The 144,179-nt window shown below is 48.5% G+C and overlaps 2 protein-coding genes across 5 annotated transcripts; one reads left to right on the top strand and one right to left on the bottom strand.

Annotated features, from left to right (window-relative positions):
• Nucleotides 1-56,142: 56,142 nt before the first annotated feature.
• On the top strand, nucleotides 56,143-59,415 carry RGS4 (regulator of G protein signaling 4; the record flags this gene model as incomplete). The annotated part of the gene is made up of 4 exons (XM_084637982.1): nucleotides 56,143-56,273; nucleotides 57,189-57,250; nucleotides 58,414-58,580; nucleotides 59,170-59,415. The coding sequence occupies 4 exons, from the start codon at nucleotides 56,143-56,145 to the stop codon at nucleotides 59,413-59,415; spliced, it is 606 nt and encodes a 201-aa protein (XP_084494108.1).
• Nucleotides 59,416-68,380: 8,965 nt separating this feature from the next.
• RGS5 (regulator of G protein signaling 5) lies at nucleotides 68,381-143,569 on the bottom strand. Of its 4 annotated transcripts, XM_084636552.1 has the most exons (7): nucleotides 143,390-143,569; nucleotides 117,240-117,350; nucleotides 86,032-86,093; nucleotides 82,162-82,328; nucleotides 77,548-77,678; nucleotides 70,296-70,347; nucleotides 68,381-69,149 (listed from the first exon to the last, which is right to left on the bottom strand). In XM_084636552.1, exons 1-6 carry the CDS (start codon nucleotides 143,431-143,433, stop codon nucleotides 70,302-70,304), a joined length of 561 nt encoding a protein of 186 aa, XP_084492678.1. In that variant the 5' UTR covers nucleotides 143,434-143,569; the 3' UTR covers nucleotides 68,381-69,149; nucleotides 70,296-70,301. The 4 variants fall into 4 exon arrangements, with proteins under 4 accessions (XP_084492678.1, XP_084492677.1, XP_084492680.1 ...); XM_084636551.1 differs by having other exon boundaries at nucleotides 68,381-70,347; XM_084636554.1 differs by lacking the exon at nucleotides 70,296-70,347 and having other exon boundaries at nucleotides 143,390-143,567.
• Between the last annotated feature and the right edge of the window lie 610 nt (nucleotides 143,570-144,179).

Genomic DNA, 144,179 nt, shown 5'->3' with positions numbered 1-144,179 from the left:
TGGCCTAATCTTCTAATTTGTCTAGGGCCCTCTGTATCCTATCCCTACCCTCCAGCATATCTACCTCTCCTCCCAGTTTAGTTTCATGCGCAAACTTACTGAGGGTGCAATCCACACCATCCTCCAGATCATTTTATGAAGATATTGAACAAAACCAGCCCCAGGACCGACCCTTGGGGCACTCCACTTGATACTGGCTGCCAACGAGACATGGAGCCATTGATCACTACCCGTTGAGCCCGACAATCTAGCCAACTTTCTATCCACCTTATAGTCCATTCATCCAGCCCTTACTTCTTTAACTTGCTGGCAAGAATACTGTGGGAGACCGTGTCAAAAGCTTTGCTAAAGTCAAGGAACAACACGTCCACTGCTTTCCCTTCATCCACAGAACCAGTTATCTCATCATAGAAGGCAATTAGATTAGTCAGGCATGACTTGCCCTTGATGAATCCATGCTGACTGTTCCTGATCACTTTCCTCTCCTCTAAGTGCTTCAGAATTGATTCCTTGAGGACCTGCTCCATAATTTTTCCAGGGACTGAGGTCAGGCTGACTGGCCTATAGTTCCCAGGATCCTCCTCCTTCCCTTTTTTAAAGATGGGCACTACATTAGCCTTTTTCCAGTCATCTGGGACATCCCCCGATCACCATGAATTTTCAAAGATAATGGCCAATGGCTCTGCAATCACATCCGCCAATTCCTTTAGCACTCTCGGATGCAGCGCATCCGGCCCCATGGACTTGTGCTCGTCCAGCTTTTCTAAATAGCCCCGAACCACAGAGGGCTGGTCACCTCCTCCCCATGCTGTGCTGCCCAGTGCAGTAGTCTGGGAGCTGACCTTGTTCGTGAAGACAGAGGCAAAAAAAGCATTGAGTACATTAGCTTTTTCCACATCCTCTGTCACTAGGTTGCCTCCCTCATTCAGTAAGGGCCCCAAACTTTCCTTGACTTTCTTCTTGTTGTTAACATACCTGAAGAAACCTTTCTTGTTATTCTTAACATCTCTTGCTAGCTGCAACTCCAGGTGTGATTTGGCCTTCCTGATTTCACTCCTGCATGCCCGAGCAATATTTTTATACTCTTCCCTGGTCATTTCTCCAATCTTCCACTTCTGGTAAGCTTCTTTTTTGTGTTTAAGATCAGCAAGGATTTCACTGTTAAGCCAAGCTGGTCGCCTGCCATATTTACTATTTCTTTCTACACATCGGGATGGTTTGTCCCTGTAACCTCAATAAGGATTCTTTAAAATACACCCAGCTCTCCTGGACTCCTTTCCCCCTCATGTTATTCTCCCAGGGGATCCTGCCCATCAGTTCCCGGAGGGAGTCGAAGTCTGCTTTTCTGAAGTCCAGGGTCCGTATTCTGCTGCTCTCCTTTCTTCCCTGTGTCAGGATCCTGAACTCGACCATCTCATGGTCACTGCCTTCCAGGTTCCTGTCCACTTTTGCTTCCCCTACTAATTCTTCCTGGTTTGTGAGCAGCAGGTCAAGAAGAGCTCCGCCCCTAGTTGGTTCCTCCAGTACTTGCACCAGGAAATTGTCCCCTACAGTTTCCAAAAACTTCCTGGATTGTCTGTGCACCGCTGTATTGCTCTCCCAGCAGATATCAGGGTGATTGAAGTCTCCCATGAGAACCAGGGCCTGCAATCTAGTAACGTCCATGAGTTGCCGGAAGAAAGCCTCATCCACCTCATCCCCCTGGTCCGGTGGTCTATAGAAGACTCCCACCAGGACATCACCCTCATTGCTCACACTTCTAAACTTAATCCAGAGACTCTCAGGTTCTTCTGCAGTTTCATACTTAAGCTCTGAGCAGTCATACTGCTCCCTTACATACAATGCAACTCCCCCACCTTTTCTGCCCTGCCTTTCCTTCCTGAACAGTTTATATCCATCCATGACAGTACTCCAGTCATGTGAGTTATCCCACCAAGTCTGTTATTCCAATCACATCATAATTCCTTGACTGTGCCAGGGCTTCCAGTTCTCTCTGCTTGTTTCCCAGGCTTCTTGCATTTGTGTATAGGCACTTGAGATAAGTCGTTGATCATCCCTCTTTCTCAGTATGAGGCAGGAGCCCTCCTCTCTCGCACGCTCCTGCTCGTGCTTCCTCCCGGTATACCACTTCCCCACTTACCTCAGGGCTTTGGTTTCCTTCCCCCAGTGAACCTAGTTTAAAGCCCTCCTCACTAGGTTAGCCAGCCTGCTTGTGAAGATGCTCTTCCCCCTCTGAGTTAGGTGGAACACGTCTCTGCCTAGCACTCCTCCTTCTTGGAACACCATCCCATGGTCAAAGAATCCAAAGCCTTCTCTCTGACACCACCTGCATAGCCATTCGTTGACTTCCGCGATTCGACAGTCTCTACCCAGGCCTTTTCCTTCTACGGGGAGGATGGACGAGAAGACCACTTGCACCACAAACTCCTTTATCCTGATCTGAGTCCTCGCTCCCACTTCCTTTACCCAAAGGCCTGCCTGACCTCAAGGGCTCCCCTTCCACTCTCCTGTGTGGCAGAGTCCTTGTAACCCCAACAAAGCTGGGCCCAGGATTCCTGGGGGGCTCAACCGCCAACCTTGTGGTCACTTAGGGCAGGGGCTCGGGTGTCCCCACTCCAGGGTGCTCCCTCTGCACTGGATGCTCCCCTTGACCCAATGATCATTACACACCGTTCAAAGCACACACAATTTATGAAACAGCAATCAAATTAAAGAAATAGGGAAAAAATGGGAAAGGTTAAATGAAAACATAATCCTGCTTTTCGCATGGGGACATCACAACCAGCGTCTCTGGAATGTAAGGGAAGTTCATAATCTGTTCCTCACAAGTCCCGGGCCTCCTTCTCAGGCCCTGGCTGTGCTGCAGGAATGCTTGGACACTTGCTCTGGCGGGGGCCACACACTCTCAGGCTCTAGGTGGCAGGACCCTTCTTCCCAGCGTCACCCCCATCCCATCGGGGTTACAATCCCCCTCCAAGTCTGATCCTCAGGGCCTCTTGGCTGGGGGCATCTCCCTGCACTGGGCCCACTGCCCAGGGTGCCCCTCACTCTCCCCAGCTGCTCACCGCACCCGGCTCCGGACTGCTCCAGCCCCAGATCTACTTTGCCTCAGCTCCAGCTCCACTCTGCCCCATCACTGCTGCTTCTGCTCTGCCTCCAGCTCCCTGGGCTGCTTCTCTGCCCCTCTGGCTCTGGTTGCCGCAGTTCTCCTCCCAGCACAGATCTGCTCTCTGGGCTGCTTCTGTGACTCTGCTCCCAGCACTGACCTGCTTCCTGGGCTGTTTTTCTGACCCCTTTGGCTGGCACAGCTCTGCTCCCCAGCTCAGCTAGGGCCTCTGCTTTCTCCTTAGCTCAGCCCCACTCTGTCTGACCCAGGCAATTCCAGCTCACAGGGAGGATGGGGCCCCCTGGCCTCCTTACTCCCTGATTAGCCTGCCCACCCTGTCAATCAGGCTGACCTGGAACATTGGCCTCTCCCCATTGTTCCTGGGGATTGTCAGTCTCAGTGACCTGATTTCCCAGGGACCCTTCCCCTTGGTACTGGGAGCTAGCCAACCAAAACACCCGCACTGTGTTTTAGTAAGGGGACAACAGTGCCCTTACACATACCTTGCAAATCCCACTGGCAGCGTGAGGAGACTGACTGCTTTGCCTTAGCCTGCCCTTTTGTAGGAGCTGCCCATCTCTCCTCTTCTTTTAAAGTCTTTTTTTAAGGGTAGGTCTGTTTCCTGGGTTGGGACTGACAGAGATTTCACTTGGGCTGGGGCTGAATTTCCTTCCTTCCTTCCCTGGAACAGCATTTCAAGTACCATTATTTCCCCAGTATTCTCCTTCTAGATTGGCTCACTGTGGCTGCTTGAGTTGGCTTCTCTGTTTGCTACATGAGAGAGGCAGTCTGAAGATTTAGCCCCAGTAATGGAGACTAGCTCTGGTCTGCAAATTCTTCCTGCTCTTCACTGGTTCAGCTGGTTTGTGTAGATTTGATAAAAGCAGAAGAATTTTTCATATAACTTTACTACGATCACTGCCAGATCTCCTCAGAGAGAGGCAGACTTCTATTAAATGTACGAGGTATCTCCGAGCCCTGGGCATGCCAGGGCCCTAGCGCGTGAGGTGTCTCTCTCTGAGGAGTTGCACAGAGACCATTATGCCCTGCTGGCACATGCTGTGATGCTGCTGCTCCCTGAACACACACAGCAGGGCTGGTTTCAGAAAGGTTCCATGGGGCACTATGAGTCCAATGCCCAAGTAAACTGGCCCATTGCCCACCTGTCCTTTGGGAGCAGCTCCTGCACAACAGCTGCAAATGGCAGCTTCCAGGGGCTGGGTGGGGTGCCACAGCGTTGTGGTGGATGTGGGCTGCTCTGTATGGCAGGGGGTGGGGGGCTTGGTAAGGTTCTCGGTGAGCTCGGGTGACAACAGCAGAAAAAAACACAGAAGCGCAAATTCACCCTGGTGGGACTAAATTGTCCAAAACCTGCAGTGTCCTTAGACCAGGGCAGCATCGCCCCCTAGCGGCTGACAGAGGCCTGTCACTGGGACTCGTAGAGTCAGTCCACATTGCAATCAGAATGTGACTGCAATATTTGTAGATGTACCCACCTGAGCAAGCTTTGAGCTAACTAAAGCCACGACAGCACAGGCTGTGCACACCCCCCTCCCCCCGACACTGTTTGTGTGCTTGAGCCACTAGCCCACACTGCCCCAGTTTCACTGCTATTGTCATTCAACCTAGCTAGACCTTGGTCTTGTTTGAAGTTCTCTTAGGGATTCTGTTTCCTGTTTTTCATATGTCAGCAATTAGTACAGCCCATTGATAGACCAGCTGATAGAAAAAAGCTATACTGTTGTTCCTCTGCTCTCACTTTTTTGCCAACTCTCTTAGTCTCTATCCTGTCTATGCCCCACCAGTGCCCGCTTTCCATGGCCCATAAAAGCACACTTCCAATTAGCAGCTTTTGTCATATGTCCTTCAGTGTGCAAAATAATACACATGTGAAATGAAATATGCAAAATGACACACTTAAGCTTTTGAAACCTGCTCAAATTGAAACACGTGTAAACTGATATGTATGTGCAAAGTGACACCCATTTGCAAAAGGACATACAGATGCCTGTGCAAACTGTGTGCAAAATTACATGTATGTGTGTTTACAATGACATGCAAACTGCCCTGAACGTGCAAACAGTGTGTTCCCACTTGGATCTGGCCAGACTGGGTGGATACTGGTGTCCTGGGCAGGACAGAATCCATACCACTGACAGCCCCTGGTTCCTTCTCCAGCAAGGACAGAACAAAATTTCAGGTGGGCTGTTAGCATTAAGATATGTTTTCCCCTGCTAATGCTTACCATTACAGGCTCAAATCCCCATGCAGAGGGAGTGAAAACCGCTGTACCTTTACATTTTGCAGGAAACAGCTCCAGGCAAATAAACAAATTCAATTTCATGATGCTCTGAGCCCAGGTCAGGTCCCAAAGTGGTGTGGAAGAGTGGGTTTGGCTTGGGCTTGGGAAGGCATGTGTTCTGTTCATTGTCACTACTGGTGTAATTGCATTGCTTTTCCAGTTGGATTATAATTTGCATTGTATTATATTTTAGATTGCAATTTACATTGCATTGCAATTAGAATTGCAAATAGTAATGCTAATTTTCACTGATGCTTATGTTGCAAGAGGAATTGTATTGCAACTTATGTGTATCTTCTATTACATTACATCACGTCTTGTCATTTACTCTGCAATTTGAATTGCATGGAAACTTGAATTCCAACATTCATCGCATTGTAATTTTCACTGAAAATTATATTGCCATTTATATTGCATGGAAATTTACATTGGATCTTTGTTAATTACAATGCAAGTTGTATTATATTGCAAATTACATTTTACTGCAGCCCACATTATATTTTACATTGTAACTTCCATTCCAATTGGCATCGCACGGCAAGCTGTATTGTAATTGCTGTTGTTTTCCAACTTCCACTACAACTTGCATTGCTTTCCAACTTGCCGTGCAGCCTCTCTTTTTGTTCTCTTGCATGGAACGTGCTATCGCATTGGAGCTTGAATTGCATTTCATCCTGTATTGCACCTTGAATAACAACTTACATTGCATTGCAACTTGTATTGAAACTGCAGGAATAACCTGTGACAACGTAGGGTACAGGTTCCTGCCTGGCATCTGTGCAAAGATGGGGTATAGGAACCTGCCTGGCACCCGTGACAATGGGGTACAGGCCCCTGCCTGGCCCCTGTGAAAACGTGGGATAGGGGCCCCTGCCTTGCATCTGCAACAACGTGGGGTAGAGGGCCCTGCCTGGCACTTGTGAGAACATGGGGTTTGGACCCCTGCCCAGAACCCATGAGAACATGGTTATGGGCCTCTGCCCAGCACCCATGACAATGTGAGGTTTGGGTCGCTTCCTGGTACACACCAGTCCCATGAAGCTGGGGCAGCTGAGAAGGCAAGGAACTGCCTCGTTTTCCAGAGGGATAATTGCATTCTGCCTGCCTAAAATTCTCCCCTTCTTTCAAGGCATGCATGTTCCGCTCCTCTCCTGTCCTGGCTAATTGCTAGTGCTATTATAACAGCTGCCAGGTTGCACTCAGCAAAGTGCAAGCTGAGTGAAAAGCAGTGCAGCATGCAGAGTGAGAGGGCCTTCAGACCGGCTGGGGCACTCGCCAATAGAGACCACTTTGTCTTACCCAAATGAGAGCGTTTGTCTTGGGGAGACAGGGGTGTGGGGAAATATCTTGTATCAGACCGACTTCCATTGGTGGGAGCGTAGGTGCTAGAACTAGGGGTGCTGGGGTCCTGGAGCACCCCCTGTATTGAAGTGGTTTCCATTATATACAGGGTTTACAGTTTGGTTCAATGGCTTTCAGCACCCCCACTGTACAAATTGTCCAGCACCCCGGGTGAGAGAGATGAGCTTTCGAGCCACATGCTTCCTTTCCCAGCCCTGAAGAGCTCTATGTGTCTTGAAAATGTGTCTCTCTCGCCAACAGAAGTCGGTGCAATACAAGATATTCATCCCCCTTGTCTCTAATATCTTGGAACCAACATGGCTACTGTCATAAATATAAAGGGAAGGGTAAACCCCTTTAAAATCCCTCCTGGACAGAGGAAAAATCCTCTCACCTGTAAACGGTTAAGAAGCTAAAGGTAACCTCGCTGGCACCTGACCAAAATGACCAATGAGGAGACAAGATACTTTCAAAACCTGGGAGGAGGGAGAAAAACAAAGTCTGTGTCTGTCTGTATGCTATTTTTGCCGGGAACAGAACAGGAATGGAGTCTTAGAACTTATAGTAAGTAATCTAGCTAGGTATGTGTTAGATTATGATTTATTTAAATGGCTGAGAAAATAGCTGCGCTGAATAGAATGACTATTCCTGTCTGTGTATCTTTTTTGTAACTTAAGGTTTTTGCCTAGAGGGATTCTCTATGTTTTGAATCTAATTACCCTGTAAGGTATCTACTATCCTGATTTTACAGAGATGATTCCTTTACTTCTATTAAAAGTCTTCTTGTAAGAAAACTGAATGCTTTTTCATTGTTCTAAGATCCAAGGGTTTGGGTCTGTGGTTACCTATGCAAATTGGTGAAGATTTTTACCAAACCTTCCCCAGGAAGTGGGGTGCAAGGGTTGGGAGGATTTTTGGGGGAAAGACGTGTCCAAACTACGTTTCCCAGTAAACCCAGAAAAAGTTTGGTGGTGGCAGTGGAAATCCAAGTAAAATTAATTTGTACTTTGGGGAAGTTTTAACCTAAGCTGGTAAAAGTAAGCTTAGGTCCCCACATCTGTACCCTAGAGTTCAGAGTGCGGAAGGAACCTTGACAGCTACAATGACATTGCATACAGCTTTTGCCTTGTCAGCCTCAGGGTGCACGTGCGCATGTAAGCATCTATGGCAGTGATTCTCAGACTTTTGTGCTGGTGACCCTTTCACATAGCATGCCTCTGAGTGTGATCCCCCCCCCTTACAAATTAAAAACACTTTAAAATATATTTAATACCATTATAAAGGCTGGAGGCAAAGCGGAATTTGGGGTGGAGACTGACAGCTTGTGACCCCCCATGTAATTACCTTGTGAACTCCTGAGGGGTCCCGACCCCCAGTTTGAGAATCACTGATCTATGGTAAGCAGACACTCAGCAGGCCACAGTGTCTACAGCTCCCTGTTCGGCTAGGAATCAGCTTGGATCCAGATGTTCACAAGAATTGAGGCTGAAGCCCCATCCACAAAGAGACGGAGACGTTGCAATGCAGAGCATCACAGTGGGGAACTGCTAGGCCAGCCAATGGAAGCCCTGCCCCTCTCAAAGAGGTAGGTGCCAAAATTTGCACTGCAGGGAGATGGGTGGGTGTCATCTTGCTATCAGGGCCACAGTGAATAGGCTCGTTAAGGAGCTGATTGAAACCGACCCAGATACATAGAGGCTTCCAAGGGACAATGTATGCCCCCAACAACAGACCAGTGGGACACTCCAGCCGGTGGAACTGTGAGCTCAGCATGGCCCTGCCTGGACACAAAGGACTGTGGTGAGCAGCAACGGATAAAGAGCTGGCTTCTGGAGGAAGTTGGCTACTCTCCCCTGGGGCTGACAAACAGTTCAGAGATAGAGCCTGAAAAGGAGATCACTACAGCTTGGGTTATGGAGTGTGCTGGCTTGGCTAGGTGGATGATGCTTTAACCTTTATGTCTCTAGGCCAGAGTTCCCTGAAGTGTGGGGCACACCGCCCTAGGGGGGTGCGGTGAGATCTTCAGCAGGGCACAGCCCGGGCCAGCCTCCACGGGGCAGCAGTTAGAGAGCATCATCCATCCCAAGCTCTGCTCCAGCCCCTTACCCAGCCTCGGTGTGGCTCTGCACCTGGCTGGGGACCCGACTGTGGCTCTGCTCCACCCCTGGGGCCAAGGCTGGGAGGCAGGGCGAGGCCAGGAGTGGAGCTGCCCCACTCACAGGCCTGGCTGCTGGCTCCCACCACAGCCTCGTTGCGACTCTGCTCCTGTCCCCAGCGTCGGCCCCTGGCCATGGCTCTGTCCCCAGCCCTGCTTCCAGACCCATCCCTGCAACACCAGCCTTGGCCCCCTTACACCTTTCTGCATCCTCCCAGCAGCTGTGCCCAGCTCTGGGGTGGGAGGGCACAGACAGGGGTAACTGGGGGCACAGCCCTCAAAAGTTTGAGGACCCCTGCTCTAGACTAACCTGAAGCCTTCCAGTGTTGTGTCATGGTGACTAATAAACCTGAGTCTGGTTTGAAAATGCTGCCCGGTGTGACTGCAAATGCTAGTCCCTAAGGCGTGGACAAGTCTCGCCCAGAAGTCTGCTGCAGTTGGTCTGGCAGAGCTCACAGGGTGAAGCAGGAGTGTTGGAGCCCGGAGAATCAGGCACAGAGATGGCAAGGCCATGTGGCCAGCCCTGGTGGAAGAATGGGACCTTCATTAGGGGACTGGCACATTGAAGGGGAGTAGCCCAGCTCCTGTGACTCCATCACAGTGTCTGTCTCAGCTAGCGATCCATGAGCGAGGAGAAGAGAGGCGGCTAACTCCTATGTCATGTGCAAGGCCCGATTCAGTGGATGTTCTCAGAGGCCCCTTAATTCCACAAAAAATATTGGGGGGGGGGGCAGGGAAAGAGCAGGTAGTCCTCCTTTATCCCAGTGCCCCTTAGCGGTGGGAGACCCTGTGTCAAGTCTCTGCTCTGCCCAAGGGGGAGAAAGGAGTTGATCAGGGTGCCTACATCTTGGGGGAACAACCTACTCATCAGGCTATGGGATGTTCTGAGGGACCTCGCTCCTGTTGATGTTCCACTTTAATTAAATATTTATTGGGCCAGAGAGAAAGCAAGAATCACTCCCTAGCTCAGGATAAGACTGCTCTCCTGGGAGGGGGCAGATCCCTCTCTTTGAATCCTTCTCCTCATCAGACAGAGTGGGGAATTGAACTGGGGTGTCCCCCATCCCCGCTGAGTGCCCTAACCCCAGGCTAAAGGTTATGAGGGAGGTGGGTCACCTCCCCTCGCTGTTTTGTTTGGAGGTAGGCATCCTTTGATCCTAGCTACTGGATCAGGCCCCATGGATGAATTACGTGGCTGAACACTTGTCTTCCCACAGGTCATGCATTGCTCTGTGGCTTAGGCGGGAGACAGGTGGCCGCACACTTAGAGGGAGGCATAAGTGCATGTGTTCACAGGCAGGCAATGTAGGTGCTGAGTGAGTTCAGGCACCTTCAGGGTTCAGAGGTGCCTGCAGCTGGACGCCCCGGGGCATGGGCACCCAGGTCTCTTTGAGATTCGGTACTGAGTGTTCCCAGCATGTGGTGTAGTAGCACACAGCTGCCTCAGGGTGGCACTAAAGACATGACAAATGGGCTGCACAGCAGAGACAAGCCTGGGACAAGAGGAGCTCGAAGCACATGCCAGCAACCCTGTGAGAAGTAAGCGTTGCTCAGCAGAGGAGCTGAAACCAGTGCTTCCAAACGAGGCCTTGGGGGATGTCTACATAGAATCATAGAAGATTAGGGTTGGAAGAGACCTCAGGAGGTCAATACACAATATACAATACACAGCAATTAGTCACTCGTGGCCGGCCTGAGCCAGCTGACGCAGGCTTGAAGGGCTCGGGCTGTGGGGCTGTTTCATTGCTGTGTAGATGTCTGGGCTCAGGCTGGAGCCTGGACTCTGGACTCTGATGAGGTGGGAGGGTCCCAGAACTCAGGATGGAGCCTGGGCCCAAATGTCTACACTGCAATTAAAAGCCCTTTAGCTCAAGCTCCTTGGCGCGGGCTGGCCGTGGGTGTCTAATTGCAGTGTAGACAGACTCTGAGTTTGTCCTGAGAACCAGGACATGAACTTGCCAGGGGCTGAGCACCCTACATGCGAACTGGAAGCTGTGGGTGCTCAGTGCCTCTGACAATCCTCCCTAGGGATCTCTACTGGGGCACCCACCATTAGCAGGCCCTGAGCAAGTTTAGGCCTGGGCCTGCTGCCTCTTTGCCCACCTCCAGCCTCCTGCCCACACTGCTCCCTTCTCAGAACAAAGTGCTCTGCAGACACACACAGGAAAGGTCTTGTCTGGTGCATCAAGGCACATGCTGGGCTACTCTCTGCAGCACACTCCATCGTCCCCTACCTTGGTCCATTCTCAGCTCCCAGCTGTCTCAGGAAGGAGGGCTTCCCTCTCGTGACACACAGTCCAACGGATCTGAGCAGTGGCTCTTTGATGGGAATATTCAGTTACCTCCTTGATTTAGCCCTCTTGGCTCCTGCCCTAGCTGGAAGAACGTTTCTGGCCTGAGTTAGACTGGAAGTCAGACTGTACGATTATAATAGCTTCAGAATTGATGAATCCAGCTATTTACTCTCCCTGTTTGGTTCACACCCCGCAGACTGCTGTGGATAGCCACATGGTATTCTGTGGTTCATACCCCTTAGGCGGCTGTGGATAGCCATGGGGTCTTCTGTGGTTTGCACCCCTCAGGTGTCTGTGGATAGCCATAGGGTATTCTTTAGTTTGTACCCCTCAGGCAGCTGTGGATAGCCACGGGGTGTTTTGTGGTTTGTATCCCTCAGGTAGCTGTGGATAGCCATGGGATGTTCCGTGGTTTGTACCTCTCTGGCGGCTGTGGATAGCCACGGGGTGTTCTGTGGTTCACACCCTTAAGGTGGCTGTGGATATCCATAGGTGTTCTGCAGTTTGCACCCCTCTGGCGGCTCTGGGTAGCCATGGGGAGTTCTGTGGTTCTTAACCATCAGGCAGCTGTGGATAGTCACGGGGTATTCTTTGGTTCACACCCCTGAGGTAACTGTGGATAGCCATGGGGTGTTCTATGGTTTGTACCCATAAGATGACTGTGGATAGCAATGGAGTATTCTGTTTCCTCCCCCTGAGCCACCAGCTTTTAAAAAAATGTTCCCAAGTCCCATCCTTGTTGTTTTTTGCTGCATTTCTGTGAGCGCCCGTCAGTTTGTCAGCATCATCTTGGTACTGTCATGGGAGCGACCTCCTCTTGCAAACCCTGTTGTGGCTTCCTGGCAGCCCTGCAATTGGCCCCTACCTCAGTTCCCCCATTCAAAGGACTTCTTCACTAACTCACAGACTCCTTTGTCCATTTACAGGGTTTGGGTTTATTGAATTAGCTACATTCAAAATAAAATCCCTAGCAGATCACTCCCAGGCCTTCCCTGCCTGCGTCTTGCTCCCCAAGGCCAGGTTCCTCTGCTGGAGCCTCCTCACTCCCTGCATACCCTGCTTTCTAGTCTGATCTCCCTGAGCATACCCCTTTGTCACCATGCCTCAGTGGGTTACAGCTGAGAATGCCAAATTCAGGACAAACTGCTCAGACATAGGGTAGACTATTTTTTCTATTATTAGCATCTATTTATGATTAGACTCTATGATTGGAGTCTACCATACTCTATTTTTTCTATTCTTAGAAATACCAAACCACTAACAAAAGTAAACTTCTGTCTCACCACACTGGTTAACAAGAAGTCAGAAATGCAGTGTCCTTAGGCATCCCAGCCCTTATTTCACCACCCAGACACTTGACTTTATGATGAGTGGTTACTGAAAACCAGTTTCATCAGTGTCCTGTCTCCTCAGTGTGAGGGCTCTATGCGTGCCACACAAATCACATGCTTGTCTCCAGGGCTGTCCTTACCCATACACAAAGCATGCAGCTGCGTAGGGCACCAGGAAATTCGGAGCACCAAATTTCCTGGTGCCTTGCACAGCTGCGTGTTGCTCCAGCCTCTGCTCTGCCTCTTCCCCAGCCCCGCCCCGTCCCGCCCCTTCTCCAAAGCCTCCGCCCCACCCTGCCTCTTCTTGCCCCAACCCCTTCCCTGCCCCAGCCCCACCCCTTCCCACCTCTGCTCCACCCCAGCCCCGCCCCCACTCCCCTGAGGACTGCAGCGGGGCCACACCTGCACTCACCGGCAGCGGGAAGTGCAGCAGCCTGGCCCAAGCCGCGCCACCGGTGAGTGCTGGGGAGTGGTTCCCTCCTGTCCCCCAAGCCAGCCCCGCCCTCCCTCCCCCCCCGCAGAGGCCTGGGGCCAGCCTTCCCTTCCACCCCACCCCACGGAGGCCTGCCCTACCCTGCAGGGAGGGGCTGTGTAGGGCCCCAGAATAGCTAGGGATGGCCCTGTTTGTCTCTAATTGTCTGCCTACCAACCTCCTGAGTCTTTCAGTTTCCAGATACCTCCCTCCCCTTTAAAAACAGTGGTGGCTGACATTTTCCTGCTTGCATAAAGGTGTAGCTGTTATTTATTATCCAGCCAGCTGCTTTACTCTCAGGTACAGAAGGTTGTAGTAAAGAGTGCTGAGCAGTAGATTTTCACATATGTTGCTGTCTAAATGACCTCCCACACACATCTGTGGATGTACTGGCCCTCTACCTAGTCATTTTCACTTAGAGCAGAGATTACCTTCTGTACCTGAGCAGTGAGCTAATGGCTGAGTCCATGATGTGCATCAGTGTCCCTCATGGGAAGGCAGTGATGTGGTGTTATCAGGTGCCCAGGCAGGCAGCTCACATTACATTTTGGGGGGAAAATCTGGAACTGGAGTGTGTTGGGGTCACTGTGTGGTAATCTTTAAGGCCGGTAAGAGCCAAGGGGTGGCTGTCTGGCTGCAGCATTCCCAGACATGACTCTGAGTGACATATATGCTGGAGACCGCTTGTGGGCACATCCCCTAGTCTGCTTCTCTAGTGGGTGTTGGTGAGGCAGGTCTGCCCCTGCCTACACTGTTTGGTGGTGGTGTCCTGCCCCACCCTCTTCTGCAGCAGCAAGACCAGCCCCAGCCCCTCCAACCTCCCCTTGGGGCTAGGATGGCCCAAGGCACTGTGCTAACAGCCTGGGTTGGTGTCAGGGATGGACTGAGACCCTCCTGGCCCCTCCTGCTTTGATCCCCAGAGCTCCCTGACCCCATCTGCAAATGCCCCATGTCCCTCCATTGGGGCTCAGTGCCAGTGCTGGGGAGGGGGAGATCAAGGCACCAGGCAGAGCCCCGCAGAGAGGCCACATTAGCCCAGCTCCAGCTCCCTTAGCACCTCTTCCCACTCCACCCCCTGCCTCAGGGAGATGTGGTATGTGCAGGAGCCTTGCACCACAGGAGTGGGATGGGGGGAGCTGCTGTTCACTATGGCCCTGCTGCAGGCACCCCCTCCCCTTGGCCTGGCCAGGCCCCTGCCCTGTGGGGAGCTGCTTTGGCCCCAGAATCAATACAGTCCAGTTCCCCTGTCCTGGAGCCAGCACTGCCAGGCAGCCCCATCAGGGAAGAAATAGGTTCTGGTGGTAATAAAATTTCACCACTATCCAAAGGCAGTGGCTCTGTCCTCCATCAAGGCAGACACCACAACAGATGTGTTGCTGATCAGTTTCAGCAGAGTGGGATTCCTCTGCGAGGCCCTTTCAAACCAGGGGTCTAATTTCATGTCAGCCCTTCTCTGGTGCTTGTGGGAGAAATTGTTTCTAACCCTTGAAAGCCTACCCTGAGAGTGGCTGCTGCCGCCCTGTGTGTGTCCGTCTGCTTTCCTGAGGCGGCAGCGCAGACTGCTGTAAGGGCGGGGGGAATGGTCCCATTCATCTCAATGGAGTGTTGACTCTGAAATGTAAAGATGACAAATAATTGTAGATATTGCTAATTCAGCTGATCATTTTATCAAAAGCATCCAGCTAATGTGCTTTCCCTGGAAACCATAACTGCCTTCCACACCAAGAGCCCCATCCACCTTCCTCCTCTCCAGTCACTTTCCTGATTGGCAGGTCAAACAGCTATCACAGAATCATAGCATCATAGAATATCAGGGTTGGAAGGGACCTCAGGAGGTCATCTAGTCCAACCCCCTGCTCAAAACAGGACCAATCCCCAACTAAATCATCCCAGCCAGGGCTTTGTCAAGCCTACCTTAAAAACTTCTAAGGAAGGAGATTCTACCACCTCCCTAGGTAATGCATTCCAGTGTTTCACCACCCTCCTAGTGAAAAAGGTTTTCCTAATATCCAACCCAAACCTCCCCCACTGCAACTTGAGACCATTACTCCTTGTTCTGTCATCTGCTACCACTGAAAACAGTCTAGAGCCATCCTCTTTGGAACCCCCTTTCAGGTAGTTGAAAGCAGCTATCAAATCCCCCCTCATTCTTCTCTTCCGCAGACTAAACAATCCCAGTTCCCTCAGCCTCTCCTCATAACTCATGTGTTCCAGTCCTCTGATAATTTTTGTTGCCCTCCACTGGACTTTTCCAATTTTTCCACATCCTTCTTGTAGTGTGCGGCCCAAAACTGGAGACAGTACTCCAGATGAAGCCTCACCAATGTCGAATAGAGGGGAATGATCACGTCCCTCGATCTGCTCGCTATGCCCCTTCTTATACATCCCAAAATGCCATTGGCCTTCTTGGCAACAAGGGCACACTGTTGACTCAGATCCAGCTTCTCGTCCACTGTAACCCCAGGTCCTTTTCTGCAGAACTGCTGCCTAGCCACTCGATCCCTAGTCTGTAGCGGTGCATGGGATTCTTCTGTCCTAAGTGCAGGACTCTGCACTTGTCCTTGTTGAACCTCATCAGATTTCTTTTGGCCCAATCCTCCAATTTCTCTAGGTTCCTCTGTATCCTATCCCGACCCTCCAGCATATCTACCTCTCCTCCCAGTTTAGTGTCATCTGCAAACTTGCTGAGGGTGCAATCCACACCATCCTCCAGGTCATTTATGAAGATATTGAACAAAACCGGCCCCAGGACCGACCCTTGGGGCACTCCACTAGATACCGGCTGCCAACTAGACATGGAGCCATTGATCACTACCTGTTGAGCCTGACAATCTAGCCAACTTTCTATCCACTTTATCGTCCATTCATCCAGCCCATACTTCTTCAACTTACTGGCAACAAAATTGTGGGAGACAGTGTCAAAAGCTGTGCTAAAGTCAAGGAACAACATGTCCACTGCTTTCCCCTCATCCACAGAGCCAGTTATCTCGTCACAGAAGGCAATTAGATTAGTCAGGCATGACTTGCCCTTGGTGAATCCATGCTGACTGTTCCTGATCACTTTCCTCTCCTCTAAGTGCTTTAGAATTGATTCCTTGAGGACCTGCTCCATGATTTTTCCCGGGACTGAGGTGAGGCTGACTGGCCTGTAGTTCCCAGGATCCTCCTTCTTCCCTTTTTTAAAGATGGGCACTACTTTAGCCTTTTTCCAGTCATCCAGGACCTCCCACGATCACCATGAGTTTTCAAAGATAATGGCCAATGGCTCTGCAATCACAGCCACCAACTCCTTTAGCACTCTCGGATGCAACACATCCAGCCCCATGGACTTGTACTCGTCCAGCTTTTCTAAATAGACCTGAACCACTTCTTTCTCCACAGAGGGCTGGTCACCTCCTCCCCATGCTGTGCTGCCCAGTGCAGTAGTCTGGGAGCTGACCTTGTTCATCAAGACAGAGGCAAAAAAAGCATTGAGTCCATTAGCTTTTTACACATCCTCTGTCACTAGGTTGCCTCCCTCATTCAGTAAGGGGCCCACACTTTCCTTGGCTTTCTTCTTATTGCTAACATACCTGAAGAAACCCTTCTTGTTACTCTTAACATCTCTTGCTAGCTGCAACTCCAGGTGTGATTTAGCCTCCCTGATTCCATTCCTACATGCCCGAGCAATATTTATATACTCATTCCTGGTCATTTGTCCAATCTTCCACTTCCTTGCACTTCCTCATGTTAGTTTAGCGTCTCCCCTCCCCAGTGCAGCCGGTTCCACCATATGGTGCCGGAGATTATTTTCCTTTGTTGTTGGTTTTTTTTTTTCTGTGTTCCCCTTTGTTGGTGCCCTCCTCTCATGCATCCAGCCTGGGGGTGGAGGGGTGGCCTCTTTTCCCTCGCCAGTTTCCCTTCCTTGTTCTTTTCCATAGTGCCGGTTCCCATTCCTCCCTCTGAATGGTGGGTATAGCTGTGGGTGGAGCCCCCTTGGTCATTGCTCCTGCCCCCCTCCAGCCTTCTCCCCCACCTACCTCAGCGGTGGCACAGATAGAGATTCTGCTGTTGCTGTGACCTCTGACCCTTCCACCTCTGGGGGAGCCCCCTTGGCCAGTGGGAAGGGCCAGGAGAAAAATAAAGGGCAAGGGCCCTGCCCAGAAGGGGAAACCTCCCATGGTGGGGGCTCTCCACTCTGCCACAGCTGCTTTGTCAGCCTCGGCTCCCTCTCTTCTCCCCCTCCTTCCCTCCACCAACTCTAGGGGTGCCCATTCCTTGGTCCCCAGAGCATACACCCAGGTGGCTATGCCTCCCCCCCTTACCATCTGGCCCAGCCACCTCCCATGGTACCATCTCTGGAGACTGGGCCCCTTTCCAACCCTCACCAGAAAACATGGCATTCGCTGCCTCCTGATGTCAGCCTCGCCCCACATGGAGACCTACGTGTGAGCGATGGCATGGGTGGTCGGGCCCACAGACATGGTAGCAGCCTCTAAGATGTACGGGAAGGTGGTTTTCTTCCTGGCATTGCAGGCCCAGGAGGTGGTGGAGAGGGGCCTGGCAGTAGGGGGCCTCCACATCCCACTAGAGCCATTGGAAGACCTGGGCACACAGGTGGTGTTTACCTCCGTTCCACCCTTCCTCCCCAACACCACCCTTCTGCCTTTCATTGGGCTGTAAGGACCCCGCCCTCTGCCATGTACTGTTGTTCCACTGGCAGGTGCAGATCCAGCTGCCGCCGGCAGCATGTGGTGTGGAGGCCATGGCGTGGTCCTTCCTAGTGCCCCATTACTCCTCGGGGGAGGCCCAGTACTATCTGCCAGGTGATGCGGCATGTTCGGAGGGACTGCCCTTTGGCCCGGCACGGAGTGGCACATGGGCCCCCCAAGAAGGCACCAGCCTCGTCATTGCCAGCGACCCTAGCCACCCGGCTCCTGGGGTCACCCCTCCTCTTTCAGTGTCTGCGGTCGTCTCTGCTCTGGGGGTGGCCCCCCCCATCATGGTCAGATGAGCGGGCGGGTCCCACCATCTATGTGAGCAGTCAAGCAGCACCGGCAGAGGAGAGGGTAGCAGGGCCATTGGTGGGGACCAATTGGGGCTTGCCTTGGTGGGAGTTTTCCCTTTCCCCTGTTGTCCGACCTCCACCTTCCCCTGCCCCTATGCTATCACACTTGTCCCCTGGCTCTGTTTCTCCTGGCCACCCTTCCACCTCGGAGGACTGGGTGCTCACACAGGGGGAAGTGTGGAAGGTATGGGCCCAGCAACTCCCCCTCGCTGTGGAGAGGGAGGAGACCCTCCCCCCCGCCCCCGTAAAACCATCTCTGGAGGCCCCTGTTGCCGAGCGTCCTGCCGTCTCCCCCATCGGTTGGATTGGGCTGAGGTCGTCATAGCAGCGGAGGAGGGTACTACCACCCCCCTCCTAGAGTTCCCCCCCAAGGAGGCCTCGGATAATGTCCCCCTCGCCTCCTTTCCATCTGTGCCCCCTGTTGCTCCCGAGGTGGTTATTACCTCAGCTGCTGGAGGGGAGGACTTTGTTGAGGTGGGTGGGGATTTCACCTCTATTTCTGAGGAGATCAAGGCCCTGGGACTCATTCCAATTGCCCAGTGGGTAGAGGACCCCCTGTTGAAGGGCCTCATTCAGGGCGGTTGTCACCAGCTGTCCCCGCCTCCTCTTTTTCCATCTCCCCAGGCCACCATCCCCACTCCCATCATTGAGGCGCCCTCGGGTCCGTCCACTGCCCAGATGCGCTCAGCACCTTACTTGTGGCCTCTGCGCCCATTGTGGCGATGGCCAGTGCTGTGCAGTTGGGCCTCAGGCCCCCAGGTGTCCCTCCTCTTGGGGTGGGGTGGTTGGCCCTTTTGTCCTCTGTTCCCTCCAGTGCTGTGACCGTGGGTGCTAAGTTTGTTGAGGTGCCTGGATCCGGCACTGTTTAGTGGCCCCTCTTCCTCTCTGCCCTTTTAGCCTCCGTGGTCTGTCGGGAGGCACCGCATCCCATTGGCCTTACCACTGGGGCCCCTGATTCTATCCCTGTCCCTGACCCAGATTCCTGCCCTGTCCCTATCCCTGCTCCTGTCCCTCTTTCCTCTACCTCCCCTGTTGTTGCCACCCCCCAGGGTTGCCTCATTCTCTTTCTACGATGGCCCCCCAGAGGTGTTTTTTGTGTTTCCTTCTCCTGGCCCACCTGGGACTGGTGTTCCCCCTCCGCTGCAGTCCCCAGCACTGGGGTTTGGCCACGGGGCCAGTATGGGGACCCAACCGAGGGACGGTCAGGGCTCTCTGACCTCAGCCACCCAAGTACCGTGAGACGAGCTGCGATCTTTCTTACTGGATACCCGTGGTTCCAGGAACAGGGTTCAGCTCACTCTCCAGTGCTGGGGAGACTCATCTTGTCCTCTGGGCTTTGAGGGCCATTTTGGGGGAAGGCAAAGGGACTGGGAGGCAGGACCCACTTCTTCCGTGACTCCCTGATGGCTTTCAGGGTTTGGTCACAGTTTGCTGCAGGGACCAATGGGGACCACTAGCATGTCTGTCCCGGAGGATCCTCCCCAGTCCTCCTTACGCTGCCGACAATCTTTGCCACTCTGAACACCCGGGGCTGTAGGGTGGGTCTCCACAGGTGTCAGGTGCTCTCCTTCCTTTGGGAAGGGGGGTACTTGGTAATCTTCCTGCAGGAGACCCACATGGACCCGGTTTCTGAAGCTAGCTGCCAGATGGAGTGGGGGGACAGGGTGTACTTTAGCTACCTTTGATTAGGACAGTTGGTTGCAAATGGTTTATTTACCTGCAAGCCTTCCTGTGTTCGTGTGAGCCAGCCCAGGAAGCATGGAGGCTGGGGTCTCACAGGACATGTGAACATGTCACCTGATACTGGAATCCATCTTAAAGCTGGTCCTTTTCCTTTTAGAAGGAGGGGTGAGGACCCAGAGAGACAAAAGTTTCCTGCCTTGTGCCAAAGCTATAAAAGGGGCTGGAACAGAACAAAAGAGGCTGCCAGTCATGAGAACACCCCTGCTTTCCACCTAAGATGTCTGCTGGAACTAACAAGGGGAAAGGATTGGGCCCAGACTAGAAAGGAGTCTAGTCTCTAAAAGAAGCTTATTGGAACATCTGAGGGTGAGATTTTACCTGTAATCAGTTTCTTAATGTATTAAGCTTAGACTTGCATGGTTTTGCTTTATTTTGATTGGTAACTTACTTTGTTCTGTCTGTTATTACTTTAAACCACTTAAATCCTACTTTTTATACTTAATAAAATCACTTTTGTTTATTAATGAACCCAGAGTAAGTGATTAATACCAGGGGAGCAAACAGCTGTGCATATCTCTCTATCGGTGATATACAGGGTGAACAATTTGAGTTTACCCTGTATAAGCTTTATACAGAGTAAAATGGATGTATTTGGGGGTTTGGATCCCATGGGAACTGGGTGTCTGGGTGCTGGAGACAGGTGACCTGCTGAGTAGTTTTTGGTTAAAGTCTGCAGCTTTGGGGGCATGGACCAGACCTGGGGTCTGTGTTGCAGCAGGCTAGCGTGTCTGGCTCAACAAGGCAGGGTTCTGGAGTACCAATCTGGCAGGGAAAATGGGCTCAAAGGTAATCTCGGCACATCAGGTGACAGTCCCAAGGGGATCTCTGTGACCAAACCTATCACAGGGGGCAATAACTGAGACTGTGCCTTTATTTGATTTTCTTCTGGTATGTAACAGAGGCATGAAAATTTGGGGGCCTAGCTGTATGTTTGTGTTCATTTTGGGGAGGGAAGATACATTTATGTTGCCTCTTTTTATATTAAAAATCCTGTCTAGCCTGGGGAACTCATGCATTGGCTTTGTCTAGACTAAAGTTGGTGGTCCTGTTTGATCATAAATGCTAATTGTGTTGATAACTGAGACTCTCCACAAATGTTTGTTCTGGGGCACAAAGTTTTGTGGTTTGCCTGAGGCTGAGCCACTATGTCCTGATACTTCACAAATGTTTGCATCTAAATTAGCATTTACAGTTGCGAGTGTGGTCGTGTGCAAGCGCTGGGAGAGAGCTTGGCACAGCAGCAAGAGCATAACAGACCTACATGAGGGGATTAGCTCCAAGCGGCTGGAGCCTGTTTACACTAGCACTTTAAAGCTGTCAAGTTTCCTTCCCCACTCTGAACTCTGGTGTACAGCTGTGGGGACCCGCATGAAAGACCCCCTAAGCTTATTTCTAGCTGCTTAGGTTAAAAACTTCCCCAAGGCACAAAATCTTTGCCCTTGGACTAGGGTATGCTGCCACCACCAAACACTTTAACAAAGAACCAGGGAAAAGGACCACTTGGAGTTCCTCTTTCACCAGCATCCCCCCAAGCCCTTACAGTCCCTTTCCTGGGGAGGCTTGAGAATAAACAAGTTGAGCACAGACCAGCTTGGGTTTCTTAGGACCCTAAAAACCTAATCAGATTCTTAAAAAAACAGAACTTTATTAGAAGAACAAAACAAAGATAGAAGAAACACTCTTTAAAATTAGAATGGAAGATAATCTCACAGGCAGTCAGCTTCAAAACATAGAGAATCCCTCTAGGCAAAACCTTAAGTTACAAAAAGACACAAAAACAGGAATGCACATTCTCTCCATCACAGCAAATTTACAAGCCAAAAAACAAAGAAAACCTAACACATTTTCTAGCTAGATTACTTACTAACTTTACAGGAGTTGGAGAGCTTGCATCCTTGATCTGTTCCCAGCAAAGGTATCACACAGAAAAACACACAAAAATCTTCCCCCCCTCCAGATTTGAAAGTATCTTGTCCCCTCATTGGTCATTTTGGGTCAGGTGCCAGCAAGGTTACCTTAGCTTCTTAACCCTTTACAGGTGAAAGGGTTTTGCCTCTGGCCAGGAGGAACTTTATAGCACTGTATACACAAAGGTGGTTACCCTTCCCTTTATATTTATTACACAAGTGCTCTGATTTGCTGAGCTCAAGGAGGTGATTTTTCACCCCCCTGAGCCAGCAAGTTAGAGCATTATAAAATGTAAGTGTAGCCAAGCTCCAAGATAACAGGAGAACTGGTGAAATGATAACATTACAAAAGTCAAGAGACAGAAAATTGAGCAATGGAGACGGGGAAGGGATTTTAAAATCACACTGAAAAACTCTGTTTTGTCTGATTTTGTTAACACCTATTTTTAGGTCTTACCAGGCTGGTCAGAAACACAGTCCCACAAGTGATTGCAGTACCAATTGAGCATTTAAAATAACAGAGTTTCCTAATAAAACCTATTTAGCTCTTTCTTTGAACAGTGGGGAGGAACAGATTAAACTAGAGTAGGGGGTTAGGGAGGGGGACCGCAACTCCTGGCTAGAACATCTGTCCTCATCCCTCTTACTTTCACAGTGCTCTGGCATTCGAGCCCCTGGCTTAACAAAGTCCTTTCAGCTGAGGGTGACCCACTCATTTGGGACAAGTTAAGCAAAATCCTGCTTCCCTGTATTCATACAATAACGCCAACAACATTGGTAACTGCATTTCAGTACCCCTAAAGTGATTTGTAACCCAACACCAGCCAAAGTTGATTATTTTGAGCAACACTGCTCTATCTGCTGGGTATCTAAGTGGAGTAGGCATGTTCATGTAAATACAGTTTGCTCCTGAATGAATCCTCTCCCCCTCCCAGCTAGCTGTCAGGGGAGAATTCATTCAGTTCATTTAGACCCCTCTTATATCCTCCCCCCAGATGAGAATTTGTTGTCCCAGCAAATCACACTCCAGATTATACCACCTGCATGAGTTCTCCTCAAAGGGTCTGAGGAAACTCACTATGGCTGCCATAGAGTTCAGAGGTACATCTGTGTGAATTCCTCTCCCACCATGAGTAGGGGGGTACAAGCCGCCATACTCACTCCGCTGTCCAGGCTCCTGCCAGCTGCTCCTGCTGGTCACCTACTTGCTGCTCCTGCCTCTCTGCTGTGCCCTCTGCAGGTCAGCCTCTTAGTGATTTTCAGCTCTTAGCAGGCTGGGCAGAAACATAATCCTACCACAACTGATTTTAGCTCTGATCCTAATGAAGGCTATTTAGCTCTTTCTTTAAACAGGGGGGAGGAACAGGTTAAACTGGGGGCGGAGGGAATCCTTGGGGAGGGTCCACACCTCCTGGCTGGGACAACTGTGCCCACCTCTCTTACTTTCACAGGGCTGTGGCAATGCTACGTAGTGAATGTTAGTGAGACCATTCCTGGCTACTGTGTCCACTCTGGTGTACAAAGGGCAGTTACAAACTGTCAGGGTCCCAAAGAACTGCAAGAAGGTATGGAGAACTGGGAAACTGGCCTAACAGTGAGAGATTAATGAAGTTCAATCTATTTAGTTTATTGAAGAGAGGATTAAGAAGTGACTTGGTCTCAGTTGTACCTACCTGGGAAAGGTTTCAGAGTAACAGCCATGTTAGTCTGTATTCACAAAAAAAAAAGGAGTACTTGTGGCACCTTAGAGACTAACCAATTTATTTGAGCATAAGCTTTCGTGAGCTACAGCATCCGATGAAGTGAGCTGTAGCTCACGAAAGCTCATGCTCAAATAAATTGGTTAGTCTCTAAGGTGCCACAAGTACTCCTTTTCTGTCTACCTGGGAAAGAGATTTCCAAGAGCAGAGGGCTCTCCAATCCAGCAGACAAAGGCAGAACAAGATCCAATGGCTGGGAGCTGAAGCCAGACAAATTCAGTTTGAAGTAAGGTACAGATTTAAAACAGGGAGGGTAATTAGCTGTGGGAACAGCTCGTCTAGGGCCATGAAGGGAGGAGGTGTCTCCTGAAAGGCATGCTCTAGCTCAGCAAGACATTTTCGGCTGGGTGCAGGAGCCACTGGGCGTATTCTCTGGGCCAAGCTCTGCAGGAGGACAGACCAACTATCCCAGTGCTCCTTTCTGGCCTCAGAACCTAGGAAATGAAGCAGTAATGGATGTTAGAGGTGCAGCAAGAGGACAGACTGGTGGTGAGTGCCCACAAGCTGCTGGAGAAAGTCCTCACCCCAGAGGTAATTCCTGCATCCAACTGTCTCTATTAGCTGGGCCATACACGCTCACACTCCATGGCCATTAGATGACAGCAGCTGCAGTGACAAGGAGCAGGAGTGCAGTGATCTGGCCTGTACTCTGGGCAGAGATAGGGAATTGTGCTTTATGTGGGGGGAGGGGACATTTAACACAATAAGGAACCAGCACTGACCAGAGCCTGACGCTAATACAGCTCATCAAAGGAGATGGACAAGTTTTAGCAGCCTTGACCTTTCCAGGGGAGGTGGAGGATGCATGGCTTCTGGCTTGTGTTACGGCGGTGGGAGGGGGGATGTAGTGATGAGAGAAAAAGGCACTGACAAGTTCACTCCAGACAGGCTGCTAAGGTTGGGGAGGAGGAGCTCATTGATGCACAGATACATCCCAAGCACCGAGCCAGAGCCCTGTGCTTTGCAATGGGCAGAGCACAGGTGAAGGTGAGGGATAAGAGCACAGTGGAGACTTTCAGTCCATTTCCTGACATAGCACACCTGTAACATGGCTGCAAGGGGTGCAGAGAGTAGCAGTGAGTCAGTTCCCTGGAACACTAGTCCCTAGACTGGCACTAGTACAGGTAGAGCTGCCAACTTTCAATTGCACAAAACAGAACACTCCTGCCCCACCCCTGCCTTGAGGCACCTTTGCTGAGGCCCTGCCCCCACTCGCTCCATCCCCACTTGCTCCGTTGCTCACCCTCCCCCACCCTCACTCACCGGGCTGGGGCGGGGGCTTGGGGTGCAGGAGGGGTGTGAGGGCTCCAGCTGGGGGTGCAGGCTTGGGGCGGGGCTGGGGATGACGGGCTTCAGATGCAGGAGGGGGCTCCAGGCTGGGGCCAAGGGGTTCAAAGTGTGGCAGGGGGTGTGGGCTCTGGGATGGGGCTGGGGATGAGAGGATTGGGGTGAAGGAGGGGGCTCTGGGTTGGGGCAGGAGGTTGGAGTGGGATGGGACTGGGGATGAGGGCTCCGGCTGGGGGTGTGGGCTCTGGGGTGAGGCTGGGGATAAGGCATTTTGGGGTGCAGGAGGGGGCTCAGGGCTGGGGCAGGGTGTTGTGGGGGATGCAGGCTCTGGGAGAGAGTTTGGGTGTGGGAGGGGACTCTGGGCTGGGGCAGGGAGTTGGGGTGCAGGAGGGGGCTCGGGGTGCCGGGTCCCAGTGGTGCTTACTGTGGCTCCCAGGAAGCTGATGCCAGCTCCCTGCAGTGCAGCCCCATGGCACATGGGCGGCCAGAAAGGCCCAGCATGCTGTGCTTGTACTCGCAGACACCCCCCCGCAGCTCCCATTGGTTGCAGTTCTCAGCCAACGGGAGCTGCAGAGCCAACACTAGATACAGGGACAGCGCACAGAACTTCCCTGGCAGCCCATGTGCCTTGGGGCCACAAGGACCTGTTGGCTGCTTCCAGGAGCCTTGCAGAGCTAGGGCAGGCAAGGAGCATGCCTTAGTCCCGAACCCCCGCTGCGCTGCTGACTGGACTTTTAAGGGCTGCTGACAGGAGCCGCCAGGGTACCTTTTGACCAGGTGTTCCACTTGAAAACAGGACACCTGGAAACCCTAAATGCAGGTAATGAGAGCCCCCAAGGGTCCATGCACCATGCCTAACAACGCCATGTGGAGACCACTGGATCCGGCCATGCACTTGGCGGGGATAGGGCGTAGCACAGGGGTGGGCAAACTTTTTGGCTGGAGGGCCACATCGGGGTTCTGAAACTGTATGGAGGGCCGGGTAGAGAGGGCTGTGCCTCCCCAAACAGCCTGGCCCCTGCCCCCTATCTGCCCCCTCCCACTTCCTGCCCCCTGACTGCCCCCCTCAAAACCCCCAACCCATCCAACCCCGACTCTCCTTGTCCCCTGACCACCCTCTCCCAGGACTCCCTGCCCCTAACCATCCCCCCTGGACTCTACCCCCATCCAATCCCCCCTGTCCCCTGACTGCCCTGACCCCTATCCACACCCCTGCCTGCTGACAGTCCCCACCCCCCAGGACTCCCATGCCTATCCAACTGCTCCCTGTCCCCTTTGCCCCTTATCCAACACCCACACTCCCTTCCCCCTTATCATGTTGCTCAGAGAACCAGGACTGCCAGCTACGCCGCCCAGCCGGAGCCAGCCGTGCCGCCATGCAGTCTAGAGCACCGGGGCAGGCCGGCAGCTCTTGCACCCACGCTGCCTGGCAGAAGCTTGCAGCCCTGCTGCCCAGAGTGCTGGCGGCACAACGAGCTGAGGCTGTGGGGAAGGGGGGACAGTGGGGGAAGGGCCGGGGTCTAGCCTCCTTGGCTGGGAGCTCAAGGGCCGGGCAGGAGGGTCCCGCACGTTGGATGTGGCCCACAGGCTGCAGTTTGCCCACCTCTGGCTTAGCGTGTGTTGCTATACAGAGATGGGGAATACACCACAGCTCCGTGAAGGCCTCTGCCTAGAGCCCTGACACTCAGACACCTCCATCAGCCAGACAAGGATCTGACCACAACCTTGCGAACAGGGCCCCAAACAATCCTGGATTCCTGGGCAGAATCATAGAGTCATAGAATCATAGACTTTAAGGTCAGAAGGGACCATTATGATCGTCTAGTCTGAACTCCTGCACAACGCAGGCCACAGAATCTCACCCATGCACTCCTGTAACAAACCCCTAACCTATGTCTGAGCTACTGAAGTCCTCAAATCGTGGTTTAAAGACTTCAAGGAGCAGAGAATCCTCGAGCAAGTGACCCACGCCCCACACTGCAGAGGAAGGCGAAAAAACCCCAGGGCTTCTGCCAATCTGCACTGGAGGAAAATTCCTTCCTGACCCCAAATAATCAGCTAAACCCTGAGCATATGGGCAAGACTCACCAGCCAGATACCCAGATCCCATCCATCTAACATCCCATCACAGGCCATTGGGCCTATTTACCATGAATATTTAAAGATCAATTAATTACCAAAATCATGTTATCCCATCATACCATCTCCTCCATAAACTTATCAAGCTTAGTCTTGAAGCCAGATATGTCTTTTGCCCCCGCTACTCCCCTTGGAAGGCTGTTCCAGAACTTCCCTCCTCTGATGGTTAGAAACCTTTGTCTAATTTCAAGTATAAACTTACTGGTGGCCAGTTTATATCCATTTGTTCTTGTGTAAGCAGTGTCAGGATGAGCTCCTCCCTGACATCTGGTGGTGAGGTGTGGCAAGTTGTGGAAAAGAACTTCAGGGGCCGATCTCATTTGCATAGGCACACCCACCCCGCCTAGAATGAGGCCATAGCTGCCCAAATGGTCACTTTGGCTGCTGTGGGATCCCCAGTGTCTCTATTATTGGGGCAGGAAGAATAAATTATTACCCTGATTATGGGAACTGTGCTTGGAACTGTACTTGGCCTTTGGTTATGATGGAGGGATTCACCATCAACTAAGTAGCACTCGCTAGGCAAGGGTCATGGGTTCCAAAACTCTGTGAATTGAGAGAGGTTGGGGACAAGTATTAATACTTGATGGTATGGGGCCCTTGGTGAGGGCCTTACATGCTGATTGCACTTCCTCCTCTCTCCACTGTGGAATATCAGAGCTAATTTTGATTTCATTGGAAGTCTAGTTACAGGCTGCTGAGCTCACTTTGGGCTGACAGTGCACCAGCACTGGGGCTCCTCTACTACAAGCTGAATTCACCTAAGAGCTGAAATCACTGAGTGTTGTGTTAAGTAGTGGGAGAGCCTGAGTGGAGCAGTTTGCGGGACGGCTGGAGTGCCTTGTGGACAGGCTGGTGGAGCAGTTCATAGGACGGCGGGAGCTGCTGGTGGGATGCGGAGCAGTTTGTGGGCCGCGGAGCTGAGCAAAGCAGTTCATGGGGCGGCTGGTGGAGCGGAGCGAAGGCCTATGGAGCTGTGGGGCGCTCAGCTTCAGATCATGTAAGGTGCCTCTTACCCCCGCCCCCATCGCCACCCAGGTTGGGAGGTAAAGCTCTGCAGATAAACTTTCGAACTCTGGGGCTGCCCTGACCAGGGACAGAGACTTTTGGGTCATTGGACTTTTGGGACTTTGGGTGATCTGGGGTTGCTGGACTCAAGAACCAAAGGGAAAGGACACGCCCCAATTTGCTTGGGGTGGGTTTTTTGCTCATGGGTTGTGTTATGAATCCTGTTGGTGGTGTTTCCCCAACATAATGCCACATTGTTTCTCTCTGTTATTAAAAGGCTTTTTGCTACACTCAGACTATGTGCTTGCGAGAGGGGAAGTATTGCCTCTTGGAGGCGCCCAGCAGGGGTGGTATATATTTGTCCCAGGTCACTGGGTGGGGGCTCGAGCCGGTTTGCATTGTGTTATTGGAATGGATCCCCTAGATATTGAACCCGGCCCTTGTTGCTGCCAGCTCTGACGGACAGAAGGGTTACACTTGTGTCCACATTGGTACTGAGCTTAAATAATTCCTCTCCCTCCCTGGTATTTATCCCTCTGATATATTTATAGAGAGCTATCATATCTCCCCTCAGCCTTCTTTTGGTTAGGCTAAACAAATCAAGCTCTTTGAGTCTCCTTTCATAAGACAGGTTTTCCATTCCCCGGATCATCCTAGTAGCCCTTCTCTGTACCTGTTCCAGTTAGAATTCATCCTTCAGGGTGATGAGGTGGACGAGGCTTTCTTCCAGCAAGTTGCAGAAGCTACTAGATCGCACACCCTGGTTCTCATGGGCGACTTCAATCATCCTGATACCTGCTGGGAGAGCAATACAGCGGTGCACAGACAATCCAGGAAGTTTTTGGAAACTGTAGGGGACAATTTCCTGGTGCAAGTGCTGGAGTAACCAACTAGGGGCGGAGCTCTTCTTGACCTGCTGCTCACAAACCGGGAAGAATTAGTAGGGGAAGCAAAAGTGGATGGGAACCTGGGAGGCAGTGACCATGAGATGGTCGAGTTCAGCATCCTGACACAAGGAAGAGAGGAAAGCAGCAGAATACGGACCCTGGACTTCAGAAAAGCAGACTTTGACTCCCTCAGGGAACTGATGGGCAAGATCCCCTGGGAGAATAACATGAGGGGAAAGGAGTCCAGGAGAGCTGGCTGTATTTTAAAGAATCCTTATTGAGGTTACAGGGACAAACCATCCCGATGTGTAGAAAGAATAGTAAATATGGCCGGCAACCAGCTTGGCTTAACAGTGAAATCCTTGCTGATCTTAAACACAAAAAAGAAGCTTACAAGAAGTGGAAGATTGGACAAATGACCAGGAATGAGTATATAAATATTGCTCGGGCACGTAGGAATGGAATCAGGAAGGCTAAATCACACCTGGAGTTGCAGCTAGCAAGAGATGTTAAGAGTAACAAGAAAGGTTTCTTCAGGTATGTTAGTAATAAGAAGAAAGCCAAGGAAAGTGTGGGCCCCTTACTAAATGAGTAAGTGACAGAGGGTGTGGAAAAAGCTAATGGACTCAATGCTTTTTATGCCTCTGTCTTCATGAACAAGGTCAGCTCCCAGACTACTGCACTGGGCAGCACAGCATGGGGAGGAGGTGGCCAGCCCTCGGTGAAGGAAGAAGTGGTTCAGGACTATTTAGAAAAACTGGACGTGCACAAGTCCATGGGGCCGGATCCGTTACATTCGAGAGTGCTAAAGGAATTGGCGGATGTGACAGCAGAGCCATTGGCCATTATCTTTGAAAACTTATGGCGATCGGGGGAAGTCCCGGAAGATTGGAAAAAGGCTAGTATAGTGCCCATCTTTAAAAAAGGGAAGAAGGATGATCCTGGGAACTACAGGCCAGTCAGCCTCACCTCAGTCCCCAGAAAAATCACGGAGCATGTCCTTAAGGAATCAATTCTGAAGCACTTAGACGAGAGGAAAGTGATCAGGAACAGTCAGCATGGATTCACCAAGGGCAAGTCATGCCTGACTAATCTAATTGCCTTCTATGATGAGATAACTGGTTCTGTGGATGAAGGGAAAGCAGTGGACGTGTTATTCCTCGACTTTAGCAAAGCTTTAGACACGGTCTCCCACAGTATTCTTGTCAGCAAGTTAAAGAAGTATGGGCTGGATGGATGCACTACAAGGTGGGTAGAAAATTGGCTAGATTGTCGGGCTCAAAGGGTAGTGATCAATGGCTCCATGTCTAGTTGGCAGCCGGTATCTAGCGGAGTGCCCCAGGGGTTGGTCCTGGGGCCACTTTTGTTCAATATCTTCATTAATGATCTGGAGGATGGTGTGGATTGCACCCTCAGCAAGTTTGCGGAAGACACTAAACTGGGAGGAGTGGTAGATACGCTGGAGGGTAGGGATAGGATACTGAGGGACCTAGACAAATTGGAGGATTGGGCCAAAAGAAATCTGATGGGGTTCAAGAAGGACAAGTGCAGAGTCCTGCACTTAGGACAGAAGAATCCAATGCACCGCTACAGACTAGGTACCGAATGGCTCGGGAGCAGTTCTGCAGAGAAGGACCTAGGGGTTACAGTGGACGAGAAGCTGGATATGTGTCAACAGTGTGTCCTTGTTGCCAAGAAGACCAATGGCATTTTGGGGTGTATAAGTAGGGGCATTGCCAGCAGATCGAGGGAAGTGATCGTTCACCTCTATTCGACATTGATGAGGCCTCATCTGGAGTACTGTGTCCAGTTTTGGGCCCCACACTTCAAGAAGGATGTGGATAAATTGGAGAGAGTCCAGCGAAGGGCAACAAAAATGATTAGGGGACTGGAACACATGAGTTATGAGGAGAGGCTGAGGGAACTGGGATTGTTTAGTCTACAGAAGAGAAGAATGAGGGGGGATTTGATAGCTGCTTTTAACTACCTGAAAGGTGGATCCAAAGAGGATGGATCTAGACTATTCTCAGTGATAGCAGATGACAGGACAAGGAGTAATGGTCTCAAGTTGCAGTGGGGGAGATTTAGGTTGGATATTAGGAGAAACTTTTTCACTAGGAGGGTGGTGAAACACTGGAATGTGTTACCTAGGGAGGTGTTGGAATCTCCTTCCTTAGAAGTTTTTAAGGTCAGGCTTGACAAAGCCCTGGCTGGGATGATTTAGTTGGGATTGGTCCTGCTCTGGGCAGGGGGTTGGACTAGATGGCCTCCAGAGGTCCCTTCCAACTCTGTTATTCTATGATTCTTAAACATGGGAGACCAGAACTGCACACAGTATTCCAGATGAGGTCTCACCAGGACCTTGTATAACAGTACTAACACCTCCTTATCTCTACTGGAAATACCTCACCTGATGCATCCCAAGACCACATTTACTTTTTTCATGGCCATATCACATTGGCGTCTCATAGTCATCCTGTGATCAACCAATACTCCAAGGTCCTTCTCCTCTTCTGTTACTTCCAAGTGATGCATCCCCAGCTTATAACAAAATTTTCTGTTATTAATCCCTAAATAACCTTGCACTATTAAATTTCATCCTATTACTATTACTCCAGTTTACAAGGTCATCCAGATCTCCCTGTATGATATCCAGGTCCTTCTCTGTATTGGCAATACCTCCCAGCTTTGTGTCATCCACAAACTTTATTAGCACATTCCCACTTTTTTGCCAAGGTCAGTAATAAAAAGATTAAATAAGATTGGTCCCAAAACCAATCCCTGAGGAACTCCACTAGTAACCTCCTTCCAATCTGACAGTTCACCTTTCTGTGTGACCCATTGTAGTATCATAGACTCATAGACTATCAGAGTTGGAAGGGACCTCAGGAGATCATCTAGTTCAACCCCCTGCTCAAAGCAGGCACAATCCCCAGTTTTTTTTGCCCCAGATCCCTAAATGGCCCCCTCAAGGATTGAACTCACAACCCTGGGTTTAGCAGGCCAATCTACCTTTCAATTTTCATGTTGATCCCCATCTTTTCCAGTTTAGCTAATAATTCCCCATGTGGAGCTGTATCAAATGCCTCTCTGAAATTGAGGTAAATTAGATCCACTGCGTTTCACAGAAGTGTTACAGTGAATATGAAGTCTATTGGTCAGGCAATAAAACTGGCGCCTGTCTTTTGACAAGGAAGGGTCCCAGCTAGTTACTCTGGAGCCTGTGTATGTGTGTGTGTCTTTTTATCCCTTAGTTTACATCAGTCTGCACTGCTAAGGGCATTAGGTCACCTGAGAGACTAGTGCACTGCCCAAGTACCAGACCCCCCCCCCCCACTTTCTGTCTTTCGTCCTGTGCCTTGGCCCAGGAGTTCTCTATCTGCCCAGAAATGTACTGGTTGGCAAGTCTGCAGACCTAGCAATATTCAGCTTAATTGAACAACACGGGCAAAAATCCTCCCTTCATCTATGCCCAGTTGAGCTCAACTCTGCTCTCCTGTTCTTCCTGCATAATGCTCACAGACAGACACAGACAGACAGAGCAGAATTTCAGACCAACCCACAAGTGAGCAGGAGCAGCATTCTTCTCCACTAAGCTAGCAGCAAGGGAAAAGAGGAATAGAATTAGATAAAAAAAAATAAAACAAAGGAGCCAAGTTACTTCCGCAGCTGGAGATGCACAGAGACCACCGTGGCTCAGCCTCAGATTGGAAGGATTGTTTACAAGCGGGAATAATTGATGGAGCAAAGAATTTCCATTACTCGTTTGCTGCAGGAAAACCACCAACTTGATTGTTATTTTATTAAACTCTTTGACACGATGCACTGCACCATCCTCCAAACAAGGGCACGTATTCCTAGTCCAGGCACTGCACTGCACTCATTCTGCCCTTGTAAGGAGAAAGCTTCGTTAGCCAGAAGTATCAGAAGGAGAGCATGTCTGTGTTCAGAATCACCCTGCAGGCCTCTTTTTGCTTCTTGTTGAATCTGAAACAACTGCGGGCCTAGCTGAGCTGCACACCAGTGTGGGCTAGAATGGCCTGGGTCTGGGCCAACCTGTCTGCAAAGCCCTCAGGGTTATTGTGCTCTGGAGAGGGGTCTGCTTCACTGTATCTATAAGGGACCCTCACCCCTTTGGATGAAAGAAGCCTATTAACATAATAAGAGATGCTTCCAAAAGAGGGCTTTGACATGAGGGTGTCTGCCAGAGGCACCAGCCAGACGCTGCATGCGCTTATGTCACCTCTAACATCTTACACCGCATCCAAATTACACCGCAGGATGATACTCTATGTCTTCAGCTGTGGTGACCATTGCCAATGTATAGGCTTTAAGACTCCTGTCCCATAGAGAAAAAACAACAACTCAACTCCTTGCCGCACCACACATGCACACCTCCCCTGCACCCATGGCTGTAGGCTCCCCACCTCATTGCACTGTCCCCAAGCCAGCTAGGGCCAGATTTCCAAGAGTCCAGTTCACAGCATGCACTCATGCTGCTGAGTTGTGAAAATCTCACTGAGAGTAGCCACAACCCAGCTTTTGGCCTTCAAAGGAAAAGAAAGAGCAGTGATTCAGTGTGCTTGTCTCTGCCTTGGCACTGCGCTAATGACCAGCCCCCTGTGATTAGCTAAGGAAGCCTGTTTCCCACCAGGTGCAGGGGAGAAGGGTGAGTAACAAACCTGGCACATGCTGTGTAAGAGCAGTATTAGCAGGTTTCACTACGTCTCCCATGTCTGACCACTTATCTCCCCATCAGTGTTTGGAGATTAGACCCATTAAGTCACCAAGATGTCAGGCAACAGGACGTCTAAGTGCAGAATTATCCTCCCTGGAATAGGACTTTAATGGGATTTTTAATGAGCTGGAAAAAATAAAGGGAGCTAGAGCTTTCCCCTGGACAGATTTCAAAGAGCAGTAGAGCAGAAAAACACCAGGCTGCTTGGAGTGAGTCACATAGCATCCTGAGCCTCCTTCCCCACCTGTGGAGAACAGGCCCTGAGCAGGGGCAGCAGGTTTGTAGAAATTTTGGTGCTGCCCAGAACACGCCCCCCCCCAAACTCTGCCCCCCCCAAACTCCACCCCCGCCACCTGCCTAAGGCTCTGTGAAGGAGTTTGGGTGGGGGGAGGAGGTCTGGGGTGCAGGCCCTGGACTGGGGCAGGGGATTGGGGTGCAGGACGGGTGAGAGGTTGGCCCTGGGAGAGAGTTTGGGGGGGGAGGGGGCCTAGGGTGCAGGCTCTGGGATGGAGTTTGGGTGTAGGCTCTGAGCTGGGGCAAGGGGTGGGGGTGCAGGAGGGGGTGAGGGGTGCAAGCTCTGGGATGGAGTTTGGGTGTAGGCTCTGAGCTGGGGCAAGGGGTGGGGGTGCAGGAGGGGTGAGGGGTGCAGGCTCTGAGCTGGGGCAAGGGGTGGGGGTGCAGGAGGGGGTGAGGGGTGCAAGCTCTGGGATGGAGTTTGGGCGTAGGCCCTGGGATGGGGCGCAGGCTCTGGGAGGGAGTTTGGGTGTAGGCTCTGAGCGGGGACAAGGGGTGGGGGTGCGGGAGGGGATGAGGGGTACAGGCTCTGGGAGGGAGTTTGGGTGTAGGCTCTGAGCGGGGGCAAGGGGTGGGGGTGCGGGAGGGGATGAGGGGTGCAGGCTCTGGGAGGGAGTTTGGGTGTAGGCTCTGAGCGGGGGCAAGGGGTGGGGGTGCGGGAGGGGATGAGGGGTGCAGGCTCTGGGAGGGAGTTTGGGTGTAGGCTCTGAGCGGGGGCAAGAGGTGGGGGTGCAGGAGGGGATGAGGTGTGCAGGCTCTGGGAGGGAGTTTGGGTGCAAGGCTCTGGGAGGGAGTGCGGAGGGCTGGGGTGCAGGCTCTGGGACAGCGTTTGGGGGCAGGAGAGGGTGTGCAGAATGCGGTGAGAGGTGCAGGCTCTGGGGTGGGGGCGCAGGCTCTAGGAGGGAGCTTGGGGATGGGAGGGGTGCAGAGGAAGGGGGTGCAGGCTCTGGGAGAGAGTTTGGGGGTCGAAGGGAGAGGTGCAGGCTCTGGGAGCGGGTGGGGGCGGGGGGCGGCAGTTACCTGGGGCTCCTAGGCAGGGCAGGCTGGGAGTCTCCATGTGCGACTATCCCCAGGCACTGACCCCGCAGCTTCCCACTGGCTGCCGGGGTGCTTGGGGCAGGACCCACCCCACCCAGGAGCTGCAGGGAGGGGCTGGCAGCCACATGGAGCAAGCAGGCAAGAAGCTACTCAGCTCTGCTGTGTGGCTGGTGGTGTGTGGGGGGCCCCGGGCTGTTTTAAATGGCCAGGGGATGCGGGGGGGCACCCGAGGGCGGAAGGAGAGACCCGGCCTCAGACAGTGCTGGAGCCTGGCCCGTGGTGCCTGGAGCCCAGACACCATAGGCCCATAGACCTTGCCGCCCAGGGCCCTGAGGGCCTCTGCAAGAGGCCTCACCGTGTGACAGCACACTCCCCTGGACAGAGCACGCTCCTTGTGTGACAGCACTCCCCGGGTTAGAGCACGTTAGAGAGCACGGTCTGCATGTGACAGCACAATCCCCCGGTTAGAGCACACTCCCCGTTAGAAAACACGCTCCCTGTGGGACAGCACAAAGCCCTGGTTAGAGCACGCTCCCTGTTAGAAAGCACACTCCCTGTCTGACAGCACTCTGCAAGTTAGAGCATGCTCCCCATATTGTTGGGGACACTGGGGCATGGCCACTAGGTAACTCGAGGGGATGGAAGACCATGAGTGTCGATGAAGCCCCCTCGCACTAGGCCCCGGTGTCCTTGACCCCCCCCCGCCTGGAGGCACACACAGCAGTTACGCTGAGAATCTGCAACAATATGTTGTAGAGTCAGATTGCCTGAAACTAAGCAAGGCCACAGAGGGCAGATATGAAAGAACAATGCTGAATAAAGCAGCTTTATGTATAGTTTAACAAATAATACAGAGAATCAGGGAACTAGCTGGGAACTGGATTGGCTGGCTATATGGATACTTGGGGCAGCTTGCTATTAAATAAGTATGCTGAAAAAAAGGATGTATAAAAGCCTGTGTAACTTCCTGCTCTGTGTGCAGGATTTGAGATTTTATTCTCCCTGTACCTTTTTGCAGCTGCAAATAAACTTTTCTGCTTCTCCACCCCGTTGTGATTATTGGGTGAAGCACACCAGGTAACGAACCAACTCAAGCTGTTGTTCAGCCTCTCGGCACTGGGTGCCGGCAACAGCTTTTGGCGTCCCTGGGTGGGCGACGAGGCTGCAATTTAGCCTTGCCCGGACCCTTCCTGGAGGTCGAGGATTGCGGGGAGAACCGACGCCCAGCGCGCACCGGTGAGTTCATTGGGGGCCTCGGAGGAGACGCGATTTGATCGACCCCAGAGGGCACAACAGTGCAACGCACTCATATAGTGGAGAAGCTGTTGTGGACAGCGGTGAAGAACCGGTCCCTTGGATAAGGTAGGAACCTTTTAAAATCCGAATTATATGCTCTGTTGGAACCTGGGGAGGCCCAGAGTTACCCTGTAGGTATGGGACAGGGACAGAGCTCAGGGGTTAGGGCACGGTGTACGCCCCTAGAGTGCATTCTAGCAAACTGGAAGGTATTTGGTGCGGATCCGATGACTAAGAGCCAATTAAAACGATTCTGCACAGTTGACTGGCCTCAATATCAACTAGAGGACCAGGAGTGGTGGCCACCAGGAGGGTCAATTAATTACAACATGATCCTTCAGTTACTCCTGTTCTGTCAGAGAACAAGGAAATGGAATGAACATATGTATGCGCATTTGTTTCTGACTTTATGTACTCGACCAGATATTTTACAGCACTGTAATCTGACTCCGACTGGTTCGGTAGCAGCTAATGTTAGTCCCCAGACCCCCCTCCCTCCCTACTGTAATGGCAGAGCCGGTGTCCCCTTCGGTCCCTACACCCACACCTTGTAAGTCCCCAATGGTTGGCCTATACCCCTTAATCACCGAAACTAAAGTCGCCCGGTCTGGATCGGACAGGCGTCCGGCCACGACTATGCAGGTTTATACTCATGTGCCCTTTAATCCTGTGGATTTGGCTGCTTTCAAAGCACAGGCAGGAGAGTTTTCCACCAACCCAAGCAGGTTTATATCAGTCTTTGAGGGGTGCCTCAGTAGTCACAAGCCGGACTGGGATGATTGTAACGTCCTCCTGCGAACCCTATTGTCTGAGGTTGAAAGACAACAGGTTGTGTCCAAGGCAAGGGAGGAGGCGCAGAGACGGTATGGCCGGGATCGTATTAATGTCCCTGACCCGGATGCACAAGTCCCCCGAGCAGACCCCAGGTGGGATCCAAATGATCATGGGGATATGACCCGCCTTACCTCCTATAAGGAGTTGCTTTTACATGGACTCCATCACTCGGCTGTCCGACATAATAATTGGGCAAAGCCATATGAAGTAATGCAGGATTTAAAAGAAAGCCCAGGGGCCTTTCTACAGCGTATTCGGGACACCATTCGACAGAACACTAATGCAGACCCCAATGATCAGGCAACTAAGTCAATTATTAAGGGAATTTTTACGAGCAGAGCAGCCCCTGATATTAAGAGAAAGTTACAAAAAAAGGAGAATTTAATGGGTATGACCATGGCACAAATCTTAGAGACTGCAAACCGAGCTTATAGTCTGAGAGAGACAGAGAAGGAGAGAAAGCAAGTGAGATTGATGGTAACAGCGGTACAGGCCGGCACTAAGAGAAGTGGCCAGGGAGGAAGGGGCCGTGGACGCGACCGTCCGGGCCTGCAGGAGAGACGACTGGGTCGCAACCAGTGTGCCCTGTGTCGACAGGAGGGACACTGGAAAAATAAGTGCCCAAAAAGAAAAAAAAAGGGGGGTGCCCCTATGATGGTGATGGTGGAGCAGAAATAGGGATGTCAGGGGAGACGGACCACCCTACCCCCGGAACCCCGAGTAAAGATGCGGGGGGAAGCTCAGAAATAGATTTTTTAGTGGACTCTGGAGCGGCCCGAACTGCTGTAAATCAGCCTCTTCAGTTGCCAGTAGCAGATTCCCTTACTGTGGTGGGAGCCACGGGCAGGGACACCAAGTGCCCAGTGTATGCCCCAGCGGAATGCGCTTTGGAAAACAGGACTATATCCCACAAGCTGGTATACCTCCCTGAGTGTCCAACGCCTCTGCTGGGATGGGATCTACTTTGTCGCCTCGGTGCCACCGTGCATTTTACTGAGGACGAAATAACCCTTACCTTACCCCCTGAGAATGCATGGATCATGACCCTTGCAGTTGAGCCCTCAGCCATGCAAGCCCCAAAATGGAGCCCGTGGGAAGACCAGGTGTACCCCCTCGTGTGGGCATCAGGGATTCTAGGAAAGGCCACCCATCAGACCCCCATTACTATTCAGCTCATATCAGGGAAAGGCCCAGTGCAAGTAAAACAGTATCCAATCAAAAGGGAAGCCAGAGAAGGTTTACAGAAAACTATAAATCGATTCCTAATGTATGGTATTCTCCGGGAATGTCAGTCAGCCTGGAACACTCCCATTCTACCCGTACAGAAGCCTGAGGGCACGTATCGGCTGGTACAAGACCTAAGGGCAGTCAATGAACGGGTTAAGACTCTGCACCCTCTTGTCCCTAACCCGTATACCTTATTGGCTTCTATAGGGGGACAGTATACCCATTTTTCAGTCCTTAATCTGAAAAATGCTTTCTTTACCTTCCCAGTTGCCACCCCATCACAGGAGATCTTCTCCTTCGAGTGGGAGGACCAAAAAAGGGTTAAAAAGCAACTTTGCTGGACAGTGTTGGCCCAGGGATTTAAAAACTCCCCCACCCTCTTTGCCCAGGCTCTGGCCAGGGACCTACAGGAGTGGGATAATGAGGAGGCCCTCCTTCTGCAGTATGTAGATGATTTGTTAATTGCCACTGTGGGCCAAACACCCTGCCTTAAAGCCACCGTGAGCCTCCTGAATTTTATGGGACTCCGGGGATATCGGGTAGCACGGAGTAAGGCTCAAATTGCCCTCCCAGAGGTAAGGTACCTCGGGTTTCACATACGGCAAGGGGAGCGTCAGCTTTCAAGTGAAAGAAAGAAAGCTCTCTGTCAAGTTCCTACCCCAAGTAACCGTAAGCGGCTCAAGGCATTTCTGGGTATGGCAGGCTTTTGCAGGATATGGATCCCAGAGTTTGGACTGTGGGCTAAACCCCTGTACGACTGTGTAAAAGGAGCAGATCATGACCCCTTCTATTGGACCCCAGAGGCTGACAGGGCATTTAAAATCCTAAAAAAAAATTAATGGAAGCCCCGGCTCTGGGCCTGCTGGATCTCTCTAAGCTGTTTCAGTTGTATGTACATGAACAAAGGGGGGTGGCCCTAGGAGTGCTTACACAGCTGTTAGGAGCATGGAGACGTCCTGTGGCTTATTTTTCTAAGCAATTGGATCAGGTTGCAAAGGGTTGGCCGGCATGTTTACGGGCGGTCGCAGCTACTGCCCTATTGCTTGAGGAAGCTGAGAAGCTAACATTGGGAGGGGTTATGCAAATCTATACTCCCCATATGGTCCGAGCCTTATTGAATGCAAAGGGAGGACTTTGGCTCACCCAGGCTCGGATTGCTCGGTACCAGGCTAAGCTGTTAGAGAACTCTGAAGTCACCTTACAGCCTTGCCCCTCCCTTAACCCAGCCACCCTCTTGCCAGAAACAGAGGAACAGAAACATGACTGTTTAGAGATCATAGATGTCCAGTACTCCAGCCGTCCGGATTTAAAGGATGTACCCCTCCCAAATGCAGATTATGAGTGGTACACTGATGGTAGCAGTACTGTAATAGATGGGCAAAAAAGGGCGGGTTATGCTGTTGTGACCCTCCATGACACTGTGAAAGCTGAAGGTTTGCCTGCTGGGACCTCTGCCCAGCTTGCCGAACTAATAGCCCTGACCCGTGCACTTGAACTGTCAAAAGGAAAGCGGGTCAATATTTTTACTGATTCAAAGTATGCTTTTGGTGTGCTGCATGCTCATGCTGGCCTATAGAAGCAAAGGGGAATGCTGACAGCCCAAGGCTCCCCAGTCAAGTACGGGCCCCAAATCCTCTGGCTCCTAGAAGCCGTACAACTTCCCTCGGAAGTGGCGGTGGTACACTGTAAAGCCCATCAAAGGGAAGATCAAGATGTGGCCAGAGGTAACGCCCGGGCAGATAGAGAGGCTAAGCATGCTGTCACCCTGCCATCCCCTCAGGCTGAGAACACCCATATACATGCCCTTATCCCATCAGTAGGGGAGCTTCCAACCCCTCAGTACTCTGGGGAGGAGAGCTAACTGACAAACTCGGTCTCCAGGAAAAGGAGGGATGGCTCCATTCCCCAGAAGGGAAGGTCCTCTTACCAAAGGGCCTAATCCGGCCAGTGCTGCAGAAACTACATCAAACCACTCATGCTGGCAGGGAAGCACGTATCCAGCTAATGGGAAAATACTTTATCACTTCCGGACTCCGACCCCTGGCTGCCCAGGTACAAGCGGACTGCTTAGTCTGCCAAAAGAATAACCCCCAACCGGGACATCCTGTGCCACCAGCTGCCCTAGAACCCACTCCGGGCCCCGGACAAGTGTGGCAAATAGACTTTACTGAGTTTCCCCGGACCCAAGGGTTCAAATATCTCCTTGTTATAGTGGATCAGTTCAGCGGATGACCAGAAGCCTTCCCATGCCATAACTGCACTGCCAGAACAGTGGCCCTCAAGTTTGTTAAGGAGATCATTCCTCGCTTTGGACTCCCCCTGTGGATGGAATCTGACAACGGGACACATTTCACGTCAAAAATCATTCAAAGCATCTCACATGCCTTACAGATCCCCTAGAAACTCCATACGCCCTGGAGACCGCAAGCCACTGGTGTAGTGGAGCGTACCAATCAGACCCTTAAACGGCATCTCTCAAAAGTGTGCCAAGAAGCCTCACTGCGATGGCCTGATGCTTTGCCCCTCGTCCTACTCCGTATCCGCGTTCTCCCAAAGGGTAAATTAGGGCAGTCCCTTTGAAATTATGTTTGAAAGGGTATGGCCTATGAATGGCACCCCAGTTCTGTCAGGGGAATGGGAGTTGGGTAATGGTTTTTTGTCTCAGTATATGTGTTCCCTGTCTGCTGTCCTCTTGTCTCTTCACAGGTATACCAAGGATTTCCAGCCTCTCCCCTTGGACTCTCCCGTCCACTCCTTACAGCCTGGTGACTCTGTGCTTGTTCGCACCTGAAAAGACGAGCCTCTCCAGAAAAAGTGGAAAGGACCCTATACCGTCCTGCTGATCTCCCATACAGCAGCAAAAATCAAGGGACACAGGAACTGGATCCATCACTCTCGTCTGAAGGCAGTACCCGCCCCCTCGTCAGCAGAACAGTGGACCGTCCAACCTGCTGACTCCTCATCTAGTGACAATCTCGGGCTAAAGCTACTGTTTAAAAGACACAAATAGCGGGCACCTTAATGCTAAAATGGGCCAACCCAGGTACTGGAGACCCTGGGTTGGGAAGACTCTGGTAATAATTAGTTGGGTAACATTGTTATTCTCTGTATTGGTATTTCCAAACTGTGCATCTCGGGAGCATAACTCCTTTGTTTTGCTTGCGCACCATGTTGCTAATTTAACAAACCAGACTGATTGCTGGGTATGTGATCCAACTCCACTATCCCCCAAAACGGGAATGCCCCTTGATATGCTGCCCTTGACCCTAGCAGAATTAGCCACCACCAAAGAGCAGGAAAGAATGGACTCGCCATTCTGGAATAAGACCTCTTTACAGCAGGCCACCTATCAGGACCAGGAGTATTCAGTTGCAGTACTCACTGAGGGAGTGTTATGTTTTACCCGAAACCAATCTGATCACTATGGGCGTCCTGTGGGAAAAAGCTCCTGTGTTATTACAAAGTGGGCTAATGGGTATTAAATAAAGACCAACAGGGAAGGCCAACAGTGTGGGTGTAATGGTTCCTCCCCTTTTAGGGAAACTCTTACAAATAATCTTACCACAAAAAAGGGGTTTGAAAATGTAACTTGCCGTCCAGTGAACATCTCCAATGTAGCAAGCCAATGGTGGGTTTGTAGTGGTCCCTATGGCGAGTGTAATTTGAATAACACAATTAGAAATGCCTCCACTTGTACCCAATCAGGAGAATAGAATGCCCCCCTAGGGGCATATGAACTGTTTAAAAAAGCAGCCTTAAATATCCCAGGAATCCCCTTAAGAAACAGTCCTTACTGGGCTCTACGGGGTCACTATTTTGTATGTGGCCAAAAGGCTTACAAGGTGCTGCCAGCCAACTGGACAGGTAGCTGTTATATAGCTCATGGAGTTCCTCATTTTTCCATAACTGCCACACTGCCCAAAGGAAAAATTAGAAATGCCCGAGACACCTCTGTTAAGTCACGAGAAAAGACCCTGCGGCAACTGACTAAGGCATTGGAGGGCAATATAAAAAATCCCCTCACAACCGAGAAGCTTGTAGGGTGCTCTGTACTGGGAATAGCGCCACTGTTTACCGGGCCAGCCATGGCATGCATAGGCCGCTATACTATAAGGCTGCAGATGGTACTTAAAAAGGTAGCCTTAAAGTTAAAGAACTCGGTTAGTAATTTAGGGTCAGTAGTAAAAACATTAAATAAAGAGGTACAGCAGCTCAGGACGTTTTCCCTCCAAAACAGGCTGGCTTTGGACTATCTCTTGGCATCCCAAGGAGGGGTTTGTGCCCTCATCGGACCCCGATGTTATGTATATGTAAATAATAGCAGTTATAAAATCTATAAAAAGGTGGTACAGGCTAAGGCCCATGCCTGAGCCGGAGCACAGGTTGCCTATACTGCCCCAGAAAACAATTGGTTGCAAACCTTGTTTTCAGGCAGGGGTTTGTCTTGGCTTGGTGGTTTATTTAGCCTGCTATTGAAATTTCTCTTTCCTGTATTGCTTGTATTACTGGTATTATGCTGTGCAGTATCATGTGTTAGGGCCCTTTTGCAAAAGTTAATAAGTCATTCTCTTCAGGGCTATCACAAAGTGCTTATGCAAAGTCCTATTATAAAAAAATAAGTAGCCCAAGTAAAAAAACTCAAAGCCAAGGTTGTTGAGTGTTCTCAAAGGGGGGAGTTGTTGGGGACACTGGGGCATGGCCACTAGGTAACTCGAGGGGATGGAAGACCACGAGTGTCGATGAAGCCCCCTCGCACTAGGCCCCAGTGTCCTGGCCCCCCCTCCTGCCTGGAGGCACTCGCAGCAGCTCTGCGTACTAGGCCCAAGTGTCCTTGCCCCCCCCCAACCCCCCAGCCTGGAGGCACACACAGCAGTTATGCTGAGAATCTGCAACAATATGTTGCAGAGTCAGACTGCCTAAAACTAAGCAAGGCCAAACAGGGGAGATATGGAAGAACAATGCTGAATAAAGCAGCTTTATGTATAGTTTAACAAATGATACAGAGAACCAGGGAACTAGCTGGGAACTGGATTGGCTGGCTATATGGATACTTGGGGCAGCTTGCTATTGGATAAGTATGCTGGGAAAAAGGATGTATAAAAGCCTGAGTAACTTCCTGCTCTGTGTGCAGGATTTGAGATTCTATTCTCCCTGTACCTTTTTGCAGCTGCAAATAAACTTTTCTGCTTCTCCACCCCGTTGTGATTATTGGGTGCAGCACACCGGGTAACGAACCAACTCAAGCTGTTGTTCAGCCTCTCGGCCGGCAACCATATGACAGCTCTCCCCTGGTTAGAGCATGCTCCTTGTGTGACAGCAGCTCAATGGGCGACCAAAGTATTGGAAGGCCTGAGTCTCTAAGGCCTAGGGCCAGCTGATGTGGAATACGTCCTATGGGGCCACCCCATGTGAAACGGACATTCTGCAAAGACAGCAGATGAGTGCCCAGCAGGTGGTACTCTTACTATGGAAACAAGACACACATTTCAGTGAGGCAGAAATGCTTGGCAAGCTATGGCCAGTGAGGAAACGCTGCCATCAGGACATTGGTAATATATGGTGCTTCTACAAGGGATTTTCACCAGCGTAGATGGGGAGCACGGGTCAGCATTCACATTGGACTCCCCATCACTACCTGGCCCAGCCCGGGGAAGCTAATGATCCAACCAGTGGACCAATTTCGGTGATGAATCAGGAACAGTCAACATGGCGTCGCCAAGGGCAAGTCATGCCTGACCAACCTGATTGCCTTCTCGGATGAGATAACTGGCTTTGTAGATATGGGGAAAGCGGTAGACATGATATACCTCGAGGGCTCCTTTCTGGTCTCCGACCAGGGGGCCCACTGCTGGGTGCATTACTGTACGGGGGAGGCCTGGTGCTACCTCTGCCGGGCGATGGGCCACGTCCGAAGGGATTCCCCTTGGCCCAGCACAGAGGAGCGTCTGGGACCCCTGAGCTCTGGCAGGGCTCTGGCCCCATCATTGCCAGCTCCCCAGGCTGCCCGGTGCCCAGAGTCGCCCCTCCTCCTCCCCAGCCCACCACTGATCCCACTTGGGCACTAGGGGCACCTCCCCCAGCGCACCCAGGTGAGTGGGAGGGCCCCGCCTCTTCTGCATGCACTCTGGCAGGGCCTGTGGAGGAGGGTGCAGTGGGGGGTACTGCCAGGCATGGGAGAGGGCCTGCCCCAAGGGGAATCTTCCCTCCTTCGAACCACCCCACTGCTACCTGCCTGTGTCCCCATGCCATTGCCCTTGCCCCCTGACCTGACCCTTGCTGGCCAGACCACAGATGATGCCATGGAAGACTTCCAAGTACAGGGGAAGGCAAACAGAAGGCTCAAGCTCCACTCCTCCCATCTGATGCAGAGGCCCCCCAAAAGACCAGGAAGGGGGCCACCGACATCGAGCCTTCTGCCTTCCCCCCAGGTGACTCCCATCTGCTGGAGCCGGCTGGGGACAACGTGGCAGCAATGGAGGGTAGCACAGCCCCTCCTCCAGAGTCTCTCCTCGAAGGGACCTCCGATGGAGCCCCTCCTCCCCCTTGCCACCTGAACTCCCTGCATGCTCCAAAGCAAGGGTCACTTCAGGGGCCAGGGGAGAAGTCCCCGGGGTGGTAGGTGGTGATTTCCCCTCCATCTCCAAGGAGATGGAGGCCCTGGATCTGACCCCAGTCACCCCAGGGGAGGACGACCCCCTGCCAGCAGGCCTCGATCTGGGAGACCTCACCCCGTCCCCCTCTTCCCCATGGTCCCTCCCCCTAATTGCTGCTTCCGCTGCCACCTCCGAGGAACCCCTGGACTCTTCCACTAGCCCAGCCACAGATGGCACCCCGCTAATGGCCGCTGAGCCTATTGAGGCGACGGCCAGTGCCATGCGGCCGGGACCTGAGTCACCGGGAGCATCCCTCGTTGATGCGGGGCAGCCAACCTCCTTCTGCTGCTTCCCCCACCTATCAATGCCGTGGCCACGACACTTGCCTTGGGGCGCGAGCCTGATATCGTCGAGAGTCCCCTTCCCATTCCACAGACCCCTGAGCCCGGCTGAGAGGTGCCACCCCCTGGTAGCTTGGCTGCCAGGGCCCCGATTCTGACTCTGCCCCTCTCCCCAACCCTGCTCCTGACGCTGATCCCGGCCCCCTCTCCTCCACCTCCCGTGCTGCTATTGCCACCCCTGGGGCCGTCTCCTTCTCCTTCCTGGAGGATGACCCCCGAGGGAGTGGCCTTCATGTTTCCCTGTCCCGACCCCCTAGGGGCTGCTATTTTCCCTCCGTTGCCCCCCACTGAGCCAGGGTCTGAGGCGGGCTGCGTGGCGCTGGCACATTGGGTGCCATGCCAGGGGTCCACCCCCTGCCTCCCCATCTTGGTAGGCCATGGGGCTTCAACAGGGGCCCCGCTGGAGGCTGGCCGGGGGCCAGTGACCCCCCCCCCCATACACTGCGAGAAGAGCTTCAGGAGTTTCTCGAAGACGTCCATGGGTCCCGCAACAGGGTGCAGCTTGCTCTCCAGTGATGGGGGGATTTCCATTGAATCCTCCAGGCTGTGAGGCCCCTTATGGGGGAGGGTAAAGGGACTGGGAGGCAGGCCGCTTCAGCCTACCAGCAAGTCTGCAGCTTCCATGACTCTTTGCTTGCCTACGGGGTGGGTCACGGTTTGTTGCGTGGCCCAACAGGGGCTGTGAGAGTCCCTGCCAGCGAGGATCCCCCCCGGCCCCAGACGTCCCCATGGTACCCATCATCTTTGCAACACTAAACACCTGGGGCTGTAGGATGGGTCTCTGCAGGTGCCAGGTGTTTTCCTTCCTTTGGGAGGGGGGATACTCTGTGGTTTTCCTGCAGAAGACCCAAACAGCTCTGGCCGCCGAATCATGTTGGCAGCTGGAGGGGGGGGCAGGCTACCCTGTTCTCCCCCAACCTATGGCCCGAGGTGCTGGGGGTCACCGAGGCTGTGCCGGGCCGCCTGCTGAACCTCCAGGTCCACATGGAGGGGCTAGTGGTCAACCTTGTTAATGTTTATGCCCCGACATCGGGCCCTGAGCAGCTGTACTTTTATCAGCAGGTGGCCACCTTCCTCAGCTCCTTGGATCCTCACTAGTGCCTGGTCCTGCGCAGGGACTTTAACACCACCCTTGATAAGCAGGACTGCTCGGGGACTGAGCAGTGCCTGGCCGCCACGGACTTCCTTCAGCAGATTGTCGACCTTTGCACCACTCCCAGTTGGCGCACTTATCACACTGTCATCTTTCATGGGCCCACTCCTCCAGCATCCGGCCGGCCCCATTCTCAGATCACCACATAGCGACAGTGATGGCCTCTCTCTGTACAGAGAGGCCGGAGCTGGCCTATTGACACTTTAATAACAGCTTGTTGGAGGATGTGGACTTTGTGGCATCTTTCTGGGAGTTCTGCCTTTCCCTCAGCGCGGCAGTAGTGGGACGTGGGGAAGGTGCGTGCTCGGCTCTTCTGCTGCAACTACACCCGGGGCGCCAGCCAATGGAGGGATGCAGCTATAAAGCAGTTGGAACTGGACATCTTAGAGCTGGAGAGGCATCTGGCTGCCAGCCTCGAGGATTCATCCCTCTGCGGAGCATGCCAGGAGAAGCAGGAGGAGCTCTGGGCCCTCGAGGACCATTGGGCCTGGGGTGCCTTTGTCTGATCCCGCATCCACCTCCTTCGGGAGATGGATCTCGGCTCCTGCTTCTTCTATGCTCTGGAGAATCATACAATCATAGAATATCAGGGTTGGAAGGGACCTCAAGAGGTCATCTACTCTAACCCCCTGCTCAAAGCAGGACCAATCCCAATTAAATCATCCCAGCCAGGGCTTTGTCAAGCCTGACCTTAAAAACTTCTAAGGAAGGAGATTCTACCACCTCCCTAGGTAACGCATTCCAGTGTTTCACCACCCTCCTAGTGAAAAAGTTTTTCCTAATATCCAACCTAAACCTCCCCCACTGCAACTTGAGACCATTAATCCTTGTCCTGTCCTCTTCTACCACTGAGAATAGTCTAGAACCATCCTCTCTGGAACCACCTCTCAGGTAGTTGAAAGCAGCTATCAAATCCCCCCTCATTCTTCTCTTCTGCAGACTAAACAATCCCAGTTCCCTCAGCCTCTCCTCATAAGTCATGTGTTCCAGACCCCTAATCATTTTTGTTGCCCTTCGCTGGACTCTCTCCAATTTATCCACATCCTTCTTGTAGTGTGGGGCCCAAAACTGGACACAGTACTCCAGATGAGGCCTCACCAATGTCGAATAGAGGGGGACGATCACGTCCCTCGATCTGCTCGCTATGCCCCTACTTATACATCCCAAAATGCCATTGGCCTTCTTGGCAACAAGGGCACACTGCTGACTCATATCCAGCTTCTCGTCCACTGTAACCCCTAGGTCCTTTTCCGCAGAACTGCTGCTAGCCACTCGGTCCCTAGTCTGTAGCTGTGCATTGGGTTCTTCCGTCCTAAGTGCAGGACCCTGCACTTATCCTTATTGAACCTCATCAGATTTCTTTTGGCCCAATCCTCCAATTTGTCTAGGTCCTTCTGTATCCTATCCCTCCCCTCCAGCGTATCTACCACTCCTCCCAGTTTAGTATCATCCGCAAATTTGCTGAGAGTGCAATCCACACCATCCTCCAGATCATTTATGAAGATATTGAACAAAACCGGCCCCAGGACCGACCCCTGGGGCACTCCACTTGACACCGGCTGCCAACTAGACATGGAGCCATTGATCATTACCCGCTGAGCACGACAATCCAGCCAACTTTCTACTCACCTTATAGTGCATTCATCCAGCCCATACTTCTTTAACTTGCTGACAAGAATACTGTGGGAGACCATGTCAAAAGCTTTGCTAAAGTCAAGAAACAATACATCCACTGCTTTCCCTTCATCCACTGAACCAGTAATCTCATCATAGAAGGCGATTAGATTAGTCAGGCATGACCTTCCCTTGGTCCAATCCATGCTGACTGTTCCTGATCACTTTCCTCTCATGTAAGTGCTTCAGGATTGATTCTTTGAGGACCTGCTCCATGATTTTTTCCAGGGACGGAGGTGAGGCTGACTGGCCTGTAGTTTCCAGGATCCTCCTTCTTCCCTTTTTTAAAGATTGGCACTACATTAGCCTTTTTCCAGTCATCTGGGACTTCCCCCGTTCGCCACAAGTTTTCAAAGATAATGGCCAATGGCTCTGCAATCACAGCCGCCAATTTCTTTAGCACTCTCGGATGCAACTCGTCTGGCCCCATGGACTTGTGCACATCCAGCTTTTCTAAATAGTCCCTAACCACCTCTTTCTCCACAGAGGGCTGGCCATCTCTTCCCCATTTTGTGATGCCCAGCGCAGCAGTCTGGGAGCTGACCTTGTTAGTGAAGACAGAGGCTAAAAAAGCATTGAGTACATTAGCTTTTTCCACATCCTCTGTCACTAGGTTGCCTCCCTCATTCATTAAGGGGCCCACACTTTCCTTGGCTTTCTTCTTGTTGCCAACATGCCTGAAGAAACCCTTCTTGTTACTCTTGACATCTCTTGCTAGCTGCAGCTCCAGGTGCGATTTGGCCCTCCTGATTTCATTCCTACATGCCCAAGCAATATTTTTATACTCTTCCCTGGTCATATGTCCAACCTTCCACTGCTTGTAAGCTTCTTTTTTATGTTTAAGATCCGCTAGGATTTCACCGTTAAGCCAAGCTGGTCACCTGCCATATTTACTATTCTTTCGACACATTGGGATGGTTTGTCCCTGTAACCTCAACAGGGATTCTTTGAAATACAGCCAGCTCTCCTGGACTCCTTTCCCCTTCATGTTAGTCCCCCAGGGGATCTTACCCATCTGTTCCCTGAGGGAGTCGAAGTCTGCTTTCCTGAAGTCCAGGGTCCGTATCCTGCTGCTTACCTTTCTTCCCTGCGTCAGGATCCTGAACTCAACCAACTCATGGTCACTGCCTCCCAGATTCCCATCCACTTTTGCTTCCCCCACTAATTCTTCCCGGTTTGTGAGCAGCAGGTCAAGAAAAGCTCCCCCCCAATTTGGCTCCTCTAGCACTTGCACCAGGAAATTGTCCCCTATGCTTTCAAAAACTTCCTGGATTGTCTATGCACTGCTGTATTGCTCTCCCAGCAGATATCAGGAAAATTAAAGTCACCCATAAGAACCAGGGCGTGCAATCTAGTAGGTTCTGCGAGCTGCCGGAAGAAAGCCTCATCCACCTCATCCCCCTGGTCCAGTGGTCTATAGCAGAAATTTATTTTTTAAAAAAGTAAAAGAATCATACCTGTAAAATCAAGATGGAAGGTAACTTTATAGGGTAAATAAAAAGATTTAAAACACAGAGGATTCCCCTCTGACTTTGCTTTTCAGTTACAAAGCAGGAATGAAATTACCTCTTAGCTTAGGGAAAATTCACAAGCCAAAACAAAAGATAATCTAATGCATTTCCTGACTTAACTTACAATTTCTGTAACTATATCTATATATCATTTCAGGTATCTTTTCAGAAGATGGTCTCTGATGGTGCAGATCGAGGGACGTGATCGTCCCCCTCTATTCGACATTGGTGAGGCCTCCTCTGGGGTACTGTGTCCAGTTTTGGGCCCCACACTAAAAGAAGGATGTGGATAAATTGGAGAGAGTCCAGCGAAGGGCAACAAAAATGATTAGGGGTCTGGAACACATGACTTACGAGGAGAGACTGAGGGAACTGGGATTGTTTAGTCTGCAGAAGAGAAGAATGAGGGGGGATTTGATAGCTGCTTTCAACTACCTGAGAGGTGGTTCCAGAGAGGATGATTCTAGACTATTCTCAGTGGTAGAAGAGGACAGGACAAGGAGTAATGGTCTCAAGTTGCAGTGGGGGAGGTTTAGGTTGGATATTAGGAAAAACTTTTTCACTAGGAGGGTGGTGAAACACTGGAATGCGTTACCTAGGGAGGTGGTAGAATCTCCTTCCTTAGAAGTTTTTAAGGTCAGGCTTGACAAAGCCCTGGCTGGGATGATTTAATTGGGATTGGTCCTGCTTTGAGCAGGGGGTTGGAGTAGATGACCTCCTGAGGCCCCTTCCAACCCTGATATTCTATGATTCTTGATTGGTCTCTCCCTCTCTATCCAGAGAGGCAACAAACAAAGAGAGATCAAACAAAACTGCTTCCGCCCCTCCCCCCCGATTTTAAAGTATCTTCTTTCCTTATTGGTCTTTTTGGTCAGGTGCCAACCAGGTTATTTGAGCTTCTTAACCCCTTACAGGTAAAGGGATTCTGTACCTCTGGCCAGGAGGAATTTTATGTTACTGCGTACATAAAGGTTGTTACCCTTCCCTTTATGTTTATGACAAAAGCTTGTAATGCCTTTTCCCCTCACCCACTTGTCTAACAAATCCCTCATTTCATTTACATAGGCCACATTACTTAATCCAGATCCCCTCTTAAAACTCCTCAATTTTACCCTATAGGTTTCAGGTGTAATCTGGAACTGTTTCAAAACCAGTTCCTTAAATTTACCATAGTTTGAAGCATCATCAGTTGGCATCTTACTGAATATGTACAGAGCTCTCCCAGTCACTTTTGCAACCAATGTACTCATCTTTTGATCTTCAGGAATTGCATGGAGAGTGCACAGTCTCAAAGCATAGGTGCTGACTTTTGGTTTTGCTGGTGGGTGCCCCATCCCAGCTCCGCCCCCTTCCCCAAGACCCTGCCCTCACTCTGCCCCACTCCACCTCTTCCTGCCCCCCTTCTGCTCCCTTCCCTTAGGTCCTCTCCCTGAGCATCTCCTGCCCATGGCTTACTCCTTTCTGCCCCCTCCTGCATTGAAGGTGAGGTGTGTGTGTTTGGGGGGCTCAGCCTCCCCCCAAAACTGGCAATTTTCAGCATATTTATACACTTCTTTCATATTCTGTTATTGAATGTCTATCATTGGCATCTTAACAATGTAAACATTATTAAAATAGTAGTGAAATATATCATTACATTATCATGAATTACAGTATAGTTAAATCATTATACTCCTCTACAAGCTGTCTTCACTAAAATCCCAGTGTAAAGACATTACATTCACTCTGGGCTTCACACCTGCTTAGGGCCTGTTTGGGAGCTGAGGGCCACTGATGGCTGTGGGAAGAAGATGGATGGGAGGGACAAGCAGTGGAGTGTCTTTCCCCTCTCCCTTCCTCTTTCTCCTCTCCCTGTCACTCTCCCTGCCCCTTTCCCTTTCTCTTGTTTCTTCTCTACGTCCTTCCTCCCCTTCCTGATGTTTCCCCCTTCTTGCTTCCCACCCATGTCCCTTTTCCCATCTCTCTCTTCTCCCTACCTCCTGACGGCTCTGTCTAGTAGCTGCTCCCACACACACACTCAAAGTGGCAGAGAAGGTTTCCCCTCCTTGGGTGGGAAGGTTGCCTAGTGGTTAAGGCACAGGCCTCAGGCTCAGGTGTTCTGGGTTTGATTCTCTGCTCTGCCAGACTCCCTGCTTAGTCTTGGGAAAGTCACTTCACCTCTGTGTACCCTAGATCGCACAAGCCAAATGGGGCCAATACTGACCCTGCCTCCTAGGCTAAATCCATTCATGGCTGTGTGATGATGGGGAAAATGGAGATACCAATGTGAGTAGATTTGGGCTTAATTTCTCCACAGCCTGAGAGTGAAAGCCAGGTCCACACAGGGGGGACAGGAGAGAGAGGGGCTCAGGCCAGCTCCGCACAGAGTGGGGTCGGGGCTTCAGCCCTGCAGCTTCTGCCACTAGGGTGGCTGGGGCTCCAGAGCAGGAGACTTCAGCCCCACATCTTTTGCCAGGGTCCAGGGCTTCTTCTCCCCACCCCAGTGCGGCTCCTGCTGGGGTCCGGAGCTTCTCATCCCCCCACTCCCTCCCCCCCCCCCCGTGCAGGTCCTGCCAGGGTCCAGGGCTTCTCCTCCCCCCTCCCAACATGGCTCCTCTCCCCCTACCCCCGTGGTTCCTGCTGGGATCCAGGGCTTCTCCTCCCCCCCAGCAAGGCTCACGCCAGGATCCTGGGCTTCTCCTTCCCCACCCACCCCAGCGCAGCTCCTGCCGGGGTTCCAGGGCGTCTCCTCCCCTAATCAACCACTGCACCCAGACCTAGCCTAGCTGGGCTCCCTTGGGTCACCTGATGCCTGCTGGGGCCAGAGTCAAGCCTGGCTGGCAGGGAGCAACCATACATGTGTATGACATGATCATCAGCCCAAGAGGTGTGGGACAGCCCTAGGTGAGCAGGGGCTGGCTGTGCTGCTGCTGCTGCTAGCCGCGCACTCCCACCCATGCCTAACACTAAGGCTTTTTTTTTTTTTCCTTCTTCTTTTGGTGAGACTCACTCACCCCCTACTTGAACAGGGAGGCAGGACACAGTTGATCTGAGCCTGCCTGCCAAACAACTGATCGCACTGTATGGTCATACCAGACCTTCTGCCTCCTTTGGACTCTGGCTAGATTCTCCCTCGCCAAGCCCATGAGCTCAGTGACCTTTTCCCGGAAAGTCAGTACATACTCCACCCCTGATTCTCCATTGCTGAAGGCATTCCCTATCATTCATCTCTCATCAGGTCCAGGGGTCCCCTGAATCTCCTCCCATACAGCAAGTCAAAAGGGGAGAACCCTGTCGATTCCTGGGGCACTTCCCTGTACGCGAACAGCAGGTAGGGTAAATACTTGTTCCAGTCCTGTGAGTGCTGGTTCATAAAGGTTTTCAGCATCATCTTTAGAGTCCCATTGAACCTCTTCACCAGCCCGTTGGACCGAGGGTGATATAGGCATATTTATACAGTCCCAGGTATGCTGGACCCCACACTTCTCCTACAAGCAGTGGAGAAGGGTTGGAATGAAACTGGACCCCTGGTTACTACAGAGGATTTTTTCCCTTCTGTCTGGTAGGTCTTGCCCACATGCTCAGGGTCTAACTGATCACCATATTTGGGGGAAGGAATTTTCCCCCAGATCGGATAGGCAGAGACCTGGGGTTTTTTTGCCTTCCTCTGCAGAGTGGAGCATGGGTCACTTGCAGGTTTAAAATAATGTAAACAGTGGATTCTCTGTAACTTGAAGTCTTTAAGCCATGATTTGAGGACTTCAGTAACACAGCCAGAGGGTTAGGGTCTATTTCAGGAACGTGTGAGGTTCTATGGCCTCCGATGTGCAGAAGGTCAAACTAAATGATCATGCCGGTCCCTTCTGACCTTAAAGACTATTAGTCTAAGCAGGCAAGGTCTCTGCTGTGGAGTCAAACCCTGTTGATGAACAAAAAGGACAAACACTGTGTTGAAGTGGAGCTAATGGTAAAAGTAAAAATATAGTGAACCCAAATAATAACAACCTATTTCAGAATTACCCCCGAAGCAATGTTTGTGACAGCACTTCTGCTTACAGCAAGTGCCCCCTCCCCACTTTATCTTCTCCTCAGTCAGTCTGCTTGATCGTCAATCATTTAGTTTTGCTAACATGACTTGTTTGGCTGTTTTATTTCCTTTAGCATGTGGTCAGATAAAAAAAGTGGCTAAAAACAACATTACATTTATTTGACCAGCGACCTTCAACTTACAGTTTGTTTTTGTAACGAGGCAAGACTCACCCCTGCGGCACCTCCTGTCGGTCATCCTGGGAATTAGATCTTTTGACCCAGAGAGCCCTCTGAAGGCTGATGCCCCACTGCCACTGGCCTCTGTGCCCCTTGTCCTCAGGTGATGCCCCCTGGCAGTACACCCACTCTCTAGGTCTCCCCACCCAGGGGAACCCCCACCCACTATCCCCACCTCGCCTCAGTGGCTACTGCCAGTCACCATCTAGCCACCTTTCACTGGGGCCAACTGCAGTCTGTATAAGCCAATCATCAGAGGCAAAGGGAGTCTGGACCAGCTGCCTCTGCCTACCCTGGGCTGCACCCTTGCACCTTTCTGGCCTTTGACAAAGCTGCAGCCTGGGGCTTTTCCAGGCAGGAGCTCCCCAGCTCCCTTACCCTATTCTCCTGCCCTGCTCCCCTCAGGTACTTTGTTCAGCTTCCCAGCACACAGGCCCTTCTCCCTCTAGAGACAAAGAGAGGCTGTCTGCTCCTGGCCCACTGCCCTCTTATAAGGGCCAGCTGGGGCCTGACTGGGGTGTGACCAGAGCTGAGGCTGCTTCTCCATTCAGCTTTCCCCAGCCACAGCCCTCCCCCAAGGCTGCTTTTAACCCCTCCGGGCAGGAGCGAGGTGACCACCCCACTACAGGTTTATAAAGTGCAAGGTCGCTAAGTGCACTCAGCCTTGGATGGACAGGAAACTGGCTTTATTTATTCTGACAGATTTCAGAGTAGCAGTCTGTATCCACAAAAAGAAAAGGAGTACTTGTGGCACCTTAGAGACTAACAAATTTATTTGAGCATAAGCTTTCATGAGCTACAGCTCACTTCATCGGATGCATTCAGTGGAAAATACAGGGGGAGATTTATATACACAGAGAACATGAAATAATGGGCGTTACCATACACACTGTAATGAGAGTGATCAGGTAAGGTGAGCTGTTACCAGCAGGAGAGCAGGGGTGGGGGGGGAACCTTTTGTAATGATAATCAAGGTGGGCCATTTCCAGCAGTTGACAAGAATGTCTGAGGAACAGCAAGGGGGGGGGGGGAATAAAGATGGGGAAATAGTTTTACTTTGTGTAATGACAGATTCACTCCCAGTCTTTATTCAAGCCTAAGTTAATTGTATCCACTTTGTAAATTAATTCCAATTCAGCAGTCTCTCATCGGAGAACATTTCAATCTCTTTGGTCACTCGATTACAGACTTAAAAGGGGCAATTCTTCAACAAAAAAAACTTCAAAACCAGACTCCTTGATTAACACTACAAAAGGTTCCCCCCTCCCCCCCACACTCTCCTGCTGGTAATAGCTCACCTAACCTGATCACTCTGGTTACAGTGTGTATGGTAACACACATTGTTTCATGTTTTCTGTGTATATAAATCTCTCCACTATATTTTCCACTGCATACATCCAATGAAGTGAGCTGTAGCTCATGAAAGCTTATGCTCAAATAAATTTGTTAGTCTCTAAGGTGCCACAAGTACTCTTTTTCTATTTATTCTACTGCACACATCAACCTCAGTAATAAAAGCCCAAATCTGGAGTGATGTTGAGGTGCTGAAGCCCAGAGATTCTGCAATCAGCTAATTCTTTTGATGGGGCTCCAATCAGGATGGAACTCAGCTTGCTCTGCTATCAATGAATTGGCTCAGCAAAGTGGAAGGGCAGCCTTGCTGTTAGGATGCAGAAGTTCTGAGTTCATTTCCTGGCCTTTCACAGATTCCCTTTGTGACACTTTAGAAGCTCCGTGCCTCCATTTCACAGGGTGTTGTGAGGATCAGCTCATTAGCGTATCCAGAATGCTCATCTGGTAGGATTCTGGGAAGCCAAGTAAGTAAAGTAACAGTGTCAGACCTGCTTTGTCAATAAACAGGTAGATTGGCCTTGAATATGCACAGAGCTGATGAAAGGGCCTTTGTTACATAATTGTAATCCTTTTCTGAGTATAACTACATTTTATATTTCACATGAAATATTAGCAAATAAAACCTCTTCTATTGCAGTGATCTCCTAACAGGCAGCTAATCAAGCAACTCATTATAAGCTCCACTGATCATATTTGTTATACTGTTGAAAGTCTAGTTCACTGAATATAAGATCCCACTTGCTTCAATTCCTATGTTAATGCTATTTGTCCAAAAGAGAAGAAGTGCACACTGAGAAGTGATGCATCAGAGTTGAACATGCAGAGCTGAAATGGGCCCGTAACACTCAGAAGTTCTAAGCTCATAGACTTTAAGATCAGAAGGGGACCATCATGATCAAATAGTCTGACCGCCTGCACATTACAGGCCACAGAACCTTGCCCATAAGCTGTTTGATTTTGCATAAAGACCCTGCCTTTTGGCTCTTAATAATAATAGCCTATATCAATGGTTTCTTGGTTTGTTTCTTCCAGTGCAAAAGATATGAAGCATCATCTGGATTTCTTACTGCAGAAGCCTGATTCATGCGAGCACAGCTCTTCCCACAGCAAGAAGGAGAAAATGGCTCCAGCCCAGAGGTAAGAGAAAAGCCAGCGGCAGGAATGGCAGGACCTGATGCTGAAGGGAGCGTTTGCTCCTTCGTTACAGTAGTTCACTAGCATTCCTGGTGGTGCCACAGCAGGACAGTAGCAGGCAGTACACAGGGCTGGATGGTTATGGTACGTCCCAGAACTGAAGGAGGCAGCACAAAGGGCTAGATGGAGATGGTACATCCTAGGTAGGGTTGACAACCTTCCAGGATTGGCCAGGAGTCTCCAGAAATTAAAGATTAATCTTTAATTAAAGATTATGTCATGTGATTACATCTCCAGGAATACATCCAACCAAAATTGGCAACCCTAGTCCCAGGATGCAGCAGGCAACACACAGGGCTAGGTGGATATGATACATCTCAGGACAGAGGGGGGCAGTACATATGTCCTGATACAGAGCAGGCAGCATGCAGGGCTAGGAGGTTATGGTACATCCCAGGACAAAGGATGCAGCATGCAGGACTCTTGGACCATTGGCCTATTGTGGTGTGTCAATTCTACGTTCTTTGTGCCTTTAGCCAAATTAACAGTACCCCCTACAGTCTCAGGAAATCACCCATTTGGATTCACTGACTTGAACCTAAAGGCCAATCTCTACTCAGTGCTCCTGAGAGAGGCAAACAACCCCAAACTCTACTCAAGTCCATACGGACCATCCCTGGGGAAATTTCCCCAGCCCCTTCTGGTGGTGTGTGCTGTGTTGTGCACGTGAACTAGACTCTCCATAGATCTCTACCTGAACTCAGAAGATCAGTGATAGCCACAGGAGGGGTGTTCATCCCAGTGATGTGGAATGGGTCAGTGCATTTAGGGATAGAAGTCCTGGTGGTGATGTACTAGAGGGCTAAGCAAAAGTCCTAGTCAACTCCACACTCCATCTATCCCTTTGTCCCCTCCTAGAGTTAGCCACAAGAAAGTCCAGAAATGGGCTGACTGTTTGGAGAACCTGTTACATCATAACAGTAAGTAGATGGGGCCACTGTGCTGGAGGGATCTGGGGAGAGAACATATTCTGTACTGTTGACTATTTGGTATGATGAGTGATCCTAGGCTGGTGCCGCATGGTACAACTCCAGGCTAGGGAAGGTCACAGGCACAGAGGGCAGTGGAGCTGGAGTGGAGACAGGTTCCACTGCATGTAGACTTGGCAGAAGGCAGACTCAAGACCTGTTGGTGGCTATGAGAACAGACCATGGCATTCGCGCTGAACTATCCCTTATTGGTAAAGCAGCACATGCTCTAAGGAAGTTGGGAACACATGAAATCTCATCCTCAGGCTGTGTGGGGAACTCAAGGGACCCACAATTTCCCAAACATGGAGGGAGTGGCTCTGCCTTGGTCCCAGACTGTGGTCAGTGTCAGCTCTGCTGCTGACCCCAGCACGTCTCACATTTCTGTCCTATTCACCCTGAAAGAAGGCAAATGTTGGGCCATAGTCGTCCCTGATGCAATTCCATTGAAGTTAGCTGCGTTAAACCAGACTGAATTTGGCCAATCTTGTTTCCTGGCCTCACAAGCTTGTCCCAGCGCTCAGCTCTGGTTGTTTTCCTGGGGCCAGTTCCACAGAATTCACCCCTGTTGGCCTATTGTGGGCATGCAGCCAGGACACGTGCAGCTCCAGGCCTTCCTGAAGTTTGTTCTCAGGGTAAAGCTTGTCATGGGTGACACGAAGGTCAGGCAGTGATGGACATATCTCCAGCTGCTCAAGTACAAGCCCCTCTCACCCTGCGCTGCAGCCCCTGGGCTCTGTGCCACCAAGCCAGAGAGGTTCCCAGGCCTGGAATCACACACTGTGCATTAATGGCCTGCCTGGGATCGGCTGGGACAGGGTCTATCTGTGTGCTCCTGTTGGCTGCCCCAGGAAAGGTCACTGCTTGGGAGTTGGTGCCTGAGGGGCCATGCTATTTGCCTGCCCCTTGAGGCCTCACTGTGCCAGCCATTTACCAGCTCTGGAAATCCCAAGAGGAAGACCAAGCCAAACACGCAGCCTCTGCAGTGAGGAGCTGCTGTCTGCGGATTTCTGGGCAGCAGCCCATTGGCTACTTGGGATCACCCTAACACAGCTAAGAGAAGCTAGCAGCCAAGGGGACTCACCTGCTTCCTATTGCTTTCACCCCATCTGCAGGTGGGCTGGCTGCTTTCCGGGCTTTCCTCAAGTCTGAGTACAGTGAGGAGAATATTGAGTTCTGGGTGAGCTGCGAGGAGTACAAGAAAACCAAATTGCCAGCCAAGCTTAGCCCCAAGGCCAGGATGATTTACGATGAGTTCATCTCTTTGCAGGCTACTAGAGAAGTAGATGGAGCACCCTCTACAGAACCCTCAGCCTCAGGGCTAAGCAGAGTGGGCAGCTGGCCCTACAACAGCACTTCTCCTGAGAATTTGGCCCTGGCTCTTCAGAGAGGTGGGGGAGGGGCTTTGCTGTGTGGACAAAATGCAAGTCAAAAGTGCAGCTGAACTATGGCACTTTCACTGCTTTAAATGAGCTCTTCTCAGATGGGCTCAGTCCCCACCTTATGCACTCCAAATGTCAAAACAAGGAGAAGAGGACCAGACAAACAGAGGTTCCCCATGTGCATTCCATGCACCTGAAAGAATCTATCCCAGGGACATGCCACCCTGCCCCTCTGTCCCAAAGAAGGGAAATACCCTTCCCGACCCCAGACTTGGGGATCCACTCATGCAAATAATCCCATTTGTAGCCAGAGATCCCACTGCGGTCCAAGCAGCCCCCCTTTACTTCCACTGAGTTCTGACTGGGTGGATTCTGCAGTGAGAGCCAACCCTTTCTAGGTGCATTTAACAGACTACCTGGGAAAATATCTGGAGCAAACCCTGGCTCTCCATTCCTTGCCTGGCTGCATCCAGACCAGCCTGTGCTAATCTCTCCCTCCCTTCCTGCATATGGGAAGTGACCAGCCACAACGTTCTCAAGCCCACCCTGTTGTGCTTCAATGAGGCTCAGAGAAAAATCTTCATCCTCATGGAGAAGGATTCTTACTGCCACTTCCTCAAATCTCACTTCTACCTCGACTTGGTCAGCCCAACTACTTGTGCGACTGAGAGCCACAAAAGAGCTACGTCTCCCGCCTTAGCCTGCTCCTCCTCTCTGGTCCCTCAGTGTGCTTAGCTCTGAGTGGGGAGCTGGCAGGTCTTCTGGGACTCTGGGGATGCATGCCAGCAAAGCACTCCTTGGCATGAAACATTGTTGCCAAGAGCTGTCTGCGGTCCTCACCTGTACCCACTGTCTAATTCAGCACCGGTAATTCCAGCCACCACTAGTTTGAGCATCAAAACACATCATCTACTCAGCCACCATCAGCGCATGAGCCCCTGGAGACAGGTTTCCTGACACTCAAAGTCAATGGCAACGTTAAGGGTTAAAGCATCAAGTGTGCATTGTGTTCTTTCCATGTGGCTCCCAAAGCACTAATGTGCAGGCCCTGCTCAGCAGTGCTTTATTACCAAGGCCTTAGGCCTATGTGGGTGTGACCTGTATACCCAGGAATGGGGGCTGAGGGGACAAACACTCCCTGGACTAGAGTACATGTCCTTGTGTGAGTGTGTATCTGCTCTCTCCTGCAGTTGCCAACTCCCTACATGTTTAGATGCTTGAGGCTCATGGCTGGGGGTCCCTGTGTCACCTCTAGGGTAAGCACAGGGAGAGACAAGAAACACTGTATCTCCCTGACTTACCCAGGCAGGCAGGAGCCAGCCCAGGGGAAGGTCTGTTAGACACAGGAAAACCATGGCACAATGCCCATGCTGTGCCATTGTGTGGGCTGTAGGACCATGTAGGTTATGGTTTGCTTGTACCCTGGCAGTGCTCCTTTCTGAGGCAGTGTGTGTGGAAAGATGTATCATTGCTGAACCTTGGTTTATGATCTCACATTATTTGCAGAGTCTCCAGATTATCCAGGTTTCTCCAGTGCCTGTTTAACAAAAACACCTTCTGGGTGACGTGTTGTGTCCCATCTAGTGGCACAGAGACCACTTAGAGAGAGAGTTAAATGAGTCTGTGGTAGAGGCTCATGCACTAAGCCCCAGTTCAATCCCGCCGACGACCAGGGTCCGCTCACACCTGCTTACAGCCGGGCATGGGGAGATGTTACACCATTAGCAAGTCAATTCAGGAACAGTTCCAAGTTTATTTTATATGGCAACTGCCAGGTTACACATTTTCAGTCTAACCAGCCCACCCGCTGCCATGCCTCTGAGAGGATTGTGATGGTCAGCTCTTCCTCTGCTGCTGCAGGTTTACTTCAGGCCCCTGAGACAGCCTGCACCCTGGAGCCACCCAGTCTGTTTCCCTTCCCATCTTCCCTGTAGAATGATGCTGCAGCCACGGCATGGAACAAACCACACAAAACCTTTAGCAATACTTTTGGGAAATCCTCCCCTCCCAGCCCTGCAAATCCACACACTGGGTGTAACACCCAGAGAGAGCCCCTTGAATGGGGTCTGTGCTGTCCTGGGTTGCCCAGCCTCCTACCAGAGCTCTTTTGGCTGTGCTTGGCTCTCACCACTGCCTGAGCTCCGTAGACTGGGTTTGGTGCTAACCCCTGCCTGAGCTCTGCTTAAAGGCAGGGTGAATAGACTGCAAAGTTTATCAGTGATGATTTTATGTTTTCCTCCATGTCACTAATAAAAATGTAAAATAATGTAAGTATAAGAACTGATCTTTGCAGGACCCCACTAAAAACAAACTCTGGTTGAAGATGGTTCCCTGTTTACAATTACATTTTTAGACCTAACAGTTAGCCAGTTTTTAAATCCATCTAATTAAATCTATGAGAAAGATATACAAAGTAAGACTGCATATATTTGCTTGCTTATAATTTTGAAGAAGGCAATATAAATGAAAATAAAAAAGTATGTGGGTGTTTGAGGGTGACTGGTGTGATGTTATAAGGACAATGATATTGAGCAAATATTCTGCATGAATTTTATTTACTGGTTAAAGTTGTCTTAAGGCTCCAAAACTGATATAGAAAAGTAAATGCAAAGTAATGCACATTGAAAAATATAGTCCCAACTATACATACAAAATGATGGGGTCTAAATTAGCTGTTTTCACAAGGACTCCATGATCTTTCTCAAGTGGTTAGTTCTCTGAAAACAGCTGCTCAATGTGTAGCAGCAGTCAAAAAAGCTAACAGAATGTTAGGAAACATTAGGAAAGGGATAAATAAGACAGAAAATGTCATAATGCCATATAAATCCATGTTAACTGTGTGCAGATCTGGTCAGACTATCTCAAAAATATATTGGAATTGAAAAAGATACAGAGAAGTGCAACAAAAATGCTTAGGGATATGGAACAGCTTCCATACGAGGAGAGACTAAAAAGACTGGGATTTTTCAGCTTGGAAAGAGACAACTGGGGGGGATATGGCAAAGGTCTAAAAAATCCTGATTGATGAAGAGAAGGTGAATAAGGAAGTGTTATTTATGCCTTCACATAACACAAGAACCAAGGATCACCCAATGAAATGAATACCCAGCAGGTTTAAAACAAACCTAGTGAAGTACTTTTTCCACATAATGCACAATCAACCTGTGGAACACATTATCAGGTGGATGTTGTAAAGGCCAAAATTATAACAGGGTTCTAAAAAGAATTAGATAATTTCATGGAGGATAGGTCCATCAATGGCTATTATCCAAGATGGTCAGGTTTGCAACCCCATACTCTGGATGTCCCTAGATAGACTCTGACTGCCAGAATCTGGGAGTGGATGACAGGGAATGGATCACTTGATGATTGCCTGTTCTGTTTATTCCCACTGAAGCACCTGGCATTAGCCACTGTTGGAAGATGGGATACTGATCTAGCTGGACCATTGGTCTGACCTAGTATGACCATTCTTATGATACCTCAAGGCTTGGACGGTGAATATCTTGCTGTATTATCTCTTGATTGTTCTAAACTTACATATAAACTTAAAATATGGTTTTAATTGGTGTTTGCATACAAATTTTTCTCTCTTTATATAGGAATTAGATACAGTGCTCCTGTCAGCTAATTTCTAAGTTATCTCCAAAAAACCCTAAAGTTTCCATGTGTGTAAGTAGTCCCTAGTATCATGGTTGAAGCTGCCCCACCCTCCCAATCTGATATGGGGCCCTGTGATTGGGCCTTCAGTGGCCAGGCAGCCTAGTGGCTAGATTGTTGATTAGGAGGCTGTAGGGGGACCAGACCCCTCCTTCTCCCTCAGGTCCTGGCACAGGGTCCTGTGTCACTCAAACCCCTAAACAGGGGAGATGGATCTTTTTCCCAGCTGTGAGGAGACAGGGGGGTTCAGGACCTCTTTTCCTGGGCTGCTCTCTATGAAAGTCCTTTTAGTTTGGGGTGAGGCCCCATTGGGCCAGTTACCCCACAGTTGTGGCATACCCACAGGCTCCCACTGAGAGGGGAAGACTTACTTGCCTTCAGTGGCTGCATTGGCTGGTAGGGTTGTCAGTCTATGCCTGCAAACAGAGAACTCCTGCCTCTTCACCAGTCAGCCCCTAACTGAGCCAGGCTCCCTTCTTTTCTCCCCACTCCAGGCCTGGCATTGGCTGCAGGTATAACAGGGTGGGGCTAGCTGAACCCACAGGTTTTCTTTAACCCCTGCTGTGCCAGGCAGCAGTTTCTCTGTTCCTTCACAGACCCCTGCAGTTACTGAGGGGGAAATGCAGCTCTGTTTTTTCCCTGACTGGATGGCAGGGATATCTGAAATGGGACAAAGAAGGAATGGGAAATAGTGTATTTTTCTGGAGGGTTTTCAGCCAAAAAGTCTTTCATTCTAAATTGTGTGAACCAGCTGTGATTTCTGTGATGACCCATCAGGAGACTGTGAAGCATAAATACCCAGCATCTCAAACTGGACTTGGGGCAGGGAGATGCAAATGCATCCTGGAGCAGGTGTTCAAGAATTCAGAATAATTGGCCACATTCTGGTTTCCACAGGCCTCATGATATTTCTGACCCAAAGTGTTCAAGTTTGTCAGATAGACCCAAGCCATCACTAGCCTGGCTGCAAGATGAAGGCAGTTTATTTACCCTCCAGGCAGAGGATTATTGCTTTGTCTGGTGATTTTCCAGCATCCCATGGGCCAGTCCATCTCTGGGCTCCACAGTCCTACGCCATGATCTGCCAGAGACCCCTCTACTTTTCTGCTGGTCCTTGCCAACATAGGCCAGTGTGTGGAACCCAGGCCACCCCCACCCCACGGCATGCTGGCAGCATGAAGTGGTTGATGCTGATCTGGGTGATGTTCCAAAACAGGTGCATTCCCATTTGTTAGTGTGAGCTCAGGTATCTGTGCTTCACTGCGCTGCTCTCACTGCAGCTCCTAGCACATTTATCCCATGTCCCATTCATGTGATCAGCAGGATGCAGGAGCTGGTGCCTGGGCTGACCTTTCAGTGTTTCCCTTGCAAGCTGAAAGTCCTTTACTCTAGTGTTTTATGTAATTTATAGCATGCCACTGCAGCTCATGGGGTTGCAAAGACAAACAGCATCAGATGAACATCCCTGAGTGCAAGTACCCACTTCACCCAGCTCCAGTTCCTGGGTTCCCTACTGGGATGAATAGTGAAAAGGGGTTAGAAACTGGCTGTAGATGACCAGTACCAACTCCCCCTGAACTGCAGAACTCCCTGCAGAGCTGATGACTGGGTCCTGGTTCCAGCTCATTGTTCCAAGCTACCCCTCACTTGGGGCACTCTGATCTGCCAGGTAGTGTTTGGTGTTTATGACAGCAGCTGGGTCTGGTCAAGATGCCCGACAGGTGTCTCACAGTGAAGCTGCCAGCCTTTCCTGAAGGAGTGACTTGGGTGCTTATATCTTCTCTTCAAGAACATGCCGCCTCTGTCTGCACAGCCCCATCCTGACCAGATCTCCCTCCCCCGTTCCATAAGTGGTCTTGCAGTGGAATCAGAGACCTGTTCCGTGTGCCTGAGCCACCAGCTTCCCTTCCTGTGCTCTGGTGGGCTGGGGGCTGTGACAGAATATAACCCTGTGTTCACACCCTATGCCCTTTGTAATAATGCTTATACAAGATATGCCCTTGTGAGGTATTATTTAAAAATGCAAATTGCAGCATTATATGTGAAATTATAAACATAAGATGAAATCATGACTAAAAGTATGTTTCCAGAGAAGTCTGGGGAGTGGCCAAACCAGTTCTTCAGAGACAAAGGGGAAGCTGATGCCTGAGCCATGTGTAAACAAGTCTGATGGACAGTTACCTAACAAGTGGCTATTCTTTGTCGGGAAAGGGGGCAGGCAAAAATTTACATCTTAGTGAAGAAACAGCATGGAGTTTCCTTCCACACAGACTGCCTGTCACCTTGCTCTGGCTGGAAATGCTTCTCAAAGTGGATACAGGACTATAGAAAGAAGGGGCAGATATCCCAACACACCTCCCCTCCCTGCCCATCACATTCACAACTATAGAGGCAAAGGAAGCAGCCGTTGGACTCTGGGGGAGGGGAACTGACCTAAAGAGTAAAACTGCTGAAAGCATGTGGTGAAAGAACTTTTGTTTTGAATCTAATATAGGTTGTTAGGCACCAGTAAGCATTTTACCTCTATTTTTCTTGTAACGATTTCTGACTTTTATACCTCATAATTTGTACTCACTTAAAATCTCTCTCTTTGTAGTTAATAAACTGGTTTTACTGTTTTATCTAATCCAGAGTGTTCAAATTGAAGGGTCTGGGTAACTCCATTTGGGGTAACAAGTTATGTGTATATTATTCCCTTAAAGGAATAATGGACTCAGTATATATGTACTGTGCAGGAGAGGGCTGGGCAGTACAGGACATATATTTCTGGGGAAAGATCCAGGACTGGGGCTGTGTTGGGGTCACCCTGCAGCATAACCCAGGCTGGTAGGAGCCAAGGTGTGGCTGGCTGGCAGCAGCACACACAGACATGGCTGGGAGTGACTTACATGCTGAAGGCTGTTTGTGAGCAATCCAGGATGGAGCCTACTGCAGCAAGACATTGTAAAGGGCAGCCCATGTTACAGGGCAGGGGTGACACAGCTACTCATTGGTCTGGATTGTACCCTGGTATGTCACAGGGGCTCCACAGTGTTGTTGCCTCCCAGACTCTCCCTCTGACCACCCATTCTCTTAGCATTTGTGCTAGGGAGCATGACATGCCAGGGATATCCATCCAGCCAGACATGCCCCTGACCCAGGACCTCTGGGCAATGACAGCACAGTGAGTGCTGCTCACTGATCATAGCATTGACCAGGCAGAGCTCTGTGACCTCCTGAGACATGGGCATTAACATGCTGTCTTGAAGTGCCATGCTAGGCGGACCCTGCTCCTAGTTTGGCAATCCCTAACCAGGGATCTCACCTGGGAGCCGCTCTCCTCCAGACACTTAAAGATCAGCTCCCCACCAGGACAAGTGGGCAAGATTCAAGCACACCAGCACCCAGCTTTGCCCAGGGCAGGCCAAAGAGCTGGCACAGCACCTTTGGATGCAGGGTCTACTCGGTGTGCCATGGGCATCCTTACACAGATGCTTTGTGTCCATATATTATTGCCCTGGCTCTGCCCCTAGCTGTCAGCATGCCTTGGGAGGTCTCCTGGAGCTGAAATACCACTTGCTTTCTCTGGCCTTAAGGAACAGCCTCCTCATGCCCTGCAACAGGGCTCTTTCCTGGCAGCAGTGGATCCTCTGTAGGCTAGAGCACTTAGCAGCAGGGACAATGTCCCTCTTTTATCTGGACTGCCCCTTCTGTGTCAGGGCATTACTGCTTGGAGCTTCCATGTCTTGTCTTGGCTCCTGAATGGCTGTTGTGCTATCAGGGTCCCAGGGCGCTGGAGAGAATCTGTCTCAGCTGCATTCTGTGTCATGCTGCCCTCCGCTGAAACATTCCATATTCACAGCAGACTAGAGACTGATCCCCATGATATACTGCAACTAGCAGAGCTGCCATGCATGCCTCACCTTCACTCCTCAGCTGGGTCCTTTGGTTTCAGCTCCCCCCACCCCCAGCTGGCATTCATTCAAGAGCCAGGTGTCAGCAAATTCTGAATTGCTGTGAAAAGGGACTTTGGGGATTTTTGCCTCATTACTTGCTAAAAACCCTGTGAAAGTGCCAATTCTATCCTTTCACCTGAATAACCCCCTCACTCCATGTGCGGTGATTTGTGTCAAAGGGCTGGGCACCAGAGCTGGGCTAATAATGAGTTTTCTGGCTCCTCAGGAAAAACAAAAAAACAATTTTTAATTTTCACTTTGACCTGATTTGGGGCAGAAGAGAGGAGTGGCACTTCTCTGCCAGAGGAGTGATGCAGGGGGGCTGTCATACTACAGGCCGGGACAGCCAAATGCACAGTATGGGTATGACGTTGCACTCCATATGTTTAATGGAAATATATTTATAAGTGTGAATATGATGTAACTGGAATATGCTTCATGCAAAAGGTCTCTTGTAAAGTATCATTACAAAGCTTATGATCTACTGTGTGAGTTCATCCTATTTGTTTGCATGTGTTATTTCTATGTCTGGAGTTAGGAGAATAAGATATATACTTGTGTTACTGATGTAAACAGGTTTCAGAGTAACTGCCGTGTTAGTCTGTATTCACAAAAAGAAAAGGAGTACTTGTGGCACCTTAGAGACTAACCAATTTATTTGAGCATAAGCTTTCGTGAGCTACAGCTCACTTCTGTAGCTCACAAAAGCTTATGCTCAAATAAATTCATTAGTCTCTAAGGTGCCACAAGTACTCCTTTTCTTTTTGATGTAAACATGTTAAGTGGAAGCCATTAAGGGGGCTTCAGAACCAATGGACTGTGAATGGATTTGTTTACCTGCGAGCCTTCCTGTGTACCTGTTTTCTAGCTCCTAGGTAATGAAGAAGGAGGTCTTACAGTGACATGTGACCATGTCACCTGAACTGGAATCCATCTTAAACCTGATGCTTTTCCATTTAGAAGAAGGGGTGGGGACGCAGAGAGACAAAAGATTCCCACCGTGTGCCAAAGCTATAAAAGAGGGTGGAACAGAACAAAGGGGACTGCTAATCCTGAGAAATCCCCTAGTTACCACCTGAGCTGGAACTAACAAGGGCTGTACCAGGGGAAAGGATTGGACCCAGACTAAGAAGGAGTCTAATATGTGAAAGAAGCTTATTGGAACATCTGAGGGTGAGATTTACCTGTATTCAGTTTCTTAATGTATTAGGCTTAGACTTGCGTGTTTTGTTTTATTTTGCTTGGTAACTTACTTTGTTCTAAAAAGAAAAGGAGTACTTGTGGCACCTTAGAGACTAACCAATTTATCTGAGCATGAGCTTTCGTGAGCTACAGCTCACTTCATCGGATACTTTTTATACTTTTTATACTTAATAAAATCACTTTTGTTTATTAGTAAACCCAGAGTAAGTGATTAATACCTGGGGGAGTGAACAGCTGCACATATCTCTCTATCAGTGTTATAGAGGGCTGACATTTTATGAGTTTACCCTGTATAAGCTTCATACAGAATAAAATGGATTTATTTGGGGTTTGGATCCCACTGGGAACTGGATGTCTGGGTGCTGGAGTGGTTTTCAGTTAACCTGCTGAGTGGTTTTCAGTTAAAGTCTGCAGCTTTGGGGGCGTGGTTCAAACCTGGGTCTGTGTTGCAGCAGGCTAGCATGTCTGGCTCAACAAGACAGGGTTCTGGAGTCCCACGCCATCAGGGAAAACGGGCTCAGATGTAATTCTAGCACCTCAGGTGACAGTCCCAAGGGGGTCTCTGAGACCAAACACAACACAATGGGAAGGGTTGGTCCCAGTCTTTGGTTACCAAGTGGTGGTCTATGGTTACCAGTTGAAGTGTGCTGGGGCTGAAGGGGCTCACACCAGCAATCTGGGGCAGGCCAATCTCCAGTGGTTGCTGGTTCATTTTTTAATCCCCAGGAAATCTCTGTCTCTCTCTGTTGTAGGAGAGGCCTGGGGCTTCATTTTGCTCTGTACCTGCTTTCATTTGCCTTTCTAATAAAAGCCAAGTCCTGGAAATGCATTGCTGAAGCTAAGCCTGATACTTGACCTTGATCATAAAGAGATGAAGTAAATAAACAAGCCACAGAGCCATGTCAGTGATAAAATGTTTATATTCTGGTTATATTGAAGGTTACATGCATGTTACAGAACAGACCCAGTTGACCTAGCCTGCACTGCCCTGACATGGCAATGCCTCTGTGGGTGGACACACCCTGTACCATCCTGTCCTGAGGCCATGGGTGTGGATGGATAAGAGCCCCTTGGGGGAGCCACTCAGCACCCTACAAGACAGGCTTTGTCATGGGAGCTGACGCATACAGATGTTCACCTCTTGAAGTGGGATGTGGTTTGGTTTGACATTACATGATGTTAACCTCGTCAGTGCACAAAGGGTAGATTTAAAGAGATTATGGTCCTGAAGATTCTCCAGGTTCTGTACCAGATAGGAAGGTACCAGTGAAAGGCTGAATTTTAGCTCAATAAAATACCTGAAACCATTCTACTTCTATTCAGTGCTCATGGCTGTGAGAGGCAATGGGCAAGTGTGAAAAGTGAACAATCTTGTTGTTAGCTAACATGCATTTAAATGGTATGTTTTGATTCACTGACTCACTAAGGACTCAAGTGAAGTTAACATGATTAATATATATATAATGTGTATATAAGAATACAAATATATAATGCTGTATATATCATGCTGATACACGTGTAACATAATAAAAGTAAGAGTAACAGAGAATATATAAAATACTTGATAACAGACACACTATAGATGGTATTGGTCCCATAGCAGATGTTGCTTGGGTTTCAGAATTATCCGCTTCCTCATCAGGTGGTGTCATTTGTCACTTTTCAGGCTGTCTGTATGCCAGAGTGAATAAACAAAGTGAACAGTCTACACAAACACAGCTTTTAGAAATCCCAAATGCTTCTGAGGTCACATTGCACAGGCCCTTCTGTAGCTAATGGAGAACTAGGCTAAATTGGACCTAGTTCAAAATTAAGTATCTAGGAGAGGAGGTTTATCCTTTCTGTCGCAGAAGTGGAGGCCAGGAGGGGCTTCTGATAGACTACACTTTCAAAAGAACTCAAACCCAGGCCCAAGGTGTCTTGCTGCCCAGGTGCCACCAGAGGTTGTTGGGATAGCACATGACAAACTAAAGCAGTTTTTAGGCTACAAACCACATCTCAGCACAGGGCCACCCAGCATATCGCTGTGCTGTCCTAATACAGCCAATATCTGGTTTTTATGGGCATGAGTGCACTGTGCTTTCATGAGACAAAGAGGAATTTTCTAAGGAATTTACTATGAGAGATCTGGTTGACTGGGGAAGATCTGAGAAGTTTGAGTATCTGGTAGAAGAGCACAGGTTAGGATGTACCCACCAGTGGTTACCAAAATAACCCACAGCACTTTTCACAGCTTCAACTGTCAGGAAATGGTCAATGTACATCTTATGCCCATGGTTCCTATGGCACATTTGATACCTATGGCATCCCCCTTTCCTTTTAATGAGTGCAAGGCACAGTCCTGACTTCACCATAAATACCCAACCCACCCCAACTTGTTCTCCTGTGTAAATTACCCTGCACAAGATTCAGGGAACAAAGATTACATGTGTTGGAATCCAAATCAGATAGCTACAAGAGTAGGCTTTTAGGATCACATTTTCAAAAGATGCCCTTAAATTTTGGGTGTGAAATGGCTGCCCGTGCGTGTTTATGTGATCAGATTGGCTAGTTAGCCCTGAAGTACCTGTTTTGCAGGCATACATCTGATAACTAGGCAAACAAGCAGCTGAGCATGTAAAATTTGCATGAACAAATTTGGACACCTAGCAGAAACTGACTGAAAATCTGTGTGTATGCGGGTGATCAAGTGTGTATGTGTGTACATATATGTGTATGGAGAACTGTGCATTTTAAGCAACCACCCAAAGGACCAGCCAAACCAGATACCTACTGGAGAATGACTTTTTATCTAGAGAACTGGAAACGTGCAGATACCTTAAACTAACAAGAAGTCACCCATTGGTGGCAGTCCATAGGGCAGGTCTTACTGGAGAAAGAGAGAGAAGTGGATTAAATATATTGCCAATTAAGACAAGATTTGTTTGGTTAACTTGCAATTACAAATTTGAATTCCTGATGTATCTGAGAGGCATTTCGGTCTTTCCAGCAACATCTTAAACAAGTAAATGACAGGTGGGAGTCTTTCTGCTGGGAGCTCGTTTGAGCCTGCATTTCTGTGTGCACTGTGTGGCCATCTGTGTTATGCAGAGACATACTGAACCAAGCTCATTCTCTGAGATACCTGCACTAAAATCAGTAGAGTTACACCAGGAGTGAATGTGGCCAGCGATGGTATGGCTCTCCTATATTGTAACTGCTGAACCCGTTTTGGTCTTAGCCCCAGTTCTGTTCCTAACCTATTTCCCTTCAAAGCCAGACAGAAAAAGGCTGCTGTTGTGGGGTATTTTCTGCTCTAATCTTTTACTGTCTCAAAGGGGAGGTGAAAGATGTGTGAGGTCCTTTTGCAATGGGTTGGGCCCATTGTGATATTGCCACTGTACCATGTTGCAGGCTGACTGACAGAGGTGCTACATCAGGGGTGGTTAAACTTTTTAGCCCGAGGGTCACATTGGGCAATACAAATTGTATGGCGGGCCATGAATACTCACAAAATTGGGGTTGGAGTGCGGGAGAGGGTGCTGGCTCTGGGGTGGGGTTGGGGACCATGGGTTTGGGGTGCAGGAGGGTGATCTGGGCTGGGATCGAGGATATTGGAGAGTGGCACTTACCTCAAGTGGCTCCTGGAAGCAGTGGCATGTCCCCTCTCCGGCTCCTACACAGAGGCATGGCTAGGCGGTTCTGCACGCTGCCCCATCTGCAGGCACGGCCCCTGCAGCTCCCATTGGAGCATGTAGGAGCCAGAGTGGGGCCATGCCACAGCTTCCGAGAGCCACGTTTTGCAGCCCCCGACCCAGCGCCTCAGCCGGAGCACAGGAGCAGGGCTGAGCCGGGAGGTCTGGTCCCCAACCCAGCACCCCGGCCAGAGCAGGGCTGAGCCACATGGTGTAGCCCCAACCCAGCGCCCTGGCCGGAGTGCCAGAGTGGGGCCGAGCCATGTGGTGTGGCTTGTGGGCCAGCTTATAATGGCTTGTGGGCCGTATCTGGCCCAAGGGCCATAATTTGCCCACCCCTGTATTACATCTTCACACAGGGGAAGGGAATGAGAATACCAGGCAGCGGCCCTGTCATGAGGCCTCTAACTTTCCCAGGCCATTTGCTTGAGAGAAAGAAAAATAAATGCATTACCACAGAGTTTGTTTCCTGGACTGTTCACCCCAGCTAGCCATGTATTTTTATTCTGTCACCATGGAAACAAGGTGTAAATATTTGGGTATGGTGTTTTTTTGATAGTTTTTGTAAGTGTATAAAAGGTTTGCAGACCCATCGTTTATTTTATTGCATGTTGCACACAGTCTCCCATGCTCTGGATTGCCAGCTCTGGATTCTGAGCGTGGGTGGCCCATTTTAACAGACTGCAGAGAGTTTTGTAACTGATTTTAAAAAATAAAAATGCTGGATCGTCAACTCTGGAGACTGATGTCCTGTATTTAGCCACAGGCAGTCTTATTACAAGCAGTGGCATTGCAGGCTTCCTACCCTGGCACCTGCCAACCGGGACCGAGGAAACCCCCCTGGAGGAGAAAAGACATTCATGTCAAGTTTCAGTCAGTCCCTGGCCTTTTCACCAGCAGTTACTGCCAGTCACGCTTCTGATGGACACTTAGTTTGAACTGGGTTGAGACCCCAGCTTTGTTTCACACAGGCCACCCCCCACCCCCCAAGTCTGCAGATGGTCACAACTTCTGGTGGCTGCTGAGCTGGGCTGGAACCAAGGGCAAAGACTAATGTCTGTGAGCTGTAATATTTTTCAAAATGAAACAAGTCTGTCACCATCCAGAAGCCCCACCGGCCCTGCCATCCTGCTTGGACACAAGCTGGCCAATTGTGTCAGCAATACAAATATGTATGCCCCATCTAAACAGAATGAGGAGCCTGGACAGAGGGAAATGAACTGCACAAAGCTCAGCACCATTTGCCATCTGTTCAAGACGGCAGGGTTTTATTTCTCCTGTTTCCACTGATGGCTTTTCTTCAGGGCTGTTCTCAGCAACTGACCCAAACTGTTCTTTCAACAAGTTTTACCTCCTCTAATGAACTTTCTCTTTTGGGTTGGTGCAGAACTCTCACTTTGGCATGCTGCTCTTGAGAGAATAACTGGGACAGGCTTTCACCAGCAGGACACCCACACTGACGAGTCAAACACACCTCAAAACACCTGGGGAGCATTGAGTAAGGCTGTGCACAGGCATTGTGGGGTTGTATATGGCTCTGGAAATGACAAGCTCACTAAATCTAATGCAGGCAGAGCTCTGGGTTGCTAGGCAGCAGTCCCAGTGTTTTGGATAAATGATGTTTATTTTATTCTTCTCCCTGTCTCCAGCTCAAAAGGAGCACTGTTTGTTCCAGCAGAGGTGGTGTGTTGAAGGGCCTATCACTCACAATAGCCTCCTGCAGCACACTGGCAATGGGAAGTGTGTTACTAGCTGAAGAGCACAGTCTGGGAGCTCCAGTTACACCCTGTACCTGGGTATGGCATGAATAGAACCATCATTGTTACCAGTTTGTGATTCTCATCCGACCTTCCTGTGTCCACACAGCAGCTGTTTTCAAAAGCAACCTTGTGACACCCATGTGTGCCTGTGCCTTCCATGCTGCCTGGCTGTGATTGGATCAGTGCATGCTGGGAAAACCCCATAGTGCTGAACGAGCAGCAAGTGGGCCGTGCTCCCGCTTGGAAAGCAGGGAGGAGAGAGGGCAGGCCAAACCAGTCATGTGGACACAGTTTGATGTGGGTGTGGAGGATCTACACTGCAAATAACAGTGTCCCACAGGACCCAGGAAGGCAGCCATGAGGCAGTCTCTGTCGTGGCTGGGGCAAGACATTGATGCTGCCATGGCTATGGTTACTAACCATGTAGCCACCATGTTCTGTGAGGACACAAAGTGCAATTAGAGTCAATCCTGTCACTAGCTGGTCTCAGACTCAGTGTCAGGGCCCCCAGAGAGCAAATGCTTCAGAAGAACTAAGGTGGCTTTCACTCAGTGGGACTCGCTGTCAAACACCTCCTCCCGCAAAGATTGTCACAACAGCACAGAGTCCTAGCGCTTAGAGCAAAGTCACTTCGAGGGCTTGTGTCGTGGCGGGAGGAGGCAGGAGTATTTTAAAACCTTTCCGTGCCATTAGTATTTAACATGTTCAATTCATCCAGCTGGTCACAGCAAGGATATCACATCAGTGTAACCTGATGTGCCAGTAGGGATGGGTGAGGACACAGGGTCTAGCAGCTCAGTCATGTGGTTGTTTTGGATAAACACTGAAGTATGGATGCTTCTCTGATTCTCATCTGAGTTTATCTGAATCAAGGCTGCTCAGATCCAGCTAGAGCATTGGACACTAGGGTCTTGTCTACAGTATACAGTTTTGTCTGCAAAAGACAGCTTTTATCAACAAAACACTGGAGGTGTACACACTACAGTGCTACTTTTTGTGGCAAAACTCTCCTGTTTTGCCAACAAAAGAAAACCACCTCAATGAGAGGCAGACAGCATTCTGCGGTAAAGTTAAAGCAACAAAGCAACACTGCCGTTCGTTATGTCGATGTAACTGGCCTCCCCCAGTATTCCACAATGCCCACGGTGACTGCTCTGCTCACTGTTTTGAACTCCGCTGCCCTGCAGGCATGCACCCCTCGCTTTTCAAAGCTCTGGGAAACTTTGACATTACTCAGCATGGAGAGCAACACGCTGCCCTGCCTGGAGTACAGGGGAGGGGTGGATCATTGGTCTGTGAGCTGATGAGACCAATGGGATGGGATGGGAACCTGGGAGGCAGTGACCATGAGATGGTCGAGTTCAGGATCCTCACACAGGGAAGAAAGGAGAGCAGCAGAATACGGACCCTGGACTTCAGAAAAGCAGACTTTGACTCCCTCCGGGAACTGATGGGCAGGATCCCCTGGGAGAATAACATGAGGGGGAAAGGAGTCCAGGAGAGCTGGCTGTATTTAAAGAATCCTTATTGAGGTTACAGGGACAAACCATCCCGATGTGTGGAAAGAATAGTAAATATGGCAGGTGACCAGCTTGGCTTCACAGTGAAATCCTTGCTGATCTTAAATACAAAAAAGAAGCTTACCAGAAGTGGAAGATTGGACAAATGACCAGGGAAAAGTATAAAAATATTGCTTGGGCATGCAGGAGTGAAATCAGGAAGGCCAAATCACACCTGGAGTTGCAGCTAGCAAGAGATGTTAAGAGTAACAAGAAGGGTTTCTTCAGGTATGTTAGCAACAAGAAGAAAGTCAAGGAAAGTGTGGGCCCCTTACTGAATGAGGGAGGCAATCTAGTGACAGAGGATGTGGAAAAAGCTAATGGACTCAATGCTTTTTTTGCCTCTGTCTTCACGAACAGGGTCAGCTCCCAGACTACTGCACTGGGCAGCACAGCATGGGGAGGAGGTGACCAGCCCTCTGTGGAGAAAGAAGTGGTTCGGGACTATTTAGAAAAGCTGGACGAGCACAAGTCCATGGGGCCGGATGCGCTGCATCCGAAAGTGTTAAACGAGTTTGTGGATGTGATTGCAGAGCCATTGGCCATTATCTTTGAAAACTCATGGTGAGCCGGGGAAGTCCCGGACGACTGGAAAAAGGCTAATGTAGTGCCCATCTTTAAAAAAGCGAAGAAGGAGGATCCTGGAAACTACAGGCCAGTCAGCCTCACCTCAGTCCCTGGAAAAATCATGGAGCAGGTCCTCAAGGAATCAATTCTGAAGCACTTAGAGGAGAGGAAAGTGATCAGAAACAGTCAGCATGGATTCACCAAGGGCAAGTCATGCCTGACTAATCTAATTGCCTTCTATGACGAAATAACTGTCTCTGTGGTTGAGGGGAAAGCGGTGGATGTGTTGTTCCTTGAATTTAGCAAAGCTTTTGACACGGTCTCCCACAGTATTCTTGCCAGCAAGTTAAAGAAAGTATGGGCTGGATGAATGGACTATAAGGTGGATAGAAAGCTGGCTAGATTGTCGGGCTCAACGGGTAGTGATCAATGGCTCCATGTCTAGTTGGCAGCCGGTATCAAGTGGAGTGCCCCAAAGGTCGGTCCTGGGGCCGGTTTTGTTCAATATCTTCATAAATGATCTGGAGGATGGTGTGGATTGCACCCTCAGCAAGTTTGCAGATGACACTAAATTGGGAGGAAAGGTAGATACGCTGGAGGGTTGGGATAGGATACAGAAGGCCCTAGACAAATTAAAGGATTGGGCCAAAAGAAATCTGATGAGGTTCAAGAAGGACAAGTACAGAGTCCTGCACTTAGGACGGAAGAATCCCATACACCGTTACAGAGTAGGGACCGAATGGCTCGGCAGGAGTTCTGCAGAAAAGGACCTAGGGGTTACAGTGGACAAGAAGCTGGACATGAGTCAACAGTGTGCCCTTGTTGCCAAGAAGGCCAATGGCATTTTGGGATGTATATGTAGGGGCATTGCCAGCAGATCAAGGGACGTGATCGTTCCCCTCTATTCGACATTGGTGAGGCCTCATCTGGAGTACTGTGTCCAGTTTTGGGCCCCACACGAAAAGAAGGATGTGGAAAAATTGGAAAGAGTCTAGTGGAGGGCAACAAAAGTGATTAGAGGACTGGAACACTTGAGTTATGAGGAGAGGCTGAGGGAACTGGGATTGTTTAGTCTGCGGAAGAGAAGAATGAGGGGGGATTTGATAGCTGCTTTCAACTACCTGAAAGAGGGTTCCAAAGAGGATGGATCTAGACTGTTCTCAGTAGGAGCTGTTGACAGAACAAGGAGTAATGGTCTCAAGTTGCAGTGGGGGAGGTTTAGGTTGGATATTAGGAAAAATGTTTTCACTAGGAGGGTGGTGAAACACTGGAATGCGTTACCTAGGGAGGTGGTGGAATCTCCTTCCTTAGATATTTTTAAGATCAGGCTTGACAAAGCCCTGGCTGGGATGATTTAGTTGGGGATTGATCCTGCTTTGAGCAGGGGGTTGGACTAGATGACCTCCTGAGGTCCCTTCCAACCCTGATATTCTATGATTCTATGAATCTCTGACTATATGGGAGAACATGGAGGGAAACACAGGACGCTTAACATGGAGTCCTGCTCTCCCTGGAACTAGAAACACAGCGGCAGACAGAGCAGGAGTGATAGGGGAGAGACTGCTGTGCTGTGCAGAGCCAGGAAGGAAGGAGGGGCCTGTTGTGTGTGTGTGTGGCATTCTCCCCTCCACCTCAGGATTGTTTGGACTTACAAAGACAGCACAGTGACACACTCACTCTTCCCCAACACACACACTCCCCCCCCCACACTCTCTCATATACACACACACACACACTGTCACACGCTCCCCCCCCACGCTTTAGTTGAAAAGCAGCTGGCAATCTAGTAGGATGTCCATTGAATGAGAAACTTGCATCATGTAATGCTGTACCTGCCCCACGAGGCATTGCAAACGCAACCCAAAGCACCCTGCGGCCAGTTACACAGTGGAATAGCTACCCACAGTGCGCTGCTCTGTGTGTCGATGGAAGAGCCGGTAGTGTGGATGCGCTCTGCCAACACAAGGAGCATAGTCTGGACATGCAACAGAAGTTTAATTAAAGCAATTGCTGTATGGCGGCATAACTTTTGTTGACAAAACTCTGTAGTGTGGACAAGACCTAGGACCGATAAGATCTACAGGCCACAGCTCTGTGTAACAGATGAGTGCCAAGGCTCCTGCAAGCCTCCTTTGCATCTCCATGGAGGTACTCTGGACAAGCTTGCTGTCAACTGGCTGCTGAGATGACTCTCAGTAATGCAGTCTAAGACCAACGGGTAAAATCACTAGGGCTTTTTCATAACAGGGATCTTGGGAAGGGAGCAGGGAAAGAGACTGTAGAAGAGGAGACACTTGGCACATAGGAGAGAGTCCAAAACAATATGGAAGGAGTTTAGCAATGCAGTTGAGTGCTTTCTCAGTTTGGTATCTTTAAGGCAAAGCAGCTACAGACTAAAGCTGGGATTTGGAAAGAGGCAATAGCATGGCTCACAGTGACTGCCTAGCAAGGAATGCATTGCACAGGCTTGCTACATTGCTACTTGATTAACTCTTGATAAAACTCTGACCGCACAAATCTGGGCAGGGAGTCCTTCTCCATCAGGGCAAAGATCCGCTTCTGAGCCTCATTGAAGCTGCTCACCGATGGCTCCACCAAGTTCTTCATGGTCACAGCTTTGGTGCAGTGGTCTATGTTCACCTGTGATAGGGACACAATAGGAAGTGAACAGGACAAGGACTCAGTGCCCTAAGCAAGGGAACGGGAACCATACTGCGCTATCCAGATGCAGATTTGCAATCAACAAGGTAAGTGATCAAAGCCAGGTTCATTGGGTGCTGGGAGGCGCTAGTCCTGACTCCATAGTTCACGTGGAGCTTTGTTCTATATCTAAAGACGGGATTCAACCTCTTAGTTCTATGTGAAAAATAGCATATACCCTCCCCAGAATTACAGCACCGACTCTCTGGGAGTGAAGAAATGTTCTGGGAATTCACACGAAAACTCTTTCATTAGTTTATGATTTAAAATTAATATAAACTGGGTCCTTGATGAAATTTACCATTTTGTTGGTCTTTTCTTTGTCCAAAATGTTGTTAATAATGAAATAATACAGACATGTTAAACTTTCCATATTGATAAATTGATTGAAATCTTGTGCACAGGCTGCATCTGGAGAAATCTGGTTGCAATCAGATTAAGTTAATAATAATTATATACAACATCCTTATGATTATGATTAGACAAAGGCAACTCTTACAAGTGGAGCTGTTGTGCTATTAGAGGTAACTTTATCAGTCACCACTCTGCCTCTACAGCTAATTTGCATGTAACAATCCTATTCTCTGCAATGACCCAGTGGTCTGAGGGAAACTGGACCCATGGACACTGGACACTTCAAGTGTTCCAGGAATGCTAGCTTGGGCACCCGTGCTAGAAAGGCAAGAGCACAGGGGAGCCCTACAGCACAGAAACACTAGGGCAGGCCTCTCCCCATCTCTCCCTGCACAGAACACCATCGCACTGACACAGCTCTTTAAACCTGCAAATTAGGGGGCACATTCAGCAGTGCACTTCAGCTGCTTTGCCCTACTCTGGTGATACAAAGCAGCCGTACTCCCTGTGTAACTGGCTAGCGTGCTCTGACTTCTCTGTGTTGGTTTGGCGCTCTGCGGAATCTGCCCTTAGAAGTTCAACTACAGAAAAATGGTTTAATGTCAATGCTGAATATTATCATCTCCTTGCCAATGCTGCATTCTCATTTGGGGTTCTCTTTTAAAGTCTGTGTGTGCAATTGTAAATAATTTTTCAAAGCTAAGGAAATTCCCAGACAAAACCTACATTGAAAATCATTATCTAATATGGGAGCTCAGACACTAAAATGCCTTCAGCCCAGTTCTACCATCATTGTATGGAGTTGCTGCAGGCAGAGTTAAAGCTGGTCAGCTGCGTAGAGGCCGAGAGTGTGGCTGGGTTGATAGTGCACTGGCCTATGACTCAGGATACTTTGGTTCTAGTTCTAGACCTTCTGATCTTAGGCAAGTTACTGCCCCTCTCTGTGTCTCCATTTTCCTATCTGTAAAATGGGATTAATGTTACTGACCTGCTTTGTAAAGCACTGTGGGATGGAGAGTGTTAGAATATAGATATTCAGGCCTGCCTGTAAAGCCCTATACTTTAAGAACTCAGGTGTATTTTTATCACTTAGCTAGTTACAGGGGTATAAAAACAAAGAATCAAAATCACAGGCCTATGTATGGGCCTTCTCTCACTAGGATAGTCTGAGGCCTTGTTCTTAGGCTAAGGCCTTTGGCTGAGCAGCAGGGGCAGCAATAAACTGGGAAGCATTCGGTCATATACCCACATCCCAAACCAGTCATATTGAAATAAGGTGATATTAGGCTGTTAGGAAGACAATCCTGTCCTCATAGTGCCCATCACCACCAGATAAAGAAACAGATCTTAAGATGGTTAAAGAAAATTTAGTTTGATAGCATTCTATCAGGCAAGAAATCACTTATCAATGATTGTGGTTGTGAAACTCTCATTTCTGTATTGTTTTATCTTTGTGGCCCCCACTTTTCTATTGTTAATCTGTCTGGTACTCTAATAGTTTCAGTCTGCTGTATAATTAATTTTGATAGGTGTAAGTTAATTAGGGTAGTTGGATATAATTGGTTAGAGAATTATGTTACAGTATGTTAGGATTGGTTAGTTAAATTTCAGTAAAATGATTGGTTAAGGCATAGCTGAGAATATTACTATATTAATATAATATTACTGTATAAACTTGGGTCAAACAGGAAGTGGAAGGGAAATTGGAATCATGCTTGCTGGGGGGGTCGGGAATAGGGAACGGGGAGCAGGGACATGGGCAAGGCTCTGTGGCTTCAGAGCTGGGAAGCTGGTGCACCCCAAATCCCATAGATTCCAACTCTGCAGCTCTGCCAGTGCACCCCAAGTTCCATGTGCCCCTGGTTCTTCCAATGCATCCCAAAACCTCTGCATCCCCAACTTTTCCAGTGCATCGTAACCTTCCTGCAGCCCATCCACCCTTCTGCCCCAGACCTGTCAGTGCATTCTAACCCCCCTACACCCCAATTCCAGTGCCCCACAACCAGCCTTCACTCCACAGCTATGCCAGTGCATCCTAACCCCCCTGCACCCTAACCTCCTGCATCCCCAGCTCTGCAAGTGCATCCTAATGATCTTGCATCCCAATACCATTGCTCTGTACCATAGCTGTCCCTTGCTCCAGGCACTGCATGTGGATTGGGTTATGGGGTAGTGGTAATGGCAATAGAGACGTTTGCATACCAGGGAGTGAGGACTTCAAGGAGATGCATTCCATGCCTGTGGTGTGGAGAGCTGGGTACAGAGACATGGCTGGGGAAGTGTGCCAAAGCAGGTCTGGTGGGACCCCGCTGATGTGTGTGTGTGTGTCTGTGCACACGTGTGTTCATGGATGGCTGGTTTAGTATGTTAACTGTGGGACATGATACGTACAACTGCCTAAATAACTACTAACTCCTACCAGCCACATATCTTTTCTTGTTAAAAAAAAATAGGAAATTCAATGGGAAAAAACCTATACTGATGAAAGGTTAAGGTTGCCTGGTGGTATGTTGAGAGTGCCATCTGGAATCCAGTGGGTGAGAGTCTCTAAATCTACCCCTAACCCAATCCTGTGGGTTGTAAATGGAGATGAGGCACTCTTATATTTAATCAACTGTAGGATTGGCAGAGGAAAGGTATTTGTGTCAATGGGTCATATTCAGATATTGCTGAGAGACGGCAGATGTAAGGTTGCATGGGAAACCTTAACTGTTCTTTTCCTGGTTTTTAGAAATTTGAGTTTTGTGCAACTGAGCTTTCTGCCATGGGACAACATATCACCAAGCAACCATAACTATGCATTACTATAGCTTTTTGCCATGGATTAATACTTAGTTTGGGGATAATTGTGACATTGCTATAATGTTGTTTCCCTTAAATTATCAATACAAACTCAACTTTAACATCATCTTATCATAATTTGTGTGTGGGAATATACATAGAGACAAGACATCAGAGGGGCAACTGTGACTTCTCCTCTGCAGCTTCTCAGGCTGTCTTTCCTGCCTTTTCCCACTCTTTGTTTCTTTGGGCCATAGGCTTTCTCCACAAGTAGGAGATCAGTGGATTTCCTGCACCTGTCCCGGCACTGCTGGAAGTGATGAGATCCCCCGGATGGAGCTAAGAGATGGAGGGGAATGGTGGAGACAACTCAAGCCTTGTGCTTGGAGAAAGGACAAAGGGAGGGATGCAAAGAAGGAGCAGGTGGGTTAGGAGATGGGCCTGGAGCAGCATTTTGAATAGCTGTGAGTGTTAGTTTGGAGGCCTGAGGTCCAAGAGGAAGAGATCATAATAATCAAGGCAGGAGATGCAAGGGACTTGGACAAGAGCTTTGATCAGCTTTATAGGCAGGTAAGGCTGGGTATTCCCAGTGTCCAAGGGGCCACAGCAGTGAATTTTAGATACAGCTTGGATGTGTGGGTCTGGGTGAGGGCCAGGTCAAAGTGACATGTTGGTTACCAGTGTGAGTGACAGGGAAGCTAGGGATGTAGTTTGGGGTGACAGAGGAGAGAAGGAAGGGTTTGGGGGAAGATGAAGAGCTCCATTTAGGCCATTTAGGCTGTGTTAGAGTTCCCTGAGAGATGTCAGAGACACAGGTGAGATGTCAGTGTGGATGGAGCAAGACAGATCTGCGGGAGACAGGTAAACTAGTGAGTCATCACCATAAAGATAAAGCCGTTGCTGGCATCACAACATAACTAAATACATGCACATTTCTCAAGTGTTCCTTACCAGTGTAAGCCAGTTCACTAGCTCTAGGGAGGAATGGAAGCTGGTGTGACTGAAGTGCAGCCACCAGGCATGGGGCGCAGTGACCCTTCTCTCTGCACCAATGCAGAATTGCATGCGGGGAGCTGCAGGCTCCTTGGCTGGCTGTGCCTCTGGATTGTAGACCAGGTGGTTGGAATCTGCTCCAATTTTTGCACATTTTCTATGGCTCTTCAGGTCTAGACAAGATGCCAATGTGGCTTTCAAGTGAGCACAATGTGAGCAACCTGCTTTGGTGCTATCAGTACTTGTGTCATGTATCCATCCCTCTCCACATCAGCCACCCTCTGACTGGACTGACCTCTTTAGGTGCCTCCATCTGGATGAACTCCTCATAAATTTTCTTGGCCTTCTCAGCCATCTTGGTGGGGGACTTGATTTTCTTGTATTCTTCACAGGCAATCCAGAACTCAATGTTTTCCTCACTGAACTCGGATCTAAGGAAGCTCCTGAATCTGGCAAGCCCATCTGCTCAGAGAGAAAATTGGGAAAGGCTCCTCTCAACATCACACTCCCCAGTACAATCAGCTAGAAGAAATGAATTTGACATGGCTTGAGCAGTTTGGGAGTGGAAGGGAAATGGAGCCATCCCAGACCATGCACATCCAGCTCTGCCAGACCCAACCTTTGTTCAAGGTGTTTGCGTTGACAATGTGAGATCATATCACCATGTTATGACATGGCAGAGAGCAAAGACCATGTCGTGCTGACCTGTGAGGCTGTGTCTGATCGCAGTGATCCCTTCATGCAATTAGCACCGCAGAACCCATTAGATGTTCAATTTCAAGTTCTCTGTACATTGTGAGCAATTACAAAATCCAAACTCAATCTTCTCTCACCTCACAAACAAGCTTTTTTCAGTTACAAACGTGTTTAGGCCCTCAGCAAACAAGCCCAGCATAGTTCAGGTGCTTGACTTTGGCAATCCTGTTCTGGGACACCCTGAGCCCTGGGGAAATGGCACATCTGAACCCAGACCCAGATCTGAATTTCCTATCTGGCTCTTGTCTCTGCAAGGGCCCAAACCAACAACCAAACTCCTGGAGTTCCCTCCTGCATGTCCCATGTACGGGGGTGTGGGGGAGCTACAGGGAGCAGCATGGATGTACCATAATGCATTTGAGTGCATTTGGGGGGAAGGAGCCTGCTTGTGCAAGTCTGTGCTTGATTCACAGAGAAAGGGAGGAGGAGAGAGATGGTATAAGAGTGGAAAGAACATAAGTATATATGGGGAGGGGTCAGAGGTTCCCTTTGTGCCCCTGGCTGGCAGTGCTGTGGGGTGGGGTTGGGCATTCCCCTCTTGCCCCTGGCTGACAGTGCTGTAGGGGGGGGGTTGGGCATTCCCCTCGTGCCCCTGGCTGGCAGTGCTGTAGGATGGGGTTCCCCTCGTGTGCCTAACTGGCAGTGCTGTGGGGTGGGGGGGTTTCCTCTCATGCCCTTGGCATAGGTAGTATCTACACTCAAAGTGATATAGTGTGCCACTGTAGCGTTTCAAGTGTAGACAAACTGTTACAAATAGCATAAGGGAATATCTGGTTTGAACTGGCCCCATGACAGTCCAGGAGAACTTTGTCACTGACTTCAATGGAGCCACACAGCATGGATCATTTTCTCTGGATCTGTAAACAGGGCCATGAAGCTTACCCACTAATACATTTCTGTTGCATTCCACAAGCTTGTATAGAAAGCCTGTCATCTAAACCAGCATCACTGACCAGGGCACTGGGAGGATGGAAGAGTAAGGAACCAGTACGTAAGAATGGCCATATTGAGTCAGACTAATGGTCCATCTAGCTCAGTATCTTGTCTTCTAACAGTGACCAGTGCCAGATGCTTCAGAGAGAATGAACAGAACAGGTATCATCAAGTGATCCATCCCCTGTCGCCCATTCCCAGCTTCTGGCAAACAGAGGCTAGGGACACCATCCCTGCCCATCCTGGCTCATAGCCATTGATGGACCTATCCTCCATGAACTTATCTAGTTCTCTCTTGAACCCTATTATAGTCTTGGCCTTCACAACATCATCTGGCAAAGAGTTCCCCAGATTAACTGCATTGTGTGAAGAAATACTTCCTTTTGTTTGTTTTAAACCTGCTGCCTTTTAATTTCACTGGGTTTTTGTGTTATGAGAAGGAAAAGGAGTAAATAACACGTCCTTATTTACTTTCTCAACACCAGTCATGATTTTATAGACCTCTATTATATCCTCCCTCAATCATCTTTTCTCCAAGCTGAAAAGTCCCAGTCTTATTAATCTTTCCTCATACGGAAGCTGAACATTTTTGTTACCTTTTCCAATTCCAATATATCTTTTTTGAGATGGGGTGACCATATCTGCACACAGTATTCAAGAGGTGGGTGTACCATGGTTTATATAGAGGCAATATGATATTTTCTGACTTATTATGTATCCCCTTCCTAATGATTCCCAACATTCTGTTAGCTTTTTTGACTCCCACTGCACATTGAGCACATATTTTCAGAGAACTATTTATGATGATTCCAAGATCTCTTTCTTGAGTGGTAACAACTAATTTAGACCCCATAATTTTATATGTATAGTTATAATTATGTTTTCCATTGTGCATTACTTTGCATTTATCAACACTGAATTTCATCTACCATTTTGTTGCCCAGTCACCCAGTTTTGTGAGATTCCTTTGCAATTCTTTGCAGTCTGCTTTGGACTTAACTATCTTGAATAATTTTGTATCATCTAAAAATTTTACCACCTCACTGTTTAAACCTCTTTCCAGATCATATATGAATATGTTGAACAGTACTGGTCCCAGTACAGATCCCTGGGGGACACCACTATTTACCTCTCTTCATTCTGAAAACTGACCATTTATTCCTACCTTTTGTTTCCTGTCTTTTAACCAGTTACTGATCCATGAGAGGACCTTCCCTCTTATCCCACGACAACTTACTTTGCTTAAGAGCCTTTGGTGAGGGACCATGTCAAAGGCTTTCTGAAAATCTAAGTACACTATATCCACTGGTTTCAGAGTAACAGCCGTGTTAGTCTGTATTCGCAAAAAGAAAAGGAGTACTTGTGGCACCTTAGAGACTAACCAATTTGTTTGAGCATAAGCTTTCGTAAGCTACAGCTCACTTCATTGGATGCATACTCAAGCAGCTCCCAGTGGGGCATGACAGAGGCCTCTGCTCCCTATTCTTAGCTGTACCTGGAAGTAGAAGGCGAGGGGAGGCAGGAGGGGAAGGGGATTGGCTCAAACAAGAACAAGGAGCTGCTGCTCCAGAGGCAGAGGATCCAGGCTGCCTGGGGTGATGGGATCTGTGGGAAGGGGCCAGTGATGTTACCTTTTTGGGCGGGGAGCTGGGGGGTATTGGGGCTGCATCTGACACTGAGGAGTGGGAGGGAAATGGGCTCCATGTTCAGCAAAGAAAAGGGCAAGGAAAGAATTGCCAAGCCTGGGCAAGGGGGCCTGCTGGGGACAAGCTGTCTGGGCATGGGGAGAGCTGTCCGTGGACAACCCAGCACAACTTCAGGGCAAGAGAACTCTCTGAGATTCTGAACTATGAAACCCCATGTGGATGAGCCTGGAGATGGGGAAAGGGAAATCCAAGGTTCCCCATCCCCACTGCTGCTGCTGCTCTGGGAGCATGTCATAAGAGCCATCAGACCCTGTTTGTATCCCCAGATCCCTTACCACTTACATCACTGCAGTGGGGTTCAGTGAGACCCACTAGAACTGCACGGAGTACTGAACATGCTGACATCACTGCATGAATAGCCACCTGTAATTAAACATTCATTGGAAGGCCCATTTGCTTCCCCACCCATTAGCCCCAACTCTGCAGTGCCACAGCACACTTCTCTGGCAACAGAACACCTCCTCTCACACCCATCACACACACAGCACAAGTTGTCTCTATTCCCTGGCTGAAAGCTCATGCAAGGCTGAGAGCAGGGCATGCGGGAGGGAATGTTGCTTGTTGACAGTCCCGCTCCCTTTTGGGACCAGCAGAAATGCTAGCCCTGAGCAGTGGTAGGGCCCTCTCCTGTACCATACCCCAGACCTATCAAGCCCCCAGCAGGCTGGTGTTAAAGGGAATCATGAGGGAGGGGTCACTGCTTTATGCCAGTGGGAACATTTCACACTCAGGGCATCTCCGTTCTCACGGCAGGGGCACAGGGAACTTACAAGCATTTTGCAGGAGCTTCTCCAGGGACTCACGCCACTGCAAAGCCTCATCTGGCGAGATCCTAGAGGGAGAGAAAACCACAGACTGAAATTGTGACAGCACATCATCAATGAAAACATAGGAGAGCTGAGAACACTTCATAAGCCTTATCACCCCCTTTTACAGAGGGGAAACAGAGGCACAGAACAATGAAGTGACCTGTCCAAGGGCACACTGCAAGTCAGTGGCAGAGACAGGAACAGAACCTAGAAGTCCTGACAAGGCATTAACCACTAACCATATGACTCTCCTCCTGGAGATGCATACAAATATAGCCAGACAGTCTCCTTGAGAGACAGCTGGAGATTGTATTGGGAGATAGAGGTGTCTTTTCCCCACACACTGACAAAAAGGAAAATCCAAACCAGCAGGTGTGAGGTAAATCTGTGCAGGAAATACATGGCACAGAGCAGAAAATTGCCTGCAGAAACTGGGAGCATCCATTGTCCTCTCCCCCTGCTCATCTGCCCAGCCCTGGGACTGGTTGCTGCTGGGAACCAGGGTGTTGTGAGGGTGCAGGGAATAGCTGGATCTGGATGCTCCTTGGAGCATAGGAGATGCTCCAAGGAGAACTGTTCCTCAGATATAAACAGCAGCAACAACCTCAATCTGTTTATCAGCATTAAATTGGTGGAGTGAGTCTTGAAGATACGGAAGGTCAGTCATCCCTGACAGGGCAGAGCCCAGTGCAAGGACTGAGATGGGGGCTTGTGCTCCCCCTACATCCTGGGGCTTCAAAACCCATGGTGCAGCCACCCTGAGGGCCGCGCTGACTAATTGCAATGGCCTATATAGTCTGTAGCAGTGCCACAGAATAGCTGGGGCAGAGCATAGCCCTTTTATGCCCCCTTCTACTCCTGACCTTTCACAGGGGGTTCTGTGTATTGTGGGGGTTTTCCCCTTCAGTTTGCAGAGGCTGGTAGGGGGCAGTGTGCAACAAGGGAGGCTGGGGAAGACGCATAAAGAAAGGGAGGCTCAGGTGATCTTCAGTGGGATTCTACCTGTCTCTAGAGGAGGAGAACAAAGGCAAGACAAGATTATGATAATCAACAGATGGCTCAGGCAGTGGGTCTATAAGGAGGGCTTTGGGATGTTCAACCACGGGGAATCATTCATGGACAGGACTTTTCTCATGGGCTGGACTCCACCTGAGTAGGGACGGAAATAGACTTCTGGAATGGCGGTTAGCACAACTGATTAAAAGAGCTTTAAATTAGGCGTTTGGGAGAGATGGTTGGGAGATGCTATGTAATTTCCATTCCTGATTCTAATATAGAGAGGGAGGAAAATCAAGAAAGAGAGGATAGAGCAATGGAGAAAGGAACAGCAGTGTGCAGGAGAATAGACATTAAGAGGAAAGATAGGCCAGTACCAATGAAGCTAACAATCAGATACACGATACTGACAGTGGAATGACTGTACCTAAGCGGGTGAGGAATCTGGATGAAGCCAAACAGAAACAACTAAGATGTCTGTACACCGATGCAAGGAGCCTGGGGGAAAAAATGAGGGAACTAGAACCACTGAGGGTGAAACCAGATACTATAGGGATAACAGAAACATGATGGAATAGTAGTCATGACTGGAGTACAGGGATTGAAGGGTATGTACTGTTCAGGAAAGACAGAAAAAAAGGTAAAGATGGTGGAGTTGCATTGTATATTAATGATGAGGTAGACTGTAAAGAAATTAGAAGTGATAGAATGGATAAAACAGAATATGTGTGGGTCAAGAGCACTTTGGGGAAGAAAGCTACCAGAGACTCCCCTGGGATAGTGCATGGGATATGCAACAGACCCCCCTGGATCTAACTTGACTATGAATAGAGACCTCTTTAGTGTTTTTAATGAAATAAACACTACTGGGAATTGTGTCATTATGGGAGACTTTAACTTCCCAGGTATAGATTGGAGAACAAATGCTACTAATAGATGGATATAAACTGGCCAGCAACAAATTTAGGCTTGAAATTAGATGAAGGTTTCTACCCATCAGAGGAGTGAAGTTCTGGAACAGTCTTCCAAGGGGAGCAGTGGGGGTGGGTTCCAGCAGAAACCTAACTGGATTCAAGACTGAGCTTGATAAGTTTATGAAGGGGATGGTCTGGGGGCCTACAATGGCATGTAGCCAATCTGCAAATAGCTCCAATGGTCAGTGAGAGGCAGGGGCGGCTCTACTAGTTCTGCAGCCCCAAGCGGTCGCTGCCAAATTGCCACTGCTGCAACAGCGGCGGAGCTGCCGCCCAGAAGCCGCCACGGTGGAGAGAGCGGCGGAGCTGCCGCTGAATGGCCGTGGCGGGACACGGACGGCCGCCCCGTTCTGAATGCCGCCCCAAGCACCTGCTTGGAAAGCTGGGGGCTGGAGCTGGCCCTGGTGATAGGACACTAGATGGGGAGGGCTCTGAGTTACTACCGAGAATTTTTTCCCAGGTGTCTGGATGGTAGATCTTGCCCATATGCTCTGGGTCTAATTCAGTGGTCCCCAAACTTTTTAAGTACTGTCCCCTCACCTTTAATGTAATTTTCCCACACCCCTGGGAGCTGCTGTCAGGAGCCAGGGCCACAGTCGGGGCCAGAGTTGTAGCAGGGGCAATGGCTGGCAGTAGAGCTCTGGCCATGGACAAGACCGGAGCCAGAGATGAGGTCAGGAGTGGAGCTGGGCCACATTAAGGAGCCAGGGGCTGAGGCCTGGGGCCAGGCTGGGAGCCAGGAGGTTAGGCAGAGCTGGGGCTGGGGGCTGAGGGTGAAGCTGGGAGCTGGGGGCCACATTCAGGAGCCAGGAGCTGAGGCCTGGAGCCAGGAGCGGAGCCACGGTTGGGGCCAGGAGCTGGGGGCCGAGGGCAGGGCTTGAGCTGGGGTGGGGACGGAGTGGAACTGGGGGCAGAGCGGGACTGGGTGACACTCCCTCCCCGCCCGCCCCCCGCCCCCCCATTGGGGCTGGCCTGAGCCCCTCTGCACCTACCCAAATGTTCCTCCACACCCCCCTAAGAGTGCACACCCCACAGTTTGGGGACCACTGGTCTAACCGATTGCCGTATTTGGGGATGTGAAGGAATTTTCCCCTGAATCAGATTGGCAGAGACCCTGGGGTGTTTTCACCTTCCTCTGCAGCACGGGGCATGGGTCACTTGCAGGTTTAAACCAGTGTAAATTGTGGAGTCTCTGTAACTTGAAGTCTTTAAACCATGATTTGAGGACTTCAGTAACTCAGCCAAAGGTTAGGGGTCTATTACAGGAATGGGTTGGTGTGGCCTGCAATGTACAGGAGGCCAGACTAGATTATCATGATGGTCCCTTCTGATCTTAAAGTCTATGAGTCTATAATAAATAATAGGGACGAGATTTTCCTGGATGTGATAGCTGACAGATGTCTTCACCAAATAGTCACTGAACCTACAAGTGGTGATGCTATTTTAGATTTGGTGTTGGTGAGTAGTGAGGACTTTATAGAAGAACTGGTGTAGGGGATAACCTCGAGTGATCATGAGCTAAACAAAATGGAACAATAAACAAAAATAGATGCTTGATTTCAAAAGGGCAAACTAAAAAGTTAAGGGAATTAGTTAGGGAAGTGGACTGGGCTGAAGAATTTAAGGATCTGAATGTGGAGGAGGCTTGGAATTACTTTAAGTCAAAGTTGCAAAAGCTTTCTGAAGCCTGCATCCCAAACAAGGGGGGGGGGGGGAAATCATACGGAAGGGTTGAACACCAAGCTGGATGAACAAACATCTCAAACAGGTGAATAAGAGAAAATAGAAAGCCTACAGGGAGATTAAAGATAATCTAAGTATGTCCAAACACCTAAACAAATACTTTGCTTCAATTTCTATTATGGTTAATGAGGAGATTAGGTGTATTGGCAGGGTGGCTAATGGAAATGAGGATATGGAAATAGAAATTACCTTGTCAGAGGTGGAATTCAAACTCAAACATCTTAGGGACTAAATCAGGGTCCCCGGATAATCTCCATCCAAGAGTATTAAAGGAACTGGCACATAAAATTGCAAGCGCAATAGCAAGAATTTTTAATAAATCTGTAACTTTGGGAGTGGTACCATCTGACCGGAGAATTGTTAATATAGTTCCTACATTTAAGAAAGGGAAAAAGATGATCTGAGAAACTACAGGCCTCTTAATTTGACCTCAGTTGTATGCAAGGTCTTAGAACAAATTTTGAAAGAGAAGATAACTGATTTTTTAGACAAAGGAAATGCAGTAGATCTGATCTACCTGGATTTCAGTATGGCATTTGATACAATTCCACATAGGAAATTATTAGTTAAATTGGAGAAGAAGGAGATTAATATGAAAATTGAAAAGTGGATAAGGAACTGGTTAAAAGGGAGACCTCATACTGAAAGATGAACTGTCAGGCTGGAGGGAGGTTATTAGTAGAGTTCCTCAGGGATCAGTCTTGGGACCAATCTAATTTAACATTTTTATTACTTACCTTGGCACAAATGGTGGAAGTGTGCTAATAAAATATGTGCATGACACAAAGTTGGGAGGTATTGCCAATATGGAGGAAGAGCAGAATATCATACAAGAAGATCTGGATGACCTTGAAAACTGGAGTAATAGAAATGGGATGAAATTTCATAATGCAAAGTGCAAGGTCATGCACTTAGGAACTAACAACAAGAATATTTTCTATAAGCTGGGGATGTTGGAGTGGAAGTGAAAGAGGAGGGTATATTGGTTGATCTCAGGATGACTATGAGCCGTCTTTGTGATGTGGCCATGGAAAAGGCTAATGCAGTCCTAGGATGCACCAGATGAGGTATTTCCGGTAGAGATAATTAAGTGTTCTTACCATTGAACAAGGCACTGGTGAGACCTCATCTGGACTACTGTGCTCAGTTCTGGTCTCCCATGTTTAAGAAAGATGAATTCAAACAGGTTCAGAGAAGGATGATCTACATCTGCAAGGATGATCAGAGGAATAGAAAACCTGCTTTACGAGATGAGATTCAAAGAGCTTGGCTTGTTTAGCCTAACCAAATGAAGGCTGAGGAGAAATGTGATTGCTCTCTAAAAATATGTCAGAAGTATAAACACCAGGGAGGGAGAAGAGTTAAGAGTCAAGTTAAGCGCTAAAGTTGATATAACCCACATACCTCCTCAGTGTGGTGTTCTGTCCCATCTAGTGGCACCGAGTGGGGGCTCATTCAGGATTTCAACTGGGAAGACTCTGAAGCTCAGTACGCGCTTCCTCAGCTAGGGGAAGTATGTAATCCATACACCTTCTGTGTGTGGTGCTCTGTCCCATCTAGTGGCACCAAGACCACTTGGAGAGCAATTAATGAGTCTCCGCTACAGCCTTACCTAACAGGCAGTTGACTTTTAGCTCATGTGGTAGAGACTCATGCACTAAGCTCTAGAGGACCCAGGTTCGATCCCACCTGCTGACGACCGGGGTCTGTCGGTGTTACATTGACACAAAAATAAATGGATATAAACTAGCCATCAACATGTTTAGGCTTGAAATTAGATGAAGGTTTTCTCAACCATCAGAGGAGTGAAGTTCTGGAACAGCCTTCCAAGGGGAGTGGGGGAAGGGAGAGCTGAAAAACCTAACTGGCTTCAAGACTGAGCTTGATGAGTTTATGGAGAGGGGATGATATGATGAAACTGGCTACAATGGCAAGTGGCCCCTCTGCAATTGTTCGTAGCAAATATCTCCAATGGGACACTAGATGGGGAGGGCTGTGAGTTACTTCAGAGAATTCTTTCCCAGGTGTCTGGTTGGTCAGTCTTGCTGACATGCTCAGGGTCCAACTGACCACCAGATTTGGGGTCGCGAAGGAATTTTACCGTGGGTCAGATTGGCAGAGACCCTAGGGAGTTATCATCTTCCACTACAGCATGGGGTCATGGGTCATTTGTATGTTTAAACTAGTGTAAATGGTGGCTTCTCTGTAACTTGAAGTCTTTAAACCATGATTTGAGGACTTCAGTAACTTAGCCAGAGTTTAGGCTCTATTTCATGAGTGGATGAGGTTCTGTGGCCTGCAATGTGCAGGAGGTCAGGCTAGATGATCATGATGGTCCCTTCTGGCCTTAAAGTCTATGAGTCTATGGAAATGCCCTAGCACCATTGCTACACTGGGGGAAGGGTGAGGAGCCCACATGGCCTCTTCTCCTGCACCTTTTCCTGCTGAGAAAGTATTCTGTGTTGGGGGCATTCCCTAAGATGGAGTGTTGTGTACTCTTTACACTCACATGGACTTAGCCATGACTGTAATCAGGCTCACTGAATCCATCAGATTAGAAAATGCAGCAGATATTCAGGCCACATGGGCAAACACAGAAGGTGAATGGGAGGGATGGGCTCAGGAGCAGGGGCCCATCAAACAATGCAGTGGGGCCAGTGTGTAAGTTTACTGGAATAAATCATCTAAATATTACCCACTGACTTCTTGCTCATTTCCTTACAGGCAGGGCTGGAAGTGCTGCCTGTGGTTAAGGTTATCCAACACTTCCCATTATAAAACTTTGTCTTCTGTTGCTTATAACTTTGTCAAACTTTAACCATTTGGGCTGAAATTTTCAATTCCAATTGTCTGCCTTGTGCTGCATACTTCTGGGAAGTTTCATCTGAAACACTTCAATAGTTTCTGAGAATGAGATTAAAGAAACATGCTAAAATTTTCACAACTGTTTTTTGAGAAGCTCTTGTGCCTCCGTGCTTTGGAGCAGTGATATGAAATTTGGCTGGCGCGGGGTCACCCTGGTGTCAGGGAGATGGCTTTTGTTGTCTCCATGAAAATATGCACATTTTACCTTTGATATAAGCTCTTGGAAAATGCCATTTGCAAATACTTAGTAGATACTTGTTAGAGTTTTGGCAGCTAAATTCTCCAAAGATTCCATCTGCACTGAGTATGCTTCATCCCCTCATGACTCCTAAATGTGACTGGACTGCACAAGCACCATCCTCCAAAGACTTATCTCTGCAGTTGCTACTCCCAGTTGCTGGAGTGCAGTGTGGTGCTGGGCACTATCTTGCCTCTGCTCTCAATGCCCTCCCTCAATGGCACCCAGGCAGTTAGGAGGAAAAGGGGTATGCAGTCTGACAGGGCTGTAGAGGGGTGAGAAGTGGGTAGGATGGGGCAGGGTTACTGGCCTATGGGGATAGGGGGAAAGCAGTAGCAATGATATATCGTGATCTTAGTAAGTCTTCTAACACAATCTCACATGAGAATCTCATAAGCAAATTAGGGAACTGTGGTCTAAATGAAATTACTATCAGGTGGGTGCACAGCTGGTTGAAAGACCATATTCAAAGAGCAGTTATCAATGGTTCACTGTCAAACTGGGAAAATGTATCTAGTGGGGTTCCACAAGGATCACTCTTAGGTCCTGTACTATTCAGTATTTTAATGAATGACTTCGGAAATGGAATGGAGAATATGCTTATAAAATTTGCAGATCGCATAAAGCTGAGAGGACAGGATTAGAATTCAAAATGACCTTGATAAATTGGAGAACTGGTCTGAATTCAACAATGTGAAATTCAATAAAGACAAGTGCAAAGTATTTTACTCAGGAAATAAAAATCAAATGCATAACAACAAAATGGGGAATAACTGGCTATGTGCTGAAAAAGCGGTGATACTGGATCACAAATTGAATATGAGTCAACAATGTGATGCAGTTGCAAAAAATGCTAATATGATTCTGGGGTGTATTAATAAGATTGTCATATGCAAAATTCTGGAGGTAATTGTCCTGCTCTACTTGGCACTGGTGAGGACTCGGCTGGACTACTGTGTCCAGTTCTGGGCACCATATTTCAGGAAAAATGGGGACAAATTGGAGACAGTCTACAGGACAGCAACAAAGATGATAAAATGTTTAGAAAACCTGGCCTATGAGGAAAGGTTAGAAAACCTGGGCATGTTCAGTCTTGAGAAAAAAAGACTGAGGGGGAACTTGATAACAGTCTTCCAATATGTTAAGGGCTGTTCTAAAGAGGGTTGTGATCAATTATTCTCCATGTCCACTGAAAGTAGGACAAGAAGTAATGGATTTTATCTGCAGCCAGGAGATTTACATTAGATATTAGAAAAATCTTTCTAGCTATAAGGGTAGTTAAGCTCTGGAATAGGCTCCAAGGCAGATTGTGGAATCCCTGTCATTGCAAGTTTTTATGAATAGCATGAACGAACACCTGCCAAGGGTGGTTGAGGTTTACTTCAGTGCAGGGGACTAGACTTGATGACCTCTCGAGGCCCCTTCCAGCTCTACATTTCTATGATTCTATAGGGGATCATCATTGTGAGGGGAAGTTTCTAGTGGGTTTCCACGTGGATCAATTCTAAGCATGGCACTATTAAACATTTTTGTCAGTGATCTGGAAGTAGATGTAAAATCACTACTGATGTTTGCAGATGACACAAGGATTAGAGGAATGATAAATAATGATGAGATAGGGCAACTGTACAGAATCTCTTGGTAAGCTGGGCCCCTCCAAATGTATTAATATGTGTTGTAACACAGCCAAATGTAAGGTCATACATCTAGGAATAAGGACTGCAAGCCATACCTACATAATGGGGGATTGTGTCCAGGAAAGCAGTGACTCTGAAAAGGATTTAGGGTTCACAGTAGACAAATAACTCAACATGAGCTCCCAGAGTAATGCTGTGACAAAAAGGGCAAATGTGATCCTTGGATGTATAAACAGGAGAGTAGTGAGCAGGAGCAGGGAGATGATTTTCTCGTTGTATGCGGCATTTATGAGTGGTACTGGAATACTGCATCCAGTTCTGGCTTCCATATTTTAAAAAGGATGATGAAGAATTGGAGTGAGTGCAGAAAAGAGCCACAAAAACGATTCACTGGCTGCAGAAAATGCCAGACTGTGAGACACACAATCTGTTCAGTTTATCAAAAAGAAGATGTCAAGGTTACTTTATTACAGTGTATATGTATTATAATGTGGAGAAAATGCCAGGTCCTAATGGACTCTATAATCGAGTGGAGAAAGGCAGAACAAGAACCAATGGCTGGAAGTTAAAGCCAGACAAATTCAAATGAGAAATAAGGAACACATCTTTAATAGTGAGGGTGATTAACCATTGGAACAAACTATCAAGGGAGGTGGTGGATTCTCCATCTCTTGTTGGCTTCAAATCCAGACTGGATTCCTCTCTGGAAGAGGCTTTAATCTGGGCTCAACACAAGGGTAACTGGGTGAAATTCTCTGGCCTATGCTATACAGGAGGTCCAAATAAATGGTTTTGTAGTCCCTTCTGGCCTTAAAAACGTATGAATCTATAACAACTTGGTTATAAAATGGTATCACAAAAGGGAAGAGTTAAGCTTTATGGGTGCATTAATTCAAGATTTGCAGACTTTAACATTTGTTTAACATTGATAAAGGTAATAGTGTTGATGTAATATACTTAGACTTCTATAAAGTATTTGACTTGGTATTGCATGCTATTTTGATTAAAAAATTAGAGTGATATAAAATTAACCTGGCCCACATAAATGGATACAAAGCTGGCTAACTGATAAATGGCTAAAAATTTAATAGTAAATGGGGAATCATCGTCAAATGGGTGTGTTTCTAGTGGGGTCCTGCAGGGATTGGTTTTGCCAGCGGTCCTTAAACTGTGGGTTGCGCCTCCCTAGGGAAGCACAAAGGAATGTCTGGGGGGGGGGGCATAGCAGGCCCAGGACAGCCCCCTGGGGGTCAGGGAGGGAGCACTACCTGGCCCTGTTCTGCCCCAAGTTTCACTCTGGCCCTGGCCCCAGTCCCTGCCACCTGGACACTAAAAGTCCAGTTATCCATAGTAACTGGCCTCTGCTACTAGCGGGCAGGAAGAGCAGCTGCTGCTGGAGCCTGGAGGAGCACTCAGGGACGGCTCCCCTGTCCTGTCCTGAGCACAGCTCCCCCTCCATTGCCCTGTCCCACTCACCCCCCTCACTCCCTAAGCATGGCTCCCCCTCCACTCCTGTGCCCCACTCACCCCTCCACCCCCTGAATGCAGCTCTCCCTCCCCCATCCTGCTCCACTCATACCCCATACCCCTTGGCCCGGCTTCCTGGCAGGTACCAGGTAAGGGAGGAGCACAATTGAAAAAGTTTGGGGACCACTGCCCTACACTGTTTAACATTTATATTAAAGAACTGGAAGAAAACATAAAATCCTCACTGGTAAAGTTTGCGGATGACACACAAATTGTGGGAGTAGTAAATAATGAATAGGACAGATCACTGATATAGAGCGATCTGGATCAGTTGGTAAGCTGGGCACAAGCAAATATGTGTTTTAACATGACTAAATGTAAATGTGTACATCTAAGAACAAAGAATGTCGGCGACACTTACAGAATGGGGGTTTCTATCCTGTGAAGCAGTGACTCTGAAATAGATCTGGGAGGTGTGGCTGATAATCAGCTGCACATGGACGCTCAGTGCATGCTATGGCCAAAAGAGCTAATGCAATCTTTGGATGCATAAACAGGGAAATCTAGACTAGGAGCAGAGAGGTTATTTTACCTCTGTATTTGGCACTGGTGCGGATGCTGCTGGAATGTTGTGTCATGTCTGGTATCCACAATTCAAGAAGGATGTTGATAAATTAGAGAGGGTTCAAAGAAGAGCTAGGAGAATGTCTAAAGGATTAGAAAACCTGTATTACCTGTAGTGATAGATTCAAGGAGCTCAACTTGTGGCAAACCGGGGAAGTCCCGGATGACTGGAAAAAGGCTAATGTAGTGCCAATCTTTAAAAAAGGGAAGAAGGAGGATCCTAGGAACTACAGGCCAGTCAGCCTCACCTCAGTCCCTGGAAAAATCATGGAGCAGGTCCTCAAAGAATCAATCCTGAAGCACTTGCATGAGAGGAAAGTGATCAGGAACAGCCAGCATGGATTCACCAAGGGAAGGTCATGCCTGACTAATCTAATTGCCTTTTATGATGAGATTACTGGTTCTGTGGATGAAGGGAAAGCAGTGGATGTATTGTTTCTTGACTTTAGCAAGGCTTTTGACACGGTCTCCCACAGTATTCTTGTCAGCAAGTTAAGGAAGTATGGGCTGGATGAATGCACTATAAGGTGGGTAGAAAGCTGGCTAGATTGTCGGGCTCAACGGGTAGTGATCAATGGCTCCATGTCTAGTTGGCAGCCGGTATCAAGTGGAGTGCCCCAAGGGTCGGTCCTGGGGCCGGTTTTGTTCAATATCTTCATAAATGATCTGGAGGATGGTGTGGATTGCACTCTCAGCAAATTTGCGGATGATACTAAACTGGGAGGAGTGGTAGATACGCTGGAGGGGAGGGATAGGATACAGAAGGACCTAGACAAATTGGAGGATTGGGCCAAAAGAAATCTGATGAGGTTCAATAAGGATAAGTGCAGGGTCCTGCACTTAGGACGGAAGAACCCAATGCACAGCTACAGACTAGGGACCGAATGGCTAGGCAGCAGTTCTGCGGAAAAGGACCTAGGGGTGACAGTGGACGAGAAGCTGGATATGAGTCAACAGTGTGCCCTTGTTGCCAAGAAGGCCAATGGCATTTTGGGATGTATAAGTAGGGGCATAGCGAGCAGATCGAGGGACGTGATCGTTCCCCTCTATTCGACATTGGTGAGGCCTCATCTGGAGTACTGTGTCCAGTTTTGGGCCCCACACTTCAAGAAGGATGTGGATAAATTGGAGAGAGTCCAGCGAAGGGGAACAAAAATGATTAGGGGACTGGAACACATGAGTTATGAGGAGAGGCTGAGGGAGCTGGGATTGTTTAGCCTGCAGAAGAGAAGAATGAGGGGGGATTTGATAGCTGCTTTCAACTACCTGAAAGGGGGTTCCAAAGAGGATGGCTCTAGACTGTTCTCAATGGTAGCAGATGACAGAACGAGGAGTAATGGTCTCAAGTTGCAGTGGGGGAGGTTTAGGTTGGATATTAGGAAAAACTTTTTCACTAAGAGGGTGGTGAAACACTGGAATGCGTTACCTAGGGAGGTGGTAGAATCTCCTTCCTTAGAGGTTTTTAAGGTCAGGCTTGACAAAGCCCTGGCTGGGATGATTTAACTGGGAATTGGTCCTGCTTTGAGCAGGGGGTTGGACTAGATGACCTTCTGGGGTACCTTCCAACCCTGATATTCTATGATTCTATGATTCTATGAACTTAACTTAACAAAGACAATGTTAAGAGGTAACTTGATCACAGTCTGTAAGTACCTGCTTGGGAGACAAATATTAAATAATTGGTTCTTCAATCTAGCAGAGAAAGGTCTAACATGATCCAATGGCTGGAAGTTCAATGTAGAAAAATTCAGACTGGATATAAAGCATACATTTTTAACAGTGAGGGTAATTAACCACTGGAACAATTTACCAAGGGTTGTAGGGGATTCTCCATCACTGACATTTTTTAAATCAATACTGGACGTTTTCCTAACAGATCTGCTGTAGGAATTATTTGAGGCGGTTCTCTGGTCTGTGATATATAGGAGATCAAACTAGATTATCACAATGGTCCTTTCTGGCCATGGAATCTATGAATCTATGAATTTTTTATGTTTAACCTTAAGTCTGAATTTCCTGGGTTTCTAATGTTTGGGTTTGGGATAATCACAACAATGCTGGAATGTGTTTTCCCTGAATTACCAAAGTGCACTCTCACCCAGAGCTCCCATTTAACATAGTTTTCATCTGGGAATAAAGATGAAGTTTCCCTAAAGTTTCCACTGTGACCGGAAGCTGGGGCTGATAGCAGTGGGATGGCTCCTCCTCAGTTCCTCATGCATTCATCTGATTTATCAGAGGATCCTGTGTCCTCAACCTCCCTCTGAATCAGAAATGGGGAGTGTGCAGGGGGGTGGGGCGAATCATTTCAGTTCTCAATTCTCTCCACTGTGGTGTGGGGCTGCTATCTTGAACTCGCACAGCTTGCCTGTCCAGTTCCCATGCCCTGCTGCAGTGCAGGACACAGGGGATGACTCAATCTTTCTCTCTCTCTCTTTCTTTCTCAAGTGAACATGAACACCACCATTCAGTTTTTAAGCCTTTTGGGAAGTAAAAGACTAATGAGATCCTGCCTGTGAAAAGTACTGAAATGGCAGAGGGTGGGGACTGTTCTGCTGCTCGAGAGTGGCAGCATAAACTGTGCTAGCCATGGCCTCAGTGTGCTTCCCCTCCATTCCTGGAGTGACCTTCCAGTTAGGCTCCTCCAGCAGATAGGGAAAGAGACTGCAGTTTTAGGGCAACTTCTCTGTGCATCACATTGAATCACAGATCCATTGACTGGGAGATGGGCTAGAACAAAGCCCCGGATCTGAACTCATGATGTGGAGCCAAACTTCCTAGAGAACTGAACAAAATGCCTGAATCCAAATAGCGTTTGGGAGGGCAAATATCTGTATCCAAATGCCAACTTCCTCAATGTTCAAGGTGCTCGATTTTGATGTGTGTTTTTTCGGAACTGACAGCCTCTGTGTGTGTGTGTGAGTCAGCCTACATTTATGCATTCATTACAGCATTGCACTTGATAGATATGGATGATTGCCAGTGGGCCAGGTTTCCCCTTAGTTCTTTGCCATTCCCATTTCTCCAATCTGTCTTTTGGTTTGTCTTTGTGGGTACATCTACACTGGAGCTGGACAGGATCAAGCTAGTGCATTAAAAATAGCCTGGCAGCCACAGCGGCGGGAGGAGTGGGAGGAGCCAGCTGTCCTAAACCCTAGGTACATAACTAGCTCCTTTCACCCTATGCACCACTGTGGCTACACTGCTGTTTTTAGTGTATTAGCTTGATCAGAGCTAGCATGGGTATGTCTCCTCGAGCTGGGACTCAAACCTCCACCTCCAGTGGACACAGACTGTGTCAGGGGCAGTGCCGTTAGGGTTGCCAGTTTTGGTTGGACATATTCCTGGAGGTTTCATCACATGACATAATCTTTAATTCAAGATTCATCTTTAATTCCTAGAGATGCCAGGACAATCCTGAAGGGCTGGCATCTGTAAGTGCTGTGTCTCATGTTTGTAAGCACCTGGCACAACCAAGAAGCTAATAAATAGTAACAGTGAAGTACTTAAATTAATGCGAACAAGGGCCCTTAGAGTTTGCATCTGCAGCATGCACGCAGGAGAGTTACGACACAACACTTTGGCATGCACTGCAGTTCACACCACTGTTGTCTTCACTGGGAGGCCAGTGTAGAGATTCCTTATGATTCATCCATCCCTGGGTTGCAGCATGGCAACCATCAGAACAGCCATACTCCACAGCAGTTTAGGACAGGAAGTGAAGAATACCAGTGTCAAGCTGTCCTGCAGTGGCTCAAGGGCATGGGTACCAATCTCAGGGCAGACTGTTAAAAAGCAGGGCACAAACCCCAAACTGACTGTGAGTTCTGTACTTAGATTTCACCAATCAATTATCAGGTGTGAACTCCTGAAATACTATACCAACCTTAACACAGTCACAGTCCCCTTGAGCACTCCAGTCTGTCTTGCCACTCAGGTAAGCTTATCTTTGTGATAAATGGTCCCTTACACCGAAGATCACAGCAATAGTCCGGTTACTCCGAGTCCCAAAGAACCAGTCACTTACCTCAGGTCAATTGTACCTTAGATTTCTCATCAAAGGCAACTCTTGCAGTCAATCCTATATTAAACTAAAGGCATGGCTACACTTGCAGATGTAGAGCGCTTTGAGTTAAACCAGCCTTTGTAGAGTGCAGTAGGGAAAGCACTGCAGTCTGTCCACAATGATAGCTTCAAGCGCACTGGCATGGCCACGTTTGCGGCACTTGCAGCAGCATTGAGAGTGGTGCATTATGGGCAGCTATCCCAGCATGCAAATGACTGCAATGTGCTTTTCAAATGGGGGGTGGTGGAGTGTGACAGGGAGTGTGCTGTGTGTATGTGGGGGGAGAGAGAGTGGGTTTTTGGGGGCTGAGAGCATGTCAGCATGCTGACTTGTAAGTTCAGCCAGCAGCAGACCACCCTTCCTCCCCCACCTCTCTCTCTCACACACAGCATTCCACGCTTTGTCTCGGAGCAAATAAGCAGCCGGCTGTCAGAAATGGAGCTTTGAAAGGGCATATCCACATTCCTGCAGCGATTCCAAAACAATGAGAAGAGTGGCCACTTGACTTAAGGGGATTATGGGACATTTCCGGAGGCCGATCAGAGCGCAGTAATGCAACACCTCATTCACACTGACGCCCGGGCATTGTAGCCAAGGCGCAGCAAAAATTATTCCACTTGCCAAGGTGGAGTACCAGGAGCGCTCTAGCTGCAGAGTCAGAGTGCTCTACGTACCTTGCCAGTGTGGATGGGTAGTGAGCTAGGGTGTTTGGGACTGTTTTAATGCACACAAACTCACAAGTGTAGCCAAGCCCTAACTAAAGATATATTAACTAGGAAAAGGAAATAAGCATTATTTACAAGATTAAAGTGGGTAAACATAAATACATACAAATTAATTTCAATCTTAAATTTCAAAAGGTAATAGAAGCTTCTATAATAAGCAAGCTCTATATGTCCTTTTGGGCTAACACAGGCCAAGCACTGAGGATCTTTTGCTTATGTATAGGCCATATCGACACTACAAACTTAGGTTGACACAAGTTATGTCAGTCAGCATAAAGCCGCCAGAGTGAATACTTACATGTGCACGTGCATACTTGGCTGCTTATGTTGGCGGTCCATGTACTTACCATGAGCGCTTGTGTCAATGCACAGAGAGGTGCACCATGGGTAGGTATCTCAGTGTGCAACTTGCCACCATCCAGCACACTGTCTTTTGGGAAGTTTTGGTAGTATATGATGGGGCAAAATGAGTTGCACAGGAGTGACTGGGAGCATGGGGTCAACTTCCCAGTTTGCAACTGACTTCATTCCATCATGTTATCTGTATCCTATAATTTTCACATCTTTTTCTCAAAATCCCATAAACCCACATGGCCCTCCTCACTGTCCACCGTCTCTGGCAGAAGCATGGAACCTGTACAGCTCTTCAGTGTTGTCATGAGCATTGCAAGCAGACGGCATACAATCCTGCAGCATTTGCAGAGCCACAAGAAGAACTGAATCAGTGGGGAACATGACAATTTCTTGGAGGACAGGTTGCTGTGGGACATAGTGACAATCAATTCAAGTTTATTGGTGGTGTTCACAGTGCAGCTGCAGATGGTGGAGCCCGAGAAACAAGCACTGACTGCTGGGATTGCATCATAATGCAATTTTGGGATGATAAGCAGTGGTTGCAGAACTTTCGGATGAGCAAGGCCACATTCCTGGATCCGTGCACCAAGCTTGCCCCAGGCCTCCAGTGCAGGGACACCAAAATGAGAGCTGCATTGACAGTGAAGAAGTGACTGTTGATCGCACAGTGGAAACTTGCAATGCCAGATTGATTCCTGACTGACCAATAGCAATCTGGAGTCAGAAAATCCACCGTGGAGGTCATTGTCATGCAGGTGTGCAGGGCCATTAATTGCCTTGTGCTTCATAGAACTGTGACTCTTGGCAATGTGCAGGACATAGTGCATGGATTTGCAGCAATGGGGTTCCCAAACTGCAGTGGAGTGATAGACAGCACACATATTCCTATTTTAACACCAGATCTCCTTGCCACAGAGTACATCAACAGAAAAGGGCTGCTTTTCTGTGGTTATGCAAGCACTGGTGGATAACTGGGGAAGGTGCATGATGCTTGCATCTTTAAGAACACTGGACTTTTCAGAAAGCTGCAAGCAGAGACTTTCTTTTCTTGATGAGAGGATTACCATTGGGAATATTGAAATGCCAATAGTGATCCTGGGTTACCCAGCCTACTCCTTGCTCCTCTAGTTTATGAAGCCATATCCAGATCACCTCAACGGCACCAAGGAACAATTCAACCCACCAACTCAGCAGAATGATAGTTGAATGTGCCTTTGGTTGTTTGAAGGGGGGCTGGCGTTGTTTACTCACAAGTTTGGACCTCAGTTAGAAAAATATCCCAGTCCTACAGCTGTCTGCATTGTCCTACATAATACCTATGAAGCAAAAGGGGAAAAGTTTCCTGTGGGGGGAGGGGCAGAGGTGCAGTGGCTGTCTGCTGAGTTTGAACAGCCAGACACAAGGTCTATTAGAAGAGCTCAAAGCAGAGCTATATGGCTCAGGGAGGCTTTGAAAGACCATTTTAATAGTGAGCCTGTCAAGCCTGAATCCTCACTCTGGAACCTCGAATGCACGAAGTGGGGGCCCGCAAGGATTTTAAAAATTAATACTTGCCACTCCAGGCTTGTATTAAACTACCAAGGTTACAGCTTCTCTCTGATCTTGGCTTGGTAAATGTTGCCACCACGCAAATGCAAAAAAAATCCTTTGAACCCAGGAAGGAGCACTTGGGAATTTGCCTCTGTGGGGTACCCTCAAGCCCTTTCACCCCCCTCCGGGGAAGAGCTGAAAAAGAAAACAAAGGAAATTAGCTGTTGCCACCAGCTAATCAAACAGCATATGCATAAACCTCTTTGGACCCCAAAAATCCAATCCTGTTCTTTAAAAAGGTAAATTTTATTAAAAACAAAAAGGAAAAAAATACATCTGGAACTTGGGCTTTTGCTAGATTTTAAAAGAGCAATTCCAAAAATTAAGCACCCAAACTAGCTTTCTTGGTGGTTCAGCTTAAAGGTTACAAGCAAACAAAAGCATCAGGGGTTAGCACAGAGGAGATCCACAAGTCAAAATAAAAAATAATCCTGATTGTGTCAAACTAAACATTACATATCCAAATAATTTCTTCTAGCTATGGAAGATGAATTTGCATACCTGGTTCAAGTCTTACATAGCATTGCTGTTCCATGTCTCCTTCTTTGGAGAACAACAGACAAAGGGAAAGTTTCTTTCCCAATTTTAAAAAGTTCTACTTTCCCATTGGCTCTTTTGGTCAGGTTCCTACTCCTTTTCTTTTACCTGTGGGCTTGCTAACCCTTTACAGGTAAACCAAGCAGAGAACAGACACCAAGAGGGATTTTACAGCTAACTGGCTGGCTGGGTGTCCATAAGAGAGCTCCCCCACAACCCCCTTCAGTTATCACAGAGCCACAGTAACGTGTTTTGTTGCAGTGTGCTTTACCTGGCCCTGCTTTTTTGTTGCCTGGTAGGAATTGTGTGGTGATTGCTGTACATGTAGAAATATAACATTGTCAATACATCTATTAATTTTGTTTGGGTTTATCCTATCAGTTGTATCACATTGTCAGTAACAAGTAATTGGTTGCTCCAGACCTGCCAAGTACTTAGGAGCAGATCTTGCAAACTAATAAAGAGGAGTTATTTTTTTAAACAATAGAAATTTATTTTGTAAAAGAATTCTGTCAAAAAACAAAACTGTGAAATTTTAAAGCAAATACATTTAGAACTTAATAAAACTTAACAAATTCAGAGAACAGAACTGATGAGGAGGAAGGAACACTTGTGTCCATTTCAGCTACACATACATCAACGGTTGCTTTCATAGGTTAATATACATGAAGCTGTGATGTCCCTCTGGATGGAGTGGTAGGGGTAATGCAGTGACCCCTGATGCCATGTGGAATGTTGAGGGGGGTATATGATGGTCCTGATATTAAGTTCTCAATGGGCTGCAGAGGGAGGCAAGCCCCACTCCATCAGAATCTGCAGCATCTGTGTTTGCTGCCCAAGAAGCACCATTATGTCCCGGTGCAGCTCACTCTCCTTTTCCTTTTGGGACTCCTGGGTCTTTCTCCTCCCCACCTTATCCTTCTCCAGGCTGTCCTCAGTGTTCATCCTCCAGGCCCTGTGCTCATGGTCCAATGCAGCACTGGCTTGCAGGATCTCATTGAATATGTCATCCTAAGTCCTTTTCTTTCTCTTCCTTATCTGACTCAGGCATTCTACGGGTATGGAGGGGGAGGCCCTGAAGGCTGCAGCTGCAGATAAAACATGCAGAGGTACCATTGTCAGTCTGTTCACTACAGAAAGCAAAGCTTAAGATGCAGAACTCACTCCCCTAACATTTTAAGCACTACATTCTAACTCCTGCTTGGGATTCCATGCACACAGCACCAGCCATGGTGAGTATAGCTGCTGGGTGGTGGGGAAATGAGGAGGGAATTGCTCAGTTACATGAACCCAGTAGTCCAGGGCAATGGCACTGAATAGTGGCACCATTTTCAACAAGCAATGGTGATATCTGCTGAGGGTAGCACAGGCAGAGAGAGCACAGCATCCTGAAGCTGCCCAGGCTTGTATGCTGCTAGCCTCTGTACTGCAATGATGCCCACTGAAGTTATCACTGGGTGGAATGAGAAACTGTCCTACTTTGAAATAATAAGGCTGCCAGCCCTAGAAACCTTCCAGAGAGGATTGCGAGAATTCCCATGGAAGTGGCATTGAGCTCTCACAGGAGAATTCAAGGGACATCCCTGTATACATGAACAAACTACTCAGCCTGCCCCCATACACACACCTAACTCTAGAGGGGCAGGAAATGTAGATAGCAACTGTATCTCTCTTGGTTGTACCGCTACCTCTTCTAGCATGAGTAAATTAATGAAAAGTCAGAAGCTGTGTCCTGCTATTTTGGGGGTGCCAACCCTGTAATGGAAAATTTATCTGCGCACTTACCCGAGGTTCCTTCCCCTGCATTGGGCTCGCCTGTGCTCAACTGGCAGGACTGGCTAGGCTGTGGTGGAGTCAAAAATAGGTTCTGCATACTCACTGCATAGCTGGATCACCTGGTTGCCTGTCCCCCATACCCTTCCTCATCTTCCTTGTCCACCTCCTTCTCCTCGCTGTTCACAGCAGGAGCCTGTGACTCAGGGTCCTCGGAGGTATCCACCATGGTATAGGGTGCTGGAGGGGTCAGTGCTGAGTATGGCATGCAGCTAATTTATTAAAATGTCAGGTCTGCAGCTTGGCACCAGATTAATTGTTGGCCTCCCGGGCTTCTGGTTTGCCTGCCGCAGCTCCTTGGCTTTCACTCAGCACTGCTGCTGGTCCCTGTCATACCCTTTTTCCTGCATCTCCCAGGCAATCTGCTCATAAATGTCGACATTTCTGTTGGCTGGTTCAGAGCTGTGACTGCGTAGCCTCTTCTCCTCATAGGCCCAGGAGGTTCAGTATCTTCTGTCTACTCCAGGCAGAAGCTTATCTGGAGTGTATACCTGGCATGGTCAGCTGGCCAGTTGCACTCGACAATGGAAAGCTGCTAGGTGTGCTGGCCAAGGCAGGCAATCAGGAAAAGGAATTTTATAAATGTGTGGGCTTTAAAGGGGAGGGGGCTTCTAGTCTACACGACCCCTGGTCAGTGGAGTTCACAATGATGACCAAAGTGGTCATTGTACAATTCAGACTAATGACAGAAATGTATGCTCAGCCCTCTCCTGGACAATACAAAATATTTTAAGTCTGTTATTCCTTAAAGGTAATAATATATCACCTTATTATCTCAGATAGTTATTCAGACACTTCAATTTGAACACATTGGGTTAGATAGAACAATAAAACATGTTTATTAACTACAAAGAGAGATTTTGAGTACAAATTATGAGGCATAAAAGTCAGAAATGGTTACAAGAAAAATAAAAATAAGACTTTTCTGTTAGCTAATTTAACATACTATATCAGATTCAAGCAAAGTTTCTCACACGTTTTCAGCAGTCTTATTGATCAAACAGTATAGGTCAGGACCCCTCCCCACAGTCCAATGAATGCTTCCTTTGTCACTTCAGGTGCAGTGAATGCAATGAACAGGGAGAGAGACGGGTGTGCTTTGGGGTGTTTGTCCCTCCTTTTTATTGTTTCAGTCCCTTTCTTTAAAAACATTTCCAGCAGGGCACTAGGAGACAGAGTCTATGTAAAAGGATGTTCTCTGCTGCCTTTTTCTTGCTTGTATGAGCTTTCTTTGTTTCCCTTCCTGCTTGATGACTTGATGCAAATTAAGCAAAGCACACATTCCTTTGTTTAGGACAGACCTATTTACCAACCTGTTTGGGCAGGGCTGTGAGAGTTGAAACGTGTGTTAATAATACCCCACAGGGAAATCTTATAACTTTACATACAATGTTGCCACACATATTTTATCAGGATGATACTGATCAGCAAATTATGAGCTTTCAGGTGATACCTTACAAAACATGGCTTGAACAAAATTATCACAATAGTGTGTATGGCATGAACACAGGGGTATATTCGGTCACAATGCAGCACTGTGGGACAGCAGCTTGAGGACAGTTAAGGTTGACATAAGTAATGTAATGTCTACACTCGCACTGCATCAACCTAAGTACATCGACTGTGGGTCTTAGCTGGGCTGTTAGCCTCATGGAGGTGGTGTTCCCATGTTGGTTTAACAGGGCACTTATATTGGTGGGAGAGACATACAAAACTAGGCTGAAATAAGCCGCCTTGCATCAAACCTAACTTTGTAGTGTAGACCAGGCTTCAGTAATCCTTACCCCACTGAGGCCAAGCAGCATAAAAGTTACAATTCCTCCTTTTTAGTGCTTTTTATCCCTTTCACCCTTCTACTTCGAGTTGCAAGTTCAGCTGTTGTGAGGAATTCAGTTGCATGTCTCCTTTTCATGGGTCGGGGGACAATGGTGGAGAGCAATCAGCACAGTCTTTTGGCATCTGATGTTCCACAATTGTCCGTCTGGTGTTGGTGGGCCTTCTTTTGTAGGGCAGAAGATAACACCTCCTGTGGCAAACTAGTATTTCACACTTGTTAATTCCTCTCTCATGTCTGGTGATTTACAGTTACAGAGCAAAAAGAAAAGGAGGACTTGTGGCACCTTAGAGACTAACAAATTTGTTTGTGCATAAGCTTTCGTGAGCTATAGCTCACTTCATTGGATGCATTCAGTGAAAAATACAGTGGGGAAATTTATATATACAGAGAACATGAAACAATGGGTGTTACCATACACACTGTAATGAGAGTGATCAGGTAAGGTGAGCTATTACCAGCAGGAGAGCTGGGGGGGGACCTTTTGTAATGATAATCAAGGTGGACCATTTCTAGCAGTTGACAAGAACATCTGAGGAACAGCGGGGTGGGGTGGGGGGTGGAATAAAGATGGGGAAATAGTTTTACTTTGTGTAATGACCCATCCACTCCCAGTCTTTATTCAAGCCTAAGTTAATTGTATCCAGTTTGCAAATTAATTCCAATTCAGCAGTCTCTCGTTGGAATCTGTTTTTGAAGTTTTTTTTGTTGAAGAATTGCCACTTTTAGGTCTGTAATCGAGTGATCAAAGAGATTGAAGTGTTCTCCAACTGGTTTTTGAATGTTATAATGTTTTGTTGTATCATCTGGTAGGTTGTAGATCCTTGATGATGCGTTGGAGAGGTTTTAGTTGGGGGCTGAAGGTGATGGCTAGTGGCGTTCTGTTATTATCTTTGTTGGGCCTGTCCTGTAGTAGGTAACTTCTGGGTACTCTTCTGGCTCTGTCAATCTGTTTCCTCACTTCAGCAGGTGGGTATTGTAGTTGTAAGATTGTGTTTGTCTGAAGGTCTCAGAAGGTGTTTGTCTCAAAAGGTGTTTGTCTCTGTCTGAGGGGTTGGAGCAAATGCGGTTGTATCGTAGAACTTGGCTGTAGACAATGGATCGTGTGGTGTGGCCTGGATGAAAGCTGGAGGCATGTAGGTAGGCATAACAGTGGGTCAGACCGCTATCCTGAAGGATGACCCATTACTCTCACAGATCTTGGGAGACAGGCCAGTCGTTGCTTACAGACTACCCCCCAACCTGAAGCAAATACTCACCAGCAACCACACACCACACAACAGAAACACTAACCCAGGAACCTATCCTTGCAACAAAGCCCGTTGCCAACTGTGTCCACATATCTATTCAGGAGACACCATCACAGGGCCTAATCACATCAGCCGCACTATCAGGGGCTCATTCACCTGCACATCTACCAATGTGATATATGCCATCATGTGCCAGCAATGCCCCTCTGCCATGTACATTGGCCAAACTGGACAGTCACTACATAAAAGAATAAATGGACACAAATCAGATGTCAAGAATTATAACATTCAAAAACCAGTCGGAGAACACTTCAATATCTTTGGTCACTCGATTACAGACCTAAAAGTGGCAATTCTTCAACAAAAAAACTTCAGCGAGAGACTGCTGAATTGGAATTAATTTGCAAACTGGATACAATTAATTTAGGCTTGAATAAAGACTGGGAGTGGATGGGTCATTACACAAAGTAAAACTATTTCCCCATGTTTATTCCCCGCCGCCCCTGCTGTTCCTCAGATGTTCTTGTCAACTGCTGGAAATGGCCCACCTTGATTATCGCTACAAAAGGGTTTTTCCCCTCTGCTCTCCTGCTGGTAATAGCTCACCTTACCGATCACTCTCGTTACAGTGTGTATGGTAACACCCATTGTTTCATGTTCTCTGTGTATATAAATCTCCCCACTGTATTTTCCACTGAATGCATCCGATGAAGTGAGCTATAGCTCACAAAAGCTGATGCTCAAATAAATTTGTTAGTCTCTAAGGTGCCACTAGTTCTCCTTTTCTTTTTGCAGATACAGACTAACACGGCTGCTACTCTGAAACCTGTCAGTTACAGAGCAAACACTTAAATATTACCTTATAGCAGATGATACAAACTGTTATAAGTGAGATTAATGCATACAGCAATTTACAAGCATTCCATAAAGTCTAAACACTAAGCACATTTTTATAACTCTGCTACCTAGTTCAACAATACTCATACATAAGTGAGCCAGATTGGTTCCAGCTGTGTATTTGTCAGTGTTCAGTTGAGATTTAGGGGCACCTGGTCTGCCAGTGTCAAAACCATATGCATGGCAATGAACATTCATGGCAGCACAATGTGATTACCCCAGGGAGAATCTGGTTGGGCCTCAGGGACTCACACAACAGTGTAAGGGACTCTTTCATCATCACAAGGTAAAGACCTATATAAACAGACACACCCCAGCATCAGGCAGGAGTAGATGCTGAGATGGGAAATGAAACAACTATCTCCATGCACAGAAAAGGGACTACAGACAGGTCTGCCAAGCACAGAGTCATTTCTGCGGAGATCCCTTCTTTGTGCCTTTATCCTCATGCAACAATGCGTAAGTACAGGATGCAGACACTGGAGCCCCAGACACTCCAGAAGCACAGTGCCAAATTTGTTCGTAACAGCTTGTTAAAATGAGGCTAATGGTCAATAACAGCAGAACATCATGACTCAGATTAAATCTCTGAAGGCACATCTGCAGAGTCTGCCAGGTTTTAATTTAACCAGTTTGATTCAAGGATACACAGCCTTGATTCATCTCCCCCTGAAAGAGGCCATCAGTTTTCCTTAGAGAATCAGAGGCTAATGGGTTTGTTATGTTCTGATTCCTAAATCTGATGTGCATCTGGTACAGATGGAAGTCTGTTCTTCAGAGATAAGGCTGGTGCTGATTCATATTATATATTTTCAGCCACTGGCATCCACCAGAGCTTGTGCCAAGCTCAAAGGTAAAGGCAAGGTGGATAATGCTGTATTAATGCTGTATCTGTTTCCCTTGTTTCCCAGCTTGTCCTTTGTGGGTCCCAGCCTTTAGCTTTTGTCTTTATTCCTACACACCTCGCTCCTAGCTATGCACTTTGTTATTAATGTCTTTTATTAACTCTTTTTCCTCCCAGTCACCTCCATCCCCGTTCTAGTTCACCTAACACCCCTCAGCATGAAAGTAACCTTGCCTAAGCTCCCCACACAGGCGTGTGCAATTGCTCACCCACAGGCTACAGTGATGGACAGCTATATAATGCCCTAACAGACAGGGGACTTCTGACAGTTCCCTAACAGTAAGCCTCTTGCCAAGACTCCCAGAGTTCAGCAGCTGCACATGGTGTATGGCAAATGGTGCGCACACAGCGTTCCCTGCCCCGTGACTGCAACATCTGACAGACGCAGCATGTCACAAGCTCCCACAGTCTGAATTCAGTGTCAACCCCAGACTCCTGCTCTGTGAATAAAAAGAAGCAGATACAGCAGGCACCCTCCCAGGGCTGGGCCACTCCTCAGCATATAGGGTACACCAGTCTGGACTTTGCTGGACTCCCACCCAGCCACCGCCCTACAACCAACAGCCCCTTCTACAGCACCTCTGAATGGGGCCCGCTCAGTCTTCAGGACTCTATAACAGGGGCTGCACAGAGAAGTATTGCAGGATGAACAGCTAATGGTAGAGTGTGAGGAGATATAAGTTACATTCAAGAAGAATAATGGTTATATATTTGGTTTTTGTGGGTAAAAAATTCAAACAAAGTGCCTGCTATCTGGTGGCAGTGAGTGAGTGCAAAATACACTGTAAAACAATAGCTTTCATCCTTTTAATTGCCTTCTCTCAGACTATTATGAATGGGTAATAAAAATAACAATGGATAATAACAATAACAATGCATTACATTTACATCACACACATCTTGGAGGATCCCAAAGCACTTTGCAGTCTGTTGTTAAAGCAACGCTGCAGTGACAGCTATGGTGAAGGAGCCTGAGTGTTTCTATTTTAAGCTTCTCTTTTTAGTTACTGAGACTTTATTTTCTTAAATATTCATATTTTGTGCTAAAATTTTCAAGTTCTGGTCCAAAATTATGAGAGTAGTAGGGAAAATCCCTATTTAAAAAAAAAGTTGTGATTTTTGTAAACAGCAGGAGTTATGGAGTATATGGGAAGTCAAAAGATGAAATCTGGCAAGATAAGAGTGCTGAAGGAGCAGAGATTGTCTTTCAGTGTTTTGGGGAAAATCGACTTTGAATACGCCCCATCATTCACTGGACTGTGTGCAGACTGCTAGAACTCTTGGTATTTATCAAGTTATCACCCCTTAATCTTCTCTTGGCTAAGGTTCTTCAGTCTCTCACAGTGAGGCAGGTTTTCCAGACCTCACATTGTTCTTGTAGCTCTTTTTTTACTCCTTTCCAGTTTTCCAACATCATTTCAAATATGGACACCAGAACTGGACACAGTATTCAGTAATGGACTTGCCAGTACTGTACACAGAGGTAACACTGCCTCCCTGCTTCTACTCAATAGACCCTTGTTCATGTATCCAAAGATCACATTGATCCTCTTAAGCCACAGCATTGCACTAGGAGCTCACTTGGTTTCCACCATGGACCCATAAGATTTTTTCAGAGTCACTGCTTTCCAAAGCCTGTAAATGTGACCTGCATTCTCTGTCCCTTGGATGTTTGACCTTTGCATTTGGCCATAATGAAACATATATTGTTCCAATGACCCCACCTTATCAAGAGATCCACATCTCTCTGTAGAACTCTGTGGAGCAGCGAACAAGGAGAAGCCAACAAAGTTCTCCTGGGGGGAGTTCCCACAGAGTTTTTGCCTTTCAGGCTTCTGTGAGCAGTAAATACAACTTAGAGGAGAGGAAAGTGATCAGGAACAGTCAGCATGGATTCACCAAAGGCAAGTCATGCCTGACTAATCTAATTGCCTTCTATGATGAGATAACTGGTTCTGTGGATGAAGGGAAAGCAGTGGATGTGTTGTTCCTTGACTTTAGCAAAGCTTTTGACACAGTCTCCCTCAGTATTCTTGCCAGCAAGTTAAAGAAATATGGGCTGGATGAATGGACTATAAGGTGGATAGAAAGCTGGCTAGATTGTCGGGCTCAACGGGTAGTGATCAATGGCTCCGTGTCTAGTTGGCAGCCAGTATCAAGTGGAGTGCTCCAAGGGTCAGTCCTGGGGCCGGTTTTGTTCAATATCTTCATAAATGATCTGGAGGATGGTGTGGATTGCACCCTCAGCAAGTTTGCAGATGACACTAAACTGGGAGGAGAGGTAGATACGCTGGAGGGTAGGGATAGGATACAGAGGGACCTAGACAAATTGGAGGATTGGGCCGAAAGAAATCTGATGAGGTTCAACAAGGACAAGTGCAGAATCCTGCACTTAGGACGGAAGAATCCAATGCACTGCTGCAGACTAGGGACGGAATGGCTCGGCAGCAGTTCTGCAGAAAAGGACCTAGGAGTTACAGTGGACGAGAAGCTGGATCTGAGTCAGCAGTGTGCCCTTGTTGCCAAGAAGGCCAATGGCATTTTGGGATGTATAAGTAGGGGCATTGCCAGCAGATCGAGGGACGTGATCATTCCCCTCTATTCGACACTGGTGAGGCCTCATCTGGAGTACTGTGTCCAGTTTTGGGTCCCCAGAAGGATGTAGAAAAATTGGAAAGAGTCCAGCGGAGGGCAACAAAAATTATTAGGACACTGGAACACATGACTTATGAGGAGAGGCTGAGGGAACTGGGATTGTTTAGTCTACAGAAGAGAAGAATGAGGGGGGATTTGATAGCTGCTTTCAACTACCTGAAAGGGGGTTCCAAAGAGGATGGCTCTAGACTGTTCTCAGTGGTAGCAGATGACAGAACAAGGAGTAATGGTCTCAAGTTGCAGTGGGGGAGATTTAGGTTGGATATTAGGAAAAACTTTTTCACTAGAAGGGTGGTGAAACACTGCAATGCGTTACCTAGGGAGGTGGTGGAATCTCCTTCCTTAGAAGTTTTTAAGGTCAGGCTTGACAAAGCCCTGGCTGGGATAATTTAGTTGGGGATTGGTCCTGCTTTGAGCAGGGGGTTGGACTAGATGACCTCCTGAGGTCCCTTCCAACCCTGATATTCTACGATTCTGAAGAGGCTCTTAGGAGGAAGACAATATGGAGGTCAGCGATCAGCTGTTCTGACCTGCACAGGACGTGCCATGTGTGTCTTTCTCCCAGAGGATAGAAGCGACTTCGTCTGTATTAAGTGCAAGCTGGTCTCCATATTGGAAGAGAAGGTTAAAGGACTAGAGACCCAAGCATCAACCCTGCTCTGCATCAGAGAAAATGAAGACTTTCTGGATAGAAGCCAGTGTTTGGTACTGCAGGCACAGCATGCCGAAGAATCAGAATCAGAACGGGGAAGAAAATTGGGAGCAAGTGACCTCCAGAAGGATAAAGAGATGAGCCCATGTATCCCCAATGCAGATAGACATAAGAAACCGTTTTCTGGCTCTCTGCACAGGTACTACGGTGGAGAATGGTTTGATAGAGTCATCTGAGGGAAGGGATCAGAAAGAGACCCCATCGACTGGAAAGCATGGGATGCGTTGTCCTAGGGATGGGGATTCCATAACCACCAAGAAGAGGAGATGGGTAGTGGTGGTTGGGGACTCCCTCCTAAGTGGGATGTAATAATCCAACTGTTGTCCAGACCGCGAATCTCAAGAATTTGTGATGGGCATGTGCTATAGACCACCAGACCAGGAGGATGAGGTAGAAGAGGCTTTCTTCGGACACTTACAGAAGTTTCTAGATCACACGTCCTGGTTCTCATGGGGGACTTCAATCACCCTGATATCTGCTGGGAGAGCAATACAGGAGTGCACAGACAATGCACAAAGTTTTTGGAGAGTGTTGGGGACAACTTCCTGGTGCAAGTGCTGGAAGAACCAACTAGGGGCCATGCTTCTCTTGACCTGCTGCTCACAAACACGGAAGAATTGGTAGTGGAAGTAGAAGTTGATGACAATCCTGGGCAGCCGTGACCATGAGATGGTCAAATTCAGGATCTTGACAAAAGGAAGAAAGGAGGGGCTGCAGAATACGGACACTGAACTTCAGAAAAGCAGACTTTGACTCCCGCAGGGAACTGATGGGCAGGATCCCCTAGGAGGCTAATATGAGAGGGAAAGGAGTCCAGGAGAGCTGGCCGTATTTTAAAGAAGCCTTATTGAGGGGGCAGGAACAAACCACCCTGAAGTGCAAAAAGAATAGGAAATACCCCAGGCATATTTTGCTTAAAAGAGAAATCTTCAGTGAGCTTAAACACGAAGAGGAATCTTACAAGAAGTGGAAACTTGGACAGATGACTAGGGAGGAGTATAAATATATTGCTAGAGCATGCAGGGGTGTATTCAGGAAGGCCAAAACGCAACTGGAGTTGCAGCTAGCAAGGGATGCAACAAGAAAAAGGTCAGGGAAAGTGTGGGACCTTTAATGAATGGGGGAGGCAACCTAGTGACAGATGATGTGGAAAAAGCTGAAGTACTCAATGCTTTTTTTGACTCTGTCTTAACGAACAAGGTCAGCTCCCAGACTGCTGTACTGGGCAGTGCAGTATGCGGAGGAGGTGAGCAGCCATCAGTGGGGAAAGAACAGGTTAAGGACTATTTAGAAAAGCTGGACATACACAAGTCCATGGAGCTGGATGCAATGCATCCGAGGGTGCTGAGGGAGCTGGCTGATGTGATTGCAGAGCCATTGGCCATTGTTTCTGAAAATTTGTGGCAATCAGGGGAGGTCCTGGACAATTGGAGAAAGGCAAATATAGTGCCCATCTTTAAAAAAAGAAATAAGGAGAATCTGGGAACAACAGAGCAGTCAGCCTCACCTCAGTCCCTGGAAAAATAATGGAGCAGGTCCTCAGGGAATCCATTTTGAAGCACTTGGAGGAGAGGATGGTGATCAGGAACAGTCAACATGGATTCACCAAGGGCAATCATGCCTGACTAACCTGATTGCCTTCTATGATGAGATAACTGGGGCTCTGTGGATATGGGGAAAGTGGTGGACGTGATATAACAAAGCAAAGCTTTTCATATGGTCTCCCACAGTATTCTTGCCAGGATGTTAAAAATGTATGGATTGGATGAATGGACTATAAGGTGGATAGAAAGCTGGCTAGATCATCGGGCTAAAAGGGTAGGGATCAATGGTTTGCAGCCAGTATCAAACGGAGCGTACCAGGAGTCGGTCCTGTGGCTGGTTTAGTTCAACATCTTCACTAATGATCTGGATGATGGGATGGATTGCATCCTCAGCAAGTTCACAGATTACACTAAACTAGAGGGAGAGGTAGATACACTGGAGGGTAGGGATAGGGTCCAGAGTGACCGAGACAAATTGGAGGATTGGGCCAAAAGAAATCTGATGAGGTTCAACAAGGACAAGTGCAGAGTCCTGCACTTAGGACGGACGAAACCCATGCACATCTTTGTTAAAGATATTGATTCGTGTTAGACCAAGAACAGATTCATGGAGGGCCCTATAGAAACACCCACTTTGGATGATGATTCACCACTTTACAGTCACTTTTTGAGATCGATCTCTTAGCCAGTTTTTAAACCAGTTAATATATGCGACATTGTTTCTTTTTAGTGCTGCTAATTATTTTAACCAGCATGTTATTTAACACTAAGGCAAATGACTTAAATAAATCTCAGTATATTTTGTCAACAAAGTTACACCCAATCGTAACCAAATATGAAATCTGATTAAAAAAATAAAATAAAATCATGGTTGTTTGTAAGTCCTGTTTTCTGTAAAACCATATTGATTGGCATTAATTATGCTGCCATCTATTAATTCTTTACCACTGTCTCCCATATCAGCGTTTCCAGTTTTTCTTGTGATGGATGTCAGGCTGATGAGCCTGTAGTTACTTGTTTTTATCCTTTTTAAATATTGACACAAAGTAACTTTCCTCCAGTGCTCTGTGAATTCCCCAAGGAAATGCTACTTCTCTTTAAGGTTTGAGGCAGAGGCACTGAGTTCTCTTCCCCTGACTGGGACATGTGGGGGCTACCATAGTCTAAGAATCAAATAATTAGAATAATAGAGTTGCATCCAAACCCAAAAGTGTGGCAGAAATCATGAGTGACAAAGAAGGGGGAAAGAGAAAAACTCACCCATAACAGTAGCTTTCTGCATACCTCTATCATGCTTTCACTATTAGATGCTACAGACAAATTACGACCCCTTAGGTGCCTCACTTTACAAGAAATACATAACTTCCCCCAGCACGAAAAGCAGCTAGATTGGGCTGGAGGCTAGAGCTGTTTGATGACACCCAGCTGCAGTTTAGGAAAGGAAGTTGAGAAGAGCACCACAACTAGCTGGAACAGCAGGGAGACACGGTGAAGCACATGGAATTACCCCTCAGAGAATTGGCCCGGACATTCTGTTTAGATTAGACACTTGATTTGAAAATTTAACTGAAAAACAGAAAGCAAGCACGCCACACCTCCCACGGTAAAGCTAAAGGCCCCTTGAGCCAGGGTGGTTCGGGATGACAAGTCATTCTACTCAGTTGTAATGACCCATTTCTCCGGTGTCTGATAGAGCCAACATTGATAAATGGGGAAGTACTCACTTCTGGACCTTGGCTGGCTTCTCTGGCTTCTCCGGGTATGGGACGATCAGGTCGATAGCCGAGTCAGGCTTCTGGAGGAGCGTGCCCAACTTGGTCTTGATCTCCTTCGCTCTGCAGAGGGACAGAAAGCAAGAAGGTAGAGAGAGAATCTTCAGAGTGCATATAAGTGTCTCTTGGCAATGATTACTATGATCATGTGTTGTCCTGGCTTGACATAGGTAACTTGCCTCATTTCTCTGTGAGTATAATTGAGAAGGTGAAAGGAAGGTTAAATTGTAAATAGGGGCTTGACAAACAGTATGCTGGAGTCAGGATGTCTGTGCTAGCTAAGATAAGCAGCAACACCTTCATGCTAGGGACTATGGACAAGAAACACCTGGAATGTAAAGATCAGGTTCCACATGAACAGCACATGGACAGAGCATGCTGTACAGAGGATTGATTCCTGCAAAGTAACCAAGCCAAGCCAAAAATGTGTGGTGTAATATATACCAAATGCAATGTAATGTGTAAAGGTCTATAAAGAAAGAGGTTGTCTGTGCAGCTTTGGATGTGTGGTACGCTCTATACCCACACCCTATGCTTGAGTCTGATCAGCTAAGAGTAGCTTCGCTATATCCCAAATAAAGGAACCTAAGTGATGAAATCCAGAGTTGAACTGAGTGTTTTGGATCCCAGAGAACTGGATGAAATGTTCTCCCAGAACTGGACAAGGTATTCTGGATAAGTTGAATGGAAAAGGTCTCGGAGGGAATTCCAACATCATGTTTCTACTGAGTGTACTTGCCTGGGAAGGAGGCAAAGCTCTGCCATGACAGCCATTTATGTGGTGGCTGTATAGTATGTAGTTGTTATGTTTCTGTTTCCTGTCTGTCTCTAAGGTCGCTGTTCGTGGGCTGGAGACAGACAACCATTGTGAGCTGAATATGCAGAAGACAGACTGTTTTCATGGACACCCGACATTTGATGTTCCTTGTTTATTTGTTCCTTGACTCTAAGCATAGGTCAATCTGTCTGAAATGATGCGCCTGCCCTTTGTGTATGGAGGTATAGCAGCTCAGACACAGCAGGCTCTGGCTGAGCAAGAGATGCCTCACAAACCAGCGCCCTTGCTTGGCTTTGGGTGCTCTGCCATGAAGAGCCATACCACAGCTCTTGTTGGAAACAAGGCTCTATTTCCAAGGAAACTGTTGACTTTTCAGTGAAAAAACTGAAAATTGAAAAGCTTTTGGCTGAAAACTGATGTTTTTCAATTTGGAAATGGCAACTTAGAGCTTCCTAGGAATTGCAGTTCAGATGCTTCGTGCAACCCTTCTCCCTGTGGCTGGAGTCCGTGGCTGGGCCACACCCCCAGTCAGTTGTTGGGCATTCCGCTTTTTGGTGGAAAGCAGACACTTTCAGTGAAAATTTTATTTAGCTGAAACCCCCAGTTTTCTGTCCAAAAGCAGCCTTGATGGCAAATGGGCTGATATATTGTGCAGGGCTTGGAGAGAGGCCAAGGAGGGTGCTTGGCACCCTGGGCAGGAGTGAGCTCCAGCCCTGGGGTGTAAAGGAACAGCCTGCATGGGGCACATGGACAGGAGGGGATGTGGCAGACACAATGGAGCAAAGAGCAAGAACAGAGATGCATGATGGAGAAGCATAGAAATGCCAGGCTGGAAGGGATCTTCATACGTCATATAGTCCCTCCCGCCATATGGAGGCAGGACCAAGTAAACCTAGACAATCCCTGACCCGTGTTTGTCCAACCTGCTCATAAAAACCTCCAATGATGAGGATTCCACAACCTTCCTTGGAGCCTATTTCAGAGCTTAACTATCCTTAGAGTTAGAAAGTTTTTCCTAATATCTAACCTAAATCTCCCTTGCTGCAAATTAAACACATTACTTCTTGTCCTACCTTCAGGGGATATGGAGAACAACTGATCACTGTCTGCTTTATAACAGCCCTTAATATATTTGTTAAGGGCTGTTATCAGGTCTCCACTTACTCTTCACTTCTCCAGACTAAACATGCCCACTTATTTTAGTTACATGAGTACGAGAACTGGCTGTGTGAAAAACATATGAGTGAAGCAATTGTAATTAGCCAGGCACTACCTCAGGCTCCTCATAGTTCCTTGTCCCTCTGCTCCCTAGTGAAAATACAGACTTCAAGTACAGGCTTCAAAATTCCTTTCTGTGCCCTGAGTCTCTGAGTCAGGTCCAAACCAGTTTATGCATCTTCACCAGGGATGGGGAGACAGGGTTGGATGTTAAAGCTGTGGGCTTTCTACTCTGGCCTTTAATTACCTGTGTTTGCAGGGCTCTGAAAAGCATTGGTCTGTATTTCCTGTCCAGAGGCCTGTCAGCGTCTGCTGGAGGTTACCCCTGGTGAGCCCTCAGTCCCCAGCACCATAGCAAACTGACAAACAGGCACATCAAATTTCATAATCATCACTCTGAGAACTCCCCCACTCAGCACACATAGCAAAGGCTGAAGCTGGGGTTCTGAAAGGAGCTGAGGGAGTTAGGTACCCAAAGCCCACTGACCTTTGGGTGCCTAATTCCTTTAGCTGCTCTGGAAATCTCACCTCACCGGGCATGTGCACAAGAGACTAAACCACACAGGCAGCAGGACTGACGTTTCCTAAGCCCTAAGAGCTTGGCCTTGCAACCTAAGTAATGTCCTTGTGATGTAGCATGTAACATGTAATAGAAACTGTGCTATGAGTATTCACTGCAAGCACCCAAGGCTTCCTTACATGTCAGCGGTAAAGAGCTGGAAGCAGTTAGAAACTCCTATATCAGAGGTAGAACCTAGAGTGAGCTGGGAGTCAGCATACTGCTGTCACCGGTCTGATCAGGCTCCCCATGATGGCCCAATAGGCTCAGGGGAATCTAGCCTCTGGATCCCCAGATGTTTTAAGCCTCTGGAGTCTGAACAGAGCTCAGGCTGACCCAGTCTTTGGGTCCCTAGACACACTCGTGAGGTGAAGACCTTCTCTCTAGCACCCCTTCCTGGGAGCAGAGACCACACAGTCTCCTGCTCAGTCCATGGAACAAGGGTTGACTGTTTCAGACTCCCCCTGTAACTTAACCACTCCCTGAGGGTGTTAGCCTCCTGAGTTAGTTTAACTTTCTCAGGGCACATGGTAAGTGTAGCATACAACACACAGAGACACTTACACAGAGTTTAACACATTATTGCATTTTACTGAATCACCGAAGATCTACACAGATCCATACAACATGCAGGCCCCCCTGCCTCACCCAGCTCCTGCAGCAATTTCCCTCATATTAAACTTGTGGAAAATGGCAGAATTGAGACCAGCTTCTGTAACCTTCCGATCTCCTCTGTTCAACAACTCCGTGGTCAGTCTCAATAGGTGACCACAGAGTCCTACCAGGAGACTTCGTTGCTACAAGACCTCTCCCACGATAAACCAGTTCTCGTGATTGGGAGCCAGTCTATTGTTTAGAGTGATTCTATTTCAATGGTGAAGCACCTGAACATCGATAACCCTATTTCTTTATCGTTTTGCCACCCTCCTTTGGAATTCCAGTCCAACATGGAGGCAAACAGACAATAGAGAAAGCAAATGCAGGTTGCAGCTTGGCAATGATATACACAGAGAGTAAATCATCTCACATAGAATTCATAGCTTGCATACACAGATTTCCCAAATCCCCAGAGAAGGTCCATTCCCCATGAGAAAGCAATGGCTGAGGCAGTCACAGGCCACCATTCTGCACTACTCCAAATCGGGGCACTCCCCCAGTGGGGAAGGAGAAGTCAGCCCAGTGAAGGAGAGGGCTGCTCCCCTGCCCCTCCTCAGACCTCTCAGGGATGTTTTACATGAAATTAAGATTCTGCGCAAGAGGAATGGGGAGTGGACTGACCTGCAGGGAGTGGAAGTCAGCAGGGACCAGATTCAAACTGTAAGGAGCCACTGGGAACTGGCCAGACACTTTAAGACTATACTGCTCTCCCCCTAGAGCACATGCTGTCTGGGTGACCCCCACTGAGAGGGGCCCAGCTGCAGCCTGGGGTGGGTTCTTTGTGAGCACTGCCTTCTTTCTGGAAGGGGCCAGCCTGGGACGCAGGGCAAGTCTCCATGCAGCTGGCCTTACGTATTACATGGGATCAAGGGCTCTGAGCCTCTGCTTGTCCAGTGATGGGCTGGGCTGGGGAAGACCCCTCCTGCACCAAATCCATAGGGAAACCACATGTGGACAGTCTGTGCACCTTTCTCCCCCAGCATTTAGCCAACCCTGAGTTTCCATTTCTCAGGTTTTGCTGTTGTCCAACACTGGTCCCCTGTGCCATCCCATCCTGGCTATCCTCACCACAACTGGGAGTGCAGGGGCAAAGTTGTTTAGTGTCTCATGCATGAGTCCCATGTTGTCCAGTGCACTGCATGCAGGGTTTGTGTAGAAAGAAGCAAGACTCATTTATTTAGCTGGATCCATGGGTGGCAGGTATAATAGGCCAGAGAAGGCTCAGCCTCCCCAGGCAGAGCCGCTGCTGCAGGACACCAGGTTGTGGGTTTTTGCTTATTATTATGTGCTATGCAGGTTCCAGGGCAGCTGAGGTGGTGGTATCTGCTATTCAGCTTCCTTGGTTAATCAGTAATCTCCCTGGACTCCAGAGAGATTACTGATGAACCCAGGAAGCTGAGTAGCAGATACCGTCTCCTCAGCCACCCCAGAACCTGCATGGAGCATATAAAAAGCTCAGCATTCTTCTGCTCTGGGTCTGGGGGTCTTGAGAGGTGAGGCGCACTGCCTTTCCCATTCTCCAGCCTGGGGCTAGGACCAGCCCGGGGCTCAGGTTGGCCAGCCCCAGGCTCGGGTTGGTAGGCCAGCTGGCACGGCTGGGGCAGCTAGGGCTGGCCTGGGGCAGGGGTCGGTCAGCTGGTCAGCACAGCTGGGACTGGCCTTGGGCTCAGGTGGGTTGGCCAGCACAGCTGGGGCCAGCCCAGGTCTCCTCTGGTGGTGGGAGGGTTGGGGGGACGACAGCCCACTGTTCTGCTGGCCCAGGGCTTCTCCAGCCATGGGAGGGGAGGTGGGGAGCTCAGGGCTCCTGCCCTGGGAGTGGGGCCTCATCCAGAAGGGGTGGGGCTGCGGAGCTAGCCTCCCCGAAGGTGGGGGTCCACCCGCCGCCCGTGTCTGGATCTGAGATAATGACACCCCAATATAGGGAGCCCTGTGGTTTGCTTCAACTTTTAATCATCCCAGAGAGCAATTTACTGGCCGTGTGTCCTGGTTTGTGTGGACACTACTTTAAACAAAAGAGAACACTTTCCAGTGTCTCACTATGTATTTTGTTAAGATCCTGCTTTTCTCTGTTAAGTGTTAGGCCACCATCCTCAGGTACAGTGTGGTCCCTTTGTTCTCTCACCATTTGGTTTGTTGATTCTAATAAGTGTGGTGAAGTCATTGTGACCCTGCCAGCCCACGACAGTGCAGCCCTCACCTTGCTCAGCATTAGGCATATGTTGGCCCTGCTGGCCTCACTTTATGGCCCACAGACAGTGAGTTCTCACTGGACCAGGAGTCTATTACTATGTATTTGGGATGTGTGTGTTTGTGTGTGTGTGTGCACATGCATGCTGTAAGTATGATTGTACCAGTACTTGCCTATGTCTGTGTATGCAGGTTTCTGGAAATGGCAGTAGGGGCCAAGTTCAGTGATGACATGAACAGTCCTGTGGGTTGCCTATTGGCTATACATTGGAAGGAAAGGTGTGAGCGGTAGGCAAGTCTTGGCATTCAGTGAGTGAATAGTAAAAAGCTGTCCCAATGAGAGGTTGCTGGAAGCTGTGTAGCAGAAAAGGTGGCTAATGAGGAGTGTAAACTAACCCAGACAAGGCCACAGAGGCAGTGGAGTTACGGCAAAGAGGAACTTCAAAATGTACCCTATGAGGTCACATTCTATGGTCAAGGCATGTACATTAACACCAGTTCCATTGTGTTAGAATAGCTTACCAGAGCCCGCTGCTCTTCTCCCCCATAGGTCATCACTGGAAAAATTATCTGGGTTCATTTTAAAAGTTCTTTATCCGTATTTGAATGGCTTCCAGTGAGGGAGAGGTGGCTCGCAGGGTCTCAGGGTCTGGCCATCCCAGTCTAGTTTCTAACCATCCTAGTCATCAATCTCACATTCCTCTCACTCTCTCTGGTATGCACACAGGAAATCCTTTCCAAAAGTGACCCTTCTGTCCTTTACTTTTCAGGAAATGGTGGGGATGGGAAGCACCAAGCAAGCCTAGGTTCTCAGCAGATGCAAAGAGAGTTTCCATCACTTGCACTTCCAAGAAATCTATAAACATAACCTGGAAAAGCCATGTTCTTCAGTGAAGGCTGAGCAGCCCCATGATCCCACTGCCCGGGGTATCTCCTGTGTTGAGACACTGTCATTGTGATGGATCATAGTCACCCTGAGCACACAGGAGAGGCTCATGCCCCAAGTGGCAGCTGCACCTTGGTTATGTGGGCTGTGCTCTGGCTCCTGATAGTCACTCTAGAACAGGGGTCAGCAACCTATGGCATTCATGCCAAAGGCGGCACGCAAGATGATTTTGAGTGGCACTCATACTGCCCGGGTCCCGGGGGATCTGCTGCTAGCCTGGTGTCCTACCACCAGCCCCCTGCCACTTGGGGTCCCATCCGCCAGCCCCCGCTCAGCCCGCTGCTGCCCCAGGGTCCCAGCCACCAGTCCCAGGCACTCTGCTGCCATCCTGGGGTCCCAGCCGCCAGCCTGGGGCTCTGAAGCCACCCCCAGCTGTGGCCTACTGGCCCCAGCCTGGGGCAGAGAGGGGTGCAGACAGGGGCAAGAGGGGGAGCAGCTCAGCACCCCCACCTTAAAAATTGTTCCAATGCCACTGTACTGGGATATTTTTAAGTCCTGATTTGCTGCTTACATCACTATCATGTCACGTGGAACATTGCGTTTGACGTTGTGCTGTTTTGACATCTGTTGCAATTTTTTCCCCACTGTAAGTTGAGGGGTACATTTGACAAAATATCAGCTCCTAAGAAAGCAAAGTTAGATGTCTGTTCATTTCACTTCACAGCAACATTTGGTGACTAAGTCGTGGCAAGGTTTTGGTGTGCTTTGTAAACTGTTTTGATGCAATCAAGGCCTTTTTGCCGGAAAAAGGACAAAACTACCCCGAACTGGATGATGACAAATGGCTGTGTAAGCTCATGTTTCTAACTGACGTCACCGCTCACCTAAACGAACTCAACCGCTGTCTCCAGGGTGCTGGGCAAATGGTTCTGGATCTTTATGAAACCTGGAAGGCATTTGTTGTAAAACTAGCAGCTTTTTGTCAGGATATTCGAACTTCAAATTTCTGCTACTTCCAACACATAAAAGAACTATCGACACGTTGCACTGTCAGTGTCGATGAGATTGGAATGTACATGCAAGAACTGGAATCAGAATTTTCTGAGAGATTTCAAAATTTCCAGCGATTTGGCCCAATGCTTTCTTTTCTAATTAAACCTGAAAAGTTCAACAAAAGCGACTTGGATTTGTCTGTATTTCAGTGGACGGGTGCTGAAGATTTCGAAATGCAGCTCATTCAGTTAAAAAGCTCAGAACTGTGGGCATCAAAGTCTGGAGATTTGCGGAGTGCACTTAAAGCTACCGAGAGAAATCATGAGGCCTCTATTCTGATCTGCTGGACGTCCCTGCCAGTGAAATTTAACTGTTTGAAGAAAATTGCATTTGCAATGCTTTCAGCATTTGGATCCACATACCTGTGTGAACAGGTATTTTCACACATGAAATCTGTCCTCTGTCCCTCTTGGAGCCGGTTAACAACTGATCACTCAGAAGCCTGTGTGCAGCTTAAACTATCCAAATATGTGCCAGACTTTGGAAAACTCAGCAAGGAAAAGCAAGGGCAAGGATCACACTAAACTGATAAGATCTGCATTTTAATTTAATTTTAAATAAACATTTTAAAAACCTTATTTACTTTACATACAACAAGAGTTTAGTTATATATTATAGAGAGAGACCTTCTAAAAATGTTAAAATGTATTACTGGCATGCGAAACCTTAAATTAGAGTGAATAAATGAAGAATTGGCACACTACTTCTGAAAGGTTGCCGACTCCTGCTCTAGGAGAAGCACTTTAGCAATCACCTCCTCTGCAGTGTGGGCCCAGTAAGTACCCATAGCAGCAGGGGAGCCCACAAAGCTCTATGGAGTGGCCCAGGCCTGCCCCTGTTTTAATAACAGAGAGTACAGCTTGTGGAGTCGACAGGGGAAGGGTACCTAGGAAAAGATGGAGCTGTGCACGCTGGGACCCCTTGTCTGTGGATACACCTCCATGCCTCATATGGGCTATGGAAGCTGGATCCATTTTATTCACATTTGTACAGCCCCTGGTGGGACACAGGTGAGAACCCGCTCTGTAGCTACAGGGTTTGGCTACTAGGGGCCAGCAAAGCACAAGATAGCAGATCACAGGGTAGCCCAGGGTCATCCTAAAAAAGCCAGGCTTGGTTGGTGCTTTCTTATCCTCACCCACTGCTAGCTAGAATTCCATGTCTTACAGCAGATGTCCTAGGTTCCTAAAAATTCATCTGATAAGACAACACCCAGTTAGGCTGAACACCACCTCAGTGTCCATAGACTCTGGCCTGGTCTGAAGCCAGAACCAGATTATGGTATACACACCACAAGACTGTGCAGAGGGCCTTGGCTGCTGTGGTCGCATGGTTACAGCAGAATCTCAACTTTCATTTAAAGGGGAAAAAAGTGTTTCTAAGTAAATTTTTAGCCCTCATGGTTTCAAATTTTTTTTTAAGAAGCTGGAAAAGGTGATTTGTGTGTAACTGATGCAGTGAAGCTACCTTAGTCTGCCAAGAGCCTGAGTCCATAGCTCTGAGAGGGGGGAACTGTCCTGCACGTGCCTGTCTGCAGAGAGCTTGAGCCTGTCACTGAGTAGGGGGAGCTGCCCCAAGTGTAACTGATGCAGCAACATTGCCTGAATTTGCAGAGAACCTGAGCTCATTGCTCTGAGAGGGGAAACTGTCCTGAGTGTGACCGACACAGTGACTCTTCCTGTAGCTGCAGAGTGGGGACTCTGTCGGGAGGGGTAGAGCATAGTGGGCCCAGGCCCCAACCCCACAGAGATACCCAGCAACTGGAGTAAGTATGGGGGAGCCCTCCTTGCACCCAGCTGCTCCCAAGGGTCACACAGTCACTTCTGAGGGGGAAGGGGGCCTATGCTGCTGCCCCTGCCTGTCTTGAAGGGATGCCCAAGCCACTACCACTGCCACTTATGTCACTCTGGCAGTATTAATACTACTGTACCAGGCCATCTGGAATACTGTGTACAATTCTGGTCACCCGTATTCAAGAAAGATGAATTCAAACTGGAACAGACACAGAGAAGAGTTACTAAGATGATGAGAGGAATAGAGGACCTATCTTATGAGTGGAGACTGGAAGAGCTTGGCTTGTTTAAGTCTAGAAAAATGCAGGCTGAGCAGGGATCTGATTGTTCTCTATGAATACATCAGAGAGATAGACACCGGAGAGGGAGAAGAGCTGGGTAGGAAGCAGTTCAGGGGAGGAATATTGAGGGCTGGGAGAGTAAAACCCTGAGCTGCTAAATTGCTGGTCCCTGGATTGGAACCTGGTGTAGAGGTGAGCTCAGGTTCCCCTACAAACCACTGTGGGAGCAGTGTGCTGGAGCAGCCTCTTTGGGGGCTGGTGGGGACAGTCTGGAAGGAGACTTTGATAATACCCCAGAAGGGGGGAACCTTCAGTGTGACTTGGTTGGGGGACTAAACCACGAAGAGGAAAGTGCTGCAGTTCTGTGAGCATGAGGGGGGCATGGAGTGAGTGGAACAACAGGCTGAGCAACTGCAGGAAGGAGTATCAGATCATGTGGTGAGCTAATCCCCAGATAGGCCACAAAAAGGTGCCAAAGTAGTAAAATGATGCATCCTGTTGCATTCATTCTTCAGTTGTTTAGTTGGCCACCTGCAGGGGTCAGGAAGGGATTTCTCTTCCCTCTGTGTATTCTGTATTGTTGGGATTTTTTTTAAAAACTCCTTCCTTTGAAACATTAGGGATGGCCATGTCTAGAGATTGGATGGGGAGGGCCATGGCTCTGAGGTGGTGCCAAGCATTCTCTCTCTGAAGTGTGTGGCTGGCTGGTTCTTGCTTGCATGCTCAGGGTCTACCTGATCATTGTGTGTGTAATCATAGAATCAGAGAATATCAGGATTGGAAGGGACCTCAGGAGGTCATCTAGTCCAACCCCCTGCTCAAAGCAGAATCAATCCCCAATTTTTGCCCCAGATCCCTAAATGGCCCCCTCAAGGATTGAACTCACAACCCTGAGTTTAGCAGGCCAATGCTCAAACCACTGAGCTATCCCTCCCCCCAAAGGGAGGGAGGAAGGAAGTTTTCCCCCAGATCAGACTGGGGGATTTTTCACCTTCCTCTGCAGTGTGTGGGTCACTTGCCAGGATTATCTGGGTCTAACTCACTTAATCATTTCCCTGCCATTGCAGGCACTGAGGCACTTCGGCCCATCCTATTCTTTGCCTGTGGAACATCATAGTCTAGTCTCCTGTGGGCTGTAAGATGTTGGTTGTATTTGGGTTGCTGAGTTTAGTGTGCAGGTGCTAGGGGGTGCAGTTGGTCTGTGAGGTACAGAAGGTCAGACTAGATGATCTGGTGGTCCCTTCTGACCTTGAACTCTGACTCTATTTGGGCAGGCCCATGAGGGCCCCCTGGTGGGGTATAGTTGGGGCCCAACTGCCTGAATCTGAGCCTGTCTGAAGCTGTACAGCTGTGCAACAGTGGGCATGAGGATGCCTGGGTGTGTGCCTGAGAGAGGCTGCAGACTTTGCCCTTGTCAGACCATTAACACTGGCCTGCTCTAGACCTAAAACTTAGGTCAATCCTAGCTATGGCCTCTGGAGAGGTGGGTTTACTACAGCGACAGAAAACCCCCTTCCACGGCTGTAGCAAGTGTCTACACTCTGGCGCTACAGTAGGGTGACCAGATGTCCCAATTTGTTTAGGACCATCTTGATTATTATGGACTTTGTCTTATGTAGTATCCTATTACCCTGTTTACCCCCCCCCATCCTGATTTTTCACACTTGCTATCTGGCTGCCGTGCCGTACCTGTAGCATCTGTAGTGGAGACAAGCCCACACAGACATTTGGCTGTGCACTGTCCCTGAGTGATGCTACCCTGCCCCTTTGGGAAAGGCAGCACTACTGAACAGAGGCTAGCCAACACTCTGCACAACATTAAACCACCTGGCACATTCCCATGACATCCCTGCAATGTAGTGAACAGTTCTGTAGCCAGAATTTCAGTATTTGTAACATTATCATGGCATGAAAAGTTAAAGTTCCCTGTGACATCTGTTTAAAGGGGACATTTTAAGTCCTCTAAAATTGATATGCCTAGTCTGATTCCTTTAAAATTTGGTGTGACTCAGGAGGATGTAAGACAGAGTTACTATTTCAAATTTGGAATCATTTGAGCCAGGGGCTCCAGACATACAAGCCCCCAAAATAGCAATTTAAAAAAAAAATTCTAAGTTTGTTTGTTTCCCCAGAGCTAGAGATCAAACTGAGACCATGTTGACCCACAGCAATAATCTGTTGCATTTTATCCCAATTGGGTACCCTCAACTTCTGGGGACCCAATCTGAGAACAGGTATCTAGGAAAAAATACATTTTTACACTGCACCAATACAGAAAAACAGCTAGCGGGTTTCTATTCCCACCATTTTATGTTTTAAAGATCAACTCTTGTAAGTGCTTTTAAAACTTGATGGTTAATCACATTGCTTTGAAATTTGGTGTCTTATTAGGGCACAGAGAAGCACTAGAGCCCAAAAGTTGGGGTAATTTGAATAAGGGCTTCCTTCTGCTGCCTTGTACTGTTACCCTGAGAGTAGGGTGACCACCAGACATACCAATATTAAGGGCCTTGTCTTATATATGCAACTATACCCTATATGGGAGAAGGACTTGGGATTGCAGCAAGGGGCGGAGGGTTATGGGGAAAGGAATAGATGGTTGGTAGGGTAGACATGTTGGGGGCTCTGAGGGATGCATGGCACCCTCCAGCTCTGCCAGTGCAACTCAACCTTACTGCACCTCAGCCACCCTGCAGCCTCAGCTCTGACAGTGCACCCCAACCTTTTCCCACCCCACTGCTGTGCCAGTGCACCCCAGCCATATACCCCAATGTCTCTGCACTCCAGAGCTCTGCCAGTGCACGCCAAACTTCCTGCATCACAACCCCACACAGCTCTGCCAGTGAACCCCAACTGTTGCTAATGCACCCCAACTCCAGGGTGGCCTGGGCACCCTTTCCACTGCTCTTTGTCCTTTAATAGAACGGAATCCTGTGGTGAGATTCAATGGGTTCAAAAAATAAACAATAAAATAAGGAGCTACAATGAAAATGAAAAATGTCCTTTATAAAAAAAAAGGGGGGGGGAGGATAAACCTCCCCACTTTTCATCTGGTAAGCACAGATGGGGGAGGAGACAAGGAAGGCAGGCCATGGAGGAAGGAAAGTAGTAAGGCTAAACAGCTTCAAACTGGGGTGTGTGTGTTTTTTTGTGTGTGTTTGTTCCCCCCCCCCCCCCAGTACGTTAGCTGAAGAGAATAAAGAGAGCGGGAATGTGAAGTATCTTTATCAGATACAGCCCAGTCATGCTGGGGCAAACCAAGAAGAGCGGACTATTGTCTGGTCCATCTGTAGTATTGATCACATGCTTCTGGACGTGTTACTGTGTTGGATGTACACATTTAAAGCAATTGTATGGATACCATTTGGCCTATAGATTTCATAAAGGAACTTATGGTTAAGTAATGTCTCATGGAGCCCTATCATAAATAATTCCAACACTTTGGGCTTGAGACCTGGTTTTAATTCCTGGCTGTGCCACAGACCCTCTGTCTAGCCTTGGGCCAGTCACTCAGTGTCTGGGAAGACAGTTCCTGCCTCACAGGATTGTGAGGTGCCCTCATTGCGGCAATGGTGGGGAGGGCTTAGACACAGTGCTGTCTGGCTTTCTCTTGCCACATGGGGATGTGCATGTGATGTTACACTCTATATTCTTTATGAAAATATGCTTACAATATGATTGTCATAACTAAGATGACTCATGTAAGTTATCATTGGAAAGGTTATGATTTACTGAATGTGCTTATCGAATTTGTATGTATCATTTCTGTACCTAAAGTTAGGAATATGGACTATGTAACAGTTACAACTGGATGTGTATTGGGAAGACACCCACCAGAAAACAGGCCACCAAATTTGATGGGATGTTAGGAAGAAACAACAAGACTGTGAAGATACTAATCTCCCTTTCCTGGGAGGCATCCTGGGATGTAGCTGTGACAATACTAGGTCAGGTGGTCTTGTCACCTGGTACTAAACATTATCTTGGACTTCTTTTAACTTTCCACTAAAAGAAGGGGGGGGGCAAGTTTGGGAAACAAGACTCCCGCTGTATGTGTCAAGGTTCCTTCCCCACTCTGAACTCTAGGGTACAGATGTGGGACCTGCATGAAAACCCCCTAAGCTTATTTTTACCAGCTTAGTTTGTACCTTGGGGAAGTTTTTAACCTATTTTACCTTTTGCCCTTGGACTTTATTGCTGCCATCACCAAGCGTCTAACAAATATATAACGAGGAAAGAGCCCGCTTGGAAACGTCTTCCCCCCACCCCCCGCAAAATCCTTCCCAAACTCTACACCCCCTTTCCTGGGGAAGACTTGATAAAAATCCTCACCAATTTGCATCGATGAACACAGACCCAAACCCTTGGATCTTAAGAACAATGAAAAAGCAATCAGGTTCTTAAAAGAATAATTTTAATAGAAGAAAAAGTAAAAGAATCACCTCTGTAAAATCAGGATGGTATATACCTTACAGGGTAATCAGATTCAAAACATAGAGAATCCCTCTAGGTGAAATTTTAAGTTACAAAAAGACACAAACAGGAATATACATTCCATTCAGCACAGCTTATTTTATCAGCCATTTAAACAAAACAGAATCTAACGCATATCTAACTGGATTGCTTATTAGCCCTTTACAGGAGTTCTAACCTGCATTCCTGCTCTGGTCCTGGCAAAAGCAACACACAGACAGAGAGAACCTTTTTCTCCCCGCCTCCAGCTTTGAAAGTATCTTGTCTCCACTTTGGTCATTTTGGTCAGGTGCCAGCAAGGTTATCCTAGCTTCTTAATCCTTTACAGGTGAAAGGGTTTTTCCTCTGGCCAGGAGGGATTTTTTTTTTAAAGCAGAAGAGAATTTTATTTGTGTTACACTTACAAAGAATCACCAGAGAGGATAAAGCAAAACTATGCAACAAAACAAAAGCAAACAGAAGGTATAACACAGCAGCCTTCAGGAGGGAGAAGTGTTCAGGCTAGCCTGGGCCCAGAGCGGGGGGGCTTCCTCGACACTCGTGGTCTTCCACCCCCTCGAGTTACCTAGTGCCACGCCCAGTGTCACCGATTATTCCTCTCCTGAGAGTGCCCGACAAGATGGGCACAGCTGCGGGGTGGGTGGTTTGGGGTGGGGGTGGGGGATTACACCCACATGTTATAGGACCCCTCCTAGGTGACAATGATGATGGTATCCACAGCGGCAACGGCTGGGATTGGGGTCTCTCGCTCTTCCCCTCAATCAAAGGGTCAGACGGAGGGAACCGGACGGGGTCACCGAGCAGAGAACCTTGGACAGCGCCCACCGCTCCTCGAAGGCGTCAAGGGAGTCGGTAGACGCCGCCCAGAGGAACTCTGGCCGGATACGTGAATGTACTGAGGATCGGAAAACGGCCCTAAAATCGCAGGATGCTTCATTAGCCAACCTCCCCTCTCTGGTTTTATAAATGGCTGTTTTAGCTAGGGCTAGGAGGAGGTTAACCAGGAGATCTCGCGATTTTGTGGGGCCACGGATGGGGAGTGTGTAGATAAAAAGGTGAGGGGAAAAGTGGAGCCAAAAGAGTAATAAAATATTCGTGAGGAGCCGGAAAAGGGGCTGCAGTCTGGCACACTCTAAATATACATGTGCCAGGGTTTCCCTCACGTTGCAAAAAGGGCAAGTATCCGGGATGGGGGTGAACCGTGTCAAAAACACGCCCGTGCTCACAGCTCCGTGAAGGAGCTGCTAACTAATGTCCCCGACGGGCCTCGGGACCAAGGTGGAATACAGGCTGGCCCACCGAGTTTGCTCACCCTCCAAAGGTGGCAGGAGGTCCCGTCACTTTGTATCGGGGCAGGACACCAGGGTGTGGGCGTGAAGGGTGTGAAGCGTGAGTGTGTATAAATATTTCTGTGGCGCGATTTGGAAGCTGACCGGCTGCAGTTCATGCAGCTGGCTTGCAGTGAAAGGGTGAGGGGTTTGTTGGGATCTATGGGGTAGGGGCCCAATTGAAAGGTCCGGGGGGCCTGGGGTAGAGGGTGGGCGGTGTGCACCCTCGCACAGGGCTCGATTGAGATAAGCCTGAGCAGCGGGCGTCAAGGCGGCCTTCACCTCCTGAAGTACGCACAGGGGGGTACAAGGTCTGGAGAGCCCCATGCGCCGAGTGAGCGTCAGGAGATCCAGCCAGTCTCCCCGGTCGTAGTCCAGGAGGTCTCCGACTCTCGTGACTTCCGCCAGGACCAAACTGTGGCGCACCGACTCCGCCACCTGCACATGGAGCCAGGAGGGATTTTAAAGGTGTTTACCCTTCCCTTTATATTTATGATAGTATGTAAATCTTATTTCAGGGTGGGGAGGGGTGAAGGCAAATGGAACTCTCCTCTACTGCCTACCCAAGAAGGACGACTGCTGAAAGAACCAGAAGGGACAAAGGAACTAATCTGAAGGAAAAGCGGGAGAGAGTCCAGATTGAGACAGGAGTCCAGTTTTTAAGAATAATAACTGGAACTCTGAGCTACAGAAACTCTGCATCCTGCATAAATTCAACATTTAGGGTGAGAAATTACATTTTGTAACCTGTTTCAAGCTTAGTCCCTGTGTTTTATTTTATTTGTTCAGTAATCTCCTTTGTTCTGTCTCTTACCACTTAAAATCTGCCTCCTGCTGGAAAGGAGCTAGTCTCAGCCCCTCCCATATTTGGAAGCTCACTGCTTCCCTGTGTTACAGTCACAGGGATCCTCACCCACCTCAGTGGTTTCTGAGGTCACATCACCCTTTTCTGGGCTGCCCTCTGGGACACATATCCTTATGTTCCCTAGAGTGGGTTTTTTCTCTGGTTCACCTGCAACTTGTTGGCAGCTCACAACCTGGACAATTTTCTCCTGGGCAAGCATTACACACCCCCCCCCCTCCCTTCCTGAGGTGGTGTTGCCTCCAGCTGCAATGCAGGAGTTGGTCTGAACCACCCTCCCACCTGGAAGCCTGTAACTTCCCCCTGCTGCAGAAGAATCAAGGAGACTCTTTCCCATTCTTTCAAGCAGTTCCTGAGACCTTACCCTTTCCCTAGGGGGTCCCAGCATAAAACTCCCCCCTGCTGCAGGCAAATACTTTAACCTGAGCTACATGGGAAAAAATAGTTACCAAGAAGCTGGTCAACTAGGAGGTGTTTCATTACCCCCACAGTCAAAATACTTTCCAAACCTTCCCACATGGATTTTTAGCTAGTGGTATGAGGAATCTGCTTTTGTCCACCCCCACAATCTCTGCCATTTGGCCAGGCAATATACTGGCTTCTGGAACTGCACTCAGCTTAACCAGAGAGATCTGAGCCCCTGTATCCCTCTGCCCCAAGCATTCCCTGCCATCAATTTGGCCAACCTTAACGTGTTCCATATCTGGTTCTGCAGAGGCTAATCTCACAAAATCTGTATGATAGGTTTCAATTGCTTGGGAGGTTTCTGTGTTGAGGACAGCAGAACTAACGCGAGCTGTTGGTTGCCTGCTTCCTCCTAGTACAGGGCATTTATTTTTCAGGTGATCAGTGGAATTACACTGGTAGCACCTTTTGGGCTCCTCTGGATTGATAGGAGGTTTGGGATGGGAATTACCAGTAAGAGGATGCTTTTGGAAAGGGGAATGTCTGGGCTCCCAACCCCGCTCCTTCTTCCTATGGATAAAATGGTACCCTCCCTTCCCACCAGGTTTAAATAACTCTTTTGGCCATTTGCTTTCAATAGATGCCTTCGTCTTTTCTAGGCAACAGCTAGAGATGCCATCTCATCCACAGACTTTACTGCTGCGGGCAGCCTGTGGACAGTCAATGTAAACAAACTGTCTCATGGCCCACCACCGGATTACCCTGACAGGCCGCAGATTGCCCACCACTGGTCTAAAGCATCCTCAATGGGCATTTCACTGAATACACTTAAAACTTTACCAGTTAATTTTGCAATCAGGGTAGAAACTCTCTTGGCATCAGGGGTTCCATGCACTGCACACAGCCTTTCAAAGGTAGTCAGATATCAGCAATATCTTCTGCCTCGTATGCAGGACATAAATGGTCCCAACTGTGGATTTTTGGAGTTATGGGAATCGCTGGGGTCAGTGGGTTCTGGTTCTGCTTCTCTAGCAGGTAACAGTTGGTGTTTTCACAGTCTTTCCTTCTCCTTTATCTACAGTTCTTTCAGTTGTAATAATCCCTGGTGCTCCCTCTCCTTTTAAGAACGTAAGAATGGCCATACTGGGTCAGATCAAAGGTCCATCAAGCCCAGTATTCTGTCCTCTGACAGTGGCCAATGGCAGGTGCCCCAAAGGGAATGAACAGACAGGTTATCATCAAGTGATCCATGCCCTGTCACCCAATCCCAGCTTCTGACAAACAGAGGCTAGGGGCACCATTCCTGCCCATTTCTGCAACCTGCAGCCTAAAAAGCTGCAACTTCACAATAGCTTTACTGCTTTCAGTCATTTTCCTGCTTTTCTGTCCTTACTTTTTTCATAAATATAAAGGGAAAGGTAAACCCTTTAAAATCCCTCCTGGCCAGAGGAAAAATCCTTTCACTTGTAAAGGAATAAGAAGCTAAAGGTAACCTCACTGGCACCTGACCAAAATGACCAATGAGGAGACAAGATACTTTCAAAAGCTGGGAGGAGGGAGAAAAACAAAGGGTCTGGGTCTGTCTGTGTGGTGCTTTTGCTGGGGACAGAACAGAAATGGAGTCTTAGAACTTAGTAAGTAATCTAGCTAGATATGTGTTAGATTATGATTTCTTTAAATGGCTGAGAAAATAGCTGTGCTGAATAGAATGAATATTCCTGTCTGTGTGTCTTTTTTGTAACTTAAGGTTTTCCAAGAGGGATTCTCTATGTTTTGAATCTAATTACCCTGTAAGGTATTTACCATCCTGATTTTACAGAGATGATTCTTTTTTTTACTTCTATTAAAAGCCTTCTTGTAAGGAAACTGAATGCTTTTTCATTGATCTAAGATCCAAGGGTTTGGGTCTGTGGTCACCTATGCAAATTGGTGAGGATTTTTACCAAACCTTCCCCAGGAAGTGGGGTGCAAGGGTTGGGAGGATTTGGGGGGGAAAGACGTTTTCTCAGGAACCCAGATAAAGTTTGGTGGTGGCAGTGGAAGTCCAAGGGCAAAGGGTAAAATAGTTTGTACCTTGGGGAAATTTTAACCTAAGCTGATAAAAGTAAGCTTAGGAGGTTTTCATGCAGGTCCCCACATCTGTACCCTAGAGTTCAGAGTGGGGAAGGAACCTTGACAACTTCACTTTCCCAAAATAAACAAACAGAAAATAACAAACCAGTAGCCTCGTCCTGACTGTCCTTAGCCACCACACTTAAAGCCTCACTTAAAATCTTTACACCAATGTATGAAGTGCAAATCTTGCTCAGTTCAACAAGCTATGTATTTCACGCTGCTTTCTGTGCTACTATGTGGGATCCCCAGGGTGCAGCCTGGGACTGTGGGACTGCTGTGCCACCTTCGCTCTCTCCAGCCTGGGCTGTCTCTCACAATGCCTTGCTAGTGACCAGCAGCAAACCCCTCCAGGCACTGTTATCACTCAGCACAACCACATGCGGAGACCCCAAACCCAGCTAGATTGTATGAATGCTCCCAGATCCACTCATGAATCACACAGAGAAAGGCACCAGAGCCAAATCCTCCCAGCACTGTACCCCAGGAATATACCGTCTTGCACTACTCAAGATGAGCAGTGCAAATTTATTAATTGGTTCACCACTTCATCAATGAAAAGTGGATATCCAACAGCTTTTGCAAAACCTGAGCAGATTTGCCACACACTTCATACAAACTCACTGGTAAAGATAAACATTTGTATTGACTATAAAAGGCAGATTTTAAGTGATATTAAATGATAGGCAAAAAGTCAGAGTTAGTTACCAAAAGAAATAAAAAATAAGCATGCAGTCTAAACTCTCACCCCTATTAGACTGGGCAACATCTAGATTAAGCAGTTTTTCTCACCCCACGGGATACTGAAGTCCTTAATATACAGTGTGATGTTTCATTCCATATTCTTTATGAAAATATGCTTATGATATGAATGACATAACTGAGAAATACTTTGAGATGGATTATGTGAGATATCATTTTAAAGGTTATGATTTACTGAATGTGATTATCCAATTTGTATGTCTGTATCATTTCTGTATCTGATGTTAGGAATATTAATTATGTATCTGTATTTCAAATGTGTTACTTTGAATGTCACCCCCAACCAGTGCTTCAGGTACAACAATGGAAAAGCCGAACAGGGCTAATGCGCCATTAGCAGAAGCAATGGACTGTGAAAGAGCTTAGTCTTCCTGTGGATGCTGGAGACAGCCTACGAAAAATGGCTGCCACAGCCCTGCAGAGACATGGGTTTTGTCACCTGATACTAAATATTACCTGGGACTTCTTGTAACTTTCCAAAGGAAGGGAAGGGGGGTCAAGTTTGGGAAACGAAGGATTCCCACCTTATGTAAATCATATTTAAGGGTGGGGAGGAAGGCAAATGGGACTCCTCCTCTCCATGGCTGTCTGCCCAAGAAGAAAGTCTGCAAAAGCCACCTGAAGGGAAGGCAAGGGAGAAGTCCAGACTGAGACAGTGGTCCAGTCTGAAAATGAATATAACTGGAACTCTGAACCACAGAAACTTTACCGCTTAAAATCTCCCTTTTATAGTTAATAAAATTTGTTTTGTTAATTATTAAACCCAGTTTCTGTAATTTCTAACTAGGGGGTAGAGCAAGAAGCTGTGCATACCTTCCTCCACATTGAGAGAGGAGGTGGATTTCATAATATATCTTTAGGTCTGCACACCTGGATGCTGGGGCAAGTCCCTTAAGCTGAGCCTTCCCAGAATTGATCTCAGTGTCTGCTTTGTTCTGCAGTTGGGGGTAGCCCTGCCTGCATGTGTGTTGGAGCAGGCTTAAAAGCCTGAATCAGCAAGACAGGTCAAAAGGGTGCCAAAACTGGCTTAACAGGCGAGTTCAGTGATATCTCAGCACATCAGGTGGCCTCCTAGGGTATCCAACCTGTCACATACAGGTTTGTTCCTTAACCTAGGCCAATCTCCTGTGTTGGAGTCTTGTCTTCTCAGAGTCTTAGTTGCTTGCAACATAGGTGGAGGTAGGAGAAGGACCAAGCATAGGCCCTCTGTGTTCGATTTTATACCCTCAAACCATGTGCTTGAAAAACACAAGTCCAAGCATGTCTGCTGAGTCCCCAGGCAAGGTTGAGCAATTCCCCTGGTGTGGCCTCATGCAGGTGAGCCATTGCGTTGTAGCTCCCTTGCTGGACAATGGTTGTTGATGGGTTGTTTCACACCCCACCCGGGTGCTGGTTACTTTCCTTCTGTTGCCTCTGGGGAGCTAATATCTGGCTGATTCCCCAATTTACAGCATGTTTTAGTGACAACCATAAAACCCAAGTCTCATAACTTCAGATGCATTAGTGATATACATATATGGATGAGAAATGACTTTCAGCAGATCATAACCTTTCCCCTGATACATATATAGCATGCCTTGTAAGGTAAGATCACAATTATATACAGATGAGGAATATGGGGGGTTACAGGGTGCTCCTCCCAAAGTACAGAATGTCACACTAATCTTTTAATCAATCTCATAGCTCTTCTTTGAACCGTCTTCAATGTATCAACATGCTTCTTGAATTGTGGGCACCAACATGGCACTAGTGCCAAATATGAGGTAAAATAACCTTTCTTCTCCTTGAGATTCCCCTGTTCATACATCTAAGGACTGTAACTTCTCAGCTGGACAATGGCTGGTGATGTGTGTTCGGCACCCACCTGGATGTTGGTTACCCCTTCCCTTGTCATTGTCTCTGGAGAGCTAGTATCTGGGCACTTCCCAAACCCACAGCATATTTTAGTGAAAACCATACAACACAATTCTTATAATTTTATATGCATTTTATAGGCAGCAGTTCTGCGGAAAAGGACCTAGGGGTGACAGTGGACGAGAAGCTGGATATGAGTCAAATATGTGCCCTTGTTGCCAAGAAGGCCAATGGCATTTTGGGATGTATAATTAGGGGCATAGCGAGCAGATCGAGGGACGTGATCGTCCCCCTCTATTCGACATTGGTGAGGCCTCATCTGGAGTACTGTGTCCAGTTTTGGGCCCCACACGACAAGAAGGATGTGGATAAATTGGAGAGAGTCCAGCGAAGGGCAACAAAAATGATTAGGGGACTGGAACACATGAGTTATGAGGAGAGGCTGAGGGAACTGGGATTGTTTCTTCTGCAGAAGAGAAGAATGAGGGGGGATTTGATAGCTGCTTTCAACTACCTGAGAGGTGGTTCCAGAGAGGATGGTTCTAGACTATTCTCAGTGGTAGAAGAGGACAGGACAAGGAGTAATGGTCTCAAGTTGCAGTGGGGGAGGTTTAGGTTGGATATTAGGAAAAACTTTTTCACTAGGAGGGTGGTGAAACACTGGAATGCGTTACCTAGGAAGGTGGTAGAATCTCCTTCCTTAGAAGTTTTTAGGTCAGGCTTGACAAAGCCCTGGCTGGGATGATTTAATTGGGGATTGGTCCCGCTTTGAGCAGGGGGTTGGACTAGATGACCTCCTGAGGTCCCTTCCAACCCTGATATTCTATGATTTATTATACACCTATTTTGATGGAACAATGGCTTTCAGCAGATCATAACCTTTCTCTTGATACCTCTCATGGCATGCTTTATAAGCAATATCACAATTATATGTTAATGAGGAATATGAGGGTTACAGGGTGCTCCCCCAAGGTATAGAATGTCACAACAGTGTAGAGTCATGACAAGGTCACCCAGCTGTGTGAGCTACATCTTTGCTTGCCTGAGGATCCACAAGAACATGCAAAACCCACTGTGAGCCCTGGAGCTCCAGCCCCATCCTAAGCACAAAGGAAATCAAATGCTCTCTCATATAGGCATCTGCTTCAAATGGGTGGAACTTGGTCTGTGGGATGAGTTTTGGAGACTGGATTTTTTTTTCCATTTAGAGACCTAATCATAACCCCTGCACCCCTCTACACCTAACTTCATGACCCCTTAGCACAGGGGTTCTCAAACTGGGGGTCAGGACCCCTCAAGGGGTCACAAGGTTATTACATGGGGGTTCGCGAGCTGTCAGCCTCCACCCCAAATCCCACTTTGCCTTCAGCATTTATAACGGTATTAAATATGTAAAAAAAGTGTTTTTAATTTATAAGGGGGGTTACACACAGAGGCTTGCTATGTGAAAGGGGTCACCCATACAAAAGTTTGAGAACCACTGCCTTAGCAGCTCCAGAATTGCACACAGCCCCTTTCCAAGCCCCAGCATACCTTAAAGCCCCTTTGAACTGATAAGGTCCCCAGGAGCCCCTGAGATTCCTTCTGCGTCACAACACTACGTCTGAGTCAAACAAAATTGGCACTGCAGGTGGGATTAATGACTCCTCAGGCCACTTTGATTCTGAATGAGAGGGTCCACATAGGGATTTTAATGCAGTTTGACTAATTCACTTTAAAAGGAAATTTGGACCCCATGTAGACAAACCCCTGCCTTAGGCTTATTCTTGGTAAGCATACTGATAAAAGGGAATATTTCAAAAGCTCTACATCCCATTGAAAGTCAGTTGGGTTGGAATCCTTAAGTGCCTGAATCACCTTTGAAAATGGGACTTAGGCTTCTAAATCATGTAGGCACTTTGAAAATGCTCCCCATAACCTACTGTGCATACTCATCACACAGTTTTCAGAGGTTCACAGCTCAGACAAATCAGATGCTTCCTTTGGATGTAGGGTGCTGCTGTTCAATGAGTGCTGTCTCTATGCCATCTGTAACCTGCTAGCCTCTCGCTGGGCTGGTTGTGACACTGCTCAAAGAGAAGTCACAAGAATTGTTTACATTCTATTCATGCTCAAAAATGGTAAAACCATTTTCCCTTCAATTGTCTTTTGAACATCCTCATCAAGCAGAGGCCAACGTCCCAATTCTCCACTGACTGACACTCCCATGTCTTATTTACACTGAGGCCCCCATGTCCTGCTCTGACTGCAGAAAGACGGCCTAAGTTACATTTATACTCTTTAAGGCCCCTTGACACTGGCAGAGTTGTGAAAAAAGAACTTGTTTGTATATGAGAATTTGGCCCTGTGTTGTCATTTACACTTGTGTAAAGGGGGATGGATAGATTTAAGCTGCAGCTACATACATACAAAATCTCCTAGCAAAAACTAAATGGACAGGAAATTTGCATCAGATTTGTGTAAATTATTTGGTAAAGTGGGGAGTCCCTAGAAGAGTCTATTTTTTAGCTGTTAGTTTTAAAGAGTGTCCCAGAGCATGGCGAGCCCATGGTCAGCTCTTCTTCATACGGAATAGATTGAGAGCACAATTTCTGAAACTGTAGACACTTGCACAAATCGGAGGTATTTTAAAGTTACAGTGTAACTTCGCCCCCAATATGGGGAGGAAATTACACACAAGTATAGAGAGTCTAGAGGGTTTGACCAATGCCCTATGAAAAGAAAGATGGGCTTTCTATCACATATTGCCAATATTAGTCCTAAAATCTTTGTTCATATGTATGCATGCAGAACACCTATTAGAGCAGTTGTTTCTTAATTAATCACAAACATGTTAGAAAGGAATGGAGCAAGTTGGCCATCTGCAACAGCTCTGCCCTGGGGGTTCTTAAAAGAACTAGCGATGGGGGGTGGGATTTTCCAAACACAAAGTGACTCTTGGTACAGGGGTCCCTGTGACTTGTGCTCTGACATCCTTAGGAGCTTCTGAAATTCCCAGCTGACACAGCTAAGACAGGCATTTTCCAGCCAGGGACCTGCAAATCCAGCCCCATTCTTTCTCTGTAAAAGTGTTTTCTCTCTGACCTCAGGGAGCAACCTGGAAAATTCTAACATGGCCCATAGCACGTGTGAAGTACCCCAAGTAGGATAGGATGAGAACTCTTGGAAATGTGGTTATTAATAACAACAACAACAACAAAAAGAGTGAAATAGCTGCATCAGAACTATGCCTTGTCAGAGGGGCTGGGGACTATGGATTTGGATAATGCACATTCTGAGAGAAATCCTGAAACAGGGGAGGACTTTGAAACATTTTAGAGCAAGGCTATTTCTTAACAGCCACAAATCACATTCTGATCTCATGAGATCATTGCATTAAGCCTGACTTCACAAAAAGCAATACATATCTTTTTCTCCTTGTGCCTAATCCTGTATAATGGGTCACAAATCTGTAATCTACAGGGGAAACAGCAGACTTGGCATACACAGATCCCCCAGTGTATTCAATGTCTACAGCTATTTACACAATAGACCCAATCCTCCCCGATCTGAAAAGCCCAGCTTCAGATCTGCAGTTGGGATTGTGAAGAGAAACACTTTGTAAAGATTCATGAGTTTAGCCAGGGAATCTGCCACTGGCCAGTTCACTAGTGTAACTGTTGCTTTCTCAGGTTGTTCCAGATGCAGGGTCAGAGCTCTGTATTCAGGGCTAGATTGCGAGCTGGACAAGATGTCTGTGCAAGGGAGGAAGAAGGAGTGAGCACTAGCCTGGTATGCTTGCACAAGCTAGCCAGCCATGTCCTGTCAGAGTCAGCCACACACCTGTTGACTCCCCACTTCCCGCAGTGGCTGTGTGGGTAGGGTCAGGGAATGGGCTGAACTTTGGTTGCCTTCTGCTCAATGAGGTAGGTCTGCTCCTTGCACATGTATGGGGAGTGGGGTCATTTGTTGGTAGCCTTGGCCAGCACAAGTGAATGTCCCCTACACAAGGAGGAAGCAGGAAGGAATTGTGACTATACCCATGCCTAGGAAATGACGGTATAACGCCATAGCTCAGGAGTGTGAAAATCCACACCTCTGAGTGATGCAGTTAAACTGACCTAGCCCCCCTGTAGAAAGCGCCTAGCACCCGCCTCTCGGGGAGGTGGGGCACCTAAACTGATGGGAGAAGTCCTCCTGTCTGCGCAGGTGGTATCTTCACTTCAGCGCTACAGCAGAGCATTTTAAGTGATAGACAACACTCAGAATGGTGTTTCTTGAAGCACAAGCCTCCAGGGTTACGTGTGGGGTCTCTCACTGACCCCACTCCCACAGTGTGGGCATCAGTCAGCTCAGGATCCAGCCCCTGGCAGTACAGCCCAGATCCCATAGACTCCCCGCGAGCTCCGGGGCAGCCGGCGCCGGCAGGACCTGTGAGCTCCGGGGTAGCCGGCGGGCCCGGCGAGCTCTAGCCCTGGGTCCGGTCCGGGGCAGCCGCCCGGCCCCGCACCGCTAGCTCCGGGGGCTGGGGGGCCGGCCGACCCGGTCCGAGGCAGCCCAGCTGCTGGGCTCCGGGGCAGCCGCCAGGGGGTCTGGGGTCCGGTTCCGGGCTGCAGCTGCCCTGCCAGCTGGCTCCTGCGGCGCAGATAACAGTCAGAGGCAACATACAGGGAAAGACACCCTCCCGCTGCTCTTTGGAATAATCCTGAGACCTGCTTTTGTCTTACATGCTGTAACTGTCCTTTGTGAGGGGCAGGGCAGCATGCAGGACCTTGCCTCACGCCTTGCCCTCCAACACAACACAGGGCTAAGCGTTTGTATGTTTAAATGCCCCATCTAATTTAAGAAGTTGAAGCAATCTTGCCTGTAAATCAACAAGCATCTTGTTTTCTGCACGAACACCCATTGTTCTCACCTCTCCAGACATGTGTGTGGCAAGGCAGCTAATCCTTTGCACATTTTGTCGAGCAGTTATTTCCTCAGCTTTGAGCACACCGTGGGAGAAGGCAGGACGAGGCGGCTCCAGCTCTCTCTGATACAGCTTTCCCCTCTCCGGGCATATATAGAGGCTCTCTCTGCCCTGGAGCTGAGCCAGACTCTCCAATCACACCCCACAGAGTAATCCCAGCTGCGGAGCAGACAGGGCTCAGCAGACTTTAGGGAATGTGAAGCCGACGGGCTTTGGTGTTCATTTTATGTTCCCCAAACCAGCGCATGATGACCAGTTTATTTCACTGGCATGAGATCAGATAACCAGACCTGAAGGCTGGAAGATGGTTTGTGTGCCCTTAAGATTTCGCAGGGATGTCAGGCTCCTGCTGTGAAAGCACTCTCCCTGACAACTCTTAGCGCTATCCTCTAGGTTCCTGTTGGTGAAAGTTTTCAGAGAAAGGCTAATCCCCACAGACAGCAGTTCAGGGTTCATTCCCCTCAGAGTTACTTGTTGGCAACACAGTGCAAACTCCCCACACAGCCCCTCCCCATGTACCCACCACTGTGCAGCAGGACCACTGGGAGAGGGAAGATAGGCTTCTTTCATGCCGACTCTGTCACCCCACTGCCTGGCCTGGGAATGCTGGAGCCAGTTCACCCTAATGGGAGCGGCGACAACTGGCCATGGAGATCTGGACCAATATGCATTGCACATGGTGACTATTAATTATTGCAACTGATTGCATGCAGGTGTATGCCATCCCACTGGAGTA

Source organism: Lepidochelys olivacea (assembly GCF_965140295.1).
Source record: "Lepidochelys olivacea isolate rLepOli2 genome assembly, chromosome: 8".
In the NCBI taxonomy this organism is placed as follows: Eukaryota; Metazoa; Chordata; order Testudines; family Cheloniidae; genus Lepidochelys; species Lepidochelys olivacea.
Note: the sequence above shows the minus strand (reverse complement) of the source record. Positions and strands in the feature narration are given on the sequence as shown.

Coding starts and splice junctions, on each gene's coding strand:
- RGS5 (XM_084636551.1), bottom strand. CDS start 143,433: ATGTGCAAAGGATTAGCTGCCTTGCCACACACATGTCTGGAGAG. Junction 82,329..86,031: donor GAAGCTCCTGCAAAATGCTT/GTAAGTTCCCTG, acceptor CTCTCTGAGCAG/ATGGGCTTGCCAGATTCAGG. Junction 77,679..82,161: donor AGATGGAGGCACCTAAAGAG/GTCAGTCCAGTC, acceptor TCCCTATCACAG/GTGAACATAGACCACTGCAC.